We start from the raw sequence: 144,179 nt of genomic DNA, 5'->3' as shown, positions 1-144,179 counted from the left end.
TTTAGAAGTAGAGGGATTGTGTCCCCAGCTCTCCTCTGAGGTGGTTGCTTCAGTGAATGGTTGCAGAGAGTGCTGGCACCTGTCGGTGATGAGGAGAGATGTTGGGGACTTGAATATTCCTCCAGTCCGGTCCAGTAGCGAGTGGTCGTCTCAGCGAGGTTTGTGAGCCGGTGAGTTTGGCGCTGTACGCGTTTCAATAATCCAGCGTCTATCAGCTGGTGCGGTCGCATTAAATATCAGACCGCGTCAAAGGGGGTGTGGCTAAGCTCCGTCAAGCATGAGGAGACATCGGGAGGCTTAAGGCATGACACTATGCTGTCTCCCTCCCTCCTTACCCCCCACATACATAAGCTATTAGGCTTTCCACCACCCCAACTGGGCTGCAGCTTATACCAGCTCTATATACTACTCTTGCCTGATCCCCTAGTACAAGCGAGCAAACACACACACGTATTACCCACAGAGGTCTATTAATCATAACCGTTACCATTTAAACCTACACACACGCATGTTTTCTAATCCTGTGTTTTAAACATTTCTGCTCTATGTGACATAATGGAAGCTTAAGCATGTTCCTGAACCACTGATATATAATGTTTTCCATCTCACCGTCCCATCAGTATGTCGGTACACCTGACTACCTTTAAGCTTGCCTATATTATAAAATTGTGCATGCCATTCACATGTCCCGTATGTAAAGCGAAGTAAAGCCTGAGGACTGCTTTTGGGGCACCTCAAGCCTGTATGTATCAAATATGCACTGCAAAAAAAAAAAAGTGATGGTTTTGGAGGTGCAATTAAGGCCCCATATCAATCTCTGCAGTAAGGGTTGTCGGTTTCGGTGATACTTCAATTTTGATAGTTATGGCTCGCTTCAGGTATGATGTGGACCTTTACCGACAAAAGGTCACTCCGGGTCATTCTAAGCTTAGCGTGTCTTTATGCAATCTATAGCTATATACGGAGTAGACCTTTCCGTTTCCAAATTACTTATAAATACTGTTTTCTTTAACCATTCTAGATGATATTTTTGATTTATCACTAAAAATAGTTCAGTGTCTGAAGACCCGAAAAGGCACTGTAAAAATATTGTAATAAATGAAACAATGACTCAAATAAATATAAGATAAAAGTGTATTGGATGAATGTAACAGAATGCAAAAATAGTCAGTAAATAATTAATCTTACCAAAGTATTACAGCATATGTCCTTGTGTATGATGCTCTGCGTGCAAGTGAGAATGGAATAATGTTTGAATGAATGAATGTTAAAGAATGACAACGTCCTATCCTTTCTCCTTCAGTTAAATAGGCATTTTGTCCTCTATAAAGCAGCCCCCACCTGTGTGATTTTCCCAAAAAGGTTTTCTAACTTGTTACATGATGTAATGTATTGCATATCTAAGTTTGGGATATTCCCTAAATGGCTCGAGCTTGTAATTAGCTTACGAAGTGTTTTTGTATACATTTAACTGACAGCACATGTGTTTTTGGAATATTCTCTAGAAGGCTCTTGCCTGTAATTAGCTTACAACGAGTTTTGTATACATTTGACTGACAGTACATGTGTTTGTTCTAATTTAATTTTAACCTTGTGGAAATGTCATTGAAAGTGTAACGTTTTTCAAATCTAAGCAAAAGGGCCTACAATATGAAAATACACCTATTGTACATTAGTATTAAATATATATACATATATTTTGCAAACTGCACATTAAATAATGATCCATTCTCCACAAGGGTATCTCTGCTGTTGGAATAAATTCTGGTATGCCTCTGATCTTAAGATTATTTTGCGCCCTAATATCTTTAATCACAGCAAAACGATGCTCGAATACTGCCTGTTGCTTCATAAGTGTTTGCACATTGTGTTCAATCTTTACAATTGTCTGAGCGTGTTTTTTTCTGAGGAGGCCTTCACGTTCCAAGCAACTTACATGGCCTGTTAGGTCAGTGCAGAGCCCCCATTACCCATGGACAACTCCTCTGAAGAGTCTGAGAACTCAAGGTTGCTGGCCATATTGGGCCCATACAAGCCATGCTCCTTCTGTAGAAGATTTTCAATGTTCATGCCCGGCCTTGGCTTGTCAGGTTTCTGTTTCTTGGTCTTGCAACCCATGGTAGGTGTTGGTGAAGAATCCCCTTTATTAGGGGATGTAATAACGCAGTTAGACACAGAGACCATTGATTGAGCTCCCGCCCAGTTCAGCTGCTAAGCTCCATCCTCTGCTTAATCAACAAGTTCCCCAGTCAGCCACCACATAGTAAGGGGCCTGCACGACCTTCTGCCAGACCCTGTACCCTGTACCTTACCCTGTACTCTTGCACAGCCACACTACAGAGACGGTAATAGCACATTGAGGAACAGCTAACGGGGCATTCCCAAAGACCCACTAGGCTGCCTAGTGGGTCTTTGGGATACACAAAGACCCACTATGGGCGTCACAGAAAGATACATTCACACACATACAATCAAATACATGGTACATCTACACCAGCATATATATTGGTCTGCAGTTGACCCACGTCACTCTCAGTCCATCCCTGCCTCTGAGGTTCATTATATTCTCTAATGACTGAACTGAAGCCACTCTGATCTTTAGCTCCAGAAAAGTATGAGTGCAATATTTTTCTTAGTATTTTGCCTTTGCTTTTATAGACATACTACACTATATTGGTATTCCTGTCCCATTTTGTTTTTTCTTTTATATTGGCTCCATTGGATTCTACACAAGGATTTTATTTGTAAAGCGCTGCTTCCCTACACTCCCCATTCAATTTGACAACTTACCTGGGATCCACTGGGCATTGGTCACAGCCTCCTGGGGAGCCAGATGGTTTACCACCCAATACACAAATACTTAATAATTGGGGGCAGAGCCAGCACCCAAGAAAGACGGTCGCTTTCCCAGTGAGCTCTGGGCCATCGCCTAATTACAGGGCTTAAATAGCGACTCAAGGGGCTTTTACAGACCTTACACAGAGCTCATACTAGCCTGCAGAACATGGTGCAATGGTCCAAAAACCATTGAGCGGATCCTGGGCCTGGGTGATGAGATATTGAGAGTTTATTCAGACAGCCGCGACAACCCGCACATACCAAGATTGCGCCGACCGTGGTCTACTCCATGGCTTCGTCTGAGGCCAAGAGTATACAGGAGGAAGGTTGCCCTGCCACTATACAAGCTTCACTGCCCGTACTCACACAGTTTTCTGGACTGCAGGGTGATACTCCCTCGACCAAGGCAGATAGCAAAGCCTTACTGCAGGACATCAAGTCTATGTTCCAAGCTGTAGTGAGGGAGGACGTAGTCAAGTTGACAGGCCATGTCCAGGCTGTGGAAGAAGACCTAGGAGATGCGCAATTGGCACAATCTGCCAAAGATGCAGTGCTCCATACCCCACAAGAGAAATGTGTCGAAATGAGCCTGCGGCAGGCAAGTCTGGAGGACAGGGCCAAAGACTGCAACATCAGGATACGAGAAATACCAGAGTCTGTCTCACAAGAAGAATTGCCACACTAAAGTCAGCATTTGCTAGCCACACTGCTGTCGCCAAAGCAAGCCAAGCAACATGTTGTTGACTGCTGTTATCAATTACCCAAGGCAGCTAAGGCACCCCCTGAGGCCCCCAGGGACATGCTCCTACATTTTTACAATTTCAAAGTGACTCTGGCAAGGCTGCAGTCTTGGGAGCCACAAGAGTTTCTCCCTCATTGTTTGAGGGCTCACAGTTGTCCTTTTACAAGAATCTCTCAAGATCAACCATGCAATGGAGGTAATCACTTCGCTCCACTACAAAGCTACTGAGAGAGGCTGAGATTCCGTACAGATGGGGTTCACAATGCCTATTGGCAGGGAAAAGCGTCAAGAAGTTCCCACTTATGCACCTACAAGATGCACCTGCTTTTCTCCAAGCATTGGGAGTTCCGGCTGCAACCCTTCCACCACAAAGCAGAAGAATTTGGGTGGTAGACGAAATCTCATCATCTGTCCCAAGAGGAGCCTTGATTGGATAAGCGAACCCTTCCGCTTGGAACCATCTGAACTTATTTTTTGTTTACTTCTTATATCACTATACAGCTTCAGATTCCTTTTTATCCATGTTTTTTTTAAAGACTCTAAGTTTTTAGTATTATTTATCTGACTCCGTAACAGGCATGTGCTTAATTTGTCAAGTTGACTTCTTTTGTGCTGTGACATAGGGCTAGATTACAGTATGCTTGTTTTTTGTCGTCCAGCGATGCAGTGCTAGATATAAGCGAGTAGGTGAAATTGTTTCAGGAGAGACATAGCGTTGCCTGCGCTGAGGCACAAAGTCAGTCGTTAAATGTAGTTTCTCGTTTTGTTTGGGTGTGTTAGTAGGTATTTGTCTTTTGTGTAGGTAAGAGTTGTGTTGCCTGCACATAGGCTCTTAGTATAGGCATGGAATATAGTATGTGCGCCCATGTGGAGGTTTTATCTATTTTTTATGTTGCATAGATAGTCGCTAGTGTGCCCGAGGCCTGTTGTTTCTGTGTAGGTTGCTATTGTCCAACTGATGTCCCTGGTGGCTGCAGGATCGGTGCACGTGCGTGACAGCGCTCCGTATGGGGCGTGTGTCTCCCCCGTTGCTGCCCTCTGGCGAAGACACATTTTGCTGCCCCCAAAAATTATCTTCACCTGTCTGTTTAATATTCCCATTTTTGCCCCTCTTACCCATTCTTTTGCCCCTCTTACCCATTCTTTTGCCCCTTTTGTGCATCTTACCACATTTTCTCTTGTTTTCCCTTTTTGTATGTTGTATCCCCTGTTTGGCATACTTTTTTATGTGTTTTGTGTCTTCATCCTACTTTTCTTTACCCCCTTGCGTCACACACTCACTCGCTCATACATACACACACTGACCATTACACACACACACTGCTTATACACACACACCGCTTATACACACACACTGGCTCTAACGCACACAGTCTCTTACACACTTGCACTGCTTATACACACTCACTGGCTCTAACAGACACACACAAACAGTCTCTAACACACACTGCTTATACACACTCACTGGCTGTAACACACACACTGCTTTACACTCACACAGTCTCTTACACACACACACACACACACACACACACACACTAACTCTTACACACACAGACACACTCTAAGGCTCTAACACACACACACACACACACACACACAAACTCTTACATACGCACACTGGCTCTAACACACACACACACTAACTCTAACACACACACACACTGGCTCTAACACACACACACTGGCTCTAACACACACAGACACACACACTAACTCTTACATACACACACTGGCTCTAACACACACTAACTCTTAAACACACTGGCTCTAACACACACACACACTAACTCTTACACACTTTTTTTTTTTTAATTCTTTATTTTATTGTGCATGAAGTGACAGTAGACATGCAGGGCCACAACAGCAGCTGCAAGTTTTGATATAACAGTGTAGCGTTTGAAAGCAGGCAGAGTAAACAGCACACATTTTTTTTTAAGAAAAAAGCATATAGATACATTCTGATTTCTGATAGTGGTACATTGGTTTAAACAGGTTACGTTAGGCAGTCTTAAAACTTGTCGGTCACGTTGAAGATCAATAATACGTGTTTTGTCGTTTCGTGGAACTATCTGTCGTTAAGACAGTATGCTATAAAGCAGTGTTTGACAATAAAAGAAGAAAAAATACGAGTAGGCATGTTAGGTAAACTATCAACTATAGGCTAACCTGTAGATTAGCGCAGTGCAGGCGAGAGGCAGATCGGTGTCGGTTGTGATGTAGAGCAATTCGTTACATAGTATAAATTAAGTTTGGGGTTGCGCCATGCGCCATGCTGTCTCTATGAACTGTGAGCGGTGTGTATCATACACCCATGGGGTGGGTGTGGGAGTTTGCTTTGTGTGCGTTTTGTCGCCTAAGTAGTGTATGGAAATGCCTTGCGTCAATAAACAGTGGTATGGTACTGACTCCGAGCTGTAATGCACGTCAATAATGCCGCTGAAGACCAAATTAAAGGAACAGGAGAGAATGAAAAATGAAATAAAGAAAAATAAAAGGAAAATAAAAGAAAAGAACATGCACATAACATGACATAACATATTGGGGCAAAGTACCCCTACAGTAGTCTGTGTAGTGTTGCGTTGTTGGGTACCTATAGGTACTAGTCGGTTCAATAGACAAAGTTAATGTCAATGCCAATGTTCTCGGCTGTGGGTTGCGCTCAGCGGTAACAATGTCCCGGCTAGAGTACAATGTATGGGCTGGAGCCCTGCAACGTGTGTTGTACTCGTCGGCTCTAGCAGCTTATGCCCATCAGGCGGGGAGGACCATCAAGCTTAGGGGTGATCGTAATGAATGTGGTTAGAGAGAGTCCCGGTCTAGAAAAGCGTGGGGCCTAAGTGGGCTTCGTAGGTGGGGGGTGGTGTGCCGGTTGAGGAGCTGGAAGAAGCACCGCTGGCGGATCATTCAGGGGTCCCCTGTGCCTCCGGTTGTTCCAATTAATCTTCTGGGGACAAATTCCGCTGCGCTGACTGTGGCCCAGTTCGGTGGGTTGTCGGTGGGTTCTGACGATCCTTGCTGTGTGAGCGAGGTCGTGGGGAGACCTAGCTTTCCTAGTATCTCCGGTGCCTCATGTATGTGTCGCGCTGTAATCGTGGTGTCGCCTTTAGTGATTAGCAAGGTATGAGTAGAGGCCCAGCGATACTGGATGTTGTGAGCCCGCAGGAGGGATGTTAATGAACTCTTACACACTTACTATTTCTTATAGTTGCGAAACAGAGGTCCCGCTGCACTGTTGTAGCTTTCCTCCTCTCTCCACAGCAGTTGGCCGCCGGGATATGATGTCACATATCCCAGCGGCCTGTAGCTCAGGAAGAGATTTGCCGCGGTTGCTCCTCGCTGTTCCGCCCCCTTCCCTCAGTGGCTGCACGTTTCCCAGCCAGCTGGGCAGATTGCTGCAGAAATTGACCGGCGGGAGCGGAGTTCTCCGTGCTCCCACCGGTCACTCGAACATTTTTGTGCCCTTTGGGTCCGTGCACCCTAAGGCGGCCGCTTGTGCCGCCTTATGGTAGCGCCAGCCCTGGGTGCTGAGAGTGATTATATCCCCCTCTCTTCTTAACTTTAGCCTGGGAGGGGGGATCCTGCTGCTGCTGCAAGCCTTGGTGGTCCTAGTAGTGAGTGAACTCTAGCCTGTGGGGAGAGTTCACTCTTGCGAGACCCGGAGCGTTGCCTCTCCTGTCTCCCTCCCTCTCTCCCCGCCAGCAGTCGCAATATACTGCATGTGGGCCGGTGAGGAAGATCTTTGATCTCCCCACCGGCCCGTCATGGAATGCAGCATGGCCGGCGCTCGGATAGTGCCGGCTCTGCATAGACCGGCAGAGGGGATACTGTGATCTCCCCTGCTAGCCGCGGCCCATGGCCACTGCGGCCCACCGGGCATTTGCCCGGTGTGCCCGATGGCCAGTCCGGGCCTGATTCCAATAATCAATGATCAGCATTTGTTGTACAATCTTTTCCTTTACTGTAGGGCTTAGGCAGGATTTGTTTATGTACAGGGCACCTAGTTTTGGATAACGTTTAGATGCAAGTTTTTCTATGTGGGGGCCAAAAGATAGATTGGGATCTAACAACATACAGGGCCGGCCTTAGGGGTGTGCGAGCTGTGCGGCCGCACAGGGCGCCATGGAGCAGGGGGCGCCGTGCGGCCGCACAGCCGGCCGGAATTAAAAAAAAAAAAAATTTTTTTTTTTTTTTTTTTTACATTTCCGGCGGGGCGGAGCTTACCATGCGGCGGGGGCAGAGCTAAAAGCGCCGGAAAACTGCTGCAGGGGAAGCAGGAAGGAGTCCCTGCTTCCCCACCAAACAGTCACCAGGAGCTGCACTGCCTCCACAATGAGTGATTGTCAGGTGAGTGTGACTCTCTGCCTGTGTTTATTACTGTCTATGTGTGTGTATGACTGTCTGCCTGTGTGTATTACTGTCTGTGTGTGTGTGTGTGTATGACTGTCTGCCTGCCTGTGTGTATTACTGTCTGTGTGTGTGTGTGTGTATGACTGTCTGCCTCTGTGTGTATTACTGTCTGTGTGTGTGTGTGTGTATGACTGTCTGCCTCTGTGTGTCTGTGTGTATGACTGTCTGCCTGTGTGTATTACTGTCTGTGTGTGTGTGTGTGTGTATGACTGTCTGCCTCTGTGTGTCTGTGTGTATGACTGTCTGCCTGTGTGTATTACTGTCTGTGTGTGTGTGTGTATGACTGTCTGCCTGCCTGTGTGTATTACTGTCTGTGTGTGAATGTATGACTGTCTGCCTCTGTGTGTCTGTGTGTTTGACTGTCTGCCTGTGTGTGTCTTTGTGTATGTCTGTGTGTGTGTGTGACTGTCTGCCTTTGTGTGTCTGTGTGTGTGTGTATGACTGTCTGCCTGTGTGTGTGGATGTCTTCCTGTGTGTGTGTATGGCCGTCTGACTCTGTGTGTGTGTGTGTCACATACAACCAATACACGCATATCACACACTGTTAATACACTCATTACAAATATCATACATATCACACACAGTCATCACACCTACTATCACATACACAGACAACACAAACATTACAGCATACATGGATGACGGGGGGGGGGCGCTGTGAAGATTTTTCGCACAGGGCGTCTAAATGCCTAAGGCCGGCCCTGACAACATACCCAAGTATTTAAAAGAGTGGACTGCGGTCAGTGTGCTATTTGATTTTGTTTTGATACATAGATGGGAATTTAAAAAAAAAAAAATTGTAAATATTTGTTTATTCATTTTCATGGATTTTAAATAACAGTGAGACTCGCAGGTCTCCAATTTGTATCTGTTTGTGTCAACATGTCAATTGAACGTTTCGAAACTCGCAGGTTTCAACAGTTTTGTGTACATCATTCGTTTTTTTGAGACTCGCAGGTCTCACCTCATTTTATAATGCTGTGGCTCGTGAGCCCTGAGTGGTAGTCTGTAGCAAATGAGTCGTGCTGGATTCTTTGTCGTGTATGTGTGTACCCTTTGTTAGGTCCTGTCTCGTGTGTCGGTCTTGGGTCGTAGCGTCCCCCACCCGAGGGTGGCTATGTGGTGTCTTTCTTATGTGTCAGTTTGTTACGGTGTGTGGCTCTTTGTGTAGTGTTGAAGTCGTGAATGCCTCGTCCGTGTGGCGTTGTGTCAGTATCACGGTTCGGTGTCTGGGTGCGTAGTTTTGTGTGTGGTGGTGAAAGGTTTTGGGGGTTGGGTCGTTTTTGTTGCGGGAGACGTGTGGTCACCAGGACTCTCTATAACTGCGTTGTCTGTCATGGCACTGGTCCGGGCCGCCCCGCCGCCCCCCCCCCCCCCCCTCCTTCCCGTTGTATTGGAGCCTATCCATGAACTCAGTCTTACTGGTCGTCAGTATCCAGTGCGTCCATGTTTCCAGGTATTTGTCTGTCAGGTTGTTTGCGCTCATGTTAAGTTCCTCTATGGCTCTAAGTTCTTCCATTTGGGAGAACCATGCTGTCAGTGGGGGCGTCATTGCTTGCTTCCAGTATTGTGGAAGTACTTGCTTGGCCACGTTCAGAATTCTGATAGTGAGTGACTTTTTATATCGGGATCTAGGTGTCCTCGTATGGTGGAGGAGCATGGCCTCTGGGAGTAGGGGTGGTGGTGCGTCAGAGAATGTTTGGAGCAGGTCGTGTATACCCTTCCAGAAGGGTTGGATGGCCTCACAGCTCCACCAAAGGTGTAGCATGGTGCCGGCTTCTTTGTTGCATCGCCAGCAAAGATCAGTGTGGTCTGGGTACATGGCGTGAAGCATGGTGGGGGTGCGGTACCAGTTCGTCAGTAGTTTGAACGCCGTTTCCTGGGTCCTGCTGAATACCGAGCAGTGATGCGTTAAGTAGCATATCTTTTCCCATTCCCCTTCAGTGAGTGTTTTACCTAGTGCTTGTTCCCATGTCCCCATGAACTTGGGCGTCTCTGTCGGGGTTTCCCTCTGTAGCGTGGTATAGAGGAGTGAGATCCCATGGGGTTGGGGGTCGGGATCTAGGCATAGTCTCTCAAATGTGGTGTGGGCCCTTGTTCGCGCTGTGCCTCCAGGGAGGGTGTGTACATAGCTCAGTAGTTGTCTGTACCTAAGTGTCTGGAGGGGGGTGGGGGTGCTGCCCTCTAGCAGGGTCGGTAACGTCTTACAGCTAGTCCTATCTAGGAGGTGGTACAGTCGAGGCGTTTCGTGGCGGAGCGGATCTCTGAATGCCCTAGGGTCCATGCCCGGTGGGAAGCTTTCGTTGTGTGTCAGGGGGACGGATACGGCGCCAGTCCGTATCTCTTCAGTGCTGTCTTCCATACTCGCATGGTTGCTGTTGTGCTCGGCACGCCCCGTCCCTCAGTCCCTCCCCACGTCTGCCATGGCAGGGTGGATAGTGGCCTGCCGGCCTCTACCTCCTCTACGTCTTTCCATCTCTTATGTACCCCCTCTTTAGACCACTCCATGATTCTCTGTAAATGGCATGAGTCATAGTATAGGGCGAAGTCTGGCATAGCCAGGCCGCCCCTGTCTTTGGGTAGTGTCAGTGTGGCCATTCTGACTCTCGGTCTCCTTTGATTCCATACGTATTTCCCCATTGCCTGTTTTAGTGTGCGAAAGAAGGATCTGGGGATAGTGATAGGGAGTGCCTGCATGAGATACAATAGGCGTGGGAGGAAATTCATTTTTATGACCTGGATCCTGCCGAGCCAGGAAATGTGAGGGTATGCCCAGTCCGTTAGGTCTCTTTGAAACCTGTGCAATAGGGGAGTAAAGTTTTCCTTAAATAGGTCTTTATCTTTCCTGGTCAGCCAGGTGCCCAGGTATTGTATTTTATGTGCTGCCCATTGAAATTTGTAGCTCAGTCTCAGTGGGGTGGCTCTATGTTCCGGTATGCTGACATTCAGGATCCAGGACTTAGAGAAATTAATTTTTAGATTGGATATTTCCCCAAAGACCCGAAAGGCGTTTAGGATGTTTGGGAGTGATACTTCTGGATTGGTGACAAAAAACAAGAGGTCGTCGGCATACGCCGCGATCTTGTGTTGTGTGTCCCCCCTCCCGAGTCCCCTTATGTCGGCGTTGTGGCGTATGTGTGACAGGAATGGCTCGAGCGTCATCACGAAGAGCAGGGGTGATAGTGGACATCCCTGCCTGGTGCCATTGCCTATGTGGATTTCAGAGGTCAGGGCTCCGTTGACTATGACGTGGGCAGTCGGTCCCTTATACAATGCTTCTACCCATCCCCGAAAGTGTGGGCCCAGTCCCAGATGCGTCAGTGTTTGGAACATGTAGCTCCAATCTACCCTATCGAAGGCCTTCTCTGCGTCCGTGGACAGCAAGAGAACGCCCTCGTCCCCGCTCCTCCGTCCGTGCATGAGGGCCAGTGCTCGGGTTGTATTATCCCTTGCCTCTCGACCTGTGATGAAGCCCACCTGGTCTGGGTGTATTAGTGTGGGGATATGTGGTTGGAGACGTGTTGCCAAGATTTTTGCCAGTAATTTGATATCACAGTTAATGAGTGAAATGGGCCTATAGTTCCCGCAGTGTTCCCTGTCTTTGCCCTCCTTTGGGATGATTGTTATGTGCGCGGTCAGTGATTGTTTGGGGAGGTGATGGCCCTCTCTCAGTGCGTTGAGAGCTTCCAAAAGAGGGGGGTATAGGTGTTCCGCGAATGTTTTATAATAGCGCAGTGGCAGTCCGTCTGGGCCTGGACTTTTACCTTGTTTCGTCATTTTGATGGCCTGGCCAGTTCTTCCGTTGAGATGGGTTCATCTAGCTGGTCTGCGGTTCCGCCATCTATGGTCGGGAGGGGGTGGGTCGATAGGTACTCCTGTATTTTCTGTCGTAGGTTGGCTCTCGCCTTGTCTGTTTGGGGTTGTGGAATGGTGTAAAGGTTTGCGTAATAGCCCTTAATTACTTCTAGGATCTTAGCGGGGAGGCGCTGTATGGTGCCCTGCGCGTCGCGTATTTTGTCTATATACGTCGTCCGTCTCCTATTGGCGAGCATCCTGGCCAGCAGTTTACCGCTTTTGTTGCCATGGAGCTGAAAAAAGGCCCTGTGTCTAATAGCTTCCCTATGGTGTTTCCTATGGAGAAGGCTAGTCAGGTCACGTCTCAGTTGTAGTAATGTGGCCTGTTGTGTTTTGCTCGGGGTGGTTTTATCGAGTGTGTCCAGTTTTTCTATTTCCCGGACGAGGTCTGTCATCCTGCTGTCTGTCTGTTTTTTGAGGTACGCTCCCTGTCTAATAAAATGTCCCCGGATCACACTTTTGTGTGCCTCCCACCTGATGGTCGGTGAGGTTTGTTCGCCTGTGTTTATCGTAAAGTATTCGTTGAGTGCCTCTCCTATATCCGCAGTCAGGTCCGGTCTGGTTAATAGGTACTCATTTAACCTCCATTTACTGAATTTGGGTCGGTATAGGGGGGATGAGATTGTCACAGTCACTGGTGCGTGGTCTGACCACGTTGCCACTCCGTGGTCAGCGCTTTGTATTAAGGACAGATGGTAGTGCGTGGTGAAAAGATAATCCAGTCTGGTGTATGCTCTGTGGGGGTGGGAGAAAAAGGTGAAGTCTTTCTCATCTGGGTGGTGGGCCCTCCAGCAGTCTATCAGTTTGTGGCGGGCCAGTAGGGTCCTGATCGAGGTCAGGTGTTGTGTCGGGACCCGTGATGTGCCGGAAGAGGAGTCCCATCGCGGGTCTAATGCTACGTTGAGGTCCCCCCCCACGATGGTGACCCCTTCCGCAAAGGCCTGCAGTTTTCTAAGTGTGCGTGCTAGGAATTTGTGTTGCCTGTGGTTGGGGGCGTAAAGGTTTGCGATTGTGTATGTCTGCCCTGCTATTGTACCCTTCAAGAAGAGGTATGTACCCTCTCTGTCCGTCATCTGTCCCAGCTCATTGAAGGGTATTTTTCTGTTGAGCAGGATAGCTGTACCTCTGGACTTCCCTGCATGGTAGTCGCTGTAGTACCCCGTCGGGAAGTGGTGGTCGGTGAGTTTGGGTCTAGCCCCTTCTCGAAAATGTGTCTCCTGAATCAGGACTATGGAAGCCCGTTTGGTGTGGAAGTCTCTCAGTGCCCCTGAGCGCCTCTCCGGTTTATTGAGGCCTCTGGCATTAATGGAGAGGACAGAGAGGCATTCCGGGACCAGTGCCATTTTGTCCTGGTGTGTAGGTGGTTGTATCGGGTAGGTTGCTGAGTCCTGTCGGGTCTTGGGGTCTTGGGAGGCGTTTGCTTAGTGTGTGTAGGTGTGGGTGGATAAACTCGTCCCTGACTAGTGTCGGGGCGGCGGCAGCGACGGGGAGCAGTCGGGTCCGTGGCCACCTGTGGTCCACGGGTACTACTCGCCTAACTGAGGTCGCTGTGCCCTGTGGGGTTGTAGGAGAAGGCCGGGAGGCTCCGGGTGGTTCCAGCCCTCCCCGTGTCCCCGTGTATGGGAGTGGTTGGCGTGTACCTTAGTGTAGTGGTCTCGGTCCGTCAGGTCCGTGTGGTTCCCCTATCGGCTCTTTCGGTGCTATTGGTGTCGTCTGTGTAGTCCTCGTCCATGGAGCATGAGATTTCTGGGCTCCGGGTCTTATGTCACAATTGAGTTGCGGATGCCCGCGGTGTGTACTTGCAAAAATAACAACAGAACATCAGTGAGATAACAAGAAGGATCATGGTAAAACCATTAACAAACAATCTAGTGACCGTTAAACAGTATCTCTATTCACAATACCAGCGCCTGAGTTACAGAGTGCATGCCTCTCCCCTCCTGTGTCCACTCGCCCCTTTAGGTTACATACCCTCCTTAGTGTTGGGCCCCTCTCCCCCTCATTTTCCCTCCTTCTACCCCAGTTCCCGTGCTGTGTTCCCTGTTGATCATATGTGCACCCGGCCGGGACCTGGAGAGGACGGCGCCCGGTCTCCCGCGCCTTCAAGTGAGCCGGGCCCCCGTTAGTCAGGTAGGCCCCGACCCCCCCCCCACCCGTGCATGAGTGGGGCCCGGCCCCTGCTCGGTTAAGTCATCACAGGGTGCACGGGGCCCCCGCGGCAGGGCCCAGTCCAATTGGGGTGTCCCCCCTCCCCGCCCTCCGTGTTGGTGTCCAGTGACAATATGGTGTTAAGCAGAAAATATCGGATTATCAGAAGTCTGAGTAGCAGGATCCCTGATTACATATGGAAAACCTCTTGAAAAGCAAAGGACTCAGTATGAATTATAGTCTGCACTGGTGGAGTCCTAAATCTCCTTTGCAAGCTATTATCAAAGTTTAACATACGTGTCACAAGAAAAAACCCCTGAAAGAGAAATAATAAAACCGCTCTATGTCCTGATTTCCCCCTTCGGGGCTAGGTTGGGGTGAGTCTTTCAGTTCAATTCGGTCATGTTGGTCTGAGTGGGATGGAAACATTCGTGATCCTTACTCATCTCTGTAGCCTCGTTTCTGTACCGTATGTCAGCTATAGACCAGGCGGCTAGTTAGCAGCAATCAAGTATGCTGTTGGGGTAAGGCTGCTTGTGGGACTTACGCTAAGGGAACCTCAGGGTCCATGTTGTGGTCCCTCGTCTGGGGTGCCTCTCCTTGGGTTCCCCTCTCCCCCTTCCACCCCCACCCCAGCAAGGGTCGCCCCTCGGAATGCCCTGCTTGTGTCCGTTCCCCTATTCCCCCTCCCCCCTAAGTCTAGTGTTTGGTGCGATTAGTTGGTTGGGTTGCCTGGTGTGTAGCGGTTGTGAGGCCTATTATCCCCCTCTCCCCCCTCTCCCCCCGGGTCAGCCTCTAACGTGAGTGATCGAGCAGGCCCTTATTGCAGAATGTTTATGAGCGGTTGCACCCCTGGTGGGAAAAATGTCACTGGTAAGGTTACTTGCGGTTGATCACTGTTTCGGCCTCAGTCCTTGTTATGCTGCGGTCCCCGTGGGTCTGGTGGTTTGCTGGCGAGTCCCTCTGCTGCGGTGAGGTATGGTTGGGGGACCTCGGGCCGCAGGCAGCGCCGTGTAGAATGCGAGGGGGTCCGGCCATGTCATGGTGATGGGCGGGAGTTGGAGTTCTGTGGTGAGGTCTCCGATGTCGTCAGAGTGGCGGACCGTAAAGGGACCTTTTGGAGTGTTGACCTGCAGCCCGGTCGGGAAATTCCACCGATACCTGATTCTATGTGCTTGTAAGATCCTGGTGAGGGGCTTCATTGCCCGCCGGTATGCCAATGTAGTCGGTGAGAGGTCCGGGTAAAGCTGGTTATCGACTCCATTTAGTGTGACTTTCTCTGTGCCTCGTGCTTTGCGCAGTATTTCTTCCTTTATTTGGAAGCTGGCTAGACAACAGACGATGTCCCTCGGGGGAGCCTCCGGTGGGCCACGTGGCCTTAACGCTCGGTGGGCCCTTACAAATTCTAGAGCCGTGGTCGCCGGTTTGCCCAGGAGTTTGTTAAAGAGCTCCCTGAGGGTATCCGGGATCGGGGTGGTTTGGTCTACCTCTTCGGGGATCCCCCTTACCCTGATGTTTTGCCGCCGGCCTCGATTATCCAAATCTTCCATATGCAGGGCCATGTGTCTCATCTGTTCCGTGTGGCGGTGCAGAGTATCACTGTGAGCTGACTGAGCGGAGGACAGGTGATCGCAGTCCGCTTCCAATTGAGACACCTTATTGTGTAGGCCTTGGATGTCCTCCCTCAGGGAGTGTAGTTCCGCGGTGATCGAGGCTCTCAGTTCCGAGTTGGCTACTTTCAGGTCCTGTCTGGTCGGGAGTGCCCGGATCATCTGTACCCAGTCCGCTTGGAGATCTGGGGGTGTCCGGGTCTGCGTCTCTTGCTGTTCGCCGCGTGGCGATGTCGGGCGGGAAATTCCGGACTCCTCCGAGTCATTGGAGGCCTGGGAGGCCATGTCTGCGGGTCGTACCAGGTATTGCCTTAGCGAGGGGGCCGCCGACCCCTTAGTCTTGTCGGCAGGTTTGGGTGTGTGCGGTGCCGGTGAGTTTTGCCCATGGTCGCCGTGATTTAAGCGCTGGGACGAGGATTTAGTTTGAGCCTGCTGGGGAGCACCAGGTTTACGCCGCCATCTTCCTCGGCCTCCAAGCCACGCCCCTATCGGGAATTTTTTAATTTGTGTAATTTAGGTACTGTTCCAAAGTTCATTGTGATTGTTTTTGTCAGTGTTTAGGAAGAGTTTGTTTTTTGCAATCCACTTTTCTACCTATGTGAACTGGTCTTGGAGCAGAGCCTCAAGCTGCGGTAGATCAGATTTGCTTGCATAGATTACTGTGTCGTCTGCGTAAATGTCTACATTTGAGGATTTGCAGACATTGGGCAAATCATTTATAAATAATGTGAATAGTAGGGGGCCGTGAATGGAACCTTGGGGAACACCACACGTGACTGGGAGAGGGAGGGAGTCGCTGTCAGAAATGGACACATTGTTATCGATCCGATACATATGATCGAAACCAATACCTGAGTTTTTTAGTTTGTGCAGTAGAATGTCGTGGTCTACTGGCCTTTGCAAAATCAAAGAAAATAGCTCCAGTTAGGTCTCCTTGTTCGATGCTAGTTTTAGGATGGTATTATTTTTCTGTGGTATTTTGTATTGATTTTTCTTTGTAATTCTTGAAAGGGGTTAATGCGACCTTGGGTGCAGATGTCGCCTATAAATTTTATACCTTTTTGAAGCCATGAGTGAAACCACGGGGACATCCCTGACAGGGCTGTGATTTGAGCTTTTAGCTGGAATTTATTGCCATCGCCTGTTCTGGCCTGGAAATGGTCAATTGGAGTATGGAAAGTCTTGAGGTTGGGCATAGTGGTGTATTCTTACGCCTAAGGTGTTTGGGTGTCCACATGATATCTATTAGTCAGGTACCCGAAATCCGTGAGTTTTCCATGTAATTCATTTTTGGGGAGTGCATCCTAATTTCTGATTCTAACAAAGAGGCCTTATGATATACATTTACGTTAGGGAGCCCTACTCCACCTTTAGAGGAGTGCGTTTGCATTAGGGCGAGCGATACTCGGGATCTATGGGAGTCCCACATGAATTGGTTGATGACCGATTGGATACATTTGCTGAGGGAGGCTGGGAGATTCATGGGTAGCATGCGGAACGTGTACAGTAATTTTGGCAGTATCACCATTTTGGTAGTATTGCCTCTACCCAGCCAAGACAACTTGACTTTTTTCCATTTTTCAATAGCAGAGGCACACATTTGTGGTAAAGTTTGGTAGTTCAGTTTGAAGGTGCCCTGTAGTGAAGTAGCTAGTTTGACCCCAAGGTATGTGATGCTAGTTTTCCTCCAATCAAAAGAATACTGCTGTGTGAGGTGTTGTACTGTTTGTGTCGGCATGCTGACTGGTAGGGCTTGTGTTTTGGCTTGATTGAGCTTATAATACGAGACAGTGCCATAGTCGTTCAGGAGTTGAAGAAGGGCTGGGATCGAGGCAGTGGGGTTACTCAAGGTCAGTAGTATGTCGTCAGCTAACAGTGACTAGACATGTGCAATTTGTTTCATTCCGAATGTCAATTTGGATGAATTTGCAACACTTACAAAAATCAAGTAACACATTCATATACAATGTAAGTTACTTAGCCAGTCAATGGATGGGAATGAATAAGTAGATAACTCCCTAATTCCCATGGTATTAGTGAGCTATCTACCAAAAGGCTGAAAGACCTAAATTGGTCTTTTAGCCAAATTTACTAATACTAAGTAAATATTACGTAGTATTAGTAAATTCTGCCCTTACTCGCTATACCCCGAATAGGGGCATGTCTATTAAACAGTGAGCAGCCTGTGGCAAGCCTGTGAATAATGCTTTCCTATGGGGAGGTCTAATGCGCGTGCTCGACCATTGCCGGGCATATGCATTAGGTCTCGCCCGCCGGCTGACGTTGGCGGGGGAGGAGAGTAGGCGGAGGGACATCGGCGCTGGACTCCGGTAAGTCTCTGAAGGGGTTTTAACCCCTTCATCAACTTGGGATGGGGGGTGGGAGGGAGAGGGGCACTACAGGGTCCTGCAGTGCCAGGAAAACAAATATGTTTTCCTGGCACTGGAGAATCCCTTTAATGAGAACACTTTTCATATACTTTCAGTTCAGTCAGTCAAAGGTCTTCTCCGCGTCTAGCGCCAAAAGAAAACCTTCGCCTTTGGAGGACTGCATGTGGGAGATGATATTAAGAATTTTGTGGGTATTGTCCGACCCTTGTCTGCCCCTCACGAAGCCGGATTGATCAGCATGAATAATGCGTGGAATTATGCCAGCCAACCTGTCCGCCATTTTGGCGTACAGTTTGACATCAGTGTTCAAAAGGGAGATGGGTCGGAAGTTTAGGCATGCTTTGGGGATCTTTCCTGGTTTTGGCAGGGTTGAGCCGTAAGATGGCGCTCGGGAGACCGCCTTTATTATAGTATTCATTAAAAAGTGTCACCATGTGTGGTATGAGTAGGTCTGTGAAGTTCCGATAGTAAACATTCGAGTAGCCGTCTGGACCTGGGGCTTTGTGGGCTGGGAGGCGTTTTATGGCCTCTGCGATTTCTGCTTCAGTAAAGGGAGCTGTAACGGAGCTCCGTGTACTCCGACCGAGTACCCTCCGTTGATGGATGCTCCTAGCGCTCTCAGAGGACTCCAAGCACTGCAGACGACACCACAACCACCGCAGGCTCCACAACCGCCGTAGCTTAACTGGAGCTGCGCCGTCTTCCTTCCACCCTGGAATGAACCTCCAGCATTCAGGACCGTGTGGGGAAGACCTCTCCTCCAGGAGAGCGTATCCGAAACAAGCTCTTAAAAGAGCTGAGTGATTAAGCTCAGGGGAATATGCAGAGCATAGCAATCCCCAGTGTGATACAGCAATTCCCTCCAATAACGAGACGAGGCTAAGTTTTGAAGGGTCAAGAAGAACTGAGGACTGGGACACCCAGCCTGCTTTTTATTACAAAAAGGTACACACAGGACACTCCCAGGGGGAGGTTGAAAATAACCAATCATATACATGGTACCACCCCCACGTCTCCTTCCCTCAGATAAACATATAACATAATTATAACATACAGTAAAAATACAGTTTTCACACATACACTGTAGCTTTAAAACTATACATTCAATCTCGATAAATTACATATTTGAACTCAGCATAATCAAACATAAACACTTCCAAAAATCAGCCAAATCCCTCCAGTGGATCAAAAGTTAGCTGGAGGTCCCTTTATGGTCCCTTTATGACTGACCGCAAGCACAATTTCCTGCCCAAAACAGTTCCATAGATTTGTGCTGTGCGGTCGGTCAATTTCATGCCGAAAAATGACTAAGTCCCATTTCGAACGGGAGCTGAAAAACGAAGTGTAGGAGAAGGTAAGGGTCAGCGGTGTAAATGGCAGAGGATTGAGCAGTGAGGCTGCAGGGGCATGTTATATACACCAAAACTGCTTCATTAAGCTAAAGTTGTTCAGGTGACTATAGTGTCCCTTTAACCAGGGAGAAAGACACACTACTACTTACTAGTACTGACACCCCTCTTTTTTTGGCCTTAAAACAGGAATGAAAGTCAATCGGATAAAGTTTTGAGTTGAATCTCTGCCTCTTGCCATATTTAAAGTGCGGTTTTTATACTGCATATTTGTATTTGTGATTTGTTTTATAACTGAAGAGGTCCCTGAGGAAGTTCTATTTATAGAACGAAACGCGTAGGACCAAAGTTTTTTTTTTCTTACCAATAAACTACTATTTTTATACTTTGATTCCTGCTTCCTTCTGGTTCCTGTGAAGTGAGGTGGATTTGTAAAAAAAAAAAAAAAACTCTAAGGAAGAGGGGTGGCACCCTTAAGGCGCTTTGACTTATTCTATGCTGAGAGTGCTTCCAGTAGCGTGTTTTCATACATGCCTAATACTTTATTACACTATGTGTTGTTAATTGTTTTTTAGGTTTTGACAGCTATATACCCCTATTTTTTGCATATTCCTGTTTGATTGGGCATCCATGTGGGAAGGTTGCCGAGGGAAGCTGTCATTAAGTTATTTTTTTTTATTTTTTTGTGTAAACACAGATTATTCTATTTATTTGTGTTTTTGATATTGTTTCTGGCCTTAGCAACTGCAGATTGACATTGCATATTGCTGCCTAATTTGTTGCCTCAGTATTGGAAAGGGCCACAGCCTCTGGATATCTAGTGGCATAGTCCACCACCCTGAGGATGTAGCTCTTTCCTGAGGTACTAGGTTTGCAGAGGGGGCCTATCAAATCCACCGCTATCCGGTGGAACGGTTCTTCTATTATAGGCAACGGGCAAAGTTTGGCTTTGGTATGGTCACCCCTGTTCCCTACCCTTTGGCAGGTGTCACACGTCCTGCAATAATCCTGTAGGTCCTTGGTGACCCCCAGCCAAAAGAAGGCCTGGGTGAGCCGGTCCTTGTCTTCTGGACACCCGGATCTCCTGCTAAGGGTATATTATGGCTGAGCTTAAGTAGCTCTGCCCAATATTTACGAGGTACCACTAATTGCTTTTTAGGGATCTGCGCAGTCCCACTCCCAACTCCCCCGGTCACCCTGCATAGCAGACCCTTCTCCCACGTAAACCTCTCCTGGGAAATATCTCTTTGGGGGGAAGCTGCCTCCTTTCTGTACCCTTCTAATGTGGGATCTACCTTTTGGTCCTGCTCAAAACCCTGGGGGTACCCCAGAATGGGGTATGAGTGTCGGGTAAGGAAGGGATTGGGGGTCCTACCTGAGGTTCCTCGGAGTGCGCTGGCTCCCCCAGGTAGGCTTGGGACCGAGTCGTCACGGGGCACATCTCAGGTTGAGCAAGCTGAGAGGTCAGACAACTGAGATCATTCCTCAAAAGCACCTTGGCTGGTAGCTCCTGCATGATGCCTATTTCCAAGCGTTTGGCTCCTGTACCCCAGTTCAGGTGTACCCGAGCAGTGGGTAGTTTGTGAATGGCACCTCCTCCTACTTGGACCGCCACGGTCCTGTTGGTGCGAGCTTTGGTTTAGACTTTATGGGGTTGTATCAGGGTGAGAGTGGCGCTAGTGTCTCTTAATGCTCGGCCCTCCTGTACGCCCACGGTGACCCACTGCCGATGGTGTCCCCGATTGTCACCTGCTGCTTGGACTGGGTGGACTTTGTGGAGTACCATACATTGTTCCTCGCTGTGCCCTTGAGTCTCGAGCACCTCTTGGTGATAGTGTGAGGCAGCTCAAGCTGGTTGGGATGTTGGTTTCTCCCAGCCGATATGCCACTCAGGTGGATGTTGCTTCGCCTATCGCGATCTTCAGCCTTGCTAGAAGCTCTGTATATGAGGCAGCCAAGTTGTTGGGCCTCAATTATCTCCTCTAGTTGGTTGGTCCTTTCAGCTATAGCTTGGATGTCAGATCTCACATCCCTGGCCAACTTGGCAAATTCTGCCTGCATGGAGGACTGTAAGTCGAGAAGCATCTTCAGTACTGAGGAGTATGTCGCTGGAGCTTGTGTGTGAATAGATATACACGTGCTGTCATGGCGGTCTGAGCAGGATGCAGGCGATCTTGGGCCTTTGGTGCCATTTTGGGATAGCGGGGATGACAGGGCCGAGATCTGTAGTGTGGCTTTCTGCTTCATTTTTTAAAAAGATTTCTGTGCCATGGTGTGCAGAATACCACTAGCCTCAGTGCCTCTCTCCACAACACCACTAGCCTCAATGCCTCTCTCCACAACACCACTAGCCTCAGTGCCTCTCTCCACAACACCACTAGCCTCAATGCCTCTCTCCACAACACCACTAGCCTCAGTGCCTCTCTCCACAACACCACTAGCCTCAGTGCCTCTCTCCACAACACCATTACACTCTGAAAGTGCAGAAAATGAATTATGTAGAGCAACAGACTGTGCAATATGCCTTTTATCCACAACTCTAAGTCTACCAGATCCTACAGTGATCCACCTGCCATTCCTAGTACGTCTCTGCAGCAGTGGCTTTGCAGCAGTTCCAGCCTGAGTTTGTTTATCAGATAATTTACAAATCTCAGACTTCAAAAATACAATCTCCTGCCTCAAGATAGAAAACTGTCTACAGATTAGACAACAACCAAACCTCCAAAATGTGGAACGTGAAACAAATGCATAGCAACTGTTACACTGAACTAAGTCTGCCATTCCAATGAGGTGAATAATTTAAATCAAACAGATTTTAACTTTTTATTTATCCTCCTGAATACCTAAAATTACCTCCAGTTTATCTCCAACCACACACTTAGAAGCAACACTCTCCAGAATATCTCCAACCACACACTTAGAAGCAACACTCTCCAGAATATCTCCAACCACACACTTAGAAGCAACACTCTCCAGAATATCTCCAACCACACACTTGGAAGCAACACTCTCCAGAATATCTCCAACCACACACTTAGAAGCAACACTTAGATGAAGCAACCAAGCTCTATTAGCCAAGCTAATGACAACAACCCTTATATAACTCCTAAAATCACCACCCACTAGGAATGTTTAACACCTGGGTAGGCCTCTGCTTATTTGCAAACAATAGCTAATTAAACAGCAATCAATACCAAGTAGCTAACTAATCAAATCAAATGCCGTATAATAACCAACAGGAAATCAAACCTTGTGCAATCAGTAACCTTTTCCTACAGATGAATCTTACCTTGTGCAATCAGTAACCTTTTCCTACAGATGAATCTTACCTGTAACAGTAGAAAAGAAAAACTCTTAGCACAACTCTTAGACAGTTGAAGCTTTTGTAAAACTCTCCAGAATATCTCCAACCACACACTTAGAAGCAACACTTAGATGAGGCAACCAACTCGTCATGGGTCGAGAGCTGGTCAGCCCCTTTAGGGTCCCCGAAGGTGTAAAGATAACCTCTGCAAAGTATGTGGAGTTTATGACTGACCACTTTCTTCCCTGGTACAGAAGGAAGAACTATGCTTTCCGTAATAAAATCATCTTAATGCATGACAATGCACCATCTCATGCTGCAAAGAATACTTCTGCATCAATGGCTGCTATGGGGATAAAAGGAGAGAAAGTCATGGTGTGGCCTCCATCCTCCCATGACCTCAATCATATTGAGAACCTTTGGAGCATCCTCAAGCAAAAGATCTATGAGGGTGGGAGGCAGTTTACATCCAAACAACAGCTCTGGGAGGCTATTCTGACATCTTGCAAACAAATTCAAACAAAGTGTTTTTTTTTTATTTTTTTATTTTTTTTATTTTTATTCTTTATTTTTGTGTGCAAGTAATAACAATGCATCTTACACTGCCACGACAGCATATGCAAGCATAGTTCTGACATAGTTGTACATTTGTATGACAGTTTGGTCTCTGCACATTTTTTAAATATAAAGATAAACAAGCTATTTGAACACGTTTGCTGCAGGTCTAGGCAATTTCTAGTATTCAACGTTTCACAAACAAAGGGGGTAATAGATGTGACCTGCATAAGGTAGTGATTAGTACTCTAAACATTGCTGTAGCATTGACATTTAGATTAAAGTATTAGAGACATGGTAGCATTATTCTGGCATTATTCAGGCTTAAGATGCAATGACTTGTTTCTATCAAATGAAAAGGGAAACCAAGTTATGCCAAAGAGTTATCATTATTCAGGGTCTGTTCCCCAAGATCATATAAGCAAAGTATGCCAGGGCTGATTAGCTAAATTAAGTAGTGCATATCACGTTATCTGTAAATTTTACGCAGCTTAAACCAACAAAGCAGATCATGTTAGTGACATCAAGCCTGAGGACAAGTTTCGCTTGTCTAAAATGTCCACCCCCTGGTAGTCCAGTATCAGCCGTTTGATGGTCCGTGGTGGCTTGTCGGGCGGCCCGTCCGTATGCTGTGCAGCCTGCCAAGATGGGACAGAAGGCGTGATGAGTCCGGTAGCAGGCATACTTCAGTTCGATGTTTGCTGAATGTGGCATAATTCCCTCCGTGGGGGAGTGTTGTCCCCTCCGTTTTCTATCTCAGACGAGGGGAGAGTCCCAGCATTGTGACTTTAGGGAGTTAGGCTGTTGGCTTCTCCCTCCCATAGGAGGTGAAGCGGCATGGCAGGGTAAACCAGAGCCTGGTCGCTGTTCCGTTTCGGGGTCATCACCCTCTGACTCTTCCCTTATGTGTGAATCTCTGGAGCCGTTTCATGCAGAGTGCGGCATCAGGAGGGGAAGGTATGTCCGGTTGTTTTCGCGCCCGGGTTATTAGCCATGCGGTCTCCGCCATTTTGGGAGCGGTGCTCGTTGGTGTCGTGGCGCTCCGATAGATCACAGGGTGGAGGGCCGGGATCACCCCCGCCGGCCCAGGGGGGGGGGGACAGGGCCGGACCCCCTAGCTCCACGGTTCAGCCGTTCCGCTGGTGGGCAGGATAGCTGGGCAGCGGCCGTCCACCCCACTCACCGCCCGAGCGGTCCCCATCTACCTTGACGTGGATCGCCCCACCGAGGGACTAGAACCTCGCGGCAAGCCTCTCCTCGGGACCAGGGCTGCTTCTTGCACCGGTGGGAAGCTGTCAGTCGTCGGGTGATAGTTTTGCAGGCTTATTAGGAGCTTAAAGTTAGGAAGTTTTCAGGAGCTCTTCCTCAGTGCGTCCGTTCAGCTCGGCGGCCGGCCCCGCCCCCCCAAACAAAGTGTTTTGAAACTTACTGTGCGTGATAATTTTGAACAGTGCATTGTTTTTTATGTTTTAAATAAATACTGTTATCATTAGGAGGTTTGTTCAATAAAATTTGAATTGTACTCTTAATAGTTGATAACATGAGAATTATGCTGACTGTTATTTTCATCAATTATTTAGGTAAATGAGAAAAATATAATTTGCATAATAATTTGGAACATGGTGTAATTGGTTAAAGAAATGTGTAATTGCCTCAATTTATCTTTTAATAGAGTTGCTTTGCAGAAAAAGTATAAATAACTGCGGGTCAATTAACCCCTTAGACCAAAACCATACACTGTACATGTAAAACACTTATGCACCTAGGGACCAAGGTTGAACAACTTTACGTTGTTGGTTATAAATGCATTTAAATGGCACATTTTGCTGATAGCATTAAGACATGACAGTATTTGGGCAATTAACCCCCCAATCTGTTTATGACTGCTACATTTCATTATTTACAAATTACATTACATTATTTACAAGTAACCATTAAAGATCTGTGTCTGCTAAGCAGCACAGTCCCTGCTCCTCCAGAGGGCCAATTCTGCCTATGAGGGTTATTTTCTGATAATTTCTGTCTAGCCTGATCATGGGACAATAGGTAGGAAATATTAAAAACGGGACAAGAACTAAGCATTACATTGAATTAAAATATGAATGGCAAGGGGGCGGGGCCTGACCTGCAAGCTGAACAGTCGCATGGTGGAGGGGCTCCCACTGCTCATGCTGATTATAGGGAAATACTCACACGGACTCAGAGCTTACAAAGATGCCAGGGTACACTACCCAAGTTAGGGGCACCCTGGTGAATCGCCTGATACCAGACACGAGTGTATCCCGCAATCGTGAACCCGAGGTGGCACGTTGCGGCCTGCGGTGGATGGAGCTGAGGGGAGGTGGTCGCTCTCCTCGCTCCTACGCTGGGGGTACAGAGCCACTGGCTGCCCGCTCCCCCCCCCTCAGGACCGGTGGGGGTGATCCTGGTCCAGTCCCTCAAGGCAGCCTGGCTACAACAGACACAGGCAACAAAGTCACACGAGCAGCCTCTAGCAACAAAGGCTTGCACAATGGCTGATGCCACGTGCGACTGCAGCTGCTGCAAAGTAAGGTTCAACACCCTGACAAGGCTTAATGCCATATTAGATGCCTTCTGGGCGAAATTGGCAAGCAGAGAGCGGCAGATTAAAACACCTGTATACTCACCTAGAGAAAGGCATGCGCGTCCCTGCTACAGCCACGCTGGTCCCCGTCAGAAAGGAGCCGGAAGAGGGCGGCGAAGACGGAGACCTCTACCACCTGTCCGCAAACCAGCACGATTGAACCAAGCAGCGGTGCCAGCTCGAAAGATCCTACAGGCTCTCCCTGGATCCTGCATGAAGCAGAGACCCGCTGAGCAACCGCCGAGAGGTATACTTCCCTCACAGCACCGGATCCTGACAACGCCACTGTCATGATCTGCTCTGCTCTGTTCTATGTCTGGACTTGGCTTCTGGTATCCAGTACTCTTTTTACTATTCTTGTTTAGTGTTTTTTGGTTCTCTATTCTGTGTCTGGTTTTCTTTATTGCTGGGTTTCTGGGTTCATTCTTATATTCCGTCCCTGGATTTCCCAGTCTCTTGGTTTCATTTAAATGTTTGTTTTTTGCCACACCCGTTGTTTTCCATTTTCCCTTTGGTTCCAGAGTTCCTGCTGGCAGCTGCTCAAGACTTCTGCCCTTTCTTGCAGGTAAGTACTATTGGTCTAGTATGGTTCTTTTAGTGAACATTAGGCAGTGTAGGACCTGCCGAATATGGGGTACATTGGCGTTGTGGCAGGCTTATGCAATGTATGATCATATAATGTAACTAAATCCCCATACTTTTCTCATTAGTGCTTAGTTATGTCTCCTCTTGTTTTGCCTAATATATAGTCTTGTTTTAGTTTGTATACCCAGTCCATGTACAGTCCTGTCCAGTCTTGCCCATGTTATGTTCATGTTTTCCTCATGTCTTGTGTATATGTTCTGGGTTTAGCTTACTATCCTTCTCTGGTTCTGGGTTCTACTAGTTTTGTCTTGTTTTCTTGTTTGGTGTCTATCCTAGCTTTATCTTGTTTCTAGTACTGGATACATCTCAGCATATGTCTGCTCTGGCTTCCACTAAGCTGCTACAGGGTCTTGGTTTGTGGTCGCACAAACGCTGGTGCTCAACACCAGGGGGCGTGCGGTCACCCTGCACCAGTCCCTGCTAATCCACCTCCACGCTGTGACTCCTACTCGGATCATCAGGCATATTGGGTCCCGGTCCTGCACCACCGCCCGGACAGTGTCTGGGTCCCGGGCATCGGACCGCCACCTTGACAGTAGACACCAAACAAGAAAACAAGACAAAACTAGTAGAACCCAGAACCAGAGAAGGATAGTAAGCTAAACCCAGAACATATACACAAGACATGAGGAAAACATGAACATAACATGGGCAAGACTGGACAGGACTGTACATGGACTGGGTATACAAACTAAAACAAGACAATATATATTAGGCAAAACAAGAGGAGACATAACTAAGCACTAATGAGAAAAGTATGGGGATTTAGTTACATTATATGATCATACATTGCATAAGCCTGCCACAACGCCAATGTACCCCATATTCGGCAGGTCCTACACTGCCTAATGTTCACTAAAAGAACCATACTAGACCAATAGTACTTACCTGCAAGAAAGGGCAGAAGTCTTGAGCAGCTGCCAGCAGGAACTCTGGAACCAAAGGGAAAATGGAAAACAACGGGTGTGGCAAAAAACAAACATTTAAATGAAACCAAGAGACTGGGAAATCCAGGGACGGAATATAAGAATGAACCCAGAAACCCAGCAATAAAGAAAACCAGACACAGAATAGAGAACCAAAAAACACTAAACAAGAATAGTAAAAAGAGTACTGGATACCAGAAGCCAAGTCCAGACATAGAACAGAGCAGAGCAGATCATGACAGCCACAGAGATTCCAAGAGTCCCCGACAGGGGCATCATCTCCCTGGAAACACAAACGCAGGTCTCCACAGCATTGGGCGGACAGGCCTGACGCTGGGACTCACGCAGCTGGACTTTGTTTTGCCCCAGCAGGACTTCCATGCATCTCTAACACCTTTCCCTATGCTGGGTATAGGCTAAAGGGGAACTCACATTCTGGGAAAACACGGCAGAACCCGCCTTTGCCATTACAGATGCTATCTAGTCCCTTTTGCAGCCTCCTAAGCCGAGAGCTACAAACATCATCGCACCCTAATGTACTCTTCTCTGTTTATTCTTTTTATTACCTCACTAGCTTAGCCACCAAACATTTCAATGAAGTATCACTCCCCTGTTTAGAAAACCTCAGGGAATGTACTGCCAAAATGATCAGCTACAACAGTTAACATTTACAGAGTTAAGCATAATGACATAGCTCTGTACACTAGGTTATAGCTAGAGGAGGCCTTTAATACCTACCAAGTAATCTTCAACTTGTACTACTTAAAGCAAAGGCTATCTTAAATCACACGAAAGTATATCCTGTTTCACATCAGCGGTGTTCCCAATTATACGGTTGCTCACAAGCAGTTACTGCTGGCTCAACTGCCTCGCTACCTAGAGCTAAGCATCTTGCTTTCTTTCCTTTTTTCATATTTTCTCCTAAGTATAATCTCTGCCAGAGAATAGATTTCCCCTATCTGTCAGATAACTTCGTAAGTTAAGTCTCTAGGCACGGTGTAATGTGTTTTTCATAGTTTCTTGTACTTTAACCCCTTAAGGACACATGACATGTGTGACATGTCATGATTCCCTTTTATTCCAGAAGTTTGGTCCTTAAGGGGTAAACTAGTGTACTATCGGCATGTACAGTATACTATCTTATGACAATCTGAAATGTTATCTTCGAACATGTCTTTTTTTTTTTTTTATCATTCAAAGGTTTTATTAAGGTCATACAATAGGTACAGGTGGGTGTGATCACACAGATGTCCGGTTACAGTGACATGAAGTTCAGGTTGATATACAATGAAATGACAGGTTGAAAGCGTATCATACATACATAATATATTACATGTCTAACATCGGTTGTTAAGGAAGTTTTTTTCAGGAAGTAAGATGCTGGTGAGGTTATGTTATGCGGCGGGGTTAAATTGCGGTTCGCAGCCCTCGCGTGCGGCGGGGTTGGTCTGTCAACGAGGTTGTGGTGAGGCCATCTAGGGCCAATCGTTCAGGGGCAGGGAGGGGGGGGGGGGTTGTGGTGGCAGGGGGGCTGGTTGACGGGGGCCTTGCTGCGCCCGGTATGTGGGGGAGGGAGGCAGGGGGTTGACAGTCTGTTCGTTAGCGTGTGGTGGGGGGGCCGTCTCTAGGGTGTTGTCGCGTGTGTTTGTGTGTGTGTGTGTGTTGGGTGACGTAGTTGTGTCACCGGGGATTAGTGGAGTTGTATGTATCCTTCCCATGTCCAGGGGGATAAGGTGGGGGGGGGGGGAGTGTGTGTAGCTTGGTGCGTCGGTTGTTTAGTGCAATTGCTTGTTTCGGTGTTGCTTCGTCTCTGGTGGGCTGTGTGTGGTCAGAGCCAGTCTGAGGAGGCGGGGAGGAGGTAGGGGGAGAAGGGTAAGGAGGGGGTGAATGAGTTTAAGGTGAGCAGGGTGAGGAGTGGCGGGGTGGAGGTGGGTTAGGGGGGGGTCCGGGTCCCGGTCCCACCCCAGCTCTCCCCGGCCCAGAGTCGGCGGTCGGGGCGGAGGCCAGCCATCTAAGCCAGTGGTACCAGGTGTCGTGATATCTCTGTATACGTCCCGTCGCCGAAAGGACAAGCTCCTCAATACATCTGATGTCCTCCACTCTGGTCATCCACTCTCTCAGCGTCGGGGCCGTGGTTTGTTTCCAGTGTCTCGGGATGAGGCTTCGGGCCGTGTTTAGTAGGTGTGGTATCACTGATTTTTTGAATTTGTTCATGGGGATTGGGGTCAGGTGGAGGAGGTAGGTTTCAGGTGTGAGTTGTAGGTTCGCTTCCGTTACTGTCTCTAGGGTTGTGTGGATTTCTGTCCAGAAGGGTTTGATGAGTGGGCAGGTCCACCAAATATGGAAGAGTGTTCCCAATTCTCTCCCGCATCTCCAGCATTCAGGTTCGTGAGTGGCTCTCATAATCAATAGTTTCTCCGGTGTGTTGTACCAGTGTGTGAGCATTTTATAACCTGCTTCTTGGAATTTTGTGGCTATGGAGGCCTTGTGTATAAGTGTGAACACAGTAGTCCATTGTACCTCGGTGAGTACGTGTCCTAGGTCTTTTTCCCAGTATCTGGTGAAGTATGGGAGAGGTGCATCGTTGGCGGGTGTGATTTGTAGGCGGTAGAGGAAGGAAATAGCATGCGGTGGGGACGGGGGGTTTGAGCAAATTGCCTCAAAGGTAGAGAGTGTCCGTGATGCTGAGTTCAGCCCGGGTATGTTCTTCAAGAACCTGGACAGTTGGTGGTGTCTGAAGCGAAGTGGCCAGTTTTGTGGGTCGGTCGGGACTAGGTCTCCTAAAGGCGTGATCGTGCCTTTTTTGTATATGTCATGTATCCTACAGGGGTACGGTAGTCCCAATGTCGTGGTGTAGCGAGGATCCTTAGCCGGAGGGAATCGTGGATTGTGTGATATGGGGCATAGAGGCGAGAGCTCCGGGGCAAGGTCTTTGTGCGGCGCTATGTGTCTCCAGACTTTCATGGTGGCACCTAGGGTTGGGTGTCGTTTTGGTAGTTCGCCGGTCATGGCCTTCGGTAGCCAAGGGAGAAGGGATAGAGGTATTTGTGAGAAGCTTGCTTCTATTGGAATCCAGAGTTTGTCTCTTGGGTTGTGCGTCCATTCGATCAGGCGCTGGAGGTGGACGGCCCGTCGATATTTAGCGAGGTCTGGCAGTCCTAGTCCCCCGTGCTGTTTAGGTTTTGTGAGGGTGGCGTAATTCAGTCTTGCTCTTTTGTGATACCAGACATAGTCTGTCATTATCTGCCTGGTTTGCGTGAAAAAGGCTTTGGGGATGTGTATTGGTAGGGTTTGTAGGAGATATAAAATGCGTGGGAGTATGTTCATTTTAAGTACGCTAATCCTTCCTAACCATGTGATGTGAGGGAGTTGCCAGGAGTTTAGATCTTTTTTTATCCTGTCCAGGAGGGGCGGGAAGTTAATGCGGAAGGTGTCTGAGAGGTCAGCCGATAGCCAAGTCCCCAGATATTTGATTGCCTCAGAGCACCAGTGGAGGGGGAAGTCCTTTTGCAGCGCGGTTACCAATGTTTGGGGGCATCCTACATTGAGGATTTCCGATTTCGTGAAGTTTATTTTTAAGTTCGACAGTGTGCCGTATATGTCGAATTGACGCAGTAGCTCTCTGAGGGAGGATGCTGGGTTGGTGATAGTGAATAGGAGATCATCCGCGTATGCAGATACTTTGCTGTCTCCCCAGCTGCCTCTGATCCCAGTGATGTCGGATTGGGTTCGGATGGCGTTAAGGAACGGTTCCAGGCTGATGACGAAGAGCAGGGGCGATAGTGGGCATCCCTGTCTGGTGCCGTTTCTAATCTCGAATGGGTCAGAGAGGATTCCGTTTACCTGGACTCGGGCCACCGGGTTGGTATATAGGGCCGATATCCATGCCATCATGTGTGGGCCCATGCCGAGGTGTTCAAGTGTGGTCATGAGGAAGGACCAGTCCACCCTGTCAAACGCTTTTTCCGCGTCCGTTGAGACTAGCAGGGTGGGCGATGAACCTCTCCTTGCTGCGTGGATCAGATTGAGTGCCTTGATGGTGTTGTCTCTGGCTTCTCGTCCCTCAACAAATCCCACCTGGTCAGGGTGGATGAGGTCCGGTAATAAGGGTTGGATGTGCAGGGCCAGGATCTTGGCAAATAGCTTAAGATCAGCGTTTAGTAGGGATATCGGACGGTAGCTAGTGCAGGAGGACGGGTCCTTTCCTTCCTTCGGTATTACCACGACATGGGCTAGGAGCGTGTTGGGGTCCAGGGAGCTTCCGTTTTGGATGGAGTTATATAGGGTGAGCATATGGGGAGTGAGGACATCCGCAAACAGCTTGTAGTATTTCGCCGTGTATCCATCTGGTCCAGGGCTCTTCCCTTGCTTAGCCAGTTTGATGGCTAAGCGTATTTCTTCACTCGTGATGTCTTCCTCCAGTGTGGCTTTGGCCTGAGGCGTGAGCTTGGAGGTCAGGTGTTGCGCGATATATGCTTTCTGGCGTGCTGTGAAGGTCTCCTCTGTAGTGTTCGCGCATGAGATGTTCGGAGGTATGCCGTATAGGGAGGAGTAGTATTGTCGGAAACCTTCGGCTATGGCTTTTGGTCTGAGCAGGGGTGTCCCCGCCACGAGGATCTTTTGTACGTGACTCTTGAGCCTCTGCGTCTTCAGTGCCCTTGCGAGCAGTTTGCCGCTTTTGTTTCCAAATTCGTAAAATGTTTTCTTTGTGAGTTGGAACTGGAATTGAATCTTGGATTGGAGGCATGAGTTGAGTTTCGCTCTGGCCTCCAGGAGTTGTTTGTGGGCGTCATCGTGGAGGGTATGTTTGTGTACAGCTTCCAGCTGGGCTATCTGGGTGACAAGGTGCGTGATTTCTTGTGCGCGAGATTGTTTCAGGCGGGTGCCATGTTTGATAAGGATCCCTCTAATGACACACTTATGTGCTTCCCAGATGGTGGGTTGTGTGGATTCAGGTGGCGTATTGGTGAGGAAGAAGTGTTCCAGGGCGTTCCGTATTTCTGTCTGAATAAGCGGGTCCTCTAGGAGGGATTCATTTAACTTCCACGTCCATTGTGATCTAAAGGGTTTGGGATGTTCGATGGTGAGGATCACCGGTGCGTGGTCTGACCAAGTCATGGGCATTATGCGGGCCGCTATCAGTGTGTCTAGGTGCCTGTGTTGGGTGAAAAAGTAATCCAGTCTCGAGTAGGTTCTGTGTGGTGTCGAATAATAGGTATAGTCCCTATCTGCATGGTGGAGGATGCGCCAGGAGTCTGCGAGTTGGTGGGTCGAGAGGAGAGTCCTCATGCCCTTAAGGACATGGTCTGGTATCGTAGATGTGCCTTTCGATGTGTCCATTTTAGGGTCCAAGGGGGCATTGAAGTCCCCTCCGAGTATGACGGTACCTTCTTCGAATGTTTCCAGAGTCCTCAGGGCAGCGGCCAGGAACGTTTTTTGGCCTTTATTCGGGAGATACAGGTTCGCGAGTGTGATTTTGGAGTCGCCTATTACCCCTTTGAGGAAGAGGTATCTGCCTTCCGTGTCCTTTACTTCCGCTTCCAGGTGGAACTGGATATCTGCTGAAAATAGTATGGCCACTCCCTTGAATTTAGTCGAGGGGTTGTGCGCGAAGTAGCCGATGGGGTAATGTTTGTTGGAGAACTTTGGGGCCTGGGTTGCACGGAAGTGGGTTTCCTGGAAGAAGGCGATCGACACTCCCAACGCCTTGATCTCTCGAAGCGCTCTGGCCCGTTTATGTGGGGAGTTGAGGCCCCTCGCGTTGATCGTGTAGAGATTGAGGCCAGTCTTGTCGTGTCTTCCCCCACCAGGGGCGCGGAGAGCGGGGGGGGCGAGCTCATTTCGTTGAGCTACGTCCGGGTCGAAGCAGTTGGTGGGGGAGGTATAGGCAGGTGGAGGTATCTGGGTTCTAGGAGGGTAGGGAAGTAGGGAGGGTTGTGGAGGGAGAGGGGGGTCAAGCGTCCAAGAAGTGAGTGGAGTGGAGTAACACCTATGGGTGTTGTCGGGTTGCCGGGGCGACAGTAGTTAGGGGTAGTGTGCCGCTGGTAGGTGGGAGTCTAGGGACGTTGTCCCCAGTGTCCACCTCACAGGTTACTGGCAGTAAACCCGTGGGGTTGGTGGCGCCAGGGGGAGGGTGGGTCGCCCTCTAGTGACTTCTTGTTGGACGGTGTGTCACAGTTGGTCCACTTCCGAACCTAGCTGCTACCTAGTTTTGGTGCTTAAAGGGTTGTGGCACCCATGTTGGGCGGGGCCGCGGGAGCGGCCTATGATACGTGTGTGCGGGCTTCCGTGTTTGCCCACTCGTGGGTCGTATCATGAGGTATGCGTGGTGAGAGCATCTTAGGGGGTTTAAGGAAGAACAACATGCAAGGTATAAACATTGTATGGAACTTCAACAAAGAGAACATTTGTAACATCCAAAACAGTTTTTAAGAAAAAATAACGTGACCGTGCCCATATGGCGTTGGGGTCATCCTGTGGTGTCCGTCGGTAGGTTGTGTTGTGTAGGTCACCCTAGGCCTAGAGGTACCCTTCCCAGGGGGAGGGAACGAATATATGAAAGGAGAAAGGAGAAAAAAAAAATTTAAAAATAAGGGGGGGGAGGGGGGGGGTGGGGGGGTCGTTATGCTAGTTGAGGTATGTCCCGGGTTTAGCTGGGGTTGTCTCAGTGAAGCTAAAATGCCCTCTTTATGGGGAGTCTCGTGCCTTGTTCAGTTTTGCGTAATTCAGTGAGTGTCCAGTGGTGGTAGGTGTCCCTGTGGGGCGGCAGTGTCGCACGGTTAGTTGGGGAGTACATTAGGGTGCATACGTGAGTAGGTCAGTTCAACTAGGGTGCTCGTCTTGGGTGCAGTTTCCTAAGTCCTGGCGGCAGGTTGATTGTTCGGCCTGTCTTGTTTAGGCTTTGTCATCTTAGTGTCCCTGTGGGTTGTGTTTAGTGCTCTCTGGTGGCTGGCAGTCTCTATGTCTTGGGGCGAGTACTTCTCGCATATCACATAACTCATATCTCATAACTCATACTATATAGCGCATGTCACATATCATATATCACATATCACGTACCCCATATCTCCTATTAGTTTAGCATTCACAGTACGTTTATAGGAGTATAGACAAATAGCTGCAGTCCAGTTGGAACCCAGATTTAACATTGCAATCATGATGGAGCCCAGTGTATGTGTCCCTGTTCCCCACAGTTTTAGTTTGGCACCAGTGTGTGGTATGTCGTCGTGTAAGTGCGATGGTGAGTGTGTCTCAGGAGATGGTGTGTGAGTGTTGACACTGTGTGTGCTGTCATGTGGTGTTATGCCTGAGGGGGGTTGTGGTCCCCTGGGGTGTACTTGCGCTTTAGGTCCTCTCCCCCATCGTTCTCGTTCAGGTGCGGTATCTCGATGTGCAGTCTTTCTGGTTTGCAGATGAGGGGGCTCCAAGAAAGGGGGGTGGTGGAACATGTTCGGTAAGGGTCATTTCTCAGGCCTGCCGTGGGGAGGCGAATCCAGACCTGTGTCGGCGGCTTATGTGGGAGGTGGCGAATATGACTTAGACGTTCGGTGGGCTAGTTAGCTTTGATGGTGGTGGAGCATGTTTGCCCGTTGGGAGCTGGATAGTCCTCTGTGATGGTCTTCGGTTGTTTTCCAGGCATGTTGCCGTTGCGCTCAGTCCCTTGGTGAGCGAGTGGTGATTAGACAGTCAGCAGGTGGGGAGGAAGAGAGAAAAAAAAAAAAAAAAAAAAATAGAAAAGAGTAAAAAAAGAAAAAGGGGGGGGGGGTTTGGAGACCCCACAAAAAAAACAGTCTGACTGGGGCCGCTTCACTGTCTTTGTTTCAGCCTGTCTCCCCCAGTAGTAAAAGAAGAGAGGAGGGGGTCAGGTAGGGTACCCATTCCTTATGCCCCCACTGTACAGGTGTATGTGCGGTAGAAATTAAGGGTGACGGTATGCAGGGGTAGTGTGTGCCAGCGTTGGCACCGGTAGAGTAGGGTAAGGTCTCTGGATGAGGAGTTTTTTCGGTTGTGTCTCAGGCGGGTCGGGTCTTTCGGGTCACAGGTTCAAGGTAGGTGCTGGTCGATTTGGGGAGGTTGAAGGGCAGCGCCTTCTCTATTCCTCCGGTTCCGCTTGTTGGAGAGGAGCAAAGTCAGTGTTCGGTCCCTGCTGGATGTCGCGGCGGTTTGGTCTGCCTGTGGCACGTTCGTTGACTGGGCAGTTGGTCCAGTCGAAGATGGGGGTTTGTGGGAGGTCCAGGGCCTCCTGGAACGTCTGGACATCCTGGGGTGTCCGGATTGTGGCTTCAGTGGTGCCTCGGCGGGCCGTGAGGGCAAATGGGAATTGCCAGCGGTAGCGGATTTGGGCCTCCTGCATGGCAGCGGTTATGGGTCGCAGTGCTCTTCGGGCCTGTAGGGTTAGGTGGGAGAGGTCATTGTACAGTTCAATCGTCTGCCCTTCGTGTCTCCAGGACCTTTCCACCCTAGCTTTTCGCATGATATCCTCCTTAATTTGGAAGTCTGGGATGTGGCAGATTATGTCCCTGGGTGGGGCGCCTGGGGGTGGTTTAGGCCTCAGTGCTCTGTGTGCTCTGTCTATGGGGATGCGTGCTTCCCTGGGCCGGCCCAGGATACGGTTGAACAGAGGTATCAGGATGGCCCTTGTGTCTTCTGGGGTGTCTGTTTCCCTACAGCCCCTTACCCTTATGTTGTGTCTGCGGCTGCGGTTGTCCAGGTCCTCTACCTGGAGGCGTAAATCCTGGATCTGTTTGGCGTGTTCTTTTGTGGTCGTGACCGCGGGGCAGTGTAAGTCAGGGCCTTGTGCTTCCAGGGCTTGCACCCTGGATTCTAGTGCTGTGAGGGAGGTGCCTAAGGCTGAGATCTCAGTTCGCAGCGTGCTTTTTACCTCTTCCAGCAGAGAGTGAAAGTCCTCTTTTTTGGTAGGGATGCAAAAAGGCCGTACCAGTCCGGCGCAGGCGGGTCAGGCATGCTGTTGCCAGTGGTGGGGCTTTCTTCTGACAGCGTGGAGCTCGGTGAGGCCGGCGCCATGTTGGAGGCCTCATCCTGCGTGAGGAAGACGCCCGGAGTGTGCAGGTAACCCCTGATCGAGGGGTGCGGGTTGTTCCCTTGTGTCCGCAGTGTGGAGGGGGTCATTTGGGCTCGCTTTGTGCGTCCCATGGGTGCCGGTTTGCGCTGTTTAGCGGTGCTTATTTGCAGCCTGGAACGGAGCGGGAGAGTTAGGCGGCCATTCTCATCCGGCGCCAAGCCACGCCCCCCTTCGAACATGTCTTGTCTATTTGTGAAACTGGCAATGCATACTAAAAATCAAGAATTATAAAATATAAAAAAAAATTGAATGGCAAAATGTAGGCTGAAGTAATCAATCAGTAACTTTAGCTGAGTTGTTGAATGTTCAGAGATCAGCTCTTTTAGTCTAAATTATTTCATTCAAATTGCAATATTATTATCACTTTTAAATTGCCAAAGTATTCAGCAGCGCAAACAAACAAGTAGCTGAAACAAGACAAGTTTGACGTACAGAAACAGAAGATAAAGAAAGTCCTGTTCAAACTTATATTATAATGGGAGTGGGATAAATCAACACAAGACAAATGATGTGGAGCTCAGTGTACAACTGCATACCTCCTAAGTTTGAGACCAAATCCCTCTTTTTTTTTTTTTCTATCCTAAAATCATTATTTTCTGGGAGCTCTATATTGTTGGTTTGTCTGACCTGTGTAAACTGTAAAAAGAAAGGAAAAAACATGACTATTTCAGGGAAATCAAGACAGTTAGCAAGTATGAACTATATATATATATATATATATATATATATATATATTGAATAGCGCGGCCTCACAACTGCAGACAGCACCGTGTGACTTTTAATGTCCATTAGGAGGCCAGCAGCCAATAATATGCATTATAATTAGTAAAGTTATATCATCTGTGACCCAGGTAACAGTAATATTCTATATTCTATTACTATTACCTGACTCAAGCCAGACCATAGTGTAAAACCATATATGCTGCTATTTCACACAAGGGATGTTGTTAGTGACATTTAAAGGTGACTTCAATACACAGAGGGCGTCCCTTTACGACGACAAACCCCCAGCCCCAGGAGAAGGCCGCCTTCTTTGCGTTCCGAGCCTCGTTTGGAGGAGAATCCACGCCCCCAAAGTGACCTTTCGTTGCCCTTCCACATCTGTCGCTCCAGCTCTATCCGAGCGTTAATTGGCCACGAGTCATTGAGGTAACATGCCACGCCTCCGTGTGGGCGGGGCCGGAGTGCAGGCACTGTCACATTACAGGTTACGCTGTGGCGTTTAGCTCCGCCCCCCATCATGGCTGCTGCTCCTGATTAGTGCGGGAGCCGGGAGAGAGAGACCCGTTTAGCCTGAGCTGCAGCCGAAGGTGAGAGGGGGCGTGTGTCCGGAGCTAGTGCAACCTTACCTGCACGGGGAATGGCTGAGATACAGTGTCCGGGGGGCCAGCCATTACACACTCACTGTGCAGATAAGATACGCCTATAGTCCAACATGTGGGCAAATGGCTTCTCTCATGTGGGGGTCTGTGCATTAAAGCAGGGTGACATGTGCTGTCTGTACCCCATGTATTGTCTGTGCCCCATGTACTAAGTATGTTACATGCATTGTGTGTGTGCGCTACATGTGCTGTCTGTGCCCCATGTACTAAGTATGTTACATGTATTGTGTGTGTGTGCTACATGTGCTGTCTGTGCCCCCATGTACTAAGTATGTTACATGTATTGTCTGTGCCCCCATGTACTAAGTATGTTACATGTGTTGTGTGTGTGCTACAAAATGCTGTCTGTGCCCCCATGTACTAAGTGTGTTACATGTATTGTGTGTGCCCCATGTACTAAGTGTGTTACATGTATTGTGTGTGCCCCATGTACTAAGTGTGTTACATGTATTGTGTGTGCCCCATGTACTAAGTGTGTTACATGTATTGTGTGTGCCCCATGTACTAAGTGTGTTACATGTATTGTGTGTGCCCCATGTACTAAGTGTGTTACATGTATTGTGTGTGCCCCATGTACTAAGTGTGTTACATGTATTGTGTGTGCCCCATGTACTAAGTGTGTTACATGTATTGTGTGTGCCCCATGTACTAAGTGTGTTACATGTATTGTGTGTGCCCCATGTACTAAGTGTGTTACATGTTTTGTGTGTGTGCCCCCATGTACTAAGTGTGTTACATGTATTGTGTGTGCCCCCATGTACTAAGTGTGTTACATGTACTGAGTGTGTTTATATGTGCTCTCTGTGCCCCCATGTACTGAGCGTGTTACACGTGCTGTCTGTGCCCCCATGTACTGAGCGTGTTACACGTGCTGTCTGTGCCCCCATCTACTGAGCGTGTTACACGTGCTGTCTGTGCCCCCATGTACTGAGCGTGTTACACGTGCTGTCTGTGGCACTGAAATATCACTTTCTGTGTATGCGATTATACTTGTATTAAGGGTTTGGATGGCAAAAGCCTTATGGAATCCTCTATAAAATTGTCTGTTCCATCCTAAAACTGCTGTGTTAATGCAGGTTATCGTTATGTATAAAGCGCCAACAAATTCAGCAGCGTTGTACAATGGGTGGACTAACAGACACACATTTGTAACCAGATTAGTTGGACGCAGGTTATACATTTAATCCTAGTGCCGACGCTGCTTTTATGTCAAAAGTTGGGTCGAAGATGTTTATATTCGAGTAATTCCTGATCTTACTTACCAATTACGGAGTCAATTTGCAGAAGTTGGTTTATGGGTGTGTGTCAGATTCTGCATTTTACTACAACTCTGCACTATGCCCAATGTTTGTGTTGTCTTCTTTAAAAAGGAACTTAAATATATACAAATATTGCAAGTGTTTGAGTATAACAGATGAGATAACAAAACACTCATAAAAAGTGCAACAAGGTCAGCTCACTGTAGGACATGGCTTACATAATCTACATAAAATAATTACTGTAGCCATGTGACATGAAAACAGTTCTAATAAATCTAGACTTGTATCAAGATAAGATATTTATGCTGTTCTTGACCGCTCTCTAGTTTAAATTGAAACATTGCATGATCTTACATGTACAACTGCACGAACACAGATCACGTGCCTTTGATTTCTACATGCTTCAGTGGGACAAATGAACATGGGTCCGGAATGGAATGTTCCACAACTTCATGACTATATATAATAATGAGAAATGTAGAGGTCCAGTATGTATTTTTTGAAAAACTATACAATTTACAATTTTTATTTTGTTTCCCTTGGCATACACATTTAGTTTTTATTCTCTCAAAAGCCTTGTTTACCCAATCTAGGACACCAGAATAAAGATTCCATGATGAAAATAATTGGACTCTGTATTGATATATATATATGCACTTGTGATTTCTTCATATTTGTTTTGCAAGCTGTTTTAAAGTAGTTGTGTCAAATACCCAGAGCATGTGTTGAAATAACATTCCACACACTTCTATCAGTTTTAAGTTTATCAAGTTTATCAAGTTGCTTAGTGTTAATATTCTTCTGGATCTACTGCATACACTTTTCAAAAGCTCAACAAGAAAATCAAATTATGTTCATGGCTTATGTTTTTATTAATTATAATTGACCCAGTACTATCTCAGAACCTTTTGTTATATACTCTGATGTTAGAAAATATGTTCTTTAAATAAATCCTTTCTCAGATATATGGATCTACAGCTGAATTTGCAAACACTTTTACAGTGAAATTCAGACTCCTGTGGCGCTGTCTTATATTTGAGCACTGTCCATTATTTGAGTACCTCAACAATGGTCAGAGAGCAAAAACCGTCAAATAGGGAATTGTTATTACAAGCAAATCCATTGCTCTCTTTTCCAGACAGGAGCTAAAATCTATGGCCAATTTGACTTAAAATATTTTACGCTCTGCCTCTTTGTATATGTTCATTGCTGTTTGTAGTACTCTGCACTTCAAAAAGCTTGGGGGTTTCTCCGATAATATAAAACCATACACATTCCAGCCGTGCATTTTCATGTCTATCAGTCTCATAAACAACAATTAGACTTAATCAGTTAACGTAAACTAGCATAATGACAAACTATTCTTGACTTGCTCAGGAAAATCTGCAAAGGGATTTCCTTTTAGCATTACACAGCACATTTATCCTGCAGGCTTGTACTTCTGCACTGTAACCCATAATAAAACACAGGGGAAATGTTGCTGTAAATTTTATAACACTTATAGAATGCTATTAAAAATATTGATCTCTTCCAAAGGCACTTTGCTAAACCATTAGCTGTTTGTAGATCCACAAACTGTAATATGGCGAGAACTAAAGAATTCATTGTGCAGTGTCTTTAATCTTCATTCAATGTAACATCAAAATATCTGTTGGGTCACAAACGTGCAAGTGCACGAAAATCCAATAAATGGATTGATGCTGAATAGTTAACCCCTTTATATATTGATTTAGTGTTAAAGGAGAACGGTCACATCTTTGTATTTTTAATACAGAAGGGTGAGAACTGCAGGAAATTTAAAGTGAATTTCACGTTAAAGGCCAAAGTAACCAAACTAATTACATAGCTGTGCATTTGTGGCCCTTGTCGAGTGACTTTGGAGGAGGCGGAGCTGCGATTTAGGATTAGGTAAGTAAAAAGAGGGTTTTTACTCCTTTTTATTCATGCGGGCGGATAGGAGCGCGAGGGAAAGGGGCAGCAGAGGAAGATATAGTGCCAGGAATACAGCTTTGTATTATTGTCACTATAGTACCCCTTTAAATGTTGAAATACACACATCTTTTTAAAGGAACACTATAGGGTCAGGAACACAAACGTATTCCTGACCCTATAGTGTTTAATCCATTATTAAGGTGGCTTGCTCCCACCCTTAGCTCCCTTAGAAAATGTTACAACTCACCTTATTTCCAGTGCAGCGCGGGTCCACTGATACTGGCCCCGTCCCCAATCCGCCTCCTTGGTGACATCTGAATTTCCGATTTTTGTATTTTTCTTAATTTATTTTATTTATATATTTTTTGAGCTAATCCAATGCTTTCCCATAGGGAAAGCATTGGATTGGCTGAAATCAGCAAGGAGGCAGGATGGGGTGGGGTCAAACACCGTTTTGGCAAATAAACACCTCCTCATCTCTTTGAGGAAAATTCAGTGTCTCCATGCAGAGCGTGGATACACTGAATGGTAATGCTGCTTACCGTACAATACATCTGATAAGTGACCACTTGGAGGTGTCCCTAGAGGTAATGTAAACACTGCCTTTTCATGAAAATGCCTGAAGGCAATGATTATACTCACAGAACAACTACATTAAGCTGTAGTTGTTTTGGTGACTATAGTGTCCCTTTAATGCAACTGGGTGTTTCTCTCCTAGTTTCCTGTTTATTGTTGTTAAATACTCTGTGCTTTCAACCTAGTAGTCAGCATATAGAAAGCATGCAGAGAAGATGAGAAATTAATGGGTTACTTTAAGCATTGTGTCCACTAAAGTGTTTTGAAATGGTCATGGTGCTCGGAGTCTGTATGTGCAACATTTGTTAGAAACATTTGTTGATAGAGCTTTAATCCCGTTAACAGCCAGGCGTTCAGTCTTCTAATTCCAAATCCATGCATAAGAATTGCAGAAAAGTGAAATGTTCTCTTTTGAAGGGAAATATTAAAAAAATTACTATTTTTAATGTGTTGTATAGATTATGCTTAAATAGTGTGCAAATAATAAAGGTTACCTTCAGTGTCCATAGATTTAGAAGTGTCTCCCTCCTTCTCCCCCCCCCCCGTGTGCCCTAAAAAGAATCTACCGCTACCCCTTCTGCAATGTCATGGTGACGGCTTTTTCTCCTGTCGTTGGTTCAATACAATGTTCCCTATAGAGGAGAATTTGGAACTTGAAGCGCATCCAAGCGTCCTATAGGAAAGCATTGAATCAGTGCTTTCCTTTTTTTTTTTTTTTTTCTTTATTTTTGCACACGATAGGCATAGCAAGAGCAATACAACTGTGCGGCTTGCGCAGAAGCCAAAATTCAAAAGAACAGTCTCGTAAACACAATATTTGACATCAGCCCATATGACAAGCCTCTTTAGAAATTCTGTACCACTTGCCTCCCATCGAGGATTTTGTATTTTACAATCAGGCTATGCATCCTAAAAAGGAGCCCCAACCCTATCAATGTCAGATTTCACTTTAGGCTCCCTCAATTCTCTGTCAGTATGATCATGCCTGAGTGAGGAGAAAAAAAAACTGAGACATCTAAAATAGAAAAAGGTAAAGAAGTACAATACCCTTGGAAACCAAGGGTTGAGCAACAAGGTGTGAAATGTGAGGAAACAAGATAGGAAAAGTAGAGGAAAGATTAAGAGGAGGAAGGAAAAGAAGATGTAAGTAGAGAGGGGGGGGGAGTGAACGAGGCCAACAGAGTCCACACCGACACTGGACCGCGCAGTGCCATTTCCCAACCGATACTATATACCCACCCCATCAGTCACTACTGGAGCCCATTACGCTATTATCCCATGGTTCCCAAATCCTCTGGAAAGTTGCAGTTGTTCCTCGTAATCTTGCGGTCAGGTCGTCCATGATTCTGCCCTCCCTTATCCTAGAAATCACCCCCCGGAACTCTGGGCCTCCCGGTGAGAGCCACGCCGTTGCTATCATTCTGCGTGTGCTTAATGTTATCGCCCGTACCAGTTTCTGCTCTCTTCTCGTCCATCCCTCAATAGATCTGTTTAACAGGTAGATCCATGGGTCTAAAACTAGGGATTTGCCAAACGTCTGTGTCAATAGGTCTTCAACGGATTTCCAAAATCCGTGGATTTTCGGGCATTCCCACCACATATGGAGATACGTGCCTCGTAATCCGCAGCCCCTCCAGCAATCGTCCGTATCTATCTTGCACATTTTGTGCAAAGTCACCGGAGTAGTTATACCACCTGAGCATGGCTTTCCATGCCTGCTCCTGTTGCGTGACACATATGGAAGCGTTCTTGGTTGCTTCCCAAATCTCCTGCCATTCAGTTCCTTCCAGTTCCTCCCCCAGGTCTGATTCCCATCTATCAGTGTACTTCAATCTACCCCATTCCTTAGTTTCACTGCTGAGATGGGCATATAGAAGCGTAATCATTCCTTTGGGGGCAGAACCCTCCCTACATAATCTCTCATAGAAAGTAAACTGTCCCTGGGCTGCTGCTTTAACTTCTAGCGAAGTCCCTTATCTGGACATATCTGAAAAAATCTGCAGGAGTCAATTGATTATTTTGTTGGAGATCTTCAAATGGTATAATTTCCCGTTTTTTTTTTTTTTTTTAATTCTTTATTTTTGTCGTGCATGTACCAACAACAATTACACAGAGCCAGACCAGCGTCTGTGTGCATCTTACAGCATTTGAAAACGTCATAGATTAGTACAGCACATTTGTAAAGGTGGAAGAGTAAAAAAAAAAAAAAAAACCACACAATTCTATTTAGTAACAGTGAGTTGGATGACACGCAGCACTCCATACACAATCAAAATCGAATTCTGTGATGATGAGTAATGGCAGCCTTGCTACTTGCGTAGCATGTTGATATAAAAAGAGGCACTATGGCTGTGAGAGAAGCCCAGAATAAATCGGGGAAATAATGAAAACAATACATACTTTGCGCCTGGCCATAATGTATATTGTTATATTTACATCACATGCCAATCCCTAATATATGTCCAAGGTGTCCGCTGTCTAAAGTTAGGTGTTGTAGAGTGCTACTTGCATGGCAGCTAGACTGTGATACCAATCTACGTGAGTGCCCAACTTGCTCACAGACTACATTGTTCATCCAACTGTATCTTCGTATCTGAAGGAGGTGAAAAAGAAAAAAGCCTCCACCCATGGAGAGACCAGATGGAGGGGAGAGAGAAAATGTTGGAACAAGAAAAGGGTGAGACTGAAAATAGTGAAAGGCCAGAGCAAAGAGAGAGGAAAAAGGCGACATCGCCGGAGTATAGAGAGCAGCGTAGGTGCGAGGACAGAAGGAAAAAGAGAGAGGAGGGGGACTATTGGTTCCCATGTCTTTTGAAACTACGCTATCGTCCCCCGCACTCTAGCAGTTAAGTCATCCATTATTCTACATTCTCTAATCCTAGATATCACTCCGGAGAAGTCCGGGCCCTCCGGGGAAAGCCATGCGATCGCTATAGCACGGCGCGCGCTTAGGGTTATCTTATGCACCAATTTTGCTCCTGGTCCAACCATCGAGAGACCTATTTAGCAGGTATACCCAGGGATCCAGACGCAGGGGTTTGTTGAACGTCTGCCGTAGGAGGTCTTCGACTGACCTCCAGAAGTCGGTGAGTTTTGAACATTCCCACCACATGTGGATATACGTGCCCCGGGAACCACAGCCTCGCCAGCAATCATCATTATCTAATTTGTGCATGCAAAAAAGTTTCACAGGCGTGGTATACCACCTAAGCATAGTTTTCCATGCTTGCTCTTGGAGAGTGACACAAATCGAAACAGCGGTATTCGCGTCCCATATTTCCCTCCACTCCAATCCCTCCAAGACTTCAGCGAGGTCCGTTTCCCATTGATCTGTGTAATTTAGATTTCCCCATTCTCCGGTTTCAGCGCTCAGGTGAGCGTACAGAAGCGTAATCATGCCCTTGGGGCGGTCCCGTCGGAGCAAAGCCTTTCATAAAAGGTCAACTGACCCAGAGCAGCTGTCTTAATGTGAGGTTTGCCAGCGAAGTCGCGAATCTGGATGTAGTGGAAAAAGTCAGCGGGGGTTAAATGGGCCCCTTGTTGCAGTTCCGCAAATTGAACTATCAAGCCATTTCGATACAGCTGATGTATACGTTGCAGCCCTGTTCGTTCAATGTTACGAAAATCTCTGGGAGCCAAGCCGGAGGGGGAAAGTCTCAATTTCTAAGGATTCGAGCCATTGGGGAGGGGGGCGGTGCCAGTTTGTATTTGAGATGGCAAGCATCCCAAATCCGAATAGAATTGAGTATGGACTGGCACATACTACGTATCGCGGGCCTATGTCCCCTGGGGACCCACATCGCGAACTGGGGGGCGTCTACCCCTACCATCATAGCTTCTATGTCAGCCCATCTCCTCTCCTCTGGCGGGGAGTGCCACATAGCCACCTGCGTAAGCTGGGCTGCGAGATAATAGAAATACAAATTCGGGAGGCCCAGGCCCCCTCTATCTTTTCGCCTATACAGCACTTGCCTAGAAATTCTGTGCCTCTTATTCTGCCAAATGAAGTCCCCCATCGATCGTTGCAGAGGGGCCAGTTGAGTTTTCGTGATTTGGATGGGAAGAGCCTGAAACAAAAACAGTATGCATGGCAGAATGTTCATTTTGACTGAATGGATGCAACCTATCCAGGAAATGGGTTTATCAGTCCACTTCTCAAGGTCGCCCATCAGGGCTCTAAGCATCGGAGTGTAGTTGGCGAGGTATAAGCGATCAGGGTCAGCAGTCAGATGAATCCCCAGGTATTTAACGGAATGTGTTTCTATCCTGAGTTGATATGTGTCCCTTATTCGAACTATCTCTGCTTCTGTGAGGCAAACCGGGAGAGCACTAGATTTCTGGATATTTGCTTTATAACCTGATAACGCACCGTATTCTGCTATGACCCCCTGTAGTGCCAACATAGAGTCCATAGGATTCGTAATAGTCAGGAGGATGTCGTCCGCGTAGGCTGACACTTTATAGTCATCGGTTCCAACCTTAACTCCTCCAATATTGGGATTTGCAGTAGCGGTTCTAAGGCCAACACGAATAGGAGGGGGGAGAGAGGGCAGCCCTGCCGGGTTCCATTGTACAGCAGAAACTGAGTCTTTGGGGCACCCGTTATCTGGACCTGCACTCGCACGTCATGATACATCGCTCTTGTTACCGTCACATATTCGTCCGGGAAGCCCATGGTCCTCAATACCAGGAAAAGAAATTGCCATCTCACCTTATCAAAGGCCTTTTCGGCATCTATGGATACTGCCAGAGAGGGGGTCCCAGTGGTCTTTTGTTTCCATATTAAGTCGATATTCCGTCTGGTATTTTCGAACAGTTGCCTACCTTGAATAAAACCGACCTGATCGGCGTGAACTAGAGTGGTCAACAGGGGGTTCAGCCAGTCTGCTTGAATCTTTGCTAAGATCTTCAGATCGTGGTTAATCAAGGATATGTGCCTATAGTTCTCCGGGAGGAGTGGGTCCTTCCCCGGTGTGGGCAACAATACGATGGTAGCCAAAGACATATCGGGATCCAACCGTCCTCCTTGACGTAGGTGTTCGAAGAGTCGGGCCAACTGGGGTACGAGCTCGTCTCTAAAGGTTTTGTAATATGTGCCGTCAAAGCCATCCGGCCCCGGAGCTTTATTACCTTTCAGGTGAGAGAGAGCTTTGTCAACCTCCTCCTCCGTCATCTCAGCAGCCAATATGCCTGCTGCCTCTCCGCTCAGTTTGGGCAACCCCAGTCTATCCAGATATTGTAGAATCTGTTCCTCCTCCCTCTCCCCATGAGGACTACCGTCAGGTGTGTGATTGTACAACGTTTTATAAAAGTCTTCAAAGACCTTGGCTATCTCAGCAGGTGTCGATGTCGTCGTGCCGTCGGGATGTCTGATAGCCGTAATATGGGCCCTGTCCTGCCTAGGCCAGAGGGTTCTGGCCAGTAGGGTGTCCATTTTATTGGCACTTTCATAATACGTCCGCTTGGACCACACCATGGATCTGGCCGCGTCATCTAGCAACAGTGTACGAATGTCTCTTCGAACCGCATCCAGTTGCCCGTACGTTCTTTCATCTGGCGCTGTCTGATGTTTCTGTTCGAGGGCTCTCAGTTGTCCCAGGATTGTCTCCAGTTTCTGATGTTTCAACTTCTTTCTCCTGGTGGCCAGTTTAATCAGGTTCCCTCTCGTGACGACTTTATGAGCCGCCCATAGCATGCCCGCTTGAATGTCAGGTGTGGCATTCAATTCGAAGTATTCAGCGATCCCTATTTGGATCTGTTCTCTTATCTCTGCGTCCCGCAACAAGGACGCGTTCAGCCTCCAAGTCCATGGTGAAGCCACGCACAGGTTGCCTAGAGTGATAGACACGTCTGTGTGGTCAGACCACGAAATGCTACCCACTGTGGACCCCGCAATCCTAGACATGCCCAATGCATTAGTTAGAAAAAGGTCAATTCTTGAATACATGCCATGGGGAGCTGAATAGAACGTGTAAGCTTTATCTCCTGGGTGATGTCAATTTCCCGGTTTCTAAACAGTTGGTAAAGACGCTGCAACCCAGTCTGTTCTATGTTTCGGAAGTTCCTAGGGGCCATACGAGGTGGGGAATCAGTGCTTTCCTATGTGGAAATCAACATCACGTGGTTTTTATTCAGTCAGTGCTGCAGAATCGACTCTAGTGACTGTCAGGAATACAACCACTAGCATTGGGTTTAACCTTGTAATGTAAACATTGCAGTGTTAAAAGTACAGGGTCACTGCCAGCTTCTCGCCTCAGCAAGTTGGGATGAGTGTACAGGATCACTGCCAGCTTCTTGCCTCAGCAAGTTGGGATGAGCAGACAGAGTTCAAATGGGACGTCACCAGTGACACAAGCCACATCACTAGCGATGCCAACAATGGGCAGTCTGATCTGAAAAGGGGGCAGACCAGCCTGAAAAAGGGGGCAGGCCCATCACCTGAAATACTGTCCAGTCTCCAGCTATCAGGACCATACAGGGAGCGCTGCTGTACACTCCCTGCATGGCCTGTGGCACAGCGCAAGCACATCTAATTAGGCGCTCACACTACCCGGGTATAATGTCCTGATGATCCATGATGCAGGACAGGACCCTGAAGTTGGGTCAGTCCTGCTGAAAGCTGGACAGTTTGGAGGCATACACTGCACCCAGACCATTTCATTGAGATGAAATGGTTTGGGTGACTTTAGTGGTCCTTTAAGATCTTTGCACAGCAAGTGTCTCGTGAAAAGTGGGGTCAACATTTTTTCATTCTGGTTTTTGGTGTCCACAATTTTGAAATTTTGGCATTGATTTTAAAAATATGACTTATGCAAAAAAATAAATACAAATATTTTATTGAAGGATAGTGATCACATAAAGCCATTTTTTCATAGAAAAGACTGTTTACATTGCTTCCTAGTGACACCTCTAGTGGCAGTCACTCAGACGCAGTGCAAGACGTACAGCATCAGTTAGCGACCAAAAGTCCGGTAACATTCCGGAAGCGCCTCTAGTGGCTGTCTGAGCTTTGTGAGCTGAAGGGATCTGGGTTCCTATAGATTCCCTTTAAAGTATATACTTGAAGTTTACTATGTTCGCTGTTCCTGTAATTCTGTCTTCGTCCACCATACACACAACTTAATTCCAGACCTCTCGTCTGTCCATAGAATATGCATTTACCAGCATTTTGATTAGCTTAACATCTAAACTTACAAACACCATAAAAGCTACATCTCCGTGATTTTTTTTTTTTTAAGGGTGCCTGGAGTTTCCTGGCTCAGTCTTGCCTAGTTTTACGTCAAAAACTTTTATTCCAAAAAAAAAAAATAGTTTTTTTTTTAAATTGGTTAAATGGAGTAATCCTTGCTGGCAGCCCCTTAAAAAAAAAAACAAAAAAAAACTAAAAATAAATTTTTTGTTAGTTTTATAAAAAAAAAAATACATTTACCTGCGATTCACATGGAGGCCAAGTTCTCCCGGCAGCCTGATCCACCTTCAGTGATATCACACCCCCTGCTGTGGGAGGGACTCTCATCGGTCTCCAACATGCTATGCATGCTACTTGAAGTAAAACATTAAGTGTAAATGAGTTTAGAGAAATCAAACAAAGATCTCTAAATTGGAAATTAAATGGAATGTGGAAAAATACATAACATGAGCTTGACTGCAGTCAAAAGCAAGGAAACGGATATAATGTAGTGGTAGTTATTCAACTTGGTTTTAACTGAAACACAAAGCGTATCTGACCAAGTCGTATCGGTTTAATTTACAGAAAAAGGTATTTTTGTCTTATTAGTCTCTGGCGTAACACATTAAGTGTTCTTCTGAATTCAATGATCTCTGTGTAGTGACCATGTCAGTTTGTTCCACAATGTACAACATTTCTGGGCTAAACTTGCCTCTAGTGGCTGTAACTAGATTGGATTCAATGCTTAGCGCATTGTGACGATTGCACTTTTAGTCTCGGCAGGGAATTTCAGCTTTTGGACTTAAAGGACCACTCTAGGCACCCAGTCCACTTCAGCTTAATGAAGTGGTCTGGGTGCCAGGTCCCTCTAGGATTAACCCTTTTTATTATAAACATAGCAGTTTCAGAGAAACTGCTATGTTTATAATAGGGTTAATCCAGCCTCCAAATCCTCTAGTGGCTGTCTCACTGACAGCCGCTTGCGTGATTCTCACAGTGAGAGCACGCAAGCGTCCATAGGAAAGCATTGTAAATGCTTTCCTATGAGACCGGCTGAATGCGCGCGCAGCTCTTGTCGTGCATGCACATTCAGCCGAAAGGGAGGATCGGAGGCGGAGAGGAGGAGGAGAGCTCCCCGCCCGGCGCTGGAGAAAGAGGTACGTTTAACCCCTTCCTCACACCAAAGCCCGGCGGGAGGGGGACCCTGAGGGTGGGGGCACCCTCAGGGCACTATAGTGTCAGGAAAACGAGTGTTTGTTTTCCTGGCACTATAGTGGTCCTTTAAAGGGACACTCTAGGCACCCAGACCACTTCTGCTCATTGGAGTGGTCTGGGTGCCAACTCCCACTACTCCTAACCCTGCAAGTATAATTATTGCAGTTTTTTTATAAACTGCAATAATTACCTTGCAGGGTTAACTCCACCTCTAGTGGCTGTCTACTAGACAGCCACTAGAGGGAACTTCCGGCTTCATAGCACAGGAAACCTGTGCTAGAGCGTCGCTGGACGTCCTCACGCTGTGTGAGGACCTCCAGCGTCGCTCAAATCCCCATAGGAAAGCATTGAAATTCGTTTTCAATGCTTTCCTATGGGGAGCGCTAATGCGCATGCGCGTCATTAGTTCTCCTCGGCCGGTGGGCGGGATCAGTCTTGCCCACTGGCCGACGGAAGCACAGGGAGGAGCGTCGCGGAGGAGGAGACAGCGGCGAGGGATATCGCTGCTGCCTCAGGTAAGTCACTGAAGGGGTTTTCACTCCTTCAGTAACTGGGGATTGGTGGGTGGGAGGGAGAGGGTACCTCCAGTGCCAGGAAAATGGATCGTTTTCCTGGCACTGGAGTTTCCCTTTAAGTAGTTGGTTGATTTACTTGCTGGCTTGTTTTTGTTTGTAGGTGGAGGGCAAAAAAACATTTAAGGGTGTAGATTAGGTTATGCTAGGTGTTTTTTTTTTTTTTTTTCTTTTTCTTGGGGGATTCGGTAAATTTCTTAGAAAGAAAAAAAAAAGTGTGTTAAACAAATTTGCAATTTCTCAATTCGTTCAAGAAGTAGATGACAGAATGTATGGTTGTCATTTAGAAAATATTTTTAGAGAGATAAATACAAATTAGGATTAAGAGAGGTACTTTTACTTTTTATATTTTGAGTATTAGTGGTTACTAAAGAACATTGGCCGTTAATAATGGACTGGTACAACTGGAAAAAAAATATTAAAAAAATAGTTTGATAGCTACATACTATAATAACTTGCCCAATGTAAAAAGCCCCAGTGATAAAACATGAATACATGCAAAAAAAAAGTAACAGATAAATGTAAATGTAATAAACTGAAAAAAATAAAGATTGCCACTAATACTAAGCAAAACATATTTTACAGTAAGTAAAAGTTCTCCACTCATGAGCAACAAGTACTCACAAGCAAGATAATTAAATGGGTGGCTCTGGTCTTCCTTATGGCAAAACTACCTGCAAAGCCTTACGCTCAAAAGGGAGAAATTCAGGAGAAGGTTTTCCAGCAGATACATAAGTGCCAGTTAAATAGTGTCTGTGATATAAGGATAATGTTAACTTGAGCCATTTGGCTTCCTTCATAAATAAGCTTATAAAGCTTGAAGATACAATATTTTTCTCTTAATGGTGAAATCACCTCTAAGTACCTAGACATGTTACTAAGCTCCCTTTTCCAATGATGGGTTCTGGCACAAGGTAACTCCTGATTAATTGTAGATCATTCATATAACTTTAGCAAAAAAAGGTTGTAAATGAAGAATTATCTTGGTGAAAAGCTGGGTGCTAGAGAGGTTGTCAAAGCTCTGTTTGTTTCATTCAACCCCCCCCCCTCACCCCCCCTTTCCTTTTCTCTCTACCTTCAGGCTTTTTGCTGTAAACACTGTCTTTTCAGAGAAAATACAGTATTTACGTTACAGCCTAGTGATAACTTCACTGGTCACTCCTTGGATAGCTGTTAGAGATCCTTCCTGGGTCATGGCTGCCTAAAATGCATCCAAACATTCAGTATCTCCTCCCTCTGCATGCAGACACTGAACTTTACTCATAGAGATTCATTGATTCAATTAATCTCTATGAGAAGATGTTGATTGGCCAGGGCTGTGTTTGAATTGTGCTGGCTCTGTCCCTGATCTGCCTCTTTGTCCGTCTCAGCCAATCCTATGGGGAAGCATTGTGATTGGATCAGGCTACCACATCTGATGATGTCAGAGGAAGCTCACAGGCAGAGGCAGCAGCAGCTTCAGACTTTAATACAAGCAAGATTTTACCATCTTTAGGGAGGCAAAGGTGACCAAGGGGGCTAAATAGTGGATTTAGCACTATAGGGTCAGGAATACATGTTTGTGTTCCTGACCCTATAGTGCCCCTTTAAGTTTTCCTCTGCAGTTTGAATTACAGTAGCTCTTCTTTATGATGGGACCAGAAGGGCTAGCCTTTGCTCCCCATGTGCATGAATGAGCCTTGGGCGCCTATTTGGTTGTCAAGCAGCACCAAACAGATGTCTTTCTTGTAAGGTAGATTAGAAAGGGAATTTTATTAAAGGACACAGAGGCTCATATCATGCTTTATCTCTTTCTTTATTCCTCATCAGCATGTCCCATGTGACCTTCAGCCAATCCTCTTTCTTTCCTGCTGCCTCCTTAGCTATGTAGCACTCCAACAGTCTCTGTATTAATTTGAGTAATTTTTATCATATATCACTGTATTTGCCTAGTTTATTAATTGTATCTGTTGATATTTTGTTTCCTACAGTTTGTTTTCTCTAAGAACCATACTGACTCCCTCATTCCCTCACCACAGTTTCCTATTTCCTCTCTCCCCCCCCCCCTCTGGTCGGGTTGTTTAATTCCCGACCTATTTCCTCTGCCTGCACAGAACCTGTGCCCCTCTCACTGCCGGGTACAGTATAGCTTGCTTAGGGGTGGGGTTAAGACGCTTGGTTGTCTGTGTTGTTGGGCAGCCTCACGGTGTTCCCCAGGAGCCATTCTTGAGGGAACACTAGGTGAGCCTGTTTTCATTTGGTCATTGTGCCTAGTAGCCTTCCTACTATTCAGCTAAATGCTGTAAGTGCCTATATATTCTTTTTCACTGCCACTATAGTACTGTTATCCAGCAGTGTGGATGTGAGCTCCCTCCTCTATCCTTAGGATAATTTCTCTTGTTATATCTTCTATTTTCATATACACTTTGTTATATTAATGTGTCATGCAGTCCCAAATGAGTTGGAAGTTTCCGTCGCCTGTTGTTCCACTAGTGTAATTAAATCTTCTTGACCCGGACAGTCTGCAGCATCCGGGATCTTTAGAGCGGTACCCATTGGATCATGTGGCAAAATACATTGCCACTCACATTAGAAAACCGCTTGACAAGGTTGCACGGAACGAACTCAGAACAGAATGCCCATGACCTAATCTCCCCGATATGGCATGTACCACGCCGGACGTGGACCCAAAATTCACCCAATTCTTGGGCAAAACAGGGTGGAAGGCCAAAAAAGTCCTAGATGTTTTCCTTGCGGAACTGCCAGGATAAAATCCTGAATGTCTTGGGACCAATCACAAAAATTTTCGACATGGTCTTAGCAGGTGGTTCTCCTGCAGACTTGTTAGCCATCAGGGGATGGATCCAACGATCCGTACGTTTGCTTGGCAATGCCAATACCGCATTAGCTATTGAGAGGCACAAGGCAATACTCATAAAATAGAGTTTAAGCTACTGAATCTAGCTATCTCAGAGCCTGGACCACAGGCAAAAGGCCTTCTATTTGGAGAAAACTTTGTGAAGGGGCTAGACACTTGCATATGGACCATCACGACACTGGAGAAGGCGCAAGCCAATATGAAGCGAGCTCTCTCCGAGAGTTCCTCCTGGGGTTCATACCGGGTTCCAGAGGCTCTGATCACGGAAGGTTTCTAACACCTGAGCCCAAAGCCAATTCACTGTTTTTCCCAGGCTGAGGCAGACCTTGAGTCTCGCGGACCCAGAGGTTCCTCTTATGGCCGATGTCCTTATGGTAAGTTCAACTTCATGCTACTTTCCGTCCATTGCAATGGGGGGCCAATTAAGACATTTTGTCAGTGCTTGGCGCAGGTTAACCTCAGATGCTTGGGTCCTTAAAACGGTCCTGGGTTATTTAATAGATTTCGTACAATATCCTCTTCAGAGGTTTTTACCCAACTGCATCGTGTTCTCAGCACACGACCGACACCTGGTGTAGCCAGCAGTGGCCATTCTGTGCAGCAGAGGAGTTTGCCTCATATATACTTGGACGATATCCTCGTAATGGCACGGGACCCTCACATACTCCACGTACACCTGTCCTGGACAATCACTCTCCTGAGCAACCTAGGTTTCCATCAATTGGGAAAAGTCGGTTTTCAAATCTCAATCCATAGAATTCCTCGTTCACCATAGATTCCATGTCCGGGGCACTCCTACTACCACCTTCCAAGATCAAATCCATAAAGAAAGAATCTGTCGGACGCTAGCCCGTCCTGTCCTGACCCTGAGACAATTGGCCAGGATCATCGGCCTTATCTCAGCACTGATTCAAGCCACTTCTCCCAGCCCGCTTGGTTTCAACGACTGAAAGCCAAACACCTTCATTTGGGTCATTCTTATTCGGACTCTATTCCTCTTGACTGCACAGATTTCGTCATAGAATCGTGTTGCAAGTACGGCTGGGGCCTACTTCCACTGGGGGGGAATTGGTCCCTGGAAGAACAAGAAATGCATATCAATTGCCTCAAACTGCTGGCAGGCTCATTTTCCCTATGGAGCCTCTTGGGTGCATCAACCAATTGCTCCATACTTTTACAGATGGACAACATCTCAGCGGTCCGGTACATCAACCACCTCGGTTAACAATTTTGGCAAACCTAGCAAAGGAATTCTGGCAATTCTGTCTGGATCGCAATATCTCTGTGCAAGCGGAGTACATTCCGGGGATGTCCAATATAGTGGCAGAATGGAAGTCCAGACACTTATGGGATGCCAGCGATTGGCGGCTGAACCCTTCCGTTACTTCTGTTTGCCGTCTCTTTGGGGCCCTCTGGAGATGAACCTATTCGCATCATGTTTGAATTCTCACCTACTGAGATTTTTCAGCTGAAGACCAGCTCCAGAGGCTCTTGCAGTAGATGCCTTCCTGCAACCATGGCCAAGTACTCACCATCATGCTTTTCCACCCTTCTCTCTCATTGCTTGGACACTTCTATATCTCAGGCGTTACCAGACCTCCTTGATCCTCATAGCCCCGTTCTGGACAGCTCGGCCATTGTTTCCTACACTCATAGAAATGTCAATAGATTACCCAAGATTGCTCCCAGTGTTCTCCAACCTATTGCTGGATCTCAATGGGAACCCACATCCACTTCTCCTTCAGGGACATCTCAGGCTATTAGCTTGGGCCCCAGGAACAAGGAAATCCTATGCCTGGAACTCATGGAATGATTGATGCATGGAACAACACGTGGATCCCATATCTGCACCTGTGAGTCATATTTTGAGTTTCCTCACTTCACTTTGGACCAGGAACTAGCAAACTGTACGATCAATATATATAGATCAGCCATCTTGGCAAGCCACCAGGGTTGGGACGGATTTCCAGCAGGTTAACATCTTTAGTATGTCAACTCCTTTGTGGCATTGGGTTTGCACGTCCTAAATATACCTCCTTATGGCAGGTGGGACTCGTCCTTCGACTATTTAAAAATTGGCCTCAAATGAGGACCTTTCGTTCAAGCAGCTCACGGAAAAATTAGTCACGTTGTTTTGTCTCATCCCCTGCTAATGTGTCTCAGACATTCGTGCACTGGACATTACTTTACTCCAGATGGCGTTTCCTTTGACATTTTAAGGCGTACAAATACATCCATTAGCTCAGTCTTTTATCCAGCTCTTGCACATAATGTTAACCTCTGCCCAGTGGCCTGTCTCAAGGAATATGAGAAGACCTCCTCAGTACGTGAGCCTCAATATGCTGATTTATTTTTAGCCCTTCGTTGCCCACATAAAACTGTTTATCTTATCTTGTTGGGTCACATGGATCCTGACGTCGGCTGTCATTGACACTTCCACATTTGGAGCACACTCTGTCAAGGCGCTATGGCATCTAAAGCCTTCTTCTTAGGCTGCAGGCTAGAAGACCTCCTCTGTGCTGCGGATTGGTCCCGGGGATTTACTTTTCGGGAATCCTATTTTCATCCAGTTAATCGTTTTTCCACTACAGTTGGTTACACAGCTTTGAACAAGCATAATATGAGCCTCCGTGTCCTTTAATAAAATTACCAAATTTTACTAATTTCATGACGATTTTATTAAGGACATGGAGGCGAGTATTATCCCACCCGATACTGGTATGTTACACACTCCTTGAAGTATATGTATTGTTTTCACTATAAGTATGCAGTCTTTATGGTATTGTTGTTGTTCACCTAACTGACTAATTTCTGTTGACGTTAATGTTGACGAATCAGATATACTGTTATGATACTTGATACTTTGTGGATAAGATTTAATATCCAAGAGCATATTTTTTTTATAAATTCTTTATTTTTATTGTGCAAGTATCCAACATAGTATAACAAATAAAGGGTATTATTATTATGGCGTCAATAGAAGTTGCACATTTTTATATTATGATGATAACAGGCGCAGAACAATAACATAACAAATGTCAGTTAGTGAGGTAAACACTCTGGTTTGGTAAGCATTCTATATTAACTGACGTATATATTTATGAGTATTGCGTAGTTTAACAAGCATGTACGTGTCTATGGTTCCTGTAGCTTTTTCAGCGCGTTTTGTGGTTATGGTATGAGATGAATGGAAGCATGCCTATATATATATATGTTACGCTTTATTTGCGTGTATCAATACTAGTTGCGTTTAAGATTTATTACAGGTTTTTGTTTACCCCCAGAAGGCCCCCCCATTAAGTGTGCCTTTTAGATATTACTGGTATTTCCAACATTGTATATAGGTGATAGGCACCAGCACCACCGTGTAAATAGGTTGTGACTGCGAGCAGCTAGTGGCCTTACTCACGGCTCAGTCCTGGAGCCCCCGTCAGCCTATGCCAGCCAGGGGTACAGCACAGTCCCACCTCGAGCAGTCACATTGCTTGGCGAAGCCCCTAATTGCGGGCAAGTAAGATGATCGTTTTTGCGGTTCCTTTACTCTTCTCCCGCTGCAGTTGTGACCTGCTGTGCGTTTTCCTGAGTGGCCTCTGTGATGCTGCTTTGCGTCTAGGTGAGGCGCGTTGCTGGAACCGCTGCCATGGTGGAGATCTCCCTCTTTGCTGTGTCGTGCCATTCGTTACTGCCTCGGGTGTTGTCCGGGACCAGATTCTCATGTACTCATGAGTTGAAAGCAGGTGCAGGGTTGGGTTGTTAGTAGGGGTGTCTCGCTGGGCAGATATCACCCCGGACTGGAATGGTCGATGTTTGGTCACCCTCAAAGCTCTTATTGCTTGCGTTGGTGGCATGCGTGGTTGCTGGGATTGATAAGGTAGTTTCTGCTTTCCTGTGTAGCGGGATCGTCTCTTGGGAGCCGTTTTGTGGGTAGAGGACACCAGGAGGGGGGCTTCACCTTTATGTAGTCGGCGCACGTGGCGCCCGCCATCTTGGAGGCAGGTTCCCCAGCCTCAGATGCAGGTTCTCGCTTACGGTCACCGGGTGGGGACCGGGATCACCCCCCCGGTCCATAGGGGGGGGAACGGAGCCAGGTCTGAGCCGATCAGTGCCGTTTGCCGGGCTCAGTGGTGCAGGATAGCGAGGCAGCGGCCGTCTGCCTCGCCCACCGCCGGAGAAGGCCCGGGTTATGGCGCCGCGTTCCTCTCCCCCTGGGGGACTGTAGCTCAGCGAGCCAGCCTCTCCCCAGGTCCATCTGTATCGCGGCACTGGGCGTCAGTGCTGTCGGGTCGCTTTGGTTATTATATGAAAAATGTACGAAGTTTTGGCGTGTTTTTCGTTGTGTTTGGCCGGAGCCGCTCTGACTTGCGACCGTCCAGGTCGGCGGCCCCAAGAGCATATTTTACCACTTATTTCTCTGTCTTTACAGCCTCCTATTTGGTTTCACACTAGTCCTCATCGGTTCAATACACGTTCAATCAGAGGATTGCAAGTTATCCGGTAAGTTCCATTGTTGGATCATCTGGGAGTCGCTGTCCTTGGCATCTAGTTGGTCATACATTGCGGTCTTGTGGAAATGTTCGTCAGCCTCATTAAGAAAGAAGATTGGCTGAAGGTCACATGGGACATTATAGTACAAGGAGCATTCCTATTGGATAAGATGCTATAGTGTGGTTAACGCTCCAGGGTACATGTAACTTTTTTCCTTTGTATATTTACTGTATCCATTCTTTGTTGCTGAGGAATAAAGAAAGAGATAAAGCATAATACTCGCCTCCGTGTCCTTAATAAAATCATGACTTTACGTCATGAAATTAGTCAAATTCTTGGCACCAGGAATTTTACCACATAGAATGCTGGCTGACTGTGGGTATTTTTGTGACCGATAACATAAGCCCCTTACCCACAGCATCATACAAAATAATTTTTTTGCCAAATTGATACTATTATTAATAGTGGTATTGTGAAGCTGTAGTTATGTTTCCCAATGGGCAATCCTTCACAAGCCACCATCAATACGACCCAAAAATATGTCAAGTATTTTGCCCAGTCTGAAGACATATGTGGTGAGAAGGGAAAGTACAGAGAAGAGAACAAAGAAAACATGTTTGTCTCCCACTGCGGGTACATAGCCTCTCCTGTAGGCTTCCCCACTAAAGTTAATTCATTTATATTATATTCCAACCACGGTCCCAGGATTTTGTTTTTTTTTTAAGGAGAGCAAACCGTTTATAACTACAACAGTAAGTCGATCCATTACATCGTTTTTGCTTGACCTTAACCTCTGTGGCCCTCCACGAGTGCACCCTTTGACTGATCCATTAACCTACTAATAATCGTCTCGCTGACAGCGTAATTCTCTTGCATAACCTTTGTGACTGCCACTGGCTCTGAGAGCAGCATAGACAATGGGTCTTGGTCGAAAGACCCATGGAAAAAAAAACCCTCTAAGGTGGTCTCCACTTATCTCCAAAAAAAACGACTCTAGGGCAATCCTACCACATATGGAGGTAGGATTTTTTTTTTTTTTTATACGTAGCCTCTCCAACAGAGGTCTGAAGGAGACCATCCCAAATGTTTTATACATTTGTTCCTGAGAGAGAATACTGACGCCTTAGCTGCTGTCTTTCTCGTCTTCCCATGGCATGCCCTCCAATTCTCGGTCCTCTTCCCATTGCTCAACATATCACAAACTCTCCAATTTCCCAGAGTGGAAACAGATATCATTATAGTTAAGGGTTATTAAGCCCTTCCTCTCACGCTCTTAAAGAATGTGAGGTTATTCTTTGCTGTTTTCTGAATTCCTTTAGATTAAGCATAATTGCAGAGTTGTGTATATACAGAAAGTAATCTCTATTGTTGAGGATAGATCCTTTATTTCTTATAACATAGGTATACCCACCTGCCCCTCCTAAGATACAAGTACCTCTAAATCGCTGTGTTTTCTAGTCCCCTAAAATTCCAAGACCTAATTTCTGGTGGAAACAGCTTGTTACAAAAGACTGGGGTAAGTAGCAAGGTATTAGAGGAGGACAGTCACTTTGTTATCCACTCACATGTAAAAGGGTGGCATGTCTGATTCCATCAAACCACACACCAAGTTGACCCATCTCCTCTCAGTTGCAGGTGTATGTTGCATGACTATTTGGGCCAACTTTGCTGCGTAGTAATCCATTTCTGCACTCATGAAATTGATTACTACGCAGCAAAGAGATTGGGGAGACCTAACCCATCTGCCATTTTAGGTCTATTTAACATATTCCCTGTGGGAGGTTTTAGTTTTGCCCCCTGTAAAATGCAAGCAATTTGAAGGACCCCCATGCAAACAGAACACTACTTTTGTAGTGTAATTGGAGATTGTACCAGAGCTCCCTGTACCCCTGCCAAGGACCACTTCCTAGCTGGAACGGGGAAAACCTCAGCGCTTCTGCCCCAGTCTGGGCATGTCCGTCCTGGAACAGATAGGGGACTAGCTCTATTCCCTCTCAGGGACAGGATGACACACAGTCCAGGGATCTCTAGTCCTTACAAGGACTTTCCCCGACTGAATCCTCCACGAGCTGGAACAAGGTGCTAAGCAGTGATTATAGCTCTTACCCTCCCAGTAACTAAACAACATATGTCAACTAATTTTAATGAGCTAAACTCTGCCTTTTATGCATAGACCCCAGCATGGGGTCTCCATTGTGTTCAGCACAAGCCCCTCCAAGCAATCTCTGGACCTGGGAGATAATTGCGTTAAAGCCCGGTAAGATAATCTTCCAGGAACAGAGAGCCAAACACAAAAACCTAAAAGTACCCCAAAACATAACATAAAATAACCCCACAAATAATACATCCCCATATAGCCCTGATCTGAGCGCCCAAGTTCTCAAAATAGCGCTCAGATCCATGCAGTGCAGGGGAAATGCCACTGTTTTAAAGCTCTGACCAGCTGCACACGTGGTGCTATGCCCAAAACTGGCGAGGGGAAGACGAAATAAGAAAATTAGGGAAAATCGTAACTAAATGGATTTTTTTATTTAAATACTTTAGCCCCCTCAGGTTTAAATGCAGATTTTGAATTGTCATTTTTTTTTTAATAGATTTTTATACATACATATTTTTTTTATACACCATTAGATTCACTCATTTTCAAATGTATAATTTTTTTACTCATTTATTTAAATAATAGAGCACTAATAGCACTAGAAGCATTTATCCGAATGTATTTTATATTAAACAATAATAAGAAAAGACACACCAACTCGAAGTACGATGAACACCATAACCACTTCAACTATACACCTTTTATTCTTTCTATCACGGGAATTTATATATATGTATTATGGATATATATATTAAAGAGCAACTATAAACATATGTATTGCTAATGGTGTTTGAATGTATCTTTATAGATTTTGATACTATTTGTACTTATATATATAAAAAAAGATTTTTAAGGAGTCTTATGAAATATAAAGTAATCATTTTTAATTTGTTTTAAATATTTTTCTTGTAGTCGTGTCAAAAGCTAGGTTAACAAAAAAAATTTTTTTGTAGCATGCATGTGCCTGCGCAGAGGCATGAGTCTCGATACAGCGTTATAAGCCATTGGGTGCCTGCGCAGAGGCGAGATTGGCATTCTTTATGCATTTTAATTATCTGTCGTACTTTGCGATTTGTGCATGTCTGGATGTGCATGTTTATTTTATGTAGATGTTGTGGTGGGCACCTAGGTACATTTTTGGAGCTTGTTGTGGGTTTGTTGCGTCTAGTTAGTCCCTGTGTGCTTTGCGTGTGCTAGCGTTTTCGTCCATTCGTCGCGTCTTTTGGGATTGCTGATGTTGCGGTTGATTTTTACTTACAGCTGTGTGTAGTTGGTTGTTATATGAGAGTGTAGTGTTGTGCAATTGTGTGTAACATATCTCCTGTATGTTATCTCTCCTGTCTGCCCCAGCAGTAGTCCCGCTCGTCCCGGCCTCTTGCCGTGCTTACTACCGTAGATTTTGCAGGGTTTGTTGGGGTCTGGTGGGTGGTGCGGAGTCTATGTTTTCTAGTAGTATTGTGTCCTTGGGTCTCGTCGTGTTGGCCCCTCTTACTGCGTCGGTTATATATTCGGTCTCTGGGTTGAATGAGTGTGTTTGTGTGCGTGTTCTTTTTGTGTAGTGTACGACATTGTTTTAGCGTGTTTCGGGCGTGGTCGTGTTGGTTGTTCGATGTGTTAGTTTGTCCGTGTTTGTCCGTGTTTGTCCGTGTCTCAGTGGGGATCGCCGTAGTGAGTAGTCGTGTTTGTGTGTTGTTTGATTGTCTTCACTCTATTCGGTAGCGTGGTCTTTTTGCGTTGGAGTCTGTGTTCGTCCGTTTTGGAAGTGTTGGGGGTGGGAGAGGGTTGGGGGGTTGGATGTCTTGTCTCCCATTGCCGCTCCGCTCACCACGCCCCGCGGCCTCCCGAATCCCCACTCGGGTCTGTGTTTCTCCCTCCCTCTCTTCCTGCGGTTACTGTGTTATGTGGCGGTGTTGAAAGGAGTCTGAGGTAGTATGGCGTATCCAGTGGAACCAACGTTTTATGTAGCGGTCCCTTTGTGTGGGGGTATTGGCTTTCAGATCCTCGAATTTCCGTGTAGCTTCCACCTCCTCCACCCATCGTCGCAATGGGAGTGTGGTGGTCTGCTTCCAGTATATGGGGATGGTCGCCATGGCTGCGTTAAGTAGTCTGGGAATGATGGATCTGGCCTATGCCTGTGTTGACATGGTGGTTCGGTGTAGGAGGAAGGCGGCCGAGGTCCTCGGCAATAGTTTGTCTGTTACGTCCTGTATCGTTTTACGGATAGTCTCGCAGTAAGGACGGATCCTGGAGCAGGACCACCAGATATGTGTGCACGTGCCCACCTCCTCCTCGCATCTCCAGCAGGTGTCTCGTAGTTCTGGGTTTCTTGCGTGGATCGCCGACGGTGTCAGGTACCACCTGGTGAATATTTTGTAAGAGTTTTCCTGTAGGCGTGCGGAACCCGGCGTTTTCTGTATCAGGGTGATGGATTTGTCCCATTCTGCCTCGGTCATGGGTTCGTCTGTCTTCCTACCAGTTTCTGATGCAGGGGGGCGCCAGTAAATATCTGCTTGTGATCAGGACTGAGTAAATCTGCGATATAGCTCGTGGCGGTTCCTTGTCCTGTGTGCAAAGGAGTTCGAATGATGTTGGGTCTCTCAGGAGGGATGGTTTTTGAGGGATGGATCGGGCGTATTGTGCAATTTGTGCTCTCGCCAGTGTGTGCATGAATGTGTGTGGTCGATCCGGGAAGAGTTCGGTCAGCGGGCGGATCACGAATGGGCGTTGGAGGACGTCTTTCATGCGGAGGATTGGTTTCTGTCCTATCGCTCCCGGGGTTGGGCCGAGTTCTCCCGCTGGGAAGTCCGGGTTGCCCCTCAGAGGGAGGAGTGGGCTCGGGTCTGTTGTCAGGTATTGTTTCGTGCCCTGTCTGTGCCAGACTTGCATTGTCGCCGCCACAAAGGGATTGGTGATGCGTTTGTGTCTGTACGCTGTTTTGGGGATCCATGGTAGGGTTCGGAGGTCGCATTTGGTCATGTCCGATTCCAATTGGGTCCATGGTTTGGTGCCGCTAGACACCGACCAGCTGATAATTCTCGTAAGGTGTGCAGCGTGGTAATATTTCTCAAAATCCGGCAGCACCAAGCCTCCTCGGAGTTTAGGTAGGATCAGTTGGGAGTGTGCCACACGCGGGGATCTGCCCTTCCAAATGAATCTGCGGACTTCTGTCTTTAGCGTCGAGAAGAACGTTTGCGGGGCAAGTATCGGTACGGTTTGGAATATAAATAGCAGTTTGGGTAGTAGCGTCATCTTAACCGCATTCACCCTTCCCAGACACGACATATAGCATGAGTTCCATTTGTGTAGTTCTTCTGTTGCTGTTTTCAGTATCGGGAGGTAGTTGTGTGCGTATAGATCCGCCGGGTTTGGAGTGAGCCAGATTCCGAAGTATCTCATACGTTGGTCGCACCAGCGGTATGGGTGTTGCCTCTGGATCGTTTGTCTGAGTGTGTGGTTGACGGTCAGGTTCAGAATCTCCGACTTCGAGTGGTTGATTTGAAGGTTCGAGAGGCGGCCGTATAGCTCGAATTCCATCTGTATGGCTTGTAGGGAGGTCATCGGGTTCGTGACTACGAACAGGAGGTCGTCAGCGTATGCCAGGATTTTATGGTGTGTGTTTCCAATTGTTAGTCCTTGTATGTCCGCATTGCGTCGGATCGTGTTGAGGAAGGGTTCTAGCGTCAGCGCAAAAAGTAGGGGCGAGAGCGGGCAGCCCTGCTTGGTGCCGTTGTGTATCTGGAAGGGGTCTGATAGCGCACCGTTGATCCTGATTCGTGCCGTGGGGCATGTGTATAGCGCTGTCACCCAGGTGAGGTATTTTGCCCCTATGCCGAGGTGTCGGAGCGTTTCGAACATCAGGTCCCAGTCTACCCTGTCGAACGCTTTTTCTGCGTCTGTGGACAGGAGTAGCACTGGGGTCTGTTGTGTTCTGGCATGGGCTATAATGTTCAGGGTTCTAATGGTGTTGTCCCTTACCTCCCTGTTCGGGATGAACCCCGTTTGGTCGTGGTGGATAGTAGCAGGTAGCAGCGGTGCCAGTCGGGTCGCGAGGACGCTTGCCAGGAGTTTGAGGTCCATATTTAGATCGGGCGGTAGCTAGGGCATAGTGTCGGGTCTTTTCCCTCCTTCGGAAGAAGGGTAATGTTTGCCGAAGTAAATTGGGTTGTTGGTATGGCCCCTTCGTGGATGGAGTTGAGGGCTATGAGGAGTTTTGGTACAGTTTCCTGTGTAAAGGTCTTGTAGTACTGGAGCGGAAGGCCGTCTGGTCCCGGTGCTCTGCCCGTTTTCGCTCTCTTGATAGCGTGTGCCAGTTCCTCCGGTGTGATGGGTGTCTCCAGTGTTTCTCGGTCAGCCTCTTCTATTTCGGGCACGTTTGCTGCAGCTAGGTACCTCCTAATGTCATCAATGTTACTGGGTCGCGGTGCTCCAGGGGCCTCCCGGCGGAGGTGGTATAAGTCTTGGTAGTAGGCTTGGAATGCTGTGGAAATCTGGTCCGGCATGTGCCTGAGTCGCTGTTGTGTGTCTTTGATTTTTGGGATGTAGAGTTGGGTTTTGCGTTGTCGCAGTAGGTTCGCTAACAATCTCCCGCACTTGTCCCCGTGTTCGTGTATCATGTGTTTGTAGTGCTGGTAGGAGTGTTGGATCGAGCGGTTGAGGTGTGTGGTGAGTTGGTCTCGTTTGGATATTAAGTCCCTGTACGTCTCCGCGTCTAGGGTGCGTTTGTGCCTGGCCTCCAGGTGTGCTATTTCCTGGCTGAGGTCAAGGACCTCCTGCACCGCTGCCTTCTTGCGTGTTGCGCATATCGCGATGATTTTTGGCCACGTATCACCGTCTTGTGTGCCTCCCAGCATGTCAGAGGCGTCACATCGTCTGTCTCGTTTTCCTCAAAGTATTCCCGGATGGAGTGGCTGATCTTGTCCACTACAGATACGTCCGTGAGGATCGATTCATTCAGTCTCCATGACATCTGTCTGGGTCGAAACAGCGGTGATTGCAACCGTATGCGGATCGGGCAGTGGTCCGACCAGGTCATTGGTAGGATCTCTGCGGTGGTGAGCAGGGTCAGGTTTTGGTGTGGCATGAGAAAGTAGTCCAGTCTTGTGTACGTTGAATGAGTCATTGAATAGAAGGTGTAGTCGCGGGTCGATGGGTGTAATGCCCGCCAGCAGTCCGCTAGTTGGTGGTGATGAAGGAGGCGGAGCGTGTTTGCGTAGCTGTTGCGTGGAGTTGTGCCGTGTGTGGATGAGGAGTCTTGGTCTGGATGTAGTGTCAGGTTCAGGTCTCCGCCGATGATCAGAGTGCCTTCTGTGAATTTCATCAGGATGTTGAGTACTTGTCGTAGGTAGTGGTGTTGTTTCGTGTTAGGGGCGTACACGTTGGCAAACGTGTAAGTTTGGTCCAGGATTGTGCCTTTTGTGAAGAGATTCCTTCCTTGCTTGCATCTGATGGTGGCTTTCTCCGTGTAAGGGACTCGCCTGGAGAAGAGGATGCATACTCCTTGTGTGCGCCTATCTGGGTTGTTGCTGAAGTATCCTGTTTGGTAATTGCGGTCCCTTAGGGCCGGTGCTCTGCCTTCTTGGAAGTGTGTTTCCTGGAGGAATGCTATTGATGCCTTGTAGTGTTTTAGGTCGCGCAGAAGCCTCGTTCGTTTCACTCTGATGTTCAAGCCGTGCACGTTGTAGGAGACTATGCTCAGTTCCTCCCGAGTGAATAAGTTCGGCCCCGGGGCCGACATCGCCCGGGCGGCCAGGGGAGACAATTTGGTAGGGCGGTGGGGGGGAGGAAAGTGGAAGGATGTTGCGGGTGGTGTGTTTGTCGGTGTAGTGTGGTGCGGTTGTGGTCTCGTCTGGGTGTTTGTATTAGGTTTGTGTGGTCTTGTTCTGTCTTGGGCTCTACGTGTTGTATACAGGTTAATGGACAAGTGTCCCGGTGGTGCGACTGTTGGACCGGCCTGTTGGTAGGTCTGGGTCGACTTCGGGAGCTGTGTGACCCCTTTCTGGAGGGGGGGGTCTTACGTCCTATGCCTGTGGGGGTGGCGAGCTATGAGTCTGGGGTGGCTCGGCCGTGGCGTCCGCCTAGTTTATGTGGGTTTTGTAGTATGTGGTGGGTACGTGGTACGTGGTCTCCCGTCTCTTCAGTGGCTGTGTGTTCGGAGCGTCCGCTCTGTCTCTCGCTGTATTTCATGTGTGGGTCATCTATGGTATGGTAAGTGTGCTATTGCTGTCCCTCTGCTGCCTTAGGGTGATCAGTTTGGTTGGTCGTCTCGTCAGCTGGTCCGCGGGTGTGGTTGAGTTGGGGGGGGACCTCTGTTTGCGGGTCTCGTGGGTTTATCGTTTTGTTTGTGTGTCAGATTGGTTTTGTGAGGCTAGGTTTTGTTGGGTCAGGGCGTTCTTGTGTGGCTTTGGGGTGGGCCGTGTCGTGGGTCAGGTCTGAGCGTGCTATTTCGTAGACTGTTTTGAGTCTCGCATTGTGGCGTATTGCAGGTGAGGATTGGGGTGAGGTCACACCATTCAGCGGTGTTCTATATCGTCGCTTCTCTCACGTATTTCTCGTCTCTAGGTCACGGATGCTGTCTGATTCATTATTAGGTGCTCGTCTGATGCCATATTTGGGTGGGTTCGGGTGAGGCGTGCGTGTGTGGGGAGCGTTAGACATGCATTAACATTTGTAACATTGGTAACAATTGTAACATTTGTAACATTTACATCATTAAAGATAATTAAATACCCCCGTGGTCATTTCCGTTTTGTATGCTTACTATTTTTCTGCCAAGGTTTGTTTTGCTTTTGGCCCTCTATCTATTCCCTATATTACTATGCTGTGTTGCCTGTATGTGACCTGGTTTGGGGTGGGTAGGCGTATGTATTAGCCTTAGACCGTTCCATATCTGTGCCTGGTCCCCCTGATCGGTACCTGGTCCGGTATTATGGTGTCTATATTTAATTAACTATATATATATTTAATTTTTTTTATATTATATTTTTTTAAATATTTTCCCCCTCCCCGTCCCCTCCACCCCTATTTGTTCTTTCTTTTCCTTCTCCTCCCCGTACCCATGTCCCGTGTATCCCGTCCTGTCCCCCTTCTGTCTCCCCTCCCTCCTGCACCAATACCCCCCCCACTCCTTGCCTCCCTCCCTTGCCTCCCTTGCCTTGCATTTGTCTTACTCTTCCTTTCCCAACCTCCCCACGTGTGATGTGGCTGCGATTCTAATTTTCGTGCCACCTTTGCATGCAGTCGTTTTGCCATTCAAAGTCACGGTGCTGGATAGTTGTGGGTGGGTTCGCCTGCTTTCTCGTCAGCCCTCTAAGGCGGCGGCGTTGGCATGCTTTCCCGTTCCCCTCCCCAATAGTTCTGTTCCCCCCCCTTGCGGTGTGGGTCCCCATGGAATGCTGTGAATGTTGCAATTTTTGTCCCCTCTGTCCCCCTGGTATCCGTCCCCCACCCCAAATTCTGCTCGTGTAGATGGTGAGCCCGTGTTTGTCTCCGTTTTGTGTCCCCTTCCCCCTCCTGTTACTCACTGTTCGTCGTGCTCTGTTGGTGATTCATGGGTCCCCCTGTTGTCGTCTTGGCTGCGTGGTGCGTCTTCTGTTTATTGATCCTGTCTCGCTTGGTCTTGGTTCCAGCCGCGTTGGCGTTGGTGTTGGGGCCTTTGAGGGCCATTGTCGGGTCTGCAGGGTTGGGGCAGTCCTGGTGGTTGCTGGAGGAACGACCTCGCTAGCCAGTCGGGTACTTGTACTGGTGGGAGGCCCATGGCGCGCATGAAGCCCGGGACTTCTGGTTTCCTTATCACCAGCTGGTCAGGGCCGTGCCTGGCTGTTAGGGAGAATGGGTACCCCCAGCGGTACGGTATTCCTGCTTGCTGCAAGGCCGACGTCACTGGGCGCAGGGCTCTCCTTGCCTGCAGCGTGTATCGGGATAAATCTTGAGAGATGGTTATAGTTTGCCCTTCCAGGCGGAGTGTGCCCATGCGGTGGGCTATGCGTAAGATTTCTTCTTTTAGCTGCTAATTGTCTAGGCAGCATATTATATCCCTGGGTTGGTCCTCTGGTGCTGGTTGGGGTCTCAGTGCTCTATGTGCCCTTACCAGGCCTATTCTGGGTATATGCTGGCCCCCTAGTACCTGGGTGAAGATCTGCCTCAGCATTTCTGGGACATTTTCCGATGGGCCCCCTTCTCTCACCCCGCGGACGCGCAGATTCAGCCTGCGGCCGCGGTTGTCCAGGTCGTCCACCCATGTGGTGAGGTGTGCCATGTCTGCTTCTTGGGCTGTTACTGCTGAATTAGTGTGTTCTAGGTCCGTCCGCAGGGCCTTGGTTTCGGCCTCCGCTACTGTCATGCGGGCCTCCACATTGGAAAGGTCCGCACGAAGTTGGGCGACTTCTTCGCGGACTACGCGGCCTAGGCGGTCTGAGAGGGCCTCAAAATCTGATTTAGTGTGGAGGTTGGGTAGTATGTCCCTCCACTCGCCGTCCGGCGTCACTTGAGGCTCTGAGGTGAAGGATGGGGCCGGGGAGTATCTGGCTGGCGTGGATGGCAGTGATTCCGGTATCTGGCTTGAGGTCTCCATCTCCTTTTGCGGTGACAGGGTGCGGGTCGTGGTGTGGAGGTAAGTTCTGATCAACTGTTCTCGCCCGCGGGTCTCGGGGTGCTTCCTGGGTCAGCTTGCTTCTTCGTGCGACCCATCTGCGTGATGTGTGCGGGTTAAACAGGCGCCACGAGGAGCTGTGGGTTTATGCGTCCATCTTGGTGGGCCTCCGGACACGCCCCCTCCTCATTTTTAATTTGTACTGACAAAATACATTTGTGGAACTTAAATTTAGGGTTAATCTAATTATCTTCCTTCTAGAAATATTTAAAATTATACATAGTAATTTAAAGGAATCATTTGTGAAAATCAAATTGTAAAATAAAACACAGACCACATGTTTATATTCATGTATGTTTATTAGGGACCCAGATAAGGACTTTATTGTGGCGATGTTCAGGACTAGAATACCCATAACGGCATTGAAATCCACCGGAAGTGACATCAAAACCTGCAGAGAATCATGGAGCATGTAGTACGAATAAACAGGAAGTAACGCAACGATATCTGGCCGTGTCACACCAAGCATACCGGATTGGAGAACAAAAAATTGGCGGTTAATTGAGGATTTAAAAGAGAGAGAGAATACAGAAGATATTTTGAAGCTGACTGAGGAAGCCGTTTTTAATCGGTGAAATGCGTTTTGGCTGAAAGTGGACCTATATTTAGACCACTTAATACAATTGTATTGTTCTTATGTTTTTACAGTTTTTTTATTTCATTTTTAAATTCTTTATTTTTGTTGTGCAATATGGGTTACAAACATGCCTGTTATGTCACGACAGCAGTCACAGGTTCATCAATGCAAACATTGTCATGACAAGATTGAGCTGCACATTTTTATAGGTAGATAGGACTAATAGGTGAGTACGTGCGATCATTGTTAAAAGTATGCAAGTTGTTATAAGTTAGGCTTCTTAACATGCGATGTTGCTCTATGCTTGGTACACTTTAAGAAACGTGATTTAAGGGAAACAAGCTTAGTCTAGTTATGGGGTTCAAACATCAGAAATACAGTTTAGTTCATGCTTAAATTGTTAACATAGTGAGTGTTAGATATTATAGCGTGGTCGAACTAGTGTGGTTTAGCTCAAAGACATTGGGTAAACTTCATTGCAGAGCATAGTAACCGGTGGCACTAAGGTACAGCCTTCACATTATGTTTTATGGTATGTTTAGGTTGTAGGCTGGCTAGTGTATGTCTAGGGTGAGTGGGTCTCGAGAGTAAGTGTTCAGGCAGATGTGGATAGCTGGTGTCCCAGGTAACCTTAGGGTGGGCCTCTCCCATAGTGCCGGTCAGCCGATGCCACGTGTGGGCAAAGTATAGTTCTGTGCCAGTTGCTGGAGCCGCTTGCTCCACGTTCTGGGTGTGTAGAGGAGAGGAGCGGCAGAGAGGGTTGCAGGTTCTCCTGGTGAGTGTCTTGGGGTCCTGGCTGTGCCTTGTGCTCATCGGCGTTGTCGCTGACCTTTGCCGGTTCGCTGTGGCAGTGTAGTGGTATCTGCTAGTTGAGGCTTGGCAATCCGTCTACCCGGACTGTCTGGATGGGCCTCACCCCTACAGTTTTTTATTTTCTAGTAAACAGTTTATATATACTTTTTAAATATTACTTTTCTCTAAAGAATAAATATAGTTTTTATATTCATCAATCCAACTGTATCCTGCACAAGTGATTCCAGAGAGGGGCAATATCACCCCATAAATTGACACTAGGCTTATATACTTAGAGCCAGTTATCAAAAGGCTCTAAATAAGGTGAGCACTTTGTATTTTATTCATATTGAAAAAATCAGTATCGAAGATACTACACTTAGATTGGAATATCTGTGTCTTTTTTTTGTATGATGTGGAGAGGAACATATGTACTTTTCCCTTGAGAGAGGGGTCGTGTGATCTACCCAAAAAGACACAGACGTCTGGAAGTTTAGAGCCTTACAACTGTAAAAGGCTCTAAAAAATGTGAGGTTATTTAAACTTATAACTCACATAATAATTCTTGGGACATTTTCTCGATATGCTGCACAATAATTTGCATATCTTTTCTATTTTCTTTATATGTACACGAAAATACAAAGTGTGATATAGAGGGTAAGTGCCTTTATGCACTCTATACAAGAATTCACTCATTTTTATATCTAGATATATCGTTGCACTCCTGAAAACTGAAGGTTTAAAGGGTATAAATACCTGCTAAATCTAAGGTTTTTCTGTTGGTTCCTATGTCCAAAATAGTTCCAGGGTGTTTGGTGCTTTTTTCGGTCAACTTTCTGGAGCTCGGGGGCGGAGCCTAGCTTCCAGGCTGAGCAGACGTGCAGGACCCAAGCTCCTGACCAAAACTGCTGTTTTTTGGGGAAAAACCCCAGAAACCCGGCACGTTCACTTTCTGGAGGAGAATAAGCGAGGAGGGGATACCCGGGGGAACCCTTTGACACCCGAAGCATGACTGACACTAGCCGGGAACCCTAAAAACCTGCTGAGGCCTACCAGGGATCGAAGCGTGGAGAGGCGGCCGCTCTCCTCGCTAGAGAACAGGCTCACAGACACCTCAAACCTCCTACCTCCTAACCCCCCCCCCCCCCTTTGGACCGGTGGGGGATATCCCGGTCCCTAATAGGATAGCAAGCCTGCTCCTGGGAGACAAGCTGAAGAATCTTGAAAGCCACGCGGCTCATCCAAGATGGCCGCCGCAACGACATCTCAGCACAACCAAACAAGCCTATCAGGCCAGAATTGGAGAGAAAGCTTCGATGCCAGATTTGAGGCAATATGCCAGGCCTTCTGGGATCGTCTCGCCAAGCGGCAACCCACACTACCCCCTCAAGTGCTGCAGACAGCCTGTGAGGCAGATTCGGATACCTGTGCCTCTTCTGGGCTGGGCACCCAATTGGAGTTCCCTCCACTCCGCAGTCCAAATGCCCATGGAGAAGACCGCAATCCAGGAGACCCGCGGGCACACAACCCTCCCGTTCGGAATGGGCGGGTCCAGGGTCTAAAGGCACTGGCTCCCCCTAAGGTCCGGAGCCGAAACCGCAGGGATCCGCTGCACTACGGGCTACCGACAACCCGCCTGACACATGCACAGCATCGTCCGACAGGACCTATGCCGGGGAGAGGAAACAAGACAGGCGGAACTGTGGCGCGGCGTCCTACTCCCAAGCGGAGGATCAAGTGGCTACAAATACCAGCCCACAACAGGTACAAGCGGAGGGTACAACGCCACCCGAGACCATGGGACTTCCGTCCCACAACAACGAGCCGGCAGACCCCGCACAAACACACACGGTACCCCAACTCGACCCAGGCTGAAGAGGGTGAGAGGGCATGGTACACACGAAGGCCCCCTGGGACTGCTGACAACACCCCTCCCCACATTCTTATACTGCCACACTTGGGAGTAGACATGCCCCCCCCGGCAGGAATCGGCTAAAGCATCCAGTCAATAGGCGGCAGAAACTCCATAGACTTAATGGTCTCACGAGTCAAAACCCTGCCAGCACCACAAGCTGGGTCGGACTCTGACTCCAACTCCCATGACTCTCCACCAATGGCCAACACACAGAGTACTAGTTGCTCCTTGGCCCCGACAGGGGTACACCCCCCCCCACCTAACTAGCTTGTCTATTGTGCCTTATACCTAGTCTGCTACATAGGTTGTCATGCTATTTGTCTCACCGTGCTATTATCACGCATGTTCTTACTCTCATGCTCCTTAATAATGTTAGCTGTTTAAACAGAGTGCAAAGCTGAATGTCAGGTGTTATATATATTATGCAGCATGGAGTTTCTAGCGCAACTAACTACAGAAAATTCACTCTCTCTTGCCAATTTTAGCACTTAGCGTTACCCTGTTGAGCATGTACCCGTATTGTCCTATTACTTAACCTTCATGTCAGTCTGTCTTAATTATTTTTATTATTTTGGTTATTAATGACTCACTAGCAACTTGTCACCTGGTGTAGCCTAACCTGTTTAAACGACTTGTATCATCTTTAACCTATCGGTATGCATATACTACACAGGACAGCTATTTTGAATGACAGGCTGGACATAGCAATGTTTTACAGGGCAAGCACCTAGAGAGAATTGCGATGTTCAGACATAGCATATATTATAGGCAAGTTACTGGCTATGTCCACTTTAATGAGAAACCCCCTCAGCTAAATACCCATAGCATCACGTTATTATGCACCATGTCAGAATTAGCTACTGCTTTGCTGCAAACCTTGCTCGCAATTTATCTACTCTAGCGTAGACGTAATAGCGCTGTTAAACGTCTTTATTTTACTTAATTTTATCCACACCTAGTCTGAAGTAACGACTGTTTAGTTAAGCATTTTACATTTTGTTCAACTTGTTGATGACACGATGTTAAGTAAGCTCCTAACAAAAAATGTGTGCAGTTTCTTTGCAGACCACGTACTTGTTCTTTTTTATTTGAAACTTGCGCTTGTGAGAGCTGTTGTGGCTGAACAAGCAATGTTGTAAACCTTTATGCACACCAAAAATAAAGAATTTAAAAAAAAAAAAAAAAAAAACTTTCTGGAGCTCCTGCGGCTGCAATACTGGGTTCTCCGTCTGGTTCTTGGGTAGCGTTTGTTCCCCTTAGTCCCAGGCACCTTCCCTCCAAGAAGCGCTGTCCTGGCGCATTTCAAAGTGGTTCAAAACCGCAAACCAAATTGTCCGGGAACCGCACTGTCACCTCATGCCGAAAACTGTTTCATAACATTTGTGGCTAAGTCCCTCTGTGGTGACCGGGAACCCACAAAGTCCTCATGCTGAATTTAGTTTCATAGTGGTCCATACACCCCGGGGACTATTCGTGGGTTTGGTTCATGCGAACGGCCGCCAGAGAACCAGCATTCGGTTCTATTCACATGAAGGGAAAGTGCCGAACCAGGGGCATACAGGGAAAGCTACTAGTGGCTGCTGGGCAGGGTAACTCTCAAACGGTGTCCCAGACCTGGACCATAGTCAGTGGGCAGGAGGCCGGCTTCTACACTCCTTGAGGAGTCCATGGCAAACTTATGTGGGAAGGAGCGTTTGTCACAGAGCTACATCTTGGAAAATTGAATGGCTTTCGCTTATAGGGCGCTTTATTTGCCTCAGCACCATTTCATGGTTGTATTTCTGGTATATTAATGATGAAACTTTACTATGATATCTCGGGCTGCTAACCTTCTCCTCTGTGCACTCGTACATTCTCTTACTTGGCCTCTGGAATCTTTGTCAGCAGAGGTTGGAATGTGACCAGGATCAAGGGGCCTAGCAGTCCCTCTTGAGCGTTTTCTAGATGTTATTCTGCTGTGCGACTTGCCAAGCCTTAAAAGTGCATTTCTGCCTCAACCAACCTAGCATGGATATTGTTGGTGTGAGCAAGTGAGTCATTATGGGTGATCACCACTGCTTCCACTCTGACCTAAAAACTCAGCAGTGCAGGCTTACCAACCCCTGTATTTCTGCCTTGACTTCTGCAGCACTGAACTCTATTTCTACAGCCAAATAGGAGTGATCCACGCTAATCTGCTGTAACATTCAGGAGGTATCGTCCAAGTCCGAAACAGCTCCAAACTCTGCACAACTGTGTGGGCTAGTTGAGGTGATGTCTTAGGAGGCCACTGGAGTTGCCTTAAAAAATGTGGGCGACTGGTGGTTCTGAAGTGCGCTTGAAGTGCGCTTGGTGCTGTGGCCCTGTCACTTTTGTCTTAAATGCTCTGTGTGTAGTGGCACCTACCTTTCTCCAGCGCCCTACCTTTCTCCAGAGCTTTCCTCCTCCTCTCCTCCTTCCTTGTGATGTCATCGGCTGAATGCGCATGCGCGGCAGGAGCCGCGCGCGCATTCAGCCGGTCGCATAGGAAAGCATTGGACGCTGGCGTCTTCTCACTGTGATTTCCACAGTGAGAAGCACGCAAGCGCCTCTAGCGGCTGTCAATGAGACAGCCACTAGAGGCTCTGGAGGCTGGATTAACCCTCAGTATAAGCATAGCAGTTTCTCTGAAACTGCTATGTTTATAAAAAAAAAAAAGGGTTAATCCTAGATGGACCAGGCAGCCAGACCACTTCATTAAGCTGAAGTGGTCTGGGTGCCTAGAGTGGTCCTTTTAAGAAAGAGTTCCAATCATGGAATGCAATTCTAAAACTAAAGATTCTTTAGTAAACTAAAACTTCAAATTAAAAGTAGCTTGGCGTCTTATTTGCAATTCACTTTAAGTTTTCACTTTACTGACTATGCAAGAAAATATTGAAGATTCAATTCTCAGAAAGAAAAACATGCATTTCTATCTCTAGGGAAGCTACAGTGGGGAAAGTTTTTTTTATTTTATTTTTTTTGTGTGCTCCATCTTCAATTGAAAGGTACAGATTAAAATTCCAGCTGAATTTTGAAAATTGAATTATATTTTACCTTTTAGTTTATCTTCATAACCTTTATTTAAATGATACTGTGATTCCTATTAATGTTCTGCTTGATACAACTCCTCCACCAGCAATTGCTGCAAATCTGCAAATCTGATTGGATAATTAAGATTGGTCGCCCAGTCAGATTTTTCTCACATGCAAGCCATGGCCAATGCTCCTATGACAAAACTCACCTCAAGATAACTAGTTCTCTAGTACTGAAAGAGGAAGCTCTCCTGACTATCAGTTTAACAGTCGGCACTTTTATCATTTTGTTTTTATAGTCTTCTCTTGAAATAGGGATTTTAACAAAAACTTCGAAGGGTGGACTCATAAACACATGTAAAGCGAAGTGCTTTATGGGTCTGGGATGTCTCTTTATTGGAAATGAGTGCTTTCTCTCTGTTCATTTTATACATTGGTATACCTAATGTTTTAGTGCCCTGGTAGCCATTTAGGTCCCTAGCCCCCACCCATAGGGAGTAAAAAATATAGTGTACCTTTTTCTTTTGTAGCGCGGGTCTCTACTGCCATCCCGCACCCTTGGCTGAGATCGAGATTGATCTGAGCCAATACAATGCTTTCCCATAGGAAAGCATTGGTAGCCTAGTGTGCATGCATGGCAAAATGTTTCACTGGGCCAATCGGATGGTCTCTCTGCTTAGCTTCTGTTTTTTCACTTGCAGGGTTAAAATGGGGCGGGTGGGAGATGGAAGTTGTATGGGTAAGTATAGTGTCCCTTTAATGTTGAATGGAAGGACATCGCCAGGGCACTCCAGACACTATAACCACTTTAACGAGATGGAGATGTTAGAGTGATTACAGTGTCCCTTTATGTAAATAAATAATCTATAACTGTGGAGATGTACTAATACATTGCAGCTGTTTTCATGCCACTAGACATACCAGCTTCTGATAATAAGGTAAGTAAACTGAAAGTGGTTTTAAAGGATTACTCCAACCATATACCAGTGCTTTCCTAATACTCCAACCAAGTACCAGTGCTTTCCTGAAACACTGGTGTTGGTTAGAGTAGCCTTTTATGAGGCACCCACCCCCAAGTCCCAACTATAAATAAACTAAACTTATTTTGGCTGAAGTCACTCCTCCAGACAAGGTGGGAGATCAGGGAGGAAGGACTGAGGGAGGAGAGAGGTGGCATGAAGGGGGTCCTGTGCCACCATTGACTGTCTAACACCAGTATACGGTGTGTGCTGGTGCCAGATGCCAATTTTGAACAGAATTGATATTGGCTAGCCCTGAACTTTTTGGGCTGGCTCATGACACTTCAAGACGTAGAGTTACTCTCTCTATATGCAACGGTTCAAAGCGGAAAGCTGCTCATAATCACTTTAAAGTTAAGGCTTCAGAGATGCATCCAACACACAGGAAATCAATGTGTTGGACAAACATATGGCGCTCAAGTGATTAAATGAAGTAGGAGCTTCGACTGGGGAGAAAAAAGTGGAAATGCAGAGGGATTAATCACTTGCATTTTTCCTCCTCATGTCACTGAATAGAGAGGCCATGTTTGAATAAGGTGAAATTGTACAGAAACCAACTCACACAAACATACCTGCCTGCGTTCATACCCTTACCGACCGTTCATGGTTATACAAAATGTAATAGAAACACAAAATTCTGTCTCTATGCATTTGTGGTACAGGAATTTCATAGGCCTTGTCATAATAGGTTAAGACCTAAATTATTGATCCATGGCTATATGAATTTTTTATATTATATAGTTTATTTATATTTATTTTACTGTGGGTACCTTGCAGATGATACCCTAGGTGCTGTGCGTACAATGTTGTAGTTATATGTACAGTGACTTTATCTTAATTATGTGGTTTTAGTGTATAGATAATGACCCTACAGTGTCCATGTTTAATTCTATGCCATTTAGGTGTTAAATCACTTTGTTTATACAGGCGTAGCAACAACCCATTACATGTGACTTACACAAACTTCTTAAACATTCTCTGTAAAGAGAGAACTAATGTTTAAACTTCCTTTATCGCACAGTGTGTTTAATTTAGAATCTCATCTCCTGCTCTGTTAAATAGTCTTCTAGAATCTGCAGGAGCCACGTGTGTTTGACTAAAGTTCAATTTACAGAGCAGGAGATAAAAACTTCTAAAGTAAGTTCTGCAACCATTATTTCCATGAAAGCGGTGTCTGTTACAGCTAAGGGAGATGTGGCAAGGAATGCACAAAATAAGTTATTTAACTCCTAAATGGCAGAGAATTAAGCATTGAGGTTGCATGGTCATGAGCTGTACACCAAAACCACTTCATTGAGGTAAAGTTGCTTTGGTGACTATAGTGTTCTTTTAAAGAAGCAAACACAATATCAATATCTGTAAATTTTTCCTTTTCTTTTTTTTTTTTTTAATCCTAGGACCATCCTGTGTTCTCCCTGGCTATTTCTAGAAGAAACTAATGGCGTCATCGGCCACTGTGCCTATCGGGTTCCACTATGAAACACAATATGTCGTGCTCAGCTATTTGGGGTTCCCCCCACAAGACCTTCTGTCAGGTGAGCCCCTCTCCATCAGGTCTAGTGAATAAGTATTTTGTGAATATCTATTCAGCATGCTTTATCACTTATCAGTCTCTGTTTTCACATGATGTAACTGTTTAAGAAATGCTTATAGCAACCTTAAGAGGTTATAGTGAATCATTTACAAATTTTCACCTTATTGGGGACTTAATTTACATAATTATTCATCTGATTAAAGTGGAACTTTCTCATTGGCAATTCTAGGTTTCCTTCTTTGGTTTTTGAGCACCTTTGGTCACCATGTCCAGTATCACAGCATCTAGTGGTTATGCTTCGTAGACTGCCTATTTAATCTTAATATGTAACCAAAAATGACAAAAAAAAATAATTTTTTTTTTATTACAATCTTTATTTTAATTTTCCATGTTTTACTTTTTTCTCTTTTATTTTAATTTTTTTCCTTTCTTATTTCTCTGTTGTTAAACCCATTTCACCGTGCGACATCAAATCAATGCACATAAAAAAGGCTCATGAATGCGGTGATAATTGAATCATTAACAGTAGGAGGTAAATACACAACAAGATTGTCCGAACCTTTGTTGTGTTTGCGGGTAGCAATCCCCCATCGATAAACATATATCGAAGAGTGGAGAAGACAGTCGTGAATGGGGGGGAAACAAGTGGAAGATTGGAGGGAGCAGAAAAGGTGGGAAATATGAGACAAAAGTAAAAAAAAATAATAGGGGGAGGGAGATCTGGCACAAGTTTAAAAAAAAAAGAAAAGAAAAAAAGATAAATAGCAAGTAGCAGGAGGGGCAAAGAACATAATCATAGAGTTGCAGAGAGCATACGAAAAGAAAAGCGGAAGAAAAAGTCAGGACCAACTAAATATAAGCTTAAAAAGGTCCTATCTGGTGTTTTTAAGACCAACAAATATTACCCTGGGAAAATGGAGACATCTTAAAGGTTTGTTAATTATTGAGCTTATCAAAAGCTAAAAATAATAATTTAGTATGTTGCATTAAAACAAATACCGTATATACTAGAGTATAAGCCGACCCGAATATAAGCCGAGGCCCCTAATTTTACCCCAAAAAACTGGGAAAACGTATTGACTCGAGTATAAGACTAGGGTGGAAAATGCAGCAGCTACTGGTAAATTTCTAAATAAAATTAGATCCTAAAAAAATTATATTAATTGAATATTTATTTACAGTGTGTGTATATAATGAATGCAGTGTGTGCGGATGAGTGCAGTGTGTGCGGATGAGTGCAGTGTGCGGATGAGTGCAGTGTGCGGATGAGTGCAGTGTGCGGATGAGTGCAGTGTGCGGATGAGTGCAGTGTGCGGATGAGTGCAGTGCGTGTGTGTATGAGTGCAGTGCGTGTGTGCAGTGCATGAGTGCAGTGCGTGTGTGCAGTGCGTGTATGAGTGCAGTGCGTGTGTGTATATATTAATTGAATATTTATTTTCAGTGTGTGTATGAGTGTAGTGCGTGTATGAGTGTAGTGCGTGTATGAGTGCAGTGTGTGTGTATGAGTGCAGTGTGTGTGTATGAGTGCAGTGTGTGCGTATGAGTGCAGTGTGTGTGAGTGCAGTGTGTGTGTGTATGAGTGCAGTGTGTGTGCGTATATATTATGTAATATTTATGTCCAGTGTGTATGAGTGCAGTGTGTATGAGTGCAGTGTGTGTGTATGAGTGCAGTGTGTGTGTATGAGTGCAGTGTGTGTGTATGAGTGCAGTGTGTGTGTATGAGTGCAGTGTGTGTGTATGAGTGCAGTGTGTGTGTATGAGTGCAGTGTGTGTGTATGAGTGCAGTGTGTGTGTATGAGTGCAGTGTGTGTGTATGAGTGCAGTGTGTGTGTATGAGTGCAGTGTGTGTGTATGAGTGCAGTGTGTGTGTATGAGTGCAGTGTGTGTGTATGAGTGCAGTGTGTGTGTGTGAGTGTGTGTGTGAGTGTGTGAGTGCAGTGTGTGAATGAAGTGTGTGTATATGAATGAAGTGTGTGTATATGAATGAAGTGTGTGTATATGAATGAAGTGTGTGTATATGAATGAAGTGTGTGTATATGAATGAAGTGTGTGTATATGAATGAAGTGTGTGTATATGAATGAAGTGTGTGTATATGAATGAAGTGTGAGTGTGTGATGCAGTGTGTGTTTGTGTATGTGTTGGTGGGGGTGGGCATTTGATATATTATTAATTATTATTATTTTTTTATTTTTTTTATTATTATTTATTATTTAATTATTATTATTATTTTTTTTTAATTATCTTTTTTTTTAACGTCCCCCCTCCCTGCTTGCTAGCTGGCCAGGGAGGGGGGCTCCTTCCCTGGTGGTCCAGTGTCATTGGTAGTTCAGTGGGGGGAGAGGGGTGCTGGCAGAGCTGTACTTACCTTTCCTGCAGCTCCTGTCAGCTCTCTCCTCCTCCGCGCGGTCTGTGCAGCTCCCTCTGTCAGCTCCCACTGTAAGTCTCGCGAGAGCCGCGGCTCTCGCAAGACTTACACTGGGAGCTGACAGAGGGAGCTGCACAGACCGCGCGGAGGAGGAGAGAGCTGACAGGAGCTGCAGGAAAGGTAAGTACAGCTCTGCCAGCACCCCTCTCCCCCCAGTCTGTATTATGGCAATGCAAATTGCCATAATACAGACTCTGACTCGAGTATAAGCCGAGTTGGGGTTTTTCAGCACAAAAAATGTGCTGAAAAACTCTGCTTATACTCGAGTATATACGGTACACCTAAGTGTTGCTCTCTTGCAGCACACATGGTTGTCCTTGAGAGTCAGTAATTGGATTTGTCTGCATTTAAGTTTGAATCTATACTTTTCTGCTAAACCAGGGGTTCTCAACCTTGTCCTCAAGGACCCCCTACCAGTCCAGGGTTTAGGGATTACCTGGGTGTGAGGACAAGGTTGAGAACCCCTGTGCTAAAGCATTTTGGGTTTCTCAGTTGGCAGATGACCTTTCATGTGAAATTAAAGAGTGAACCAAGCTTTGAATGGTTTTTAAATTTTTTATGTGCATCTGGTATTTGTGTGTTCCTCTGTCATATGAATTATTACATATTTTGTGCCTATTTAACTTGCTCCACTTCAATTAATCGATGTAGACCCAGTGTGGTTCTGCATTTTGCTAGCTATTGATGTTCCCCTGCTGCTGTTAGAGAGCAAGGACTTTACAGCAGTTGAGGAATTGCATGCTGCCTGTCCCTTTTGGTTTAGAGATACTGTGTTTACTTGAATCTACTGCGCACTTCAATTTTTGAAACCTGGATGCCAAAAAAAACTATTTCACTAGCGAAAGTAATACGCATTTGTACGAGAAGATACTGTACACAGAAACCAAGTCTGGCATCTCTCTCATAGCAATGCGAATTGCGCACTATCGAAAAAATACCGATATTTTAGTGGAAAAAGATAAAGGACAGTTTCATAATACTATAGCCTGCAGATGTTCAGTAATAAATTCAAGACAAATGTTGCACATATGATGGCTCAGCCCGCTATAGTCTGCATATTTTTCCTTTATGTGGTATTTTATATATTTTTGGGAAACCATGGCAATATGTATAGGTGATAGCAGGTACAAACAATATTAGTGTAAATATATGTGAATTTGAGTATCCCCACTGCCACCTCAAAAATAAAATCAATGTACACTTAATGCCAATTATTTCAGGCAGATGTCTTCGCAAAAACCTGCAGACCAGTGTCTGCTGTTTGGTAGCGTCTGGTATAAAAAAATATGACTTTTGGCCCACACAGCATGTTTCTGCCTCTTGTTACTAACCATAATATAGAACTTCTAGTGTTTCTTTAGCCAGTAACAAACAAGCCTTTCTGTGCGTAGCAAAGCACCCGGCCTGTGTTCCCCTGTGTTTTACGCATGGCTTCTGATTCTGTCTGACAGGCTGTCGAGTGAAATCAGGCTCTCCCAGGTCACTGGAGAGCTGGGCATGAGGCCTTCCCAGCCTATCATCGAGCTATGTGCTCTCTGCCTCATTCTGAGCATCTTACCTTCTGTGAAATATGACAGTCTATGGCCACCTGCTGCAGCTACAATTTTAATAGCTTGTTTGTATGTGAACACGTGTGATACATAGGAATGGCTGTAAAGGTCACTGGTGTTCAGTATATATGTGCAGCAAGCCAGATAAAAATTTCCCTCTTGACAGTCTCTGCCAGGAAATATTTTCTTCTATATTCTATTAGCTATTTTTCCCCCCCTCTGTCTTGAATTTACATTCATTTTCTAGATCATGAGTGTTTTTTTTTTGGGGGGGGGGGGGGGCGGCGCTTTCTTTAGTGATCACTTTTAACAAAATATTGTATTGTTGCCCTTGTTCACAACATGTTGGATCTGTTCAATGTTCTAGCAGAATCGCTCCGTGAGGTCAGTAGATATTAATAATGATTTATGAATGGTTGCTCTGTCTCCTTTTCATCCGTGGGGTTCATATTTATAACGATTTTTTGTACAATTTTAGAGTTATGTTTAGGGGAGTAAAACCTTACAGAACAAAAGCAAAATCTAGTTTGTTTTACTTTCAGAATTGCCTAAAAATCCCTAAATTTGTAATAACATAAACGAAAATACCTTTCTTTTTACTATGTTGAGAAACGTCACAGGTTTATTCACTTAAAGGGACACTTCACTGCCTATATTCTAAAAATAAAATCAGTATCTCTAGCGCCACTGATTAGTTGATAGTGGTCAGCTAACGCTCTTAGCCAATCCGTTACTCCCCATTCACAAACCTGATTTGCAAAAGGTAAGTTTTTTTGCAAGCCAGTTTTGTGAATGGGCAGTTTATGATTGGCTGAAAGTGTCAGCTGACCGCTATCAGCTAATCAGCAGTGCCCCTGTCCAAAATCACTTTGCACTTCCTGAAACTGACATTTCAGAAGCAACATGCTTACTAGGGTGGAGTTCAGTTCGGCGCTGGAAGCAACTTCGAATTAAACCTCTTTAGGTAAGAGTGCATTTGGGGGCCTCATTGCACCATAACTATAGATGAATTGTTTTGGTGCCTGGAGTTTTCCTTTAAGCACCACTGGTCTAAAAAGTAACTGAATGAGTTTCTTATAATTGGAATCTTTTTTTAAATTTGTTGCAATTGTATGTTAATCTCATGCTTATGTTAGCTCTACTCTTATGAGTGTGCTATTGGGTAACTTTACATAGGCACTTAATCCTAAATGCTCACAGGCTTTAGTATAACACAACATTTTCTACATGAACAAGGCAAGTTAAATGGCCACATGCATTGTTTACAAAAGAAGAGGTAGTTGTAGTTCAGAATTCTCTGGAGAATTACATTTCCTAAAATGTTTCACTTGCATTTGGACTTTCAAACGCCTGGGGAGTGTTAACTGGGGTTATAGTTTTCAATCAAGATATGCATAAATACACACTTAAGTTGTGCTGGTTATTATGTTGGTGAAAACCGCCTTTTCCATTTTATCCTATTATTTATTTTTATATTTTAAGTTTCTTCAATTAACACATAAATGGCAGTCCAAGTAGCAACCCCTGGCTGCAATACTCACTTGGGATTTTACTTGTGACTTTTTATATAATCTTTCAAAATTACCTTTAACCCCTTAAGGACACATGACATGTGTGACATGTCATGATTCCCTTTTATTCCAAAAGTTTGGTCCTTAAGGGGTTAAAGTGCTTGGTAGCTTCTGAGATCATTACTGAAGTCAATCAGTCTTCCCCCATCCCCCCCAAACCCCCAATAACTGTATATTGCTAGTGATGCTACTGCTGTGTTAATGTGATACAGAACAGATTCATTGATGTCCACTTTGCAGGTGCCCAGCATGCTGCAACACCTCCCGTAGCCAAAGAGCAGCTGGAAAAGATTAAGATCGAAATAGAGGAGGAGTTGAAACGGCTGGAGGATGAAATATTTGCTGGTAAGGTTGTTTTGCTTGTGTATTGTTTGTGGGGAAATTGTTAGTTTTGTTTTTTTTTCTCTTATTGATCAAGCTATCAGAGTGGACCTGTTTCAGCACTTCTAATGTGCCTTTTTTAATTTAAAGGGACACTATAGTCACCAGAACAGTCACAGCTTAATGTAGTTCTTCTGGTGTCTACTGACTGTCTCTGCAGGTTTTTTTGAAGTAAACACTGCTTTTTCAGAAAAAAAAAAGCAGTGTTTACATTACTGCCTAGGACACCTCCAGTGGCAGTCACTCAGACGGCCACTAGAGCTGATTCCTGGGTCAGTGCTGCACAACCTGGAGGCGCAGGATGTTCCCCATAGAGGATGATGTTGGAGATGCTGATTGGTGCAGCATTTTGCCACGCATGTACAACAGCCTTCAGGGTGAGGAGGTCTGACCACCTTAACAGAGATTTTAGTGCTATAGTGTCAGGAATACATGTTTGTATTTCTGGCATTATAGTGTTCCTTTAAATAGGCTGGTAGTGAGATATATAATTACCAGAAACCTTTATCAGTGTCCTCTGTAGCTCTGTTAACTTTAATAGCAGGCCTGCAGAAACAGTTATAGAGGGTGCAAAACTCAGTGCTGTCCCAGCTCCTATAGTCGGAGTGTGTGAGGTTGGACAGGAAGAGCCCCCTAATAATCTTTCCCACAGGGAATGCATTTCAGGAGGAGCAGGGAAAGCTCTGTTATGCACATTGTATAAGAGCTACAGCAGCTCTGATATAAATCTGAGGAGACTGACTGGTCTATAGAAGACACAGAAGTGTGAGTACTTTGCAAATAACCTTCAATATTCACGTGTACTAAATTCCCCTTTCCCCAAAATCTAAATAAACCATTTCCTTAGTCATAGTTTAAGCACTCAAAGCCTAAATCTGAAAACAAATTCTTTACATTAATCCTATCTTTTACTCAACTCACACACCCTGTGTACCCAGATATTACATCTAACCCCACTGCAACTCTAAACAGAATAACCTGTATATTCTGTACAAGCAGAAATGTGCACATACATTCATACATTGCAGTTGTCAAATATAACTAAATTTATTTTTCATTATACCTATTTTATATACCTTTCTATTTTGGTTGGAGACCAGGGAGGTGCCCTAAAAGGAGTGCCTTCATGCACATGGCATGCTGAGCCTTGCTTGCAGGAATATGCATTAAAGTGAGAATTGTCAGGAATTTAAAATCTAAGTAACCATATTGGAAGCATAACGGATATGGAGATCCTCCCCCCCACTCTATTTCAGTTATTTTGCTCTTTAATTTGAAATAAACTTTGAATTCTTAACAATTCTCTCTTTAGTAAATAACCCTGTTCTTTTCACTCTTTGGAAATACAGTTACAGTTACATTGTACAAAATGCATAGATGAAGTAAGTTGTTTGAATATTTTCTTTGTTTTTGTTTAGAGACAAGGGGATTATGGCTGGGAGAATGGGGTCCACAGGCAGTTGTGAATACAGCTAATCGGCTCCCAAATGATAGGATATCCTTAACATTGTCTTATGAATTGTTGTGTGTCCCACTCACCATTTCTCAAGCCCACATTATTACACTTGATGCTTGTGTCCTCGAAGAAGATTTACATGATATGTCTTAGAGAAAATATATATGGCATCCTAAATATGATTTTGCAATCAATTGTTATGTCATTCATGTGAGCATCATTTTATATTTTTTTTTCTGTAGTTTTGTTGATATGCTTTTTATTTTTATTTTATTTTTATTTTTTTTAGCCTTCCCCACAACTGGATTTGACATGCACACCTCCCCAGTCTTCAGCCCAGCCAGTCCTGAGACCTCAATTGAAGAATGCCTGTCTCAACTTTCTGAGAAATTGTGTATAGAGATCCAGGAGCCACTGGACAAAGCCACGGAACAACTCCTTAGTGTGTAGGTTTCCATGTGCTGTATGTGATGGCCTAGAGCAGGGGTTCTCAACCCAGTCCTCAGGACCCCCTACCAGTCCAGGATTTTGGAATTACCTGGGTGTGTCTAAGGTGTTTAGAAAAAGGGTCTGGGTCAGTGTGTGTATCTGGCTGTATTTTTGTCAGTGTGTGTGTGTGTGTATCTGGCTGTGTATGTATCTGACTATGAGTGTGTACCTGGCAATGTTTTTGTCAGTGTGTATCTGGCTGTGTGTGTCAGTGTATGTATCTGACTGTATGTGTGTATCTGGCTGTGTGCGTGTCAGTGTGTGTATCTGGCCGTTTGAGTATATCTGGCTGTGTTTTTGTCAGTGTGTGTATAAGGCTGTGTTTGTGTCAGTGTGTATCTGACTGTGTGTGTGTATCTGGCTGTGTTTGTGTCAGTGCATGTGTACCTGTGTGTCAGTGTGTATGTATACGTGTGTATGTATATGTGTATTTGTGTGTGTGTCAGTGTGTGTATCTATGCATACGGCAATGCATACATCCCATCATTCCAGTGCCAATACTGCACACAAAAACACTACTACATTCCAACGCTAGCATTGCACTCAAATACACCACTGCATGTGTATCTGTGTATCTGTGTTCCTGTGTCTGCATGTATATCAGTGTTTGTGTAAGTGTGTGTGGCAATGCGTACATAACAGCATTCCTATGCCAACACTGAACACAAATACACCCCTGCATGTGTACCTCTGTGTATGTGTACCTGTCTGTGTGTATCTGAATGTGTGTATCTCTGTATGTGGGTGTGCCAGTGTTTTTATATCTGTGTATGTATGTATGTGACAGTATATGTGTGTATCCTAGTGTATGCGCTAGTGTGTGTGTAAACGCCAGTGTGTTTGTGTCAGTATGTGCATGTGTCTAGGTGTTTTCAGGTATCAGTGTGTTTGTGTGTATCTGCGTGCTAATGTGTATGTATGTCTGTGAATGTATAGAATGCATGTGCTTACATCCCAGCGATCAAACACAACATGCAAACACAAACATTACATGCAAAACCACCCCTGAATTCAAACTCAAAAGTATATAAAAATACACCTCTTCAATCAAACACCAATACTTCACCCTACATTCACACACATACTCTATACAAAAACATGCTCACATTCAAATGCACAAACACTGCTCTCAAAGACAGCCTGCTAGAATGTCCAAATTGTAGATCCCCAGCTGGCATTGCATTGTGGGAATTCTTTACTCCACTCTTGCCCTAGAGCGGAGGCCCAAAAACTTTCTTGCACCAGAGCCCTCTCTACATTCGTTCTACCACTGTTTGGGTGGAGGGCATGATTACATGCCCTGAGGGTGCAAGTGTTGGGGGAGGCAGGATCCAGGGGGCCCAAGCAAATGCTTGCCCAGGGTCCATTTAATGTTAAAGACGGCCCTGTCCCCAGCACATTCTTTCAGTCATTCAAATGTGAGTGCATCTTTCCTATGCTTCTCAATGAGCTGTAATACAGCTTATTGAGAAGGGGGGAGGCAGAAGGGCATTCTGACACTTCAGCAAGCTGGAGTACTTTGTGTGTGGAGTGTTCCTGAATTAAAACCAGCACGGAAAGGGAACTTCCCAGCTATTTCATTTATTATTACATGAAGAATTATTGAATAAGATGTTCAGAATGGCTGTAATCATTATTATTTTTTTTTTTTTTAATCCATTTTCTAGTGCAGGGGTAGGCAACATTTTAGTAGTGCTGTGCCAAAATAATATCTTGAAGTCCCTTGGCGTGCTGGTCCTATTTTGTTTTTTTTAAATTTAAATTGAGGTGTGTTGCTGTATTCTGCTTGTGTTATTTATGGGTTCTGCAGTTTTTTTTAGTAGCATTGTATTTGTGGGGACTGTGTGTGTGGCTGTTTATATTATTTGTATGAGGGGTAGGCTTCTTTTACAGCTCTGTATATATCTAGCAGTGTGGTTGGCCTGCCTGGGTTCCAGTGGGGACTAGGCTGGCCAGGTGCAGGTCAAGGGCAGGAGCTGGGATGTCTGCTGCGAACTACTCCTGTACATATTCCCATTTACAAGTGCTGGGAGGAAGTGAACTGAGATCACGTCCTCTAAGTGCTTCAGTGTGTAAATTGAGGATTGTCCCTCACCTCTCTGCCATAGGTTGCCGACCCCTGGACTAATGCGACCTTTCATCCCCTGCTCTAAAAGTAAGTAATCAACATATATGTATCCTTTGATCTTTCCAAACTGTGTGGTCCATTGCAATGAGTGTTAAGCATCCCTGATCTCCAGGTCAGTATTGGAACGAGGGGAAGAGAACACATACTGGAAGTTAGGAACCTAGAATTGTCCCATGAGGCCTCTTGTTAGTAAGATATTTCACGGTTACTACATTCATGCATTTAGCTAAACCAAAAGTGCTGATTATTTGTTTCAGGTGTGTGTTTCTGTATACATCTACACATGTGTATATTTTATTAAATAATACAATTCCTCACTAACAAGTAATGCTTGTTAGATCCGTTTTGTTTGTTTGGTTGTCTCTGGTATAGGAGGGATTAGTTATATGAAACATTAGCTAAAAGCAGCGTTCTAGGTGGGCTCAATAAAATTGTCTTTTATTCTAACAGGAACTTAACATACGATGTGTTCAAGATGGAAGTAGAGACTACTGCCGCACACACTACTGGCTGGAATAAGGTATTTCTTCACTACTCAGTAGCTTTCTCCTACTGTGATGTTGGTATCTCATGTTTATGAACCTGTTTATGGTACTGCATCAAATTTAATTGACATTTTCACCATATAACAAGTTGGCAATTATCAATGGATCATTTTAATTTATTAAATTATAGTTTTGATTGCTTCCCTTGGAGGCAGCAAATACTGTGTGAAACCATAAAGAAGTTAATTTGTATGTTGTAAGTCAAAAAGTCACATTTTAGGTTCTATCAGCATGCAAGTATGTTAGTCATTTACTGAACACTTAATGTGTTTTCATTTTTGCCATAGTTAATTATACTAACTACTATTGGGGGATTGCTCATTATGTTTGCTTGGCAGGTGGAATTTTATGTTGGCAACCAGTGCTAGGGTGGTATTAAGTGCAATAAAGTCTCAGCTGCAAACACTTCACACTATATGCAAAAGTTAAGAAGCATGAACCAAAATTTGTGCTGCGCTAGAAACCTTTAAAGTACAGAAAATACCATAAAATAAGTATTTATACAGAAGTGTTTTCTTTGTTCCATAAAATACAACTTTTCTAAAAGTGTGTAAATATCACACATGTACAATACTTGTATTAGTAAATGTTTTCTTATTCCTCTGTAATAAAAAATAGACAAAGTACACAAATCCTTAGTGCATCCGGGTTTAAAAAGCTTTCTTTCCTCCATCCCCTAAATGGTGCTCTCACATCAGCCAAAGTCTGTTTGACCTGGCTCTGGATTTCAACAGCTTTCAGGTAGAGGGCTGAATATGGATCCTTATGTGGGAACTGCAATAAAGCAATACAGCAATAAAATAGGCTAAAAGGAGAAAAACAGAGCGGCTCCAATAGTGTTACACCTTTTTGTCAATCTGTATTTTATTGAGGCATAGTAGATGGGGTACAGAATAAAGAGAGGGAAGTTTGCAATTCGAATACAGTGTAGGGATCTATAACAATGGCATCTCACATTCCCTTAGCATCGATACCTCTTTTTTATATATAATGATTTAGAGTCGCATTTGTAATCAGGTTTAGTCTGTGTGCATTTGAATTCGCTTAACGTTAACTAGTTGCGAGGGATTAGGTGCGCAAACTTTGAACAGAATCGATGCGCATGTTCAGTATTTCCATGTCGCGCAAAGTAAACTAAAATAATAGGAACACGCTTACACAATAAATGATAAATTGCTTGCATAGATGGTGATAACATGCTAGAACATGAACAAGCTAATGCGGTTGCCCGGACTATAAATGGCGTACGTGTGCTATGGGCTGACTGTGTAGCCAAAACGCGTTAGCTTTACTTATTAGCGCTGCTGCGTAGAATCTGGGGGCTTTTCCCATAGCTATGTGGGCTGTTGGCATCAGGCAAGGAGGTGTTGTTTATTAGTGGCTGTGTGTGTGGGCCGGCTAGCTAAACATGGAGGCGTGTATGTGGTAGCACCATTATGTCACTAAGTACAGGCCCAGGAACATCAAACTGCGGGACCACTATGGACAAAAATTACGAACCGTACAGGGCTTGAGCTAATATGACCCCACCACCAAATTGGGAGACTCCAGCATGCTGCGCACACAGTAGTAACTGTGGACCTCACCTCGAAATTCGCACTGTCGCTATGTGGTAAATGTAGGCAAGTTCAGCTTAATGTAATAGCGGTAGCTTCTGCGAGTTTAAGATTATGCATTTAACCAAGTAAACATTAACGTGATAAGAGCAGGAGAGACAACATATACATATCAGTCAAAGGTAAGGGCGCCGTGTTGGTTCTTGCAGGTGGCAGACCCGGAAGGTGTAGAGAGGGCTGGAGAATGTCCATCATGTCTCGTGAAAGGTGAATAAGGCAGTTTCGGGGCTCGGGTGTCGCAATTCCTGCCAGGATACATAAAGTCCCAGTGGGCTACTCAGCCGATGTCCCCTGTGGTAGGCCGCCGTAAATGTACAGCTGGTAGGTTGAACAGTCCCATGTGCAGTGTAATTCTGGCCCTCCACTTTAATATTCGGAAGCCGGGAGTATGTGTCAATAGGAACTAGAGGCTGGTGTGTATTCGAGTGTTCTATGTGGTGCGGGTGTGTGCTCGCTATCGCCTCCCGAGCTGACCCCAGGGTGTGGGGGTAATTTCAACCTCACCCGACTCCCGTGATTGGCAGTTGTGAAGCAGTCGCTTGGTCTTCCTGTAGGTCGTTCAGGCGTAAGGATAGTGGTGGCTCTATGCTCTGGTCAGAGGGGAGCTCAGAGGTCTCTGCGGCTCTGCTGACGAAGAGAGAGCTGCGAGTGCCGTGGCAGACCCCGCTCCAGCCCCGGGCCACTTGGAAGGACCGCATCTGTGTGCCACAGACTCGGGTATGCAGTGCAGCCGGGTCTTCCCTTTTATGGGCGCTACGGAGGGCTCCGGTGGTGAAACGCCGCCTGCGGCGCGTGGTCCTCCGGCGTCGTGGGCGATGCTGTGGGGGTACACCCCATTTGGCCTTCGGCCCAGGTGGACAGATAGCCTGGGTGGCGTGTGCTCCAGGACGGAGTCTGCCCGAGCGGGGTTCGCTCGGCCCCTTCTTTTTGGCCTCTCTCTTCTCCCGTATGTGCTCTGGCAGTTGCAGTGCCATGCGCTGCTCTAGTCTTTCCCAAAAGCGCTGGAAGGCCTCATCTATCCGTCGGAGGGAGCGCACAGTCGGGTCCTCGTTGGGGTCTGTCTGTGGAGGCGCCATTTGTGGTGTGGCCTGTATGCGAGGCCCGTCTCGTGGCGGGCTCGGTTCTTCACGCGAGGTGAGAGTGTAGGCAATAGCTTGTTGCTGGGTCGCTTGGTCACCGGTGCAGGTTAGGGTGGACCGGGATAACCCCCGCCGGTCCTGGGGGGGGGAACAGGGCTCCATTCAGGCTTGGGAGGGCACTAGGTCGCGCAGAGCGGGGGATCGGCCGACTCACCCGTCCGGCGATACTGCTAGGCCTCACTCCCCGTATCTTCGACGGACGCTCCGTGCACCCGTGGGCTGCAGTCCCGGGGCACCTCGGTTGGGTCCTGAGGAGAGTACGATCAGGCTTCAATCTTTTGTACGGTTCCTGGCTGGCTGGAGTGCGATTTTGTCGGCTAGAAAGAGGATTGAGCTCGGAGCTCTCACGAAGCACGTCCAGCCGCCATGCTGCTCAGGCCCCGCCCCCCTGCTAGTCGCATATTAACCCTTTCATGGTCATCGTGTTACACCTTTTTAATTCAAATCCACAGTGCTAAAATCAGAATGTTTACATAAAATGTTTGTGGGCAGAATGAAGATAAGGCCCACAAATAGCACTTTTGGTACAAGTTCTGGCTTAGAGCTTCCATTCAGAGAAAGGCTTTGTGACTCTGACCACGTGGAATAATAACTCTCCCCCTGTGATGCATTTCGCCCAATGGGCGTCATCCAACAACAGTTCTTTGCCTTCTCCTTACGAAAAGAGGGCTGCTCCTCGTTATTCCTCTGATTGGTTCTTGTACTCTGAACAATGCCCGCATATTGCATCTCCCCAAATTATAGCTATTAAGATTACGCACATCTCATAAACCTGTCAGTCTTTCAAACAAAGACTGTGTCTATTTCAGCAATATTAGTAGGCTAACTGAATCGCTTAACAACCGAGGAATAGATGGATCAACCAACAAACATAAACAGTATGTCAGGAAAGCTGCATAACTAAAAAAATCTGAGGTTTTCATATGTATATAAATTCATTTCAAACAGCACATGTATATCAATAATCCCCAAAATGAGATGTAAATTTGTATTTTTTTTGAAGATTGAGATATGGATGTAGATTTATACAATTTTAAAAATATGGTAATACATTTAAATTAGACTTACTCTGAACTGATTTAGGGGTTTAAGTAATCTACCTACCCCATTACCACCTGCCACCACCCCCCCCAATTGATGATGATGATATATAGATATATATATATATATATATATATATATATATATATATATATATATATATATATATATATATATATATATATATATATATATATATATATACATACATACATACATACATACACTGCTCAAAAAATAAAGGGAACCAAAAAAAACACATCCTAGATCTGAATGAATTATATATTCTTTACTTTTTTCTTTACATAGTTGAATGTGCTGACAACAAAATCACACACAAATTAAAAAATGGAAATCTAATTTTTCAACCCATGGAGGTCTGGATTTGGAGTCACACTCAAAATTAAAGTGGAAAAACACACTACAGGCTGATTCAACTGAGTAGTGTGTGTGGCCTCCATGTGCCTGTATGACCTCCCTACACCGCCTGTGCATGCTCCTGATGAGGTGGCGGATGGTCTACTGGGGGATCTCCTCCCAGACCTGGACTAAAGCATCTGCCAACTCCTGGACAGTCTGTGGTGCAACGTGACGTTGGTGGATGGAGCGAGACATGATGTCCCAGATGTGCAGGTCTGGGTAATGGGCGGGCCAGTCCATAGCATCAATACCTTTGTCTTGCAGGAACTGCTGACACACTCCAGCCACTTGAGGTCTAGCATTGTCTTGCATTAGGAGGAACCCAGGGCCAACCGCACCAGCATATGGTCTCACAAGGGGTCTGAGGATCTCATCTCAGTACCTAATGGCAGTCAGGCTACCTCTGGCGAGCACATGGAGGGCTGGGCGGCCCCCCCAAAGAAATGCCACCTCACACCATTACTGGCCCACTGCCAATCCGGTCAATCTGGAGGATGTTGCAGGCAGCAGAACATTCTCCACGGCGTCTCCAGGCTCTGTCATGTCTGTCACATGTGCTCAGTGTGAACCTGCTTTCACCTGTGAAGAGCACAGGGCGCCAGTGGCGAATTTGCCAATCTTGGTGTTCTCTGACAAATGCCAAATGTCCTGCACTGTGTTGGGCTGTAAGCACAACCCCCACTTGTGGACGTCGGGCCGTCATACCACCCTCATGGAGTCTGTTTCTGACCGTTTGAGCAGACACATGCACATTTGTGGCCTGCTGGAGGTCATTTTGCAGGGCTCTGGCAGTGCTCCTCCTGTTCCTCCTTGCACAAAGGCGGAGGTAGCGGTCCTGCTGCTGGGTTGTTGCCCTCCTACGGCCTCCTCCACGTCTCCTGATGTACTGGCCTGTCTCATGGTAGCGCCTCCATGCTCTGGACACTACGCTGACAGACACAGCAAATCTTCTTGCCACAGCTCACATTGATGTGCCATCCTGGATGAGCTGCACCACCTGAGCCACTTGTGTGGGTTGTAGACTCCGTCTCATGCTACCACTAGAGTGAAAGCACCGCCAGCATTCAAAAGTGACCAAAACATCAGGACCACCTGCAGAACCACACTTTTATTGGGGGTGTCTTGCTAATTGCCTATAATTTCCACGTGTTGTCTATCCCATTTGCTCAACAGCATGTGAAATTGATTGTCATTCAGTGTTGCTTCCTAAGTGGACAGTTTGATTTCACAAAAGTGTGATTGACTTGGAGTTACATTGTGTTGTTTAAGCGTTCCCTTTATTTTTTTGAGCAGTGTGTATGTATATATGTATATGTGTGTATATATGTATATATATATATATATATATATATATATATATATATATATATATATATAATATTTTACCAGGAAATATACATTGAGATTTCTCTTGTTTTCAAGTATGTCCTGGGTATTTATATCATTCAACCAGATGTTTAACCAGAAAAGGTAGATTTAGCATTCACTAAATTTCCAAATATGTTCTGGAGCCTAGCTGTTATTATTGTACAGCATAATTGTACTATTTGATTTTATTTTTCGTGTTTTAAAAAAAAAAAAAAAAATTTATTGACCTCTGAATGGCTGAGCAAACCTTGCCCTCAACATTTGTATTGCAATTGGGGCTGTAACCACTAGCTCGCTCACCTAAGTTTTACCAATGCAGTGTTCTACTTCCTTGCTGCACACATTCCGGTGTTCCAGTGAAGTAAAATAATTGGGACCATCCTTTCCCTCTAGGTCTACACGCATTCTCTGCTTTCAGCTTGATTCATCTGTCCTGCGGGAAGTAGGGTGCATGCAGGTGTTTCTCTTATTAATCACTATTGCCATTTAACTATAACATTGAAAAAGTGAGGTAATGGCTATGGGAGTCGGAATTTTGTCCTCATAGTCTAAAGTTTTGAAAAGTGTATTTGCATTTCTCATTATTACTGATTGCAAATCTAGTTGAAACTGTCAGTTATTGAATGAGCAGAATTTAGTCAGTACCATTCGTCCATTTTCACATGCAAATGATAGATAAAATATAGCATTGACTTATTTACCCAACACCAGTTGTATACCAGATTTCTACTAAATCTTGCCTAGAAGCATGCAAATCTGTTAAAGAAATCCACTTTCTATTTGACAAGTATTTAAGTCTGGACTTTTTGCCTGTTGCAGCACTAGCAGCCAGCAGGCTAATACTTGCAAAAAACCTTGACAGTTCAAAGGTTAAATGTGTGGCTGCTGGCTAATTCCTACTAACCAGCCACCACAGAAAAACTGGGAGGAGAGCTATGGGGTCAATGAAATCCTTCCTGTACTCCTATCTGATGGCTGCTCACCCATTTCCCTCAGTAATATCTTGGCGTTTTCATTTAACGGAATAAGGGGGACCTGTGTCTGCCCAGTAGTTAGGAGATTAAATGGTCACAAAACACTCCTAAAAGTACAGGGGGAGGAGGGAACAGTACCATGCTTTACCTTTAGTATAGTATTTCACAGGTGATGAGTGGTGCCTTTTTTCCCCCCAGACATTTCAATCTTCTTTACATCAGATAAGATAATCTTGTTTATAATATATAATCTTGGTCTGAGAGGCCTTTAGATCCTTTTTTTTTTTTTTTATGTATTTTTTTTTTTTGCAAATTCCAAGCAGACGTCCGTGTGTCTTTTAGTGAGGAGAGGCTTCCATCTGCCTAATTGGTGAAGATTTGCACCTTCCGCTAAGTTTCTCCCATTTCCACTCATGATCTCTGGAGCTCACTCAGAATGACCATCAGGTTTTTGGTCACCTATCTTATTGAGGCCTTTCTTCCTGATTGCTTGGTTTGTCCGGGCAGCCAGCTCTAGCACGAGACCTGGTTGTTCTTCCATTTAAGAATTATGGAAGCTACTGTGTTCTTTGGCATCTTCATGTCCAATCAGTGTAATTTTCCACAAGTGAACTCCAATCGTAGGGTAGAAACCTCTCAAAGATGATCCAGGAAGATGGGATGCATGTGAACTAAAGTGCCATAGCAAACGGTCTGAATATTTGTCAATGGCAATGTGATATTAAAAAGAGAAAACTGAAATAAGTTTGCACAATTTTTAAATACTGGGCTTTTGCTTTGTCATGGAGGTTTTGAGTGTAGATTGACGTGGAAAAAAAATTAACTTGTAGCATAAGGCTGCAGCGTGAACATTTTTACTTTTTGAATGCACAGTGTTTATAGTGAATTATAATCCTTGAACATTAGAATAAACACTGTTGACACCTACTGGTGTACCTAATGCTATTATAAGAAAACCTCGTATTAAACCTCCTAAAAAAACAGCCACAGCTACTGGTGTAACAAGGGCCTGTTAGAATTATTGAGGCTGGGTTTTTCTGGCATTTGGTAACTTTCCTCTGCAGTGTCCATGTATCCTTGATGTTGAGCTTTGACCAGTGACCGCTGTTCTTTATAACCATGCAGTGCAGATTTGTGGTGTATGCTTTTATTTCGAACACTCTTCCTTTTTCTTGTAATCAATAGACCCGTGCTCTTGTTTCTGACAAATTGGCCTCTTTGAACATCTGCTTTTAAAACGGACACATGCAACTAATTGTCTCTCCACTGCTCCTGACATAATCCGGGAGGCAGGAGTTCTCCCTAACTGTTTCACTGACCACTCCCTAGTGTACTGTATGCACAAAAATAAAGGCTTCTAAATCCTCCCCCAGGGTTATAATCACACATCTATTAAGAAGATTAATCTTGAAACCTTTATAAATGATCTTTAGAAGCTCCAATGGCACAGATAGTCTAATCCCAGATCTAGACTGTGAATTTACTGATTTTTTTTTTCCAGTCTGAGCTCTTGCAAATTTGGAATATACATGAACTGCTGTGTAAAGTGTGAGTAAAAGGGAACATCTGGCTAGGGTTACAGCTGACCTCATTCAAATGTATCAGTGTAGAGATTCGTTGTGGTCAAAGTTCAAACTTACCGGTTCAATTAACGATTACTGTATCTACAGACAATGCCGAAATGCATGCATAAAACAAAAATGGCAAAGGCCCAATATTTTCAATGGAAACTTGAATAACATATTAAACTCAAACATCTGGGAAATCATAAGTAACATTCAAACCTCCACTGTCAAAATGGACAACCAAACCATGGAACACCCCCTAGATATAGCTATTGCCTTAATAATTATTTTGTTGGATGTGCCACCACCTTGATTGCTAAGCTAACTTAAATTACAAATGCGGATAAGGCTCAGCTAAATTTGCAAATACCTGATTTAGAGAAACTCCATTTTAGACGTGTGTCTGTTAGCATCATTAATAAACACCTTAATTATCTAAAAACAAAAAACCAGTGTGGACCTGATCAAATCCTGGCAATATTGCTGAAGCTCACTGCACCGGTAATTGCCAGACCAGTCACAAATTTAATTAATGAATCCTTGGTGACTAGATACACACCCAAACTTTGGATGGCTTCAAGAGTAGTACCATAAACGTGGTGACGATACTTTGATATCAAACTACCGACTGATATCATTGCTCCCTGTATTGTCAAAAATCTTGAAAAAAATGTGTTAACATGCAACTATGTGAGTATTATCAACAATCAAGCTATTTAACCCCTGATCAACCAGGCTTTCGTCCAAATCACTCAACTACAACTGCACTCTTAAAAGTTTGCAACAACATCCAGACTGGCATGACCTAACTTGAGCTATTTTCCTTGAATTTGTCAAAACCTTTTGACCCAGTAGACCACAGCATTTTATTGCAAAAACGTAAACTCTGGTATTAGTGATTATCTGCTAACCTGATTTAAGTCATATGTATTGGATCGATCGCAATATGTGTCCATTTCTGACAGCGCCTCCCTCTCCCGGTCACGTGTGGTGTTCCCCAAGGCGCCATACTCTGCTGCCTATTATTCACATTATTAAGTGTTCTTGCATAGCAAGACCACTTAATGTTATCTCACATATATTATTATTATTATTCTTATTATAGCCATATTTACCACCCTAACTCCTCCCACAGTTTTTACACTACATAGACCGGAATATACCGAAACGTGCGGATTGTTCCCGATTGGATTGCTATTACTTTGTGGAACGTTTCGCTGAATGGTTCACAAAATATCGTCGTTCTTGTGGCGAAATTGGTCCCATAGGAATGAATAGCAACATTTTCAAAACTAGAGTGGGAGCTGGCACAAGCTGAAAAATCAGGACATGATTTCTAAACTGCCACCACTCCCTCATTTTCAAGCCCACCTACACAAATCTTATATCAAAACGTTCAGCTATCCCTGCTGTCACTAAAAATGTCCACGGCTAAGCCATAGTCCTGATAGTTTTCACAATATGACCACTTGTTTGCAACTCACGCTGTCCATTGACATTCATTGAAACTCCACTCTAGCCAGCTCAAATTTGAAGGGCAATTTCTAAACTGCGACTGTGCCTTCATTGTTAATATTTCAGAGACCTACTATGCATCAAAACGTAGGTCTGGGTCTTGTGATTCTCACAATATAAAGCTCTTCGCTGTAGGATTTATAGTTTTTAAAATACGACCGTTTGAAGATGGCAACCGCCAAAATACTCTGACCTGTGCCAGGCTGCAGCAGCAAGTGATGTCATAGACAGGGCCTTTTGTACACCTGCTAATGTTTTTATAAATGTATGTTTTTATGTAACTTTGAAGCACTTTGGGCAACAACGTTGCAATTAAATGTGCTATATAAATAAATAATAAGTTATTCTGCCCACTCCAGTTGTAGACTACTGGTGCAGGCAAGAACACTTCACACAATTTCCCCAGAAATTGTAGCTTTTCTAGTTAATATATGATCTGCCTAATGTCTGCAAAGCCTCCACTGTACACATATACGCAGACAACACCGTATGCTATGCTAGCAAACCAAATTTACTGCAGCTTGAGGCTGTGCTACAAGACCAGTTCACAGATGTAGAAAAGTGGATTGCGGACAACAAACTTTTCTTAAACATTGTCACAGTGATCTTTGCATAAAATAAAAAATTCACAGCCGTACATCAAAACAAAATCAAATGGTATACTGACCACAGTTCGTTCTTTCAAATATCTATTTATGTTGCTAGACCCCAATCTATCTTTTGACCTCCACGTAGAAAAACTCTCATCAAAACTTGGTACCCTGTACCGAAACAAATCCTGAATATGCCCCACGGTATGAAAACAGATTGAGCAACAAATGCTCATGCCGGACTTTGAATGTGGGGATGTAGTGTATGCACCTGTGCAGTAAACCCAACTTCATAAACTTACAATGTTGTATAACTTATTCTCTACCAGTTAAATATAACTTATTTCTACCAGAATGTAATTACATGATCCACAATTGTGACATGCTAAAAAGCTAAACAGGCTATCGCTGAAATCCAGAAGCACCCTCCATCTTTCCAGCCTTGCATTTAAGAGTTTTTTTTTATTTTTTTTGTGATGCTCCCACCCTGCCGCAGTTGAATGCTCTTCCCAGCTGTTCCCACCTCCGATCCAGTACCAGCACTTTATGTAGTATGCCGCATTATGAAAAGAAAGTAGCTTGATCTTCATTTTCCTACAGAGCACCGCAATTATGGAATAGCCTCACAGACACAATTAAATCTTAATCCACACTAAAATTCTCTGTCAACATATCTCAGTACAGAATGCACCTGTAATCGTGGTAAATTATATTTCTGAAACCAGGGGGCTGCACTTACATGAACATGCATAAATGGGGTGCTGCTGGGGGCCAATCTACACAATACACATGATCCAGCGCACTCACTTATCCACTAAACAGGAAACTTCAATGCTGACAGATTTTTTTGTTGTTGTTGAAATCCTAATATAGACAAAAATAATGGTGATTTAGCTACATTATATGATCATACATTGCATTAGCCTGCCACAACGTCAATGTACTCCATTCTTGGCAGGTCCTACTCTAGCAGCCTAATGTTTGCTCTTATTAGATTAACCCACTTACTTGGGGGGAAAATTCCATCCGGGGCTCTCTGCAGTACAAGGCTAAATAGGGCCCTGGAATGAGGCACCTGTGATAGGGATGGGTGCAAAACCAAGGAGTTTGCTAGACTCCCCCAAAAAATAAAAATATATATATATACACATACATACCTGGGTTTTTTTTTTTTTATTCTTTATTTTCATTGTGCATGAAATAACAATAGGCGAGCAGAGCCACAATAGCAGCTGCAGGCTTTTCATAACATTTTTACAAATTAAATTGTGGCAGATTAAACAGCACTTTTTTTTTTTTTTTTAAAAGCAAACATGCAAATATCTATCGCTATGACAATAGTAGATATATATAGATTCACTAAGCTATACAAGCCTATGAATTGTCAAGTTTAGTTACGTTTAAGATTATATTAAATGAAGCGAACATGCAAATTTCTAGCGTTATGACAATAGTAGATATATATATATAGATTCACTAAGCTATACAAGCCTATGAATTGTCAAGTTTAGTTACGTTTAAGATTATATTAAATGTTATATCATGTCTATAGCATTGCAATTCTGAGGATGGCAAACGTTAACACTTTTGATATGTTTACAACTGTGTAAATTCTCTTTTTAGTTAGGAATCAAAATGATTAAACAAGATTTACAAGAGATAGTAGTAACCACTGAGAACCTCAAATCTTACAAGCAGAGAAAAGGAGATAGTCTCCACTGCACAGTGCTTCCTTAACCCCTTAAGGACCAAAGTTCTGGAATAAAAGGGAATCATGACATGTCACACATGTCATGTGTCCTTAAGGGGTTAAATGTATTGCTAAGCTATTTGGTAAATACAGCCCACCTTGTTTCAAGAGAACCGTGGGTTAATCCCAGGGTTGCTTAGGCATTGTCTGGGGGTGGGAGGCTGATGCAATATGAGCAACATTATTGTACATGGGAATTTCTATGGTTGAGGACTGTGACTGCGCGGCACATATCAAATGTTTACAGAGTAAAAGAAAGTAAATTAAAAAAGAAAACACAGACTAAGATGAAACATGCTAATAAGGCATATCAATATGGAGCTGTACGCTGGCTATTAAACCTCTTCGCAGGGTAGGAGAGTCCATCGGTAGGTAGTTGGTCGGAGATGCTAGGGGTGGTAGTCCCAAAAAGTGCTGTCCGAGTGGGGGATGTGGAAAAAAGGCAAGTTACTCAGCCAATGCCCCCTCTCGCGGCCCATTCCTTCCATGTGCTAGAGGGTGCCGTTGGGGATTGCCATAGCGTGTCCCTGGGTGTCATCAAGCCAGAGCTCCGCATGGGTGGCAGCTTGTGGGGACAAACTCGCCGCTGGACAGGTCCCTTCATGGTTGAGGAGGCTGAGCGGGGTGAGAGATGGCTCCATTGCTTCGCACCGCTCGGGCACTTTGTTTGTTTCTGCCGTCTGGTCACTGAGCACCGGGCGTATACGGCATTTTCACTGTCAGCCGAGCGAAGTAAGGCAGTCTTCCAGCTCCTGGTGTATACTATGGGCTGCCCCTGGGGGCCAGTAGCCATGGTGCTTCGTGTTTTCCCCTTTGAAGGGTAGTGAAGTGTCTTGCCTGGCTGCCGTTGCAGGTGGCAACGTGGTCTCCTTCTGCGCGGGCAATGCTTTGGGGCTGGGCCCCTAACCATCTTCTTAACGGGCAGACGGACACTTGGCACTGTTAGTGTGGGAGCCGCTGGTGTCGGAAGTCGTGCAGTTCGGCTAGCCATTCTGTTCCAGAATTGGTCACAGATCGCGTCAAATCTGGCCTTGAAACGAGTGCTCCATTCCTGGCTCTCTAGATCTGCTTGGGAGTGTGGAGGCCCTGCTGCGGCAGCCATTTTGGGTACTTCGCTTAGTTGCATGCTTGTCGCTGAAGGTATGTGCTGTGGAGACAGGCTTACCCAGTGGGGACCGGGATAACCCCCACCGGTCCAGGGGGGGGGGGGGGGTACTGTAGGGCCCTGCTGTGGGCTGCAGAGCGAGGAGATCGGCCGCTCTCCCTCTTGCCAGCCATTCTGTATGCCTCGGTCACCGTAGCTTGGGGTCTCGGGTGGGTAGGTCGTCGATTAGGGTGTCCAGAGGTGCACCCCGAGAATCCCCGTTCAATTATGCCCCTTTAGAGTGGGTTTTGCCAGGTTTACGGGGTATTTTCCCCAAAATCAGGCATATATTGCAGGAGCTGAGATTTGGCACGTCCACTCTGCTTGGCAGCTAGGCTCCGCCCCCCCATACCTGGGTTTTTAACATGCATAAATGTGGTGCTGTTGATGTTGAAGCAGGCTTGTGCAATGTATGATCATATAATGTAACTAAACCCCCATTATCTTTGCCTAGATAAGTGTTTAAAATTTTTTTTATTAAATCTGTCAACATTGAAGTTGCTGTTTAGTGGATAAGTGAGTGCGCTGGATCTTGTTAATTATATTTCTTACTTGTTCTGTGTTAAATTTATGTGTATTTTAATATTACGTTGTATTTTTAATATTCTACAGTACCCTATGCAATGTTTGAGGGGCCAAGCCATACTTAAAAACCAAGGAAATCTCAATGTATTTTCCCTGTAAAATATTTTCTAAATAAATATAAAGTGACTCACCTGGGCAGTCAACCAAATTCACGTTCTAAGTTAAAGGCCTTCTTTGGCTCTTTAATCTCCCTACCCCATGCTACTTTATCACTTCTGCCAATTCGTTGTACCACATCTACAACTTCTTGTGTCACCTGCTCTCAACCTGCCAGATTCTGCACCCTGTCATACAACTTCTTGTCACCCACACTCAGTCACTGATTTGGCCATTATCTGTACCATCAATCCGCTACATGCCCCCCCCCCCCCCCCCCCCCCCCCCCCCCATGTTTATCACTAAAGCTGTTGTTTGAAGGTCTAGACTCTTGATGTGGATGTACTTTTACAATGGTTTATCATTTTTCATCACTGTGATCAGTATCGTTCATGTTTCTAAATAGAATAGTTTTATACTCTCCTGCTGCAGGTGCTGGTACCACTTGTGCTCTTGCAGAGACTTCTTCTGGAGCTCACGAGACGGGGGGAGCAAACCTTGGAGGTCCTTGTACAACTTGGGGTGCGATATATAGAAGAACTATCTTCAGACTATATTATCCAGCAAGGAGGATGGGTAAGTTCTTGATACCAAAACAACTTTAGCTAAAGTGAGTGGTTAATGTGTATAGATCATGCCCTTGCAGTCTCGCACTTCCTGTAAAGAGAGATCTATTGTAAATTCTGTTTAATTTAGAATTAATTTTTTTTTTGTCAATCTTTGTTTTTATTGAGGCATAGATTAAGACGTTACAGAATGCAAAACAGAGGGTTAGAGCACATCAATGCATGGTATACAAGTCATATTCAGTGCCCCTACACCCACATGGGTCAGCCTCTTTTTATATGTTTAGATAGCAATGCAGGTTTTACTACAGAATGCAAAGCAGGGGGTTAGTGCATATTAACGCATGGTATACAAGTCCTATTGCATAGTGAGGTAACTTGCTAAGCTGTGGTTACAGGACTTTAAGCTGGTATAGAGGTAAATGTTAAATACAAGTAGAGTTGTATGGCCACATAAGTGGGGAACAAGCAAAGCTCACACGTCAAATGCTTGTGTACAGGAGTTAAAGAAAAGCAGAGATATCTGACGTGGTGTATAACAGTAAGTTAGATGGTTATTATTCGCTTGTATGTTATGTTAGGTTGCTACGCGTGGTGCCAATTTAGAAATTCTTATCTCCTGCTCTGTTAACAGTCTTCTAGACCCTGCAGGAGCTTCCTGTGTGTGATTAAAGTTTACAGAGTATGAGATAAAAACTTCTAAAGGAAGTTGACATCTGATTGAAAATGAGCCCATTGTTTTCATGCAGGCTCTGTCAGTCATCGCCAGGAGAGGTGTGGCTATGGCTGCATAAACAGAAACAAAAGTGATTTATCTCCTAAATGGCAGTGAATTGAGCAGTGAGACTGCACTAAAATTTCTTAAACTAAATTTAATTTGTTGCCTATGGAGCACCATTAACTTTTACCTCTCTCATGCTGTCATACAGTTATTACAAAAAAACAAACTTGTGATTATTCTTTGTGTTTACTTTAGTTTTGTAAATAATACTTAGGGCTTCAAGATGGCAAAATAAATGTCTGGTTCCCTGTGCCGATGTGTCAGATTATCAGCATTGCAGACCTATCTCAAGTACTCTTTAACTTTATAAAGAAAGAGTAATAAAGTCACTCCCTCTTAGACGTTACTGTCCGTATCATAGAGCTTTAATTATAGGCATGCCAACACACCGCTAGCCAAAAGAAATTTGTTAAACATACTTTGAGCTCCGACTGTGTGGACACTGCCAGCTTCACCTTCATCTATCCCAGATTATAGGCAGGGATTAGATAAGCCATTCTATCAAGCTGGTTGCCACTGCACAGATTGTGATGTCGCTCACTGAAAATCTCAGATGAGAGGGGGTTATTTTTTGATGGATTAAGCTGTGCATGTTTCAGTCCAGTACAGCTGTCACATGTAGAAAACTCTGATCCATCCTATTCACCTCTGGACTGTTACTGCTAGCTGTTTTGAGCGTTTTTAATGCTCCCTTATTTCCCCCCCTGCAGGCCAGTCCCTGCTTTGCACGTATGTTATTAAATATTAACTTGTTTTATGCCAGTGACTGCTCAGCTGTTATTTTTTTTATTTTTTTAAGTGCAAGTTCAGTTTTCTTGAAAAAACTCATTTTGTGGCAGGGGTATTTTCAGCCTCGGAGATAGTTAAAGAACACTATAGTGCCGAGAATACAAACCTGTATTCCTTAACTATAGTGCTGAAGTTGCTGTTTAGTTGACTGGCGCTCATCTATGCAGTAAAAATTTGATTTTACTCACCTTATGTTTTTCCTATGCCATGCCGGTCTCACAGCGGCTGGCTCTGCCTCCATGGATGAGATCATCAATGTTGATGATCTGAGCCAATCTATGTGAAAGCATTGGGAGGCTACTTTGCATACGCAGCAAAATGCGGCGCTCCACTAATCCGCATCTCCTTATAGAGATGCAGGGAGTCAATGTATCTCTATGGAGAACAATCAGCACCTCCATGAGACACAAAACACTGCACACTGTGCAGAACTGGACTAGAAAGCACCTCTAGTGGCCATCTGCGTGTTACTAGCCAATAATCTAAACACTTTTTCTCTGAAAAATCGTGTTCAGAGTGACACTAGAACAACTACATTAAGCGGATAGTGGTTCAGGTGACTATAGTCACCAAAAGCCTCTTCTTTTTATTTTTGTGTGCCTTGTAAAACTGGCAGAATATAGTATACCTTGATTTATTAAGGATACAACATCATTCCTATTTTGGAACAAGGTAGAATAATTGAACTCTCTATGAATTTAATTAGCTGTAGTCACATCACCGGCTAAACAGCTTTTAGTGGAAATGCCATATATCTAAAAAAAAAAAAAAAAAAAGTAAAATAAAAAAATGAGTTCATACTGCTTTTACAGCAATAATGCTCCAAAGCACCAGGGGAGATCTAATCCACAACATCCAGAGGGCCGAAACTTGGTCTAGAACTCTGGACCAAGGTTTGTCTAAAATGTAGATCCACAGATGTTTTCCATGATTTGCTATTGTAAAGAACCATGGCATTTGTAATTCTGCAACGTTTGGGAAGCTACAGTTTGAGCTTTCCTGGTCTAGACCCTCTGCATGTTGTGGGAATATAACTTCCATAACCCTGTTGGACCTTTTATGAGCCTGAGAAATCAAAAACAACTGTAACACTACAGAGTTACTTTGGATTGACTGATTAATTCCTAATGTTGGTACTGTGTTCATTAAAATGTAAAACAAAACTCGATATTTAAAAAATTTTCGGCAATCTTTTATACAGCAGTTCTGACAGTGTTTTCAAATGCAGCCTGTTTTAGCAACCAGCAGGCTAATGTGTTGCATTGTTTATGTAACAAGATGAACTCTACCTGTGCATAAGAAACTCTTTTCATGTGAAGTGGAAAACAAAGTGGAACTTCATATTAACATTTTTTCACTGTGAAATATGAGCCACGCTTTTCTACTGGATCTGATGCAATGTGCAAAGATTTGTCAATGCCATTAATATATATGTAGAAGATATTCAATTCCCAGTTTTATCTTGGAGAAAAAAATGCCCTGAGAATGTTAATCAAAGAAAATAAATGGAAACCTCATGAACATGGAAATACCTGAATCCTTTATGTCAACTATGCTTTTTTTTTTTTTATCTGTCTCGGCTCTGAGTCACATGGCCTCAGCCTAAAATTAATCATTTCCAAAGACAACAAATCGAGCTTTAAATGCTAAAATAATAAGTTCTGAGCAGTGTAGGCACACTAACCACTAGATACAAATATGGTGGCTATGGTGCCCTTAGGTTGTGATTGACGATTCAAAGTCAAACAGAAAAATCTTTTAAAGCGTCCAACCTTGAGTTTTGGTTAAACTATAAATGCTTCAGCAGCACTGGTCCACGTACAGTACAAAAATACCACGCTCCATCTTATTTGTTAAAATACATCTTTTATTAAACATGAAGTATTACATTGGAACGCATTGTGTAGATGGGACCCCAAAGGAAGAAGATTTTAACGCAGTTTGTGCCGTACAAGGCACTTGCTTAGAGTTTAGTTAACCTCTCAGCTTGACTAAGAACTGCAGGTCGACGCTCACAGCCTAATGTTACCATAACCGTACATTAACTTTTAGTGCTCTGTGTGTTTCTTTAAGGCTCTTGGTTAGTGTAGAAACACTGTTTCTAATTCTTTAAATGTAGGAGCATCACTCATGTGTGCCTGTTTCCCTTGTTTATAAGTAGTTATAGCCCAACATGGGATCTAGTCTCACTCTCTTTTTACAAACATTGTGTTCTGGGTGAGCATGATTAAATATTAACATATGAGAAACCCCATATACTAAAATATTCCAGGATTGGGGGGGTTTCAAATCCTATTCCAAAGGGGATTTTTTAAATGCAGACTAGTTTGGGAGCTACAGATATAAATGTGGAAGTCGTTTTTTTTTTTCTCCTCCAATTTCATTACACCTTCTGTAGTATTTGTTGCTGATTTTTCAGTTCGTGTTTACTGAAGTAGCCAGCTCCTGCAAGATGGTGTAAGTTGCCATTATCTATTGATTACTCATTGTTGTGCTTTTTCATCCTGGCTCCTGCCAACCCTTGCTCTCTGACTTCACTTATCCGAATGCTGCATTTTCCCAGCACTGTTTTGGCATCAGATGCCTGTTTGCCCTGCAGCTCAGTTAGAGCATAAACAAATCTGGGTCGCTCTGCTCGTACACATTCTGTGCTCGTGCCTGACTCCCTACATTCTGCTACTCCTGGGTGTAGTGCAGCTGTATTCAGCTTCCTACTCTTCTCTGGACACTGCAGCAGCCCAGCTGCCACATCTGGTAAGAGCAAGCTTATAGCTGACCTTCATCTGTACTTCTTCAAATGGTGGTGTAATGTATAGGATTTTTTTATTTGTTGTCTAAGATTTTGTGTTCTGTAACCTGTTTGACGTTGATGTTAGTGAGATAACACTTTGACAGCCCCTATACTCATCAGTGTAGGTTGTTACAGATTCTTCTTAACCAGCACCAGAAAAAAAAAATGTTTCCCAGTCATTTAACCCCTCGGTTGAAGAAAGACTGTCTGCGTTATGTCGGCCCTACATTTGCTATTTTTTTTTAGAAATGCTTGTTCTTTCTCCATATGTTTGTTTTTGCAACATGTTATGTATTTTATTAGTCCTGTATAAGAAAATTAGTGACTCCCTGCGAATTGTTTCATTATTTTAGTGAATTTGTAAAAGGCAGCATTGGGCATTTGATTGGCTAAAGGACATCATTTTGTTCTTCTTTTATTAATCTCTTCAACATCTAGGATTGGTCATTTCCAACTATAACTACAAATGTATTGCTGCTTAGTTGCAGTAATAGGCTTATGAACTATTACGTTAGTTGCATATATATATATATATAATTAAACGGACTAACAAATCTAAAGTTTGGATTTACTTCTTTAATCTCTAAAATGAATGGCAGACTACCTAGAGTGTCTATACATCTTAGTACAGGGTATATGAATATTTAGTAAACACCTTTCTATGTTTTATTTTTGTTTATCTTGTAAATCCTGTAACTGCATCTAGCTGGACTCCCCTCCTCCCATTGTATAGGATATTTTACTAAAAGTGGTGATAGGCATCTGACAACCTGATGACATACAAGTCTACCACAAGGATGCTTTATGGCAGGGGTGCTATATAACACTTAATGTTAGCATTATGTCAATATTACAGTATACACTTTGCATTACGTGGTTTTCACCTATACACGCTGAGAAAAGTGATAGCCATAATTAATGGCTAACATTAGGTAGAGGTTGGCTGTTAATGAGAGATATAGTTGGAAAAACTGCTGTTCCCATTGTCACTGAAAAATAGTTAAGTATAGCAAAACAATAAATAATCAAAGTGAATTCAAGGTAACTTTCAAAAGTAGCTAAAGTGTGGAGGTACATCTGACTCAGAGAACTTAAGGCTTTTGGCCTTAAATTTTAAATTCACTTACATTTTTCACTTAAGTAAATAACCCCTTTGGTAGAATGTACACAACATGCAGCTATAGGTTAACTGGCACATAACAACCTTCCCACAGGTTGTTAATCCTTTGATTGCTATGCATGCGCAGGAATTTGTCTATTTCTTTTTAAAATAAATTGGAGATCCCAAAACTGTGTTAGGCTAGTGGCCATCACCCACGAAGCTCCTGGCTGTTAAGGACAGGATTATTTACAGTTTGCCCCTCTATTTCGTTTATTGTATTGCCTCAGGGTAATTTTGGTCTACAAGAAGCGTTGCAGAACTGTTCTCTGTAGCCCATTGTACCATGTTATCCTGAATGTAAGATGTTCTGTGCCACAAATGATCACATCACTTTGTGCTAACCGCGAAGATATCAACCCAACTTCTTACATTATGGACAAGGACTCAAAATGATACTAGGTTCAGTTGCTGTGTATAGCTGGGAGATGTTTAACCTTTTAAATATCAGATGTGTTTAGATTTCTGGCACTTATTTGGTAGTCGGTTTCTGAACTACCAGTGTTAAAAGTTAAGCTTTTAGCAATTTTATTTTATTTAGGCACCTTCTCTTCTTGCTAAAATACATTGCAGACTATTTCTCTGCTGTATTATGTTCTTCTTGCTTTGTGTGTGTTAATTTGTTTATTTCTATATACGTATTTATATCATATGTATCCAATGCTCTTTTATTTCTGTCTATTTAAAATATAATGCACTTGTATCCAGTCTTTGATTACTCCTCTCTGTCCTTGTGTAGGCTGCAATTCTATGTTAATCCAGTTTCGTTTAGTTTTTTATCTAGACCATTATTGGACTCAGCCTGCATATACAGTTGTGCTCTCTCTATGGCACTCAGAAGCATGTTGTGTTGACAAGACAAATAATTGATAAAAGGTCATTAACTATCTCAATATAGCTAAAGTGAACACACCAGAAAGCTCTTCTTACAAAACACCCATGCACCCACCAAAACGATGCTTCATGAGAAGTGTAAAGTATTTCACATCTCCTCAAATATTTAAATGATTTCTGTATTCAGTAAATATTGAGGTGTTATGATGGTTACATTTTTAAAGTGTGTCAGATATACAAGTGACGCAAGGAAATGCATTGTTATAAACCAGTCGTAAAGCCCACTCCTCACTTGTTCTTTTTAAATGCATAAAGGAGAAATGTAAGCTGTTTGAACTCAGTTCATCAAGCTCATGGAGATTATTTCCTGGCTGACCACTGTAGGAGTTGTATTTAATCAGTCTAAGGGCCACACTTGGAATACTGGAATTGAGAAGCACAAAAGTAGACTATGAAGCTTGCACTGGGCAAATTGGGAGGCAATTGAAAAGAGAAAAGAAAGCTCTGTGAGGAAATTCCTCCCACATCTGCTCTTTTCAGCTCTCACAAAACCGCCAGGACCTGATCCTACCCACCTCATCACTTCTGCTCAACTGCTCGGCTAATGCTTGCACGGTCATGCCATTTTACAGGGAGAGGAAAAGGCTTAGGTGCAAACCATTCTGATGCAGTTTTCTGTGTTCCCTCTAACATGGAAACGTTTCATGGTCAGTCTCACGCACCAAATATTCTCATAGTGGACCTGTGTGTATGTATGTGTATATATCTATGTATGTGTGTATATATATATATATATATATATATATATGTGTATATATATATATGTATGTATATATATATATAGAAATACAGTATCTCACAAGAATGAGTACACCCCTCACATTTTTGAAAATATTTTATTATATCTTTTCATCTGACAACACTGAAGAAATGACACTCTGCTACAATGTAAAGTAGTAAGTGTACAGCCTGTATAACCATGTAAATTTGCTGTCCCCTCAAAATAACTCCACACACAACCATCAATGTCTAAACCGTTGGCAATAAAAGTAAGTACACCCCTAAGTGGAAATGTCCAAATTGGGCCCAAAGTGTCAATATTTTATGTGGCTACCATTTTTCCTCTCCGGTGTCATGTGACTCGTTGGTGTTACAAGATCTTAGGTGTGAATGGGGAGCAGGTGTGTTAAATTTGGTGTTATTGCTTTCACACTCTCTCATACTGGTCACTGGAAGTTCAACATGGCACCTCATGGCAAAGAACTCTCGGAGTATCTGAAAAAAAGCATTATTGCTTCAGATAAAGATGGCCTAGGCTATAAGAAGATTGCCAAGACCCTGAAACTGGACTGCAGCATGGTGGGCAAGACCATACAGTGGTTTCACAGGACAGGTTCCACTCAGAACAGCCCTCGCCATGGTCAACCAAAGAAGTTGAGTGCACGTGCTCAGCGTCATATTCAGAGGTTGTCTTTGGGAAATAGACGTATGTGTGCTGCCAGCATTGCTGCAGAGGTTGAAGGGGTGGTGGGTCAGCCTGTCATTGCTCAGACCATACACCGCACACTGCATCACATTGGTCTGCATGCCTGTTGTCCCATAAGGAAGCCTCTTCTAAAGATGATGCACAAGAAAGCCTGCAAACAGTTTGCTGAAGACAAGCAGACTAAGGACATGGATTACTGGAACCATGTCCTGTGGTCCGATGAGACCAAGATATAATTATTTGGTTCAGATGGTGTCAAGCGTGTGTGGTGGCAACCAGATGAGGAGTACAAAGACGTGTGTCTTCCCTACAGTTAAGCATGGTGGTGGGAGTGTCATGGTCTTGGTCCACCATGCTGCAGCCCAGTTTCAGGCTCTTGGCAATCTTCTTATATAACACCAAATTTAGCACACCTGCTCCCCATTCACACCTGAGATCTTGTAACAGCAACGAGTCACATGACACGGGGAGGGAAAATAGTAGCCACACAAAATATTGACACTTTTTGCCCAATTTGGACATTTCCACTTAAGGGTGTACTCACTTTTTTTGCCAACGGTTTAGACATTAATGGCTGTGTGTTGAGTTATTTTGAGTGGAAAGCAAATTTACACTGTTATACGGGCTGTACACTTACTACTTTACATTGCAGCAGAGTGTCATTTCTTCAGTGTTATCACATGAAAAGATATAAAATATTTACAAAAATATGAGGGATGTACTCTCTTTTTGTGAGATACTGTGTGTGTGTATATTTATAATACAATGTTAAACAAAAATCTGCACACCAGTCAAGCATAAGACTTGCTTTTTCCACAGAAATCACAAATTTGCAGGGATGTCACTACCACAAAGGATTCTGGGTGGACATATGCAAATTAGTTTAATGAATCACATTTTGCCTCATTCCATTTTAAACATGGATTCATTTGAGTCTGTGTTTGCTGTACACAACAGCTTTGAAACACAACTTAAATATGCAAAGCCAGTGAACTACTCGTGGACAGCTGTTTCATTGTTAATGCAAATCATCAGCATGAGGTTCTTTACTGGCTTTGCAATTGAGGCTTGGTATTGCTTGGGAAGCAAAAACCAAATAGGTTATGGTGGGGAAAGAATTGTGATTGAAAACCCCTTCCACCTAAAGTCTGTGTATAGTTAATACAATGTTAAACAAAAATCTGCACACCAGTCAAGCCATAATATCTCTCTCTCTCTCTCTCTCTCTCTCTCTCTCTCTCTCTCATCGCAACACTGATTTTGTATTTTATTTTTTTTCTTTAAGCTACTCCAATATTTCTTGTAACTATTAATATGTGAAAAAATAATTAAGTCTTCCTGCTGTTTTGCTGACATTCATTTTTTTAAACTTTGGTTTAAAAGGCATTGTTAAAAGCTGTTGCTAAAGTGATAGTCCATGACAGCTGGATGTAAATCCTCACTGCTTACTTTCATATAATAATCTGCCAGGGAAATTATGGTGACTTAGAAGTCAATCTAAGTCAATCTTTTCCTTGCATTATAAGTCAGTCTAAAGCTAAGTACAAGAACAACATTGTATAATTAAAAGGTTATGGTGCAAAGAGCACTCTTCGTCGTGTGTCTCAGATGTCAGAACAGGAATTTTTACTTTCCCCTTTACAGTGTGAAACCTCTCCAACATTAGCATGGTTCATGAACATGCTTTACGCACAACTACAATAGACAATCCACTCCTTCCCTGTGGGTGGACACGTGCAGTCAGAGGTTCGGCATTTCGCTGCACCTACCCTGGTTCACAGGGCTTTGAGTACTTTCACTCATCCTATGCAACCCAGGTCTAAACTACAACTCTGATAACTATGTTCGTACAAAGACCCCGTAGGCCAGAATAAGAGTCTCTTTATGGACACATAGGAGTTTGTTGCTGGAAGTTGTGGAAGTGCAGCAGCTTTTAAAACTTTAAAGGCAATTTGTACAAGTATATTAGGTATGTAGCATTATAGGTAATAATCTACATAATATGCATTATATTTCGGAGGTCAAGTCCTGCCAATTGTCCCTTTTTAAAGTTCTAATCAAAATCACAAAATTAGGAAGTGGGTAAAATCAAGCTTCTTTTTAGTTGACCGTTTTGGACTGAATTTTGCAGTGTTCCATGTTCACCACATTGTAAAGTATCATTGTGCACTGAGCACATCATTCTTTTTACCATCCATCCATCTCCTATCCAGATTGGTTGTTATGTAATAGACTTGCCTGCCTTGGGCGAAGATACAGAGGATATTGCTGTTAGTTTTCCAAGCATTCCTTTGGTTTAAGATTCTGTATTTTAATATAAGACAAATATACAAGCCCAGTACCACAATGAGCTTTGAAGGTTATACTTCAGATTGTCATTTTAAGCTTCCCGTTTTTGTCTGTTTAGTGCTTCTTTTTTTTTATTTGCTGAACTAATTTTTATTTTTATTAGGGTGTGTAAGCTAACAAGGGAATATTAACAATGCAATAAGAGATATTGGGATTGGGAGGGGAGGAGGAGGAGGGGGGGGGGGGGGCACATAAGGAAGACCTTGGGAAGAAATTGAATTGAAATGTGGAAAGGAGATCTAGTCTCCAGAAGGTGTAGACGCAGTGAGAGCTGGTAAATGTGGAAACAGGATAGGGAAGGAAAGTTTGCAAAGAGAACTAATTCAAAGTGTAACATCAGGTTAGCTCCTTGTGTAACAATTAAGTATTTTAATGGCTATACTTATATATCTGTATTGTTTAAAGGGACACTGTAGACACTCAGAGCACTTAATGGTATTGCAGGTTTAAGGGTTCTCACAGAGTTTCATTGGATGTCCTCGAGTTTTGCATTTGGACACCCAACATTTCAAAGTCTCCACAGAAAATCGTGCTTTCCTGTAGGGATGCTCTAATCTAATGCACGCTGCGCTTGGCGTGCATTTGCATTAGTTTCCCACATCGGCATGACGTCACTGGAGGAGGAGACCAAACTAACTGTGTAAAATTTTCTTAACCCTTAAATCACCAGATGATGTGGGGAATCTCAAGAAATACAGAGGGACACTGTAACACTAGGAATACAGTTTTGTATTACTAACACTGTAATTTTCCCTTTAATCGTTAGGTCTTCTACATTCCCAGTCTAAAAATGAAAACGTTTTATTAGTATTGTGACACCATTTTACATCTGATGGTAAACTATTTCAGATTTTCAAAATGGTTTTATATATACACTAATAAATGATCATACAAAATTAGCTCTGTATTTAATTGGCACAAATGCCAGCAAATATTGTGATAATAGAAAAAAAAATGGTTTAAAATGTAACAATCTGCCACCTTTCAAATTGTTCCTTGCATAGAGCTATATGTTTCAAATGTAGCCATCACTGAACTTTATCATGTTTTGTGGTGGGAAGATTAGTCTGAAAAGTTTTTCCGGTAGGAGTTAAAATGATCCCTGAACATTTACCACGCGGAAAGTGAGAAAACAAAAGGAACAGAAACACGTTGGACACGAACAGGGTCCATCTTCATTTTAATTTTTTTTTACACAATACATGCTATTCTATAACCAGGACATGGATAAGTCATACAATGTCCGTTTCCTTATAAAATCTGGACTGCTCACCTGCTGAGTAAAACTGATCATAAAGTGATGTTTTGGAGTTTGCATTATGAACGAGTTCCTATGAAAGAAGAGTTGTGTAAAACTTAATGAACTTACCGTTGGCACATCATAAGATGGTATTCCTTGCAGTTGTTCCAGCATATTGATGGTACTTCTCAGCCCCTTTGAGAGATAGTTACAGTCTCTCAAGTCACTTACTGTAGAATTAAAGTAATCTTTATCCAATAACTGATGTCAGAACATCTCCAAAACTCTTGGATCAGTCTCTAGGGTCTTTTGAAACACATTACTGCTTTCAAAACCTGGGTCCTGAGAGGCTTAGTCTGCATTTTGTACATTTTAAAATGATCTTAATGTACAAATTAATGCACACCTTTCTTCAACACATGGGCTTACTTGATGCGTGGAGACTACAACACCCAGATACCAGGGACTATTCATTCTACTCAGCACCACACAACACGTACTCCAGAATCGATAACATTCTCCTCAATGGAGCAGGCATGACCAAACTCATACACTCAGAGATCAACAGCATCACATGGTCTGACCATGCCGACATATCGGTCACACTAGGGAAACTACACTATCACACAACCTGGACTTGGAAACTTAACGCAAACCTACTCAATGATGAGGAGATACTTCTCGCCACCCGGGCAACAATCACAGACTATTTTAGCAACAATGACACAGGCGACGTAAATCCGACGATCATATGGGCAGCTCACAAATCAGTCCTGAGAGGCCACTTCATCCGAACAGCCACCCATAACAAAAAAGCAAAAACAAAACGCCTCCTAGAACTCCAAACTGCTCTACGGAGAATAGAACACCAACACAAACACAACCCCACCACAGCCAAATTTAACAAACTTCAGGCACTCAGACACTCAATCAGAGAACTATCAATAGCAGACGTAGCACACGCTATCCTACGATCCCGACGCCTCTTCGACACGAGAGCCAATAAGATGGACACACTATTAGCCCGGACACTCAGACCCTGACAAGATTCCAAACCCATCACCATGATCCGTAACTCCACTAACACAGTAGTTAACACACCAAGAGACATCAACCTAGCATTCACGGACTACTTTCGCAGACTATACGACCATACTCCACGAAACGAGATAGCACATGCCCAACTACTCACAAGTATCAACGACTTCTTGACACACACAGACCTACCAAGGTTAACAACAGAAGAAGCAGACACCCTACAAGAGCCTATAACTCAAGAAGAATCTCTACACTACAGCGGCAATCTCTACACTACAAGGCAATAAAGCGCCTGGACCTGACGGATACGACATGACCTATTACAAAAAATTCAAAGAAGAATTAGTACCCCCTCTCACTAAATTATATAACCACTTTCTACAGGGAGGGACCCCAGACCGAGACATGGCTACCGCCAATGTAATACTACTATCAAAACCAAACAAAGACTCTACCCTAGCTCCGAACTACAGGGCAATATCCCTAATCAATTTGGACTTAAAAATATTCGCAAAAATCCTATCTCTACGATTAACACCTCTCTTGACCAAACTAGTACACCCGGATCAGGTCGGCTTCATGCCAGGACGACAGCTATATGAAAACACCCGCCGTGGGGCAGACCTGATCTGGTACATGTCCAACTCCGACACCCCCTCCCTCGCCCTCTCCCTAGACGCCGAAAAGGCTTTTGACAGAGTCCAATGGCCATTCCTATTCCAGCTACTTGAATCACAAGGCTTCCTAGAAACATACCTTAGTGCAATTAAGGCCCTATATACAGACCTACAAGCACAAACAATCATACCTGGAGCCCCCAGGACCCCCGTCCCTGTGCGAAATGGGACACAACAAGGGTGTCCCTTGTCGCCCCTACTATTCGCGCTAGTTCTGGAACCCCTACTACAATCCATTAGAACAGACCCGCTGCGGGGTTGCGGTTACCGGGGCACCTATATCCATATGTGGTGGGAATGTCCAAAACTCACCGGCGTCTGGAGGTCGGTAGAGGACCTCCTGAGGCAGACGTTCAACAGACCCCTGCGTAAGGACCCTTGGGTGTACCTGCTGAATAGGTCTCTGGAGGGCTGGACCAGGAGGGAACAAAAGTTGGTGCACAAGATAACCCTGAGCGCACGCCGGGCTATAGCGACCACGTGGCTTTCCCCAGAAGGCCCCGATTTTTCCGGAGTGACGTCTAGGATTAGAGAGTGTAGAATCATGGACGACTTGACTGCAAGAGTGCGAGGGACAGCAGGTTCGTTTCAAAAGATTTGGGAGCCATGGGACAGTAGTCCACTGGGCTCGGGTTGAGCTTGACGGCATCTTATCTAGTGACAGTAGGCGGGGTCTCGCGCAGGAAGCCCCCCTCCGCACCCTTTTCCTTCCTCCTTTTTTATTTTTTCCCTTCCCCTTCCTCTCCCTACATCTAACCTGCTCTCTATTTTTTAGACAGCTGCTCTACTTCTAAATTTCTCTCTCTCACCTTACTATATTTTTCCACCTTTCTTAGTCTCGTTTTTTTCTTTGTGTTAATTTTCTTATCTTTCTTGTTTCTTGCACCCCTCCCTCTGGACTCTCCATGGGAGGTGGAGTTAATGTTACACCTTTATCAGACCCGGAGACGCGGTTGGACGAGCAATGTAATCCATGCGTAAGTTGGGCATTGATGGAGACTGGTAACTCGGCCTGACTGCCGCGCCGGTAGCACTCTATACCACCTCACTATCAGCAGCGGTCGCCTTGGGCAATGGCAAATGATAGGCACGTTATGACGAGTTACATGTATATTGTATGGGCGGGAACACTGGCTGTATTGTATCGAAACTTACCCTGAAGATGTTCCGGGCCTTTCCCAGAGTCTGCAAGCCTCTTCTTAAGTCTTAAGTAAAAGTTTAACATTGGAGGTGAGAATGCCTATACTTGACACAAAGGACTTTGGTCCTGTCCATGTATGGAAAGCTACATGCTATCCAACTCAACATTAACCGACTGAGTCGTATTCCTTTATTGTTCCTTTCTTTGTTATAATCTAAAAATTGTGCTGTGCCCACCTGTTATTCAGTTGAATATTGTAAATTGCACTCAGAAGCTGGTGTAGCTTTGAGTAAATGTTGGTGATGCATGCACGACAAAAATAAAGAATAAAAAAAAAAAAAACAGACCCGCTGATACAGGGCATACAAATAGGAAACAAACAATTCAAAGTAACGGCATACGCCAATGACGTACTATTAACACTGTCTGACACGATACGATCCATGGACCGACTAGACACACTCTTACTACAATATGGAGAAGTCTCCAGATACAAGGTCAACCTCACCAAATCGACAGCCATGCCCATCCACCTGCAAGAACAAGAGGCATCATATATAAAGCATAAACACCAACTAAGGATAAACCATGAATCGCTAACATATATCTAGGAATACAACTTACAGCTGACCCCACTGCACTATACAGACACAACTACACACCCCTCTTGCACACCATAAAAAACGACTTAGACAAATGGACAGACAAACCCATCACATGGCAAATGAACGTCATGCCCAGACTCTTATTCCTCTTTCAAGCACTACTGATCAGGGTCACCAGAAAAGATCATATGGCAGAGGAAAAAACCTAGAATAGCCAGAGCCATACTATACAACCCTAAACCACGGGGAGGACTAGGATTGCCCTACTTACATAACTACTACGTAGCAGCACAACTGGCCCAAATAGCACACTGGCACTGCTCAATAGACCAACGCAGATGGGTAGACATAGAATCCCTAATGACTGGCACGGACCTACCTCAATTTTTAATATGGACACCCAGAGAACACAGGATGATAATTAGAACCACCTGGCCAGCCATCCTCCACTCAATAAGCCTCTGTGACCAGGTAGCACAGAAATATAAACTCATGAACACCCCAAGCCCGATGACTCCAATATTCCGGAATAGAGCATTCCCACCAGGACTCAGGGCTCGCGATTTCAAAGGCATAGAAACCACAGGGCTACAACGCTACATACACCTATACATCGACAAAGAATTAGTAACATACGACCACCTAAAATCCCTAGCTCCGCTGCAAACCAGAGATTTTATCCTCTACATTCAAATCAGAGACTTTGCACAAACCGCCACGGTTAAAGCAGCGACAACCAAGAACTTAACATTCTTCGAACGCATATGCTTTAAAGAAACCATGCCAATGAAACTCATCTCACTACTCTATAGCCACATCTGCACAGAGTCAGGGACATGGGGGACAATAACATACACAGACCGGTGGGAAGCAGACCTAGGGGACACACTGGAGGGGATAGACTGGCAAAACATTTGGGAAGCATGCACAAAAACATCTATCTGCACCTCCCTACAAGAGCAAGCTTACAAAACACTCTTTAGGTGGTATACAACCCCTGTCAAGCAATGCCACATGCAAATCAGCCCCTCAGACACCTGCTGGCGTACGTGCGGGGAAAAAGGCACTTACATTCACATGTGGTGGCACTGTCCAAAGGTTACCTTGTTCTGGAGGGAGGTAGTGGCCATGGGCTCCCGTCTCCTGAACAAAAGACTCACGCCCGACCCCTGGGCTTGCCTACTCTCCCGACCTACAGACGGACTAGACAGATATGAACAGAGACTACTAAACATACCTAGCAGCCCGTAGAGCCCTGGCTCAACAATGGATACAGCTGGAGACACCACCTTTATCCCTAGTAATGGCTAAAGTTAAAGACAACTATTTAATGGACAAAATGACAGCCCAGGTCCGCAACACCATGACAGCCTTTAACCGGGTATGGGCACCATAGGAACAATATAAAGAATTACTCCACTACGGAGCTAAAGGGTAGGGAGTAGACGCTCACCCCCACCACCGAACAACTAAAGGGCTCCCACACCCCTAAAGGAGAGGACGACTCATTCTCAAACGAGGCCAGACTGACGCAAACCAGGAATAACTCTACAAAAAAAAAACTCACTTGTACCCATCTTTGTACACATATTGTTACAATTGTAACATAATCCAATCACACATGTACGTTATGTTATATCGTTAAAGTTGAAAAAAAACAAAACAAACGAAAATATATAAGCTTACACTTCATATAATTGATATGTCAATGTACTGCTATACTGTCTGTTTGACAATAAATAAAGAATTCAATAAAATAAAATGATCTTAATATAAATAAATCTAGAGCATTCTAATAAATGAAAGTAATGCTTACCTGCAGGTCACTAAACAAACTAATTGTTACATTATGGCCCAGTATTCCTGGACATTGACTGTCATTAACACATTACCTGGTTGTTGGTAGTAGCTATTGGACTTTAGATCGTATTCACTAAATTTCAAATTATATTGAAGTCTAAATTGCAAAAAAAGTAGGCTAAATTAGATCTTAGTGAGTGATTTTCTAAATTTTAGCCAAGGGGGATTTGTACACTAAACTTTTACTCAATATAGTCTAAAAACTCATGTTGAGTAGACTTTTTTTATTTTTCCTGCATTAGCCACTTTCCCAAGATGGTGGCATTTGCCACATAGTTAACTTAGTGGTACTTTTACTGGAAGTGGGAGCAAAAACAATGTAATGTGTGGGTTTGGTTAGATGATGTATAAGTGAAACATTTTCATTTTTTTGTTAGGTGATGCCATGTATTTTTCTCATGACTGATGCATTATTTTTTGTAAACAATTTTTAGATTTTATACATTGTATATTACTATGGTATGTATGTATCTACACACACACACACACACTTCCAGCGCACTCACTCATCCATTAAACATCAACTTCAATGTTGACAGATTGTATTATTTTAAAAAAAAAACACCTAATCTAGGCAAAAATAATGGGGGTTTAGTTACATTATATGATCATACATTGCATCAGCCTGCCACAACGTCAATGTAACCCATATTTGTCAGGTCCTACTCTAACCGCCTAATGTCTGTTCATATGAGATTAACCCACTTACTGGGTGAAAAATATATATTCACTTTATTTTGCTGTTGTCTAGCGCCCTCTGGTGTATATAGAGTTCTATATATTTCAAACAATGGTTTGTATTCAATGATATACTTTTTCAACTGTAGGGTAATAGCTTCTTGATCCAAAGAGAAGTCTTACTGCCATTCTGGGGTCAGAGGGGAGTTTTTTTTTTCCTAGTTTGTTGCAGGATTGGAAGTGTTTCAAACTGGGTTGTTTTGTTTTTGTTTTTTTTGCCTTCTTTTGGATCAACAGAAAAAAACAAATGTGAGGAAGGCTGAACTTGATGTACACATGTCTCTTTTCAAAATAAGTATGCGCAAATTGAAGAGGAAATATTCTTAAAGTAACAAAAACAAATATATTGCAGACTATCTGAATAAATGTAAAGCACAAATGGGGTAAAGGGGAGAACTCACATGCGCCAGAGTTCTATCACCCCTGGCTCTGGGTTTAAAAAGCTCCACTTGAGAGGGAAGTATCCCACACTGGATCTAGATGGTATGTTCCCAGTAGTCTGATGGTTCTATGCAACATAGGACAAAGAGGCAGAAACCCCTTATTGAATATTATCTTAAAAACAATTTTTATTATTAATTTTTAAAAGGTTAAAAACTCTTACTTTGCAATTGGTGGGTATGCCAGCAAAACTACCCACATAAAAGCTTGTATACACAAAGTTTAAGGGTGTATAACGCATTTTGCCCGCCTTCTCTGGCTTCTTCCAATCAGTCGGAAGAAGACAGAGACGGTGGGCAAAATGCGTCACGCAAGACCTCACTGGAGAGGCGGACCCGCAAAAGATCACGTGATCGGTACTGGCGAAAGCCGGAAGTGATTTTCATTGAGTGGCGAACACAGTTAAACTTTTTGTATACATGCTTTTATGTGGGTAATTTTGCTGGCATACCCACCAATTGCAAACTAAGAATTTTTAACCTTTTTTGTTTTTTCTTACAATAAATAGTTCAAGATGCTATTTAATTAGGGGTTTCTGCCTCTTTGTCCTATGTTGCATAGAACCATCAGACTACTGGGAACATACCATCTAGATCCAGGGTGGGATACTTCCCTCACAAGTGGAACCTTTGAAACCCAGAGCCAGGGGTGATAGGGATCTGGCCCATGTGAGTTCTCCCGTTTCCCCCATTTATGCTTGACATTTATTGAGATAAGTCTGCACTATATTTGATTTTGTTACTTTCAGAATATTTCCTCTTCAATTTGAGCGCACTTATTTTGGTAATATCATTCTGTTGGTGTATACTGTATGTGTTACTGTGGTACAGCACAGCTAAAATGGAGTATTATCTTATCTCCATAGCGCTAATACATGTGTGGTTCTTCATGTCTCTTTTCTGCCTGTAACTGGGTACTTACAGACTTTACGATATAGGTGTGTATCCAACCTCTTTTTTTAAGTTATTTTTTTATTGCAGAATCTGCAATATTGCAAGCAATAGACATAAAGCTATACAGGAAATATTTCAGCAGTCGCTGAAGTAAATCAGCGTTTCATATCCTGTAAAGGCTGGGCCAACAAAACTCAACCTATACAGATCTGAGGGATGATATGCTGCCTTTTTAGAACAGATAAAAGCAAACAAACATGTGGAATAGATTAGTAGCAGATGAGCACAAATAGGACTGGATACCTGTGATGAAAGTGATTGCTTGCCAAGGCATAAGTGCAAACCAGTGCAGTATCTCTTCAGGCCTGGTTACTCTTGGTGTCCAGGTGGACTCAATCGTCTGCTAGTATGCAAGCATTCAGGCAACTATTTGAGGGATAAGGGAAAGTTCTGACAGTGGGTGAAACTCTCTCTCCAATGTGTTTCTGACTCAGGGGGCATGATAAAAAGGGTGTTACCTCAAGAGAGCAGCAACCAGTGAGATTGCAGAATCTTACAAGAAATACATCATGCTGGATGTGCGTTTTGCTTGGGTTTTGTCCATGTGCAATAGCTGACAAATTATTTCTGTGGTTCAGACAGCTGTTGAAGAACAGTTCACAGATAAGCCAACTTCTCATGAGTCATTGTGTTCAGAGAGCCAGCACAGGAGCCATGTTTGAGACCAAAAATCATAGGAAGGAGCTTTCTGAACATACTTGTGTTTTCTTAAAGTTAGTGAGTAAGGAACTTCATTAAATCCATGTCTAGTGTAGCAGTTGTCTTTTTCTAGTAATTGATGCTGCAACAAGTGTAGGTCTTTGTATAGAAGCAAAGTCAGTTTCAGTTGTGATGAATTGCCTTGTTTAATGAGGTTTAGGCAACAAGCTCATGAAAAAGCAGATGTTGTTTTGCCTACCTATCAGATACCAGGCATATTATCTCTTTAAAAATGATATCACTGAGGGGGGCGGGGCCTGACCGTGAAGCCGAGAGGACGCAACTCTTAACAGCTCCGGCCAGGACCCACAGAAAAAACGAATAAAGGCAACAAAAACGGCAATCGAATGGCGGACAAAGGCCACCAGGCGAAGGAGGACACCGGGACTATCTCCACGATACCCTCCAAGCGACTACCGCCCCGGTGTGCGACCGACACCCTGGCGCGGCCTCCCAGCATGGCGGGCGCAGGTGAGAGAGACACTCTCCTGCCGCCGAAAGCGGCGGGAAATCTGCCACCGAACCCCCGTTCCCCCCCCCAGTGGGACCGGAGGGGGTTATCCCGGTCCCCTCCTGCTATCAGCCCCCAGTCGGACTGGGGCAAGGAGATAGGCGGCACCGAGCGACTAACAACCCCAACGGCTAAGATGGCGGCCACGACGACACAAGGGGTACTGGCCCCCCACGAGGACCAAACTGCAAGAGCCTTTGAGCGCTTCTGGGCACAGTTCTGGGCCAAGCTTGCAGCACGGCCGCAGAAACGTATAGGGAAAGAGGCATCACGGCAGACCACAGCAACACCTGCACAAAGCCACAGGCCGGCTCCACAACCCACACAGAGATCTACTCCAAAGCCTGCAGGACGAGACACACAGAGGCTAGTGCAGCAGCCGGCACCCAAACCTACACAGCAGCTTGCACCCAAACCTGCACAGCAGCATGCACCCAAACCTGCACAGCAGCATGCACCCAAACCTGCACAGCAGCATGCACCCAAACCTGCACAGCAGCACGCACCCAAACCTGCACAGCAGCATGCACCCAAACCTGTACAGCAGCCTACACCCAAACCTGCACAGCAGCCTGCACCCAAACCGGCACAGCAGCCTGCACCTAAGCCTGCAAAGCGGCCTGCACTCAAGCTCGCACCCATGCCTACACAGCGGCCTGCACCCAAGCCTATTCAGCGGCCTGCACTTAAGCCTACACCCAAGCCTGCACAGCGAACTGCAAAGCGGCCTGCACCCAAGCCTGCACAGCGGCCTGCGCCCAAGCCTGCACAGCGGCCTGCATCCAAGCATACACAGCGGCCTGCACCCAAGCCTGCACAGCGACCTGCACCCAAGCCTGCACAGCGACCTGCACCCAAGCCTGCACAGCGACCTGCACCCAAGCCTGCACAGCGACCTGCTCCCAAGCCTGCACAGCGACCTGCTCCCAAGCCTGCACAGCGACCTGCGTCCAAGCCTGTACAGCGACCTGCGCCCAAGCCTGCACTCAAGCCTACACTCAAGCCAGCACCCAAACATACGCAGCGGCCAGCACTCAAGCCGACACCTAGGCCTGCACAAGGGACTGTACTCAAGCTTGCTCATTTTACACACCCTAGTCCACACAAATTGAAGGACACCCTAAATCACCCTGGAGCGACGGCCGCTCAGAGACATTGCACGCATGCTACACGAGTGCCCATCAGGGGAATCGGCTAGCTTCAGGACACTGGAAGATTGCTATAGGCCGAGACCAGTCTCTGCCTGCGTGCCCTTGAGGTCTGCCTACCCCGAACGGGCATGGGCTGAATGAGACTGATTTGCGGACACATAACTCTCTCTATATCTACCCTTGCTTTTTATATTCTCAATACTTAAATGTTTGACTGTTTAGCCTCTCAGTATAGCCTGCACCATATAGAGTCAAAAAAGCTGCAGCATTTATGATACCAGAGACCGACCTTCCCTGCTTTTCTCTTTTCTTTCTTTTCTTTTCTTTTAAGCATGCCTTTCACTATGAACGGCCTCAACGTAAACGGAGAATTAACTGTAACTACACTCTAACAAATATAACCCAAGCTCTGTATTATACCAGGTTTAACGCCTAGAATAGGGCAGGAGTTATACTAGAATGTATTCTGACACGCTAGCTTACTTTACGCCCATACTACAACAAGCGATATAACGAGGTTAAAATGTTTTAAAAAGTATAGCATGTCTGTTTATTATTTTTATCTAAGCCTCTCTTGAAAAATAACGGTGTAAGTTCACGATAAGTTAGTCTACACTGGGGACACCCTAAGTTACCCAAATATAGTTGTCCAGATATATCAGCGAAGATACCTTTCGACCAAGTAACGGAATTACCTGTCGGTACCTCTAAGGTACGCTGTAGCAGACGAGTTATTTAGCAATATATTTATCGTAGTTCATTCATTAATGAATCACTATGTTCGTCAAAAAAAAAAATTCTGTGCAATTTCTCTATGCCACTGTTTTATCCATATACGTTTCAATATAAATGCACGCTGTTGTGGCGTATGTAATTCAGATGTAATCACCTGCACACCAAAAATAAAGAATTAAAAAAAAAAAAAAAATGATATCACTGAAACAAACACGAGGTAATATGTTCATATTTATGCCGCCTATGTTCTTTGTTACCATTTCAGTTTCATATCACGTGTCTCCTATTCAGGGCCGGTGCAAGGATTTTTGCCACCCTAGGCAAAAGTAAAGTTTGCCACCCCCCCCCCCCCCCCCCCCATGTGACATCACAATGCCCCACCCATATGATCTGCCATGTTAACTAACGCCAGTGCTGCAGTGCCGCCGTGCTTACATTAAAAGGCCTGCAGGGACAGGCTATAGACACCAGAACCACTACATTAAGCTGCAGTGGTTCTGGGGACTATAGTGTTTCTTTAATGTGAGGTAAATTAGAGATAAGTGCCACGAATAATATGCTAGATTGCCTACTTACAACCAGATGAGGATGGTGATGGGCTCTGGCTGCAGTCTGGCTCCACTGGTCTGGTGTAGAACAGGCTCTCTGGAGGCTGTTTGTAACTGTGGTCACAAAAATCAATGTTCTGGGAGAACGGGAAGCAGCTCCAGTTTTTGGGGCCCTTTACACCGCTCAAGGTCTGTGTCCCAGGGTCCACCTTCAAGTTCCACCAATGTGTTTGTTCACAGGGGGTGGAGTGTGTAAGGGATGTCCTGATATGTGTAAGGAATGCATTGTGTGAATCTGTGTTTGTATGTGTAAGGGCTGCAAGGTGTGTTTCTGTGTATGTACGGAATGCAGTGTGTGTGTGTAAGGAATGCATTGTGTGTTTCTGTGTGTGTAAGGGGTGCATTGTGTGTGTGTGATGGGTGTCAATCTCTCCCCCCCCTCCCTTGTCACTCTCTTCGCCCCCTCTCCTTTGTCACTCTCTTTTCCCCCCTCCCTTGTCACTCTCTTCTCCCCTCCCCACTCTTATTCTCCCTTCCTCCCCCATCAATTCCCCTCCCTGTCAATTTCTTCCCCCCCCCTTTTAATTTCATACCCCCCATCCCTTTCAATTTATTCCCCCACCCTCCCTGTCAATTTATTCCCCCCTCCCTTTCAATTCCCCCCTCCCTTTCAATTTATCCCCCCCACCCTCCCTTTCAATTTATCCCCCCCACCCTCCCTTTCAATTTATCCCCCCCACCCTCCCTTTCAATTTATCCCCCCACACCCTCCCTTTCAATTTATCCCCCCACACCCTCCCTTTCAATTTATCCCCCCACACCCTCCCTTTCAATTTATTCCCCCCCTTTCAATTTATCCCCCCCCTTTCTGTCACTTTATTCCCCCCCTTTCAATTTCCCCCTCCCTGTCAATTACCCCCCCTCCTTCACAATTAATCCCCCTTTCCTTACAATTTATCCCCCCCTCCTCCCTGTCACTTTATTTCCCCCCCTTTCAATTCCCCCATCCCTGTCAATTAATCCCCCCCCCTCCTCCCTGTCATTTTATTTCCCCTCCCTTACAATTTATCCCCCCACCCTCCCCTACCTGTGTTGTAGCGTGGCCGAGCTCTGTATGATCCGCGGGTACAGGGAGCTTTTGTTTCCTGTACCCGGCCGGACTAAAAGGAAGTGAACACTCAGTGTTCACTTCCTGTTAGTCCGGCCGGGTACAGGAGACAGATGCTCCCTGTACCCGCGGACCAGACAGCGCTCGGCAACGCTACAGTGAGGGAGTGACAGGAGGGAGCGCTGAGCGCTTCCCTCCTGTCAGTCCCTCTCCTCATGCTGCGCCCGGGCGGTGCGCCCTCATAGATGCACCAGCCCGGGCAAGGCTGCAGCCGCCTGAGGCTCTCTGCAGAGCGCTCAAGCGGCTGCAGCATGAGGGGGGCCGGCGCTCCTGGCGGCGCCCCTTCCCAAGGGGCACCCTAGGCGGCTGCCTAGTCCGCCTAACGGGTAGCGCCGGCCCTGCTCCCATTACTTGTAAGTTATTTTTACATTACTTTTGTCTCCCTGTATTTAACCAACATACATCTGTGAGGTGAAAAAGAAAACTGAGCCTATTAACCTTTATTTTGCAACTGGGTGATTCCATCTAGATGAAGTACACAAGCAAAGTGAGAATTCAATGGGAATTTCAGATTTAAGGCCAGTGTAGAAGAAATGGAAGCAGTTATATTGGATATTTTTTTCCAGTTCATCTGCCTTCCACTTAAACTTGAAATTCACTTTGAATCCTCACTTCATTGAATAACCCTGTTAGTGTTATGAACACCAGCACACGCAGGTAGACATGTGAATTTCTTTAGTGGGTAAAAGGGTTTAAAAATCAATATTTGTCTGCATTAGACCTAAAATAATGATACAATATACTTCTTAACACCACCCACATCTATTCTAGTATAAAAGGTGCCACCACCAGGAAAAAATTAAAATGGAGAGTCCTGGGTCACTTCAACCAAATGAGATTGAAAATCAACAAAGCATGATTTAGCAAAAACATCAATGAAACCACAGAACTATTTTATAAGTCCTCAATGACATGATTCTTATATTAGAAAAGGCTGAACTTAATAAAGGAGGAACATGTATTATGAACGAACACATTTACACCAGACAAGCAAAAAGGGGTGGGGAGGAGGGGAGTTTTCCGTAAAAAATATATATATTTTTTTTAATTTTTTTTTTTTTTTTACAAATGGGAGCATAGAGGCGGCCAGCTCAGGGAGCATTGTAGCCAGCCGCCCTGAGCTGCATGGAGGCCCTGCGGAGCATCAAGGTGGTTGCCTGAGGCAGCGTGTGAGGGAGTAGTGATCTTGCTGCAGCTCCTCTCTGCTCCCTAGTGTTCTATAGTGATGCTGGGAGCCATAATATGACATCATTCCAGCCCTGTCATCACTACAGGAAGCAGAGAGGAGCTGCTGGTAGATTACTGATCCCTCACACGCTGCCTCAGGCAACCACCTTGATGCTCCGCAGGGCCTCCATGCAGCTCAGGGCGGCTGGCTACAATGCTCCCTGAGCTGGCCGCCTCTATGCTCCCATTTGTAAAATAAAAACAAAAAAACGAAATATTTTTAACGGAAAACTCCCCTCCTCCCCACCCCTTTTTGTTTGTCTGGTGTAAATGTGTTCGTTCATAATACATGTTCCTCCTTTATTAAGTTCAGCCTTTTCTAATATAAGAAGAGAGATCAGCCCACTGGACCCCAGGGAAAGATCCACTCAGCTCACCCAAAGGTAGGGAGGCTGGGTGGATCAAAATGTAAAATTGAGAGTGTGTGAGAAAATGTGTGCATGTCTGTCAGTGTGTGTCAATGGGCCTGTCAGATTGTGTATGTGTCAGAGAGTCTGTGTGTATCTGTTTAGGTACCTGCCCTGCTCCAATCACGAGAGCTGTTTTTGCTCACCTTTTTTCTGTGTTGGTTTTGCCACAGCTTGTCCCATCTCCATATCAGAGATCATCAATCTTTATGATCTCAGCTAAGCCAATGCTTTCCCATAGGAAAGCTTTGGGAGGATATTGCACGTGTTCTCTATGGGTAACATTCAGCGCCTAAAGGCAGAGCACTGACACAGGACTCTAGTGGCCGACTGAGTGACTGTCACTAGAAGTCTTAGTAGGCAGCAATGTAAACACTGCCTTTTCTCTGAAAATGCAACATTTACATAGAAAAGGCTACAGGGACAGGCTATAGGCACCAGAACAACTACATTAATCTGTAGTGGTTCTACAGTGCCCCTGTAGTGTTCCTTAAACAAAAGTTCGTTTTTTGTTTGTTTTGTTTTTTAAAGCTGGCTCCTAGATTCCAAAAAATTTGTCAAGTCCTGAGATAGAATGAAATGCACATATAAATGTTTTTGTCTTACCAATTACCTAAAAAAATGATCCACTTTGTCATTATAGAATGTTTCCTCCCTATGGATGGCAGCTTTCTATTTCTACTTGTTTGGTTTTTAGATTATTTATTATTGAGAATTTAGTTATCTGAAAATTGTAATAGTCTGTAAGTGCCACCTTTTAACCCTGGTTCTTGTATTAGCCTTGTTGAATGAATAGACACGTACCACACATGTTTGGATGTCATTATGTTTTGCACTGACCACAAAAATATCTCATTTGACTTCATTAAATTACTTTTCATGTAACTGTTTTTTTTGTTTTTTGTTTTTTTTATCATCCGTTGAATTGGGTTCACTTGGCCAAACTTGGCATATCTGGAATAACCCCATAAATATATCTTGTTTAAATTGTTAAATCGCTTAATTCTTAATAGTGATGTAATTGTGTAGCAATTTATTGTACGTACTTGACCTTCAAAAACATATGTTTCGTAAAAATGCAGGGTTTCGTAAAAATGCAGGGTTTAGTAGGTGGTGACGATTCTATTCTCTTGCAATTTAGTAATTTGTAAGTGTCTAAATGTACAAAATAGGTAAATCTATTGGTTCCTCTGCCCACCAAAGATTGTATGTGAATAATGATTAATCACACCTAACATGGTTTTCTTTTCCTTTCCCAGGGTACTGTCTTTAGCCTGGAATCTGAAGAGGAAGACGTACAGGGGCTTATCGCGGAAGACAGCAACGACATCTATATTCTGACTAGTGACCAATCTGAACAGGTGAGCCCCCCTGAAAGTTTGGCGGTGTCCTCCTCCTGGCAGACTGAAAGCCTGCCCACCTCCTTGGGTCCTGAATCCTGGCAACAGGTAGTCATGGATCCGGAGGAGCTTAAGAGCCTGGACAGCAATGGAGGAGCTGAAGAACGAAGTGAGAACAACTCTTCAAACTCTGACATTGTCCATGTGGAGAAGGAAGAGATAGCAGCAGTTATCGAAGAGGCAGCAGTTGTTGGAGAGAGCTTGGAACAAGAAGAAGAAATTGAGGTTGACATAGAAGAAAAGGAGATTCTGGAAGTCCCTTCATCTTTGAGAGAGGTTCTCACAGCGACATTGCCATCTCCTCCTGCAGAAGCGCAAATACCGGTTGCTCAACTGGCGCACACTGATTTAGACGTGCCTGTCAAGGTTGTGCCTGAAAAAGAGCCACCTGTCCTCCCACAGGAACCAAAAGATGAGAGCCCCATATCATCTCCAGTAGAAGCAGAGAAAATAGAACGTCCTGTCTCTCCAATACTTCCTTCTTCACCTCCTGTAGAAGAGGAACCGGTTTTCCTCACTGAAGGGAAGTCCATTTTATTGTACGGGGGTGCAGCAGCAGTTGCGATTTTGGCTGTTGCTGTTGGAATGGTGATGGCACTAAGGAAGAAATAGATGCAATTGATCCAGGGTATTCACTCTTCTCTTTATTCCCCAAACCTGCAATGATTCTCCCTTTGTATGCTGTCGTTGCTCTTACCTCAGCCAGGTCTACCATCTAAGTGATATCTGTGGAAAGGTTAAATACACATCCTTATTCAAGAAAAGAAAGAAGCCTTTTTCCTTTCTGTGACCAACCAGGAACTTTGTTCACATTTGGGTTGATCATTATTTTTGTTGGTGGAACTGAAGGGAAATGGCTGCCTGCAGGGACTCCATTGCCAGGCTTCACAAAGCTATTAGTATATCCATATTTCTCACTGCCAAGTAAATGAGTTGCAGAGCAACAAATAATTCACCGTGGCTTACCAAAACAAAAATCAAAATACAATGAATGGGACAGAGTGGTGTTTTGTGTACAATGTATTAAAAATTTGAGCACTTGTAAATGCCCCATTTTTAACAAGTCACATTGTTTAGCAGGAATATAATGTTTTGATCTGTTTGTTTTCAAGAGGGTTAAGAAGACCCTTCTCGGAAACTAATTTAGCCATGGAATTAGTGTCTTGCATTTTTTTTTTCTTTCCTTATTTTTTTTTTTCTTTGGCCCAACATTCTTAATTATCAGTGCAATGGAATAGCAAGTTATTTTCATTATAGTTAAGGTTTCATCTATACTTCAGTTTCAAAACATCTTGTTAAATAAAATAAAAAAAAATAATTATATATACCGTATATATATATATATATATATATATATATATGTATTTTTATTTTTAAATAAAACTGAACTTATTTTAATGGAATAGTAATAGTATGTAAAGGATAAAAAATAGTGCCGACAAATAGTTCCAGAATTTCTCACAAATGCTGTCTTTTCACCTGCTAGTCCTGCCCAGTTTTCTAATGGGAGAACCTATACATTTACCACAGTCTGGGCTGGCCCGAAGTTAGTTACCTTGTTCAAACTAATATTTTTATTTTTAATTTTTTTTTGTCCCCCACCCCTAAGCAGTTGAAGGCAACTTGGATGTTTAATGAGAGAAAAACAATGAATTGGGTATTATTGATCTTCTTGTTATGAGTGGCATGGTTGAAAGGGTACTGACTTATTGGTCACTTAATGCTAAATCTTATTTATAGTATTTTGTATGGAGCATAACTGAATCACAATATGTAACTTGTCAATGAGCTGCAAACTAGATAAAGTCCATATTCCTTCTTTAAGTTCAGATTCTAATTGCAGTCTAACATTTTAAGTAATTTGTTTTGGATATAGTAGAATATGTAAAATTTATTTCATTTGTGCTGGATATCAAATGTAAGCACTCTAAACAATACATCTGATGTATCTTATGGTAAAATGAGTCTGGGCGCTGTCCCTTAATTTTCTGACAAAATCTTTTTAAGCAGCTTAAGTAAAAACTAGGGCTTTTCCCAGAATCCCAAATCCTGGCCCCTCTGCAGCCGCTTAAATAATGTGAATGTATACAGCCTGTACAGTGCCCCCATATAGGGAATGAGGAAGGAAATGCAGCTGCAGAAGAGCTTAGCCCTAGTTTTTGTCAAATGGCCCCCAAAAAGTCTGACAGAACCTGTGGATGGATCCAATGATTCATTGCACTGTTAGAATGAGGCGTAGTCATGGGGTTTAGAGTGACCTTTAAATGGAGTTTCGTTTGTGGTAGAAATCAGATAAACAAGAAAATGCAAAATGCTCCTGCTGGAGTGCTGTAAAAATTGTAGATTTTACTATTGGCTCACTGACGTTATGGCTCTTTTTGTAGACTACATTGCATCTTCTAGAGGTATCAAATCTACAGTTAGGCTACAAATAGGGCCCAATTTCAAATTGCATCTATTATACAAAGTTAAGGCCTATCAATTACAATTACATTTTTTTTTATAAGAAGCTTAATCTGCAATATTACTATGAAGAGACATGAAATGGTTAACTGCAATACACATTAAAAATTAGCGTGCTAAAAGTTGTGCACATCTTTGCAGCAACCCGGTTCATTTCCAGTTTTATTTGGCAGTAGACTTAATTTACATTTTTCTTTCTTTCGAAAGATACTTATTTTTTTTTTAACATAAGCAAAAACACTATAAACTGATGGAGTAGGGCATCTGGCCCTTGGTTTTGATTGGGAGGAATAGTTTTAGCTTGGGACACATATTCTTAAAGAAAACCATAATCACTACAGTCCATTTCACACTATCTAGGAGTCTCACCTAGAATCTTTCTTTAGACTCTTCTCCATAAGCACAAAGATATACTGTGATTTATGGTGTGTAGAGTGCCTCTTGAACTTATAGGTTGTATAGTATTTAACAACAAATGTATAATTTCATTAAAAAAACGACAGTTAAAGGGATACTCCAGGCACCCAGACCACTTCTGCCCATTGGAGTGGTCTGGGTGCCAACTCCCACTACCCTTAAAGGGACACTATAGTCACCAGAACAACTACAGCTTATTGCATTTGTTCTGGTGAGTAGAATCATTACCTTCAGGCCTTTTCCTGTAAACACTGTCTTTTCAGAGAAAATGCAGTGTTTACATTACAGCCTAGTGATAACTTCACTGGCCACTCCTCAAATGGCTGTTAGAGATCCTTCCTGGGTCATGGCTGCCTAAAATGCATCCAAACATTCAGTATCTCCTCCCTCTGCATGCAGACACTGAACTTTCCTCATAGAGATTAATTGATTAAATTAATCTCTATGAGGAGATGCTGATTGGCCAGGGCTGTGTTTGAATCATGCTGGCTCTGCCCCTGATCTGCCTCCTTGTCAGTCTCAGCCAATCCTATAGGGAAGCATTGTGATTGGATCAGGCTCCCACTTCTGATGTTGTCAACAGACAGCTTTTTTTTCCTGAGGCAAGCAGCATGCAGATCTACAGTTTCATGCTTGAATACAGTAAGATTTTGCTATATTTATGGAGGCATGAGGGGCCCAGGGGGGCTAGATGGTGGTTTTAACACTATAGGGTCAGGAATACATGTTTGTGTTTCTGACCCTATAGTGATCCTTTAACCCTGCAAGTGTAATTATTGCAGTTTTCATAAACTGCAATATTTACCTTGCAGGGTTGAGTCCTCCTCTAGTGGCTGTCTACTAGACAGCCACTAGAGGGACTTATGTGTTCATAGAACACAAAAAGTGTTTTCAGCGACGCTGGACGTCCTCACGCTATGTGAGGACCTCCAGCATTGCCGAAATCCCCATAGGAAAGCATTGAATAATGCTCTCCTATGGGGAAGTCAAATGCGCGGCCATTGCTGCACATGCGCATTAGGTCTCCCCCGCCGACGTCCCAGCTCCGAGGGACATAGGCGCCAGCCTCCGGTAAGTCACTGAAGGGGTTTTAACCACTTCAGCAACTTGGGGTGGGAGGGAGAGGGGCACTCTAGGGTCCTGCAATGCCAGGAAAACGAACATAGGCACGGGAGAATCCCTTTAAATACTTAAACTGGCGTAAGCTATACAGAGAGGCTGACTAGCCAACTAGCAGTATTTTGTAGAACTACATTTATTGGGCAGCAGACAGTTATAGAGTAATACCCCCAACATGTTAAAATCTTCCTAGCCACTTTAAGTGACTTGTAGGCCTTACATCACACCTTCTCTTTAGATGGGTTAATTAGATTCAGTCATTTATTCATCAATCTATGGAAGTAGTGGAGCTGCTGAGTGCAAACTATTGTTACATTGTACGGCTCAGCTAAGCTACAAACTAGTTTGCAGATGGCTTGAGGGGCTCTGGTAGCCACAACCTAACTTTGCGATTCCATTCTAATGAAAGTCTGCATTTTTAGACAGCTTGCAACATCTTTTGCTTTCCCTCGTACACTGATGGGAATTCTGTCCATCCCAGTCCGTGAGGCACCATTGGAGGAGTCCTTCTACTATTTGTGTGTGCAGCCCTATATCTGATGCTTCAACAAACTACTTTGCAAGCGGCAGCTGTCCTTCAATTTCCAATACTATCAACCAGCCAGTGGGTATGTGAAAGTGATTGGCTGATTATTGCAAATATATTGTGATGTTTCACCTGACTAATTGACGCAATGGATTAAGAACCTGTTCCAGAATAGAAATAAGGTGGGGCAGCTGTTCTATGGACCATTTGGGTGTGCGCAGCAGTTTGGGATTAAGAAAGGGCACATTGGGTACATTTAAAGAGAGATGAGCTTTGCTTGCTGCTGCCAAACCTAGTAACATGTCAGTTTTGTGACCATACAGTCACAATATTATAATATTAAACATGTCATTGCACAAAATGGAATGTCCAACTTATAATTTTACTTATAAGGAAAGAAAGAATCCACAGCCAAAAATGCACATGTACTGACACCCCTCGGCTGCTGGGTTGTTTTGTTAAAAATACTGGACTGCTGGCACTTATAGCAGAGAAGGGAGTAATGTGCCATGGATTTATAATGGAACAAATTTGAACGATTTGGAAATAATGTAACACTTTATAAATATGTGGACTTTATTTTCCCCAATCTGGCCTCTTGTTTCTTTATGTTGTGGTGTAGATATATCCGTTATATTTGATTAGTGTGTTTAGGTTCGCAATGTATAAGTAAACAACATAGCCCAGAGGAATATATATTTTGTGTAAACATCTTAAGTTTGCAAAGTAGCACAAATCAGACCCTCCTCAGCACCCTTGATGCTTTCTGGGCAAAATGTATTTCTAAATATTCTCAACACACACCTATTCCAGCAGCCATATAAACCTTCATCCCAAATGGATGTGCCTGCAATATTATAGGTGGTTTCAGACGGTTTGATACTAAGTAAGGATACCTTCACCATTAAGGAAAATTAGAAATACAAATATGTATTTCTAATGTTAGTTTACCTTCCTGTGCCTCCCTCCCAAAAAGTGAAGTTTAAAGGGGTATTCTAAGCACCAAAACAACTATAGCTTAATGAAGTGGTTTTGGTGTTTAGATTATGCCCCTGCAGTCTTACTGTTAAGTTCTCTTTCATTTAGTAGTTAAATCACTTTATGTAGCCCTAGCCACACTATCCCTAGCAAATACTCACACAGCCTCCCTCCATGCTACCTCAAAGAGACTACATTTGTTAGCTTCCTTATTGCACATTGTGTTTAATTTATAATGTATCTCCGGCTTTAATAGCCTGCTAGAACCTGCAAAACCCTCCTGTGCGTGATTAAAGTTCAATTACCAGAGCAGGAAATGTTCTGGTAATTGAACTGTGCTGTGAGATCTCATTGAAAATGAAATCATTTTTTTCGCCATGAGGGCTGTGAGAGTCACAGGGAAGGTGTGGCTAGGGCTGCATAAACAGATACAAAAGTGTGTTAACATCTAATTAGCACAGAATTGAGCATCAAGATTGCAGAGGCATGATCTATACACCAAAACTACTCAAGCTATTTTTTTTATTTTTTTTGGAGCTTAGTGTCTTGCATGCTGTAAAACGCCGCAGCTCCACCTGTCTATCATTGGTGATTATCTCAGCCAATCCAATTTCCCATGTAAGAAAGCATTGGTGGGGGGGGAGCTACTGCCACAGGTGGTAAAATTGCTGCACAAATCAGCACCTCCTCATTGAGATGCATTAGCTCAATTTTTTTGTTTTTTTTGTTTTGTGTATTAATGCAGAGGGTGAAGAACCTAAACGTTGGTCTCGCAAAGATTGCAGGATCACAACAAGCAACCAGTAGAAAAGTAAACACTAGAAGTGTGCTTAAATTAATTTCTGCTGGTACAAACAAATCAAATTCCCTTTAATCTATACTTGAAGATAAATCCCGGACGGATTGATTAGTTCATCGAATAAGACTCCACTGTTAAACCCCTGACAGATCAATTAATTTGGATTAAGATTAAAAGGAATGTGTCTGTAGCAGCTAGTCTAGTAAACACTCCCTTTTCTCAGAAAGGGCAGTATTTACATTGTGGAGACTGCTGGGACATTGTCTCTACATCAGAACCACTACATTAAGTGGTGGTGCTTCTGCTGCTTTGCTTGTCCCATTCATTTATAATTGTATTCATAAATATCAGTTGTGCCCCAGACACTGTAAGCTAAGTCCATTAGTAATACTATGGGGGAATCCCACTATAAAAGACCTAAAAATATTCCCATGGTTTATAGCAGTGTTCCCCAACCCCCGGGCCGCGGACCGGTACCGGTCCGTGGATCAAACGGTACCGGGCCGCCCAGGGGTGTGCGAGCCTGCCAGCTAATGCAGGGCTGGCATTGCCCAAGTGCCAGCCCTGCAATGTGCCTGCGGACCGGAGGGGAGATCAGAGATCTCCCTCCCCGGTCCGCAGGCACGGTGCTGGCAGCCGGCAGGGGAGGGAGAGAGGACCCAGGAGCTCTTACCTGCAGCTCCTCCGGGTCCTCCTCTCGCGAGATTTGGAGCGTTGCCGCGGTAACCACGGCAACGCTCCAAATCTCGCGAGAGTGAACTCTAGCCCTGTAACTGGGCTAGAGTTCATCTCACCACCACCGGACCACCAGGGAATCCCCACCGGACCACCAGGGACTAAGAAATGTCCCCCCTCCTCCCAGTAAAGGTAAGAAGGGAGGGGGGACATCAATATATTATATTTAATTAAATAAATTAAAAAAAGCCTCCCTACCCTCCTTACTCCCCATACACACACTACACACACAGCCCTACACACACTGCCCCACAAACACTGCCCCATACACACACTACACACACTGCCCCCATACACACACTACACACACTGCCCCCAAACACTGCCCCATACAAACACTACACACACTGCCCCCATACACACACTACACACACTGCCCCCAAACACTGCCCCATACACACACTACACACACTGCCCCACAAACACTGCCCCATACACACACTACACACACAGCCCCACAAACACTGCCCCATACACACACTACACACACTGCCCCACAAACACTGCCCCATAAACACTGCCCCATAAACACTGCCCCATACACACTGCCCCATACACACACTACACACACTGCCCCCATACACACACTACACACACTGCCCCCATACACACACTACCCCCATACACACACTACACACCCAGCCCCACAAACACTGCCCCATACACACACTACACACACTGCCCCACAAACACTGCCCCATACACACACTACACACACTGCCCCGCAAACACTGCCCCCATACACACACTACACACACTGCCCCACAAACACTGCCCCATACACACACTACACACACTGCCCCACAAACACTGCTCCATACACACACTACACACACTGCCCCACAAACACTCCCCCATACACACACTACACACACTGCCCCGCAAACACTGCCCCCCATACACACACCGCCCCAAACACACACACACTGCAACTCTCACACACACTGCCACCCTCACATACACACTGCACCGCTCACACACACATACACACAATTTTGAGTCTATGTCTTTATGTGACTGTGTTTGTGATTTTCTGACTATGTATGTGTCTGCGTGTTTTTTTAATATATGTGACTGTTTTTTTTTTTTGTCTTATTAAATCAAAACAAGTGGGCCACGGAAAAATTATCAAATGTTTACCGGTCCGCGGCGATAAAAAGGTTGGGGAGCACTGGTTTATAGAAGCAAATATATTTTTACATAAGAGACTGCTATTTTAAACAGCCTGCACTTTTGAAACCTCCATTCTTTGACCTGCTCCTATGTGAGCAAAGAGATTCAGAGCACTCTGATGCATTGTAACATTACGGAAAACCAAGCTTTAACAATAGCACATTTTATTAAAGTTTTAAAAAAAAAGTTTTTGTGCAATGAAAGTTTAGAAATAAAACATTTAATGTGCTTTTGGGAATCAATTCATAACAAATTTGAGGCAGGATCTAGTAAAAGCAGTCAGAGCAATGTATTCTACAAAGCAAGCTTGTCACCATAATTAAAACTTGACTTGGTAGAGGCAAATCTATGACCCGTGTGCCACTACTAGCCACTACAAACACTCAGAATTGCATCAAGAACACATGGCAAATTCACTATCAATGCTTTGGAGCAGGAAAAATGGTCTATCTATGGATTTTATTCTGAATTTGACATGTGGTCTAGTCTACTGAAGTGTAGTTTAACTCCAGCTCAGGTGAATTTACTGTATTTGGAAAGATGCAAAGAAAAACACTCCTGAAGAATATGATGAAATCTATTGGTCTTTAAAATCTTACAACTTCTGGATAGCTTTTAACTTTTTTTTTTTTTTTTTTTTTTTTACTAATGCATAAAAAATGCATTTTCAACAGTGAATATAAATGACAGATTTGCTCCCCAGTGGCTGGTTTGCTGTGCTAGGCTTTGAGTTTTTATAACAGTTGCTGGTGATGACCTGGGTCAATTTTGATGCTTTAACTGTAATCCTCCCCCCTGCTATGAATTTGCAGGCAGTTCTGTTGCTTCACATGCTGGTCATTTTGATTTTCCCACTAGATCCATGTTCACCTCTGAAAAAAGAAAACATAGGTATCAAATGCTAATTACATACACCAGTTTACCTATCCTGTTTGAATCTTCCTCCAGAATAAGTGGGTACTGTCATCTGAAGCTTGAGATTTAATTTTTTTATAGGAAAGTGGTCAATTAGCTATTCAAAAAAATAAACGTATAAACAAAAATAAATTTGTGGAGTACAGCTTTAGTAAAGTGCAATGTATAGGTTAGGTGACAATTTTTGTAATGCTTAGATTTAGCTTTGCTTTGTAGGACCATGCTTTCTAAAACTTCCTCTTAACCATCTTTCCTCCCCCCCCCAGCTCCGCTCCCGTGAGATCCTCCGAGAGTTGCCATGGTAACCTGCGGCAACGCTCCGAATTGCCGAACTCGTTGGAGGACCTTTTCACCTCCCGGCGTCTCCTTCCCTCTCCCACAGGCAGCTGGTCAGTGCCTTTGGGTTGGTGAGGGAGATCTTTGCAGCCCATGAAGGCACACACAGGAGGGTCGCCGCTCCGGTAACGCTGACTCTGCATGGGCCAGCAGGTGAGATCCTTTGATCCTTGACCCAGGGCGGCCCACCAGGCCGCTTCACAATCCCCCCTGGGGCACGCATACCACAGTTTAGGAACCCCTGGTTTATCTGAATGGTTCTACAGAGAGGCAGCAGTGCAACTCCAAAAAAAAAAAAAAAAAATTGCTTTGAATTACAAATAAGGAATGATACAGAATCTGTACGCATCGACACTCACCTGTCTGCCAAATTGTTGCAAATAGGCCAAATAGTTACGCTGAATGAATCTAGCTGTATAATGGAAGAAGTTCTGCAAGAGATTTGGAACGCTACAACCAACCTCCTTGGTCAGGGCCATTGCAACTGCTACAGTGGCCTTTTCTGTCTCAATGCCAGCGGGAAGATTCTGCATCACAGAATTTATCAGTTCTTCAAAACGCTGTAATAAACAGATAATGCGTTATTCAAGACAGGTGTTCAAAGACAATAGGCAGTGTTTACAGGGTCAAGTGAGCTTGTCACTCTTCTGAGAGTGATAAGATGCTTCCAACTAAACTTTGCTAATGGCACCTGTGACATGACATACTGGAACATGACAGAATGTAGCCTCTTAGTAGAACACTGATAATTTACGAGATTACTTAATCGGTTTCAAGAATTTTCTTCGGGACATACATTTTACATAGCCTAATCAGTCTTTAGCTGTACTCCACTGTTTGTAGAAATGTGTTTACTTGTCTGTGGAATGATTTTACATTCAAAACTTAATACAAAGACAGACTGACACACTGCCATGCAGGACCAAAGATGGTTCCTCTTACACGGTGAGATAGAACACCCCATACGCAAGATATTGAGAGCTTTAACCTGAGATATTCAAATTTACACGCATGCAATAACAATGGTTATGGTTAAAAAAAATATATATAATATTTAAAAATAAATAAAATTTAAAATCAAGCAGCATACAAAAACACTATTACAATGTAATACATGCATAAAAAAAGACTGACAAAATAAGCAAAGTTAAAACCAAAACTTTTTTTTTTTTTAAAGCATATAGATTGGTAAATGCATACCACATGATCCAGTCTTGTTGATCTTTAACACCAACAATAAAATAAATATATGTATATATAGCATCTTTGTAACCCCCTGCCCTCTCTTTCTAAATAACTCTATACTTGCCTTTTTTTTTTCTAGTGTCCAGACTCAGTCTATGCAGCTGCCTGCTCAAGGCTCGTGTTTCGTCTGCTCTCCTATTTCTTCTCGTTGAATTCAATGCCTCATATAGAGAAGCATTGTGAATAAGGAGCACTATGCTCCAACAATTAAAACATAGGGAATCTCTGAATCTGCCTCGGTTATAACTCCAGAAGCACCAGCAACTGGCTGCCATACTAACAACCATTAGAGTTGTGTTTAAACCTGCAATGAAAACAATGTTTTACACTGCGAGAGCAAAACACCAGGGACACTGCATACAAACCACTTAACTGAGAACAAGGGATGTGGTATGGATGCCTATAGTGTTCCTTTAAGGTGAGAGAGCGCTAAGTACCAAAAAGATTGTGGAGAGACCAAAACACAATAAAACTCACTACCGTGTAAATACAAAAGTTGCACTTTAAGAAGTCATTCCTGGACATAGAAAAATTGAGAAATTATTTTTTCACATCTATCCCAGAGTCATGCCGATATATGGCCCACTGACCATGGGAGGATGAGATTAACTAAACCTGCAACACTAAAACTTAAGTTGAGTTCTGCAGTTGGCAAATTAACTGGGCTGTCTTACTGACTGCAAAGAATGATACACATATAGATATATGTGCATGAATGTACAAAAGGTTTAGTCAGGTGTAAGAAAATGCTGCAAAGTACGAATGCATTAAAATTTAAAAATGGCAATAGTATAATATTCTTTAAAATCAATTAACTAAATGCAGAGTGAATGAAAAATTGAGAATAGGAGAAAAATCTAAGACTGCATCAATTCTTCTATGTTCACTTCCACACAGTTTTTGTAAGGAACTTGGCAGGTAGGTTGTTCCAAACCACTCTGAAAACTAACCATAGTTCGCCTGAGAATTTAGGCAGCTTAATTTGCCTCTGTCTATTTGTGTAATCTCAGACAGTCTTGATGTAGAGATCAGGTCTCTGTGGGGGCCATACCATCACTTGTAGGACTCCTTGTTATTCTTAAAACTGCAGGTGCTTCACGAATGGCATAACAGAAAAAGTATGTGCCTGTACTTCTCAGCATTGAGGAGATCACTAATTCCGACCAGATCGCTAACTCAACTTGCAGAAATGCAGCCCCAAACTTGCAAGGAACCCTCATTCTGCTTCACTGTTGCCAGCAGACACTCATTCTACCTCTCTCCAGTCATTCGGCGAACAAACTGCATTCTGCTTCAGTCAGATATTTTAACGTGAGCCCCTGCTGCAATTTTTCTGCACCTCATTACCTTTGTTTTCACGACTGGTTAAATCACTTCTGATCAGAATTCTCTGGACAGTAGAGGGGTGTATTAGGATGGCCACTGAATTCTGCCAATTCTGATCTGATGGTACTGTTGGACATCTTTTGATTGTGAGGGGAATTAAGCACAATTTGTTTTATCTGCTGTACTACAGCTATAGTCCTCAATGTTGCTTTGTGCTTCTTGGATAGCACATCTGGAAACCCCTGTCTGTCTTACTCCCTGGAAGAGATCTTTCTGATGTGGTATAAACTACCTTGTTACTTGTGGCTGTGCTCAGTCTTGCCAGGGGCTATGACTTTTGACCTTAAGGTGAAAGTGAAGATTTTTTTTTACAATAAATTCACTTTCATGTTCGCCTTGTTAGCAGACAAGCCTGTTTCCATTTCACTAAAAGATTGTGTTTCATCTTATGTTCAGTATAATTATTTAATCATGCACTTGATTATATGCCTACAAATTCCCTAACTTTGCGCAAGAGTACACAGAATAATTAATGATGTTTTGTAGGCAATGTGTGGTCACTCCAAATATTGATAGGATTTAAATTTTCTTCTATTCACTTTTTTCCGCATTTTGTTAGCTGACGAAAATAAATTACCATTTCTATTTTTGAAAGCATTCTTACATTACAGCATTTCTACCATCTGCCTAAAACTGATGCACAGTAGTGTACACACACACACATAAATTAAAATGTCAAGCGAAAGGATACTGGCAACAGGCAGAGAGTTTCTGCAATTCCAAATATATACACTAGAGGGCACTCTAACGAAAGTTTTACTTTTCCCCCAGTTCCTATGTTAAGTTGGCTAACGACTTTCATAATTTTTGGTCATTCTGTTTAGTATGGTGAGCATCATGACAGTACCAGATTACGAATGCTATCAATCTGTGTCTTTAGAGCGATGGTTTTCACCAGCCACTCATCCGGAATTTAAGCACTTTCAAGTTTTGTTCATATCCCCCATGAAACTGATCTGGAAACACTGGTGTGCCTTGAGGATTCGGTTGAGAACCATTACACTATACCCCAAATTGGTACATGTGGATTTAGCTCCTGCTCAGGTGAATTAACTATCTGTCTTCATCAAAGAGCAACTGAGTCTGTCGATTTCCTCCAGAAGATGAAGGGCACCACAAAGTTGTGTTGAAATACATTAAAGTGTTCTTTCAAAATATCTTTACAACTGGGGAGCAGAAATGAAAACATACAGACATCCACAAAGCTATAGCAATTAAGATACTCAGGATAAACATTTAGAATGATTACAGTCTACAATATACCCACGTGTTTAAAATTGCATGGATCCAGGCAGACTACAATATAACCGTGTAATACCGAAAGATTACAAAAAAATAACAGATATATAGGTTACAGCCAGCAATATGTCTTGCATAGCACTAAACACACGGATTGATGGTAAAAAGAAACCTGCTTTTTCTCTGTACAACACTGTGAATCTGGTATGAAAGTGTGGTTGCTACATCTTAAATACATGGCTATATTATGAATGGAGCAGCAATATTGACATTTAAGTGCATTTAATAACCTGAGTTTGAAAACAATTTGCAAAACCCAAGCCAATATGGAAAATGTAAATAACCAAATCAAATAACTAATCTGCAAAATGAAAGCCAAAATAGATTAACACTCAACAATGCAGACATTCTCCACTTTTAAATTTACACCCTTAGCCAGACAGTTCACCCAAACCAAGTAGTTGTAACCCAAATCCCAGAGCAAGGCTATATTCTGACAAGCTATTTGCTCTTGCAATAAGGACAAATACATTTTTTTTCCAATCAGCTTTGAGTGTGGGCATTGCATACTTTGATCACACTGCAGATATACACGTGGGCACAGGAAAATATAGTGTGATATTTTAAAGAATATTATATCCATTCTTGCTAAAGAATACGTTAAATAAGAAGATATTCTTTCAGTGGGCTGGATGCAGACCACACTTTGCAGGTTGTATGTTGTGATCACATGTCATGTGCAGAACTAGAGCTCACTGCAAATTTATACAATACAAATATTGACTGTTGGTATTAGGCAAACATTTTCTGCATTTGCTAACATGTTATGAGTGCCGAAACAATTGCAAATAGCACACCTCCAAACACTGTAAATGACAAACAGACATTTGTTTCACAAGATACGATTGTGAGTATGCCTAATTACAAGCAAACTTAATTGAATTAGTGACCTACTTGGAGCCATTAAAATAACGGAGTATGCGGTTTGGAACAAAGTGAAAGAATTTTTAAACAATCGACATTTATTTAAATTGGTACGAGAGAATTTTACATAAAATGCCCCAACAGACAAGGCCCACTAACCCAAATGTTTTAACTACTCAAATAGCCATTACCTAAGGGTTTATTTGCAGCAGATACTACATTACTATATTGTAAACCAGTTCCTCTTTCAGTGCACTGCTATATATGTGGTTATTACTATTATTACATACCGGCTCAGTAAGTGAACTGTTGAGGATATCTTCAACCACACATTCTACAACTTCTTTGTTTATCCTTCCCTCACGTTCTAGTTGGTCACCCAGCTTTGCTAGCTGAGCTCCTATATGACGACACAGCTCTTCATCCACAAACCCGGAGTCCTCTAACAAAGCAGAGAGTACAGTTTTTAAAAGAACATTTTTTTTAAAAATCAGCTGCTGCCACACCAGAGGACAGGTCACAGTGATGAGGCAAGGCTGAACTGAAAACAGATCTAGTTGTTTTAAATTAAAGGGACACTATAGTCACCTGAACAACTTTAGCTTAATGAAGCAGTTTTGGTGTATAGAACATGCCCCTGCAGCCTCACTGCTCAATCCTCTGCCATTTAGGAGTTAAATCCCTTTGTTTATGAACCCTAGTCACACCTCCCTGCATGTGACTTGCACAGCCTTCCACAAACACTTCCTGTAAAGAGAGCCC

At 44.5% G+C, this 144,179-nt stretch overlaps 1 protein-coding gene across 1 annotated transcript; it reads left to right on the top strand.

The window, feature by feature from the left end:
- The first annotated feature begins 37,670 nt into the window (after window positions 1-37,670).
- Window positions 37,671-130,208, top strand: BCL2L13 (BCL2 like 13). The gene is made up of 7 exons (XM_063447650.1): window positions 37,671-37,769; window positions 77,383-77,520; window positions 83,307-83,411; window positions 85,193-85,349; window positions 87,971-88,040; window positions 102,301-102,444; window positions 129,022-130,208. Exons 2-7 carry the CDS (start codon window positions 77,424-77,426, stop codon window positions 129,772-129,774), a joined length of 1,326 nt encoding a protein of 441 aa, XP_063303720.1. The 5' UTR covers window positions 37,671-37,769; window positions 77,383-77,423; the 3' UTR covers window positions 129,775-130,208.
- Window positions 130,209-144,179: the final 13,971 nt, after the last annotated feature.

Source organism: Pelobates fuscus, chromosome 3, assembly GCF_036172605.1.
Source record: "Pelobates fuscus isolate aPelFus1 chromosome 3, aPelFus1.pri, whole genome shotgun sequence".
In the NCBI taxonomy this organism is placed as follows: domain Eukaryota; kingdom Metazoa; phylum Chordata; class Amphibia; order Anura; family Pelobatidae; genus Pelobates; species Pelobates fuscus.
This window is presented reverse-complemented; position numbering and strand designations above follow the sequence as displayed.

Coding starts and splice junctions, on each gene's coding strand:
- BCL2L13 (XM_063447650.1), top strand. CDS start 77,424: ATGGCGTCATCGGCCACTGTGCCTATCGGGTTCCACTATGAAACACAA. Junction 77,521..83,306: donor CCCACAAGACCTTCTGTCAG/GTGAGCCCCTCT, acceptor TCCACTTTGCAG/GTGCCCAGCATGCTGCAACA. Junction 88,041..102,300: donor ACACTACTGGCTGGAATAAG/GTATTTCTTCAC, acceptor CTCCTGCTGCAG/GTGCTGGTACCACTTGTGCT.